The 103,120-nt window shown below is 47.3% G+C and overlaps 3 protein-coding genes across 16 annotated transcripts; 2 read left to right on the top strand and 1 right to left on the bottom strand.

Moving 5' to 3' along the window:
• Window positions 1–19,742: 19,742 nt before the first annotated feature.
• Window positions 19,743–66,589, top strand: RHBDL3 (rhomboid like 3). 6 transcript variants are annotated; one of them, XM_082443730.1, is made up of 9 exons: window positions 19,743–20,176; window positions 21,678–21,701; window positions 36,547–36,705; window positions 40,559–40,783; window positions 44,042–44,190; window positions 46,298–46,410; window positions 51,693–51,793; window positions 59,695–59,755; window positions 62,711–66,589. In XM_082443730.1, the coding sequence occupies exons 1-9, from the start codon at window positions 20,066–20,068 to the stop codon at window positions 62,980–62,982; spliced, it is 1,215 nt and encodes a 404-aa protein (XP_082299856.1). In that variant the 5' UTR covers window positions 19,743–20,065; the 3' UTR covers window positions 62,983–66,589. The 6 variants fall into 6 exon arrangements, with proteins under 6 accessions (XP_082299856.1, XP_082299858.1, XP_082299860.1 ...); XM_082443732.1 differs by lacking the exon at window positions 21,678–21,701; XM_082443734.1 differs by lacking the exons at window positions 21,678–21,701; window positions 36,547–36,705.
• Window positions 66,590–68,934: 2,345 nt separating this feature from the next.
• Window positions 68,935–85,452, bottom strand: LOC309651244 (protein Njmu-R1). 2 transcript variants are annotated; one of them, XM_082443741.1, is made up of 10 exons: window positions 82,945–85,452; window positions 81,965–82,045; window positions 78,680–78,805; window positions 77,626–77,769; window positions 77,323–77,380; window positions 75,390–75,509; window positions 74,548–74,612; window positions 74,258–74,394; window positions 73,337–73,440; window positions 68,935–70,177 (listed from the first exon to the last, which is right to left on the bottom strand). In XM_082443741.1, exons 1-10 carry the CDS (start codon window positions 83,082–83,084, stop codon window positions 70,079–70,081), a joined length of 1,074 nt encoding a protein of 357 aa, XP_082299867.1. In that variant the 5' UTR covers window positions 83,085–85,452; the 3' UTR covers window positions 68,935–70,078. The 2 variants fall into 2 exon arrangements, with proteins under 2 accessions (XP_082299867.1, XP_082299866.1); XM_082443740.1 differs by having other exon boundaries at window positions 68,935–71,087; window positions 82,945–85,448.
• Window positions 85,453–86,529: 1,077 nt separating this feature from the next.
• Window positions 86,530–102,846, top strand: ZNF207 (zinc finger protein 207). 8 transcript variants are annotated; one of them, XM_082443717.1, is made up of 12 exons: window positions 86,530–86,719; window positions 88,193–88,319; window positions 93,168–93,306; window positions 94,028–94,198; window positions 94,318–94,393; window positions 94,907–94,954; window positions 96,036–96,106; window positions 98,403–98,560; window positions 99,748–99,840; window positions 100,858–101,100; window positions 101,695–101,854; window positions 101,997–102,846. In XM_082443717.1, the coding sequence occupies exons 1-12, from the start codon at window positions 86,679–86,681 to the stop codon at window positions 102,155–102,157; spliced, it is 1,488 nt and encodes a 495-aa protein (XP_082299843.1). In that variant the 5' UTR covers window positions 86,530–86,678; the 3' UTR covers window positions 102,158–102,846. The 8 variants fall into 8 exon arrangements, with proteins under 8 accessions (XP_082299843.1, XP_082299838.1, XP_082299837.1 ...); XM_082443712.1 differs by having other exon boundaries at window positions 86,533–86,719; window positions 94,031–94,198; XM_082443711.1 differs by having other exon boundaries at window positions 86,533–86,719; window positions 94,031–94,198; window positions 96,036–96,115.
• Window positions 102,847–103,120: the final 274 nt, after the last annotated feature.

The raw sequence follows: 103,120 nt of genomic DNA, 5'->3' as shown, positions 1-103,120 counted from the left end.
ATCTTAGTTCCCTGAACAGGGATTGAATCTGTGTCCTCTGCATTGGAAGGCGGATTCTTTACCACTGGACCACCAGGGAAGTACCTGCACTTAGTTTTATCACGAGGGATTCCATACTGCTTGGTCATTCATTCATTCAGAAGCATGAATGAATAAAGTGCTGGGCTGGGTGTTGTGAGAACTAAAGATAAGATAGCTATAGTGAGATAGATTTTTATCTTCCAAGAGGTAATATGTAAATAAGTGTCTACTACAAGTAGAAAAATAATAAGAACTGTAAGAGATAAAATCAAGTGCAATGGGGATTCAAGCAAAGTGGGAATTTTCTGAAGTTGAGGAGCTTCCAAAAATCTTTATGGAGGAGGTCGTGTTCCATTTGGACCTTGAACAATTCATATATAAAAAGTGTTTCGTTAGTTTCACTCGGGCTGAAGGAGTTCAAGTTCCTGTGTGCCTCCTACTTCTGGAGCTGGAGATCAGCAATCACCTCTTTGAAGGAATTTCCTTCAGTGTGGTATGTAAAAAACATTTTTGACACACATTTCTGTTAAAAAATGTCAAGGTAGCTGCTGAGTCTGAAAAATATTCTGTATAATAATGCATTTGAGGGACTTCCCTGGGGGGTCCAGTGGGTAAGACTCTGCATTCCCAATGCAGGCGGCCCGGGTTCGATCCCTGGTCGGGGAACTAGATCCTGCATGCATGCCGCAACTGAGAGTCTGTGTGCTGCAACTAAGAAGTCTGCGTGCTGCAACTAAGAGCCTGCATGCCACAGCTAAAGCTCCCACATGCCACAACGAAAATCCCACATGCCGAAGCTAAGTCCCAGAGCAGCCAAAATAAAAACTATATAAATAAATAAATATTTTTTAAAAATAATGCACTTGAAACAAAATAGGTGTTCATCTCAAGCAACAGGAAAGCTCTGGTCACCTGTTAAGTGTCAGTGGCAGCTGAAACATGTACCAGGTTATAAGCCAGGTGCAGATGTAGCATCTTACATTGCAATCAGGATTCTGCCACATTTTAGGATTCATGTTTTGGAAGTGAGAGTTACTGTTTATCAGAAATGACCTTCAAAGCCCAAATGAAGAAGCTCTGCCCGCCCAGCAGTCAGTGAGAAAGAACTGAGAGGCGTGTCACCTGCCAGGGAGAGCCCTCCTCATGTGGCCAGGACTATGGAGCTCCCAAAGCCAGTGATTCTGGGAGTCGGGCAAGGAAGCCTGCTTTAGAGTGTCTCCTGGCTGGCTTCTTTGTGCCAGTGGAGCCACCTGTCTTTAGAGCTCCCTGCTGCACGCTCTCTGCTCAGCTTATGTTTATGCTAAACCAAAATCCTCAGCTGATTTTCACTTTGCGAAACAAATTCTGGAACAGAAAACGTGTGGTTCTGGAGGGCGTGAGAACCAGGGACAGCGGTATGTGTTGCTTCACTGGGTGTTCGCGTAGGGAAGGGAGACGCTGCCCTCGGGTTGTTCACCCAGCCCAGCAGGGTTTCTGGTCGTTATGCTGCCTTCCGGTAAGGATTAACTTCTACCTGCTGCCTCCAAGCAACAGTTCAAGTGCTGCTTATGTTATATTTTAACTAAAGATCTCAAGAACAAAATGGACGGAATTCCCTGGCGGCCCTGTGGTTAGGACTCCGCACTTTCACTGCTGAGGGCCCGGGTTCAATCCCTGGGTGGGGAAACTAAGATCCCTCAAGCCGTGCAGCGTGGCCAAAGACAAACAAACAAACAAACAACAACAACAAAAATGGAAAATCTAGATTCCGGTACTCTAAGCAAACCTAGGCCTGGGGGAATTGACAGAGAAGCATTTAGGTGAGCAGACAGTCCATTGTCATCCCACCTCACCTTAGGTCAGTTCACGTGTGCAGGGCTGCGTGGTGGGGTGGTATGCATTTCTTTCCTCTTTGTATGATATTTAAAAGGTGCTTACATTAAGGGGGCACCGAATCTGCAGGTGTCTTTACCCACTCATCGATATGGGTTCTTAAATTCCCCGCTAGCAGGTTGGATTCCCATTCATCTGGTCGGTAGGATGGCTCTATTAGGGTGCCTCTTCTCAAAAAATAGAAACAACAAAAAAGGCAACAAATCCTCCTGAGAAGGGAGGTATGGGGTTATAGCAGACAAGGGTAAAATGCCTGTCACAAAAGATAACCTGTCTTGCTCATCAGTAAGTCATCTGTCCTTTGACTTCCCAAGGTCCTGGAGAAACAGGAGCTCAGCTGGCTGTGAGCTGCTTGGGACCCCTACATGTGCTTCAAGCAGTGGGTAGTTTGGGATGGAGGGCAAGGTAGTGGTCCCTCCTTGATTAAGAAATAACTCCTGAGCCCTTGTAGAGGGCAGTACAGCATAGGAAATTCTGGATTGCAAGATGAGAATGTCTGTGCACCAGCAGGCTTCTGCCTTTAGGGTCCAATCTGAGGCCCTGGGGATGGAGGGATCCTCAAAGCGCTTTGACCTCTTGCCAGGACAGAAACGGAAAAGTGGCTAGAAGCGTCAGGAATTGGTAGGTCTTGTTTTCCTCCCCCACTCCCTGCCTCCCACATAAAGCCCCAGAAGGAAAGAGCAGCTTAGCCCCCCTACCAGCAATACTGAACAGTCACCCCCACCCACCTCCAGATCACCCACCTCTAGCCTGTATGGGGACCCTGACCCTTGGGGAAAAAATGCTGACCTACAAACGCCCCCCATTCTCCTCGAATGCACCCAGAGCAGAGTTTTGACTGAACTCATCAATCCTTTCTTTGGAACCTGTTCTTCCAGCTTCATCTTCCTTCCCTTGTTTCCTTTATTTCTAGAATTCTGAGCGCTGTACTGTTCATTGTTTCTACCCATCATTGTTAAGGGAGAGATACGGAAACATTCCCATGGTAACAGTTTCATCTCAAAATATCTGAATGCTATTAGCTGCTTTCCCACTCCAGGGAAAAGACTAGATTCTTTTTTTTCCTTCTTCATCTTCAGAGAACAGTTGACAGTTCCTCTCTACACTGCAGGGAGGCCTGCCCAGGTCAGAGGTAGAGACTGGAAAGCCCAAAAAGTCAGACTTGTTTCTTAGTTAACTTCACTTTCTGAACAAAGTAGAACCATTTCAAAAACTTAAAATTATATGGCTCTCACACTGACCCAGAGAATTGCTTGTGGAAGCACTGATGAAAATACCAACTTCCCTGGGGGAAATCATCACCTGAGAACACATGAGAGGGGCCAGCACAGACATGGTTCAAAGCCCCACGCGCCGCACTGTTTTACCGCAGAGCTGTGTGGTTTGAGCAAATTCAGATGTTATGTGCTGATTGTCGTTGGAGACGCAGCAAGAGGCAGTGGGATGAGAGAGGGTTACGCTTTATATTCACGGCAGGCTTTGTGGTTGACAAGGGATTTTCAGATTGAAATAGGATGATGCAAGAGACAGGACACATTTGTTTTAAACATGTATATTTGTTATCTCACTGTTCTGATGCGTCAGAAATTTAGGAGCAGTTTAGTTGGGTGGTTCTGGTTCAGAGCCTGTAATTAGGTCGCCGTCGTCTGAAGGCTTGACTAGGGCTTGAGGACGCCTTTCCAAGATGGCTCGCTCATACGGCTGTTGGCAGGAGGCCTCAGTTCCTCACCACATGGGCCTCTTCCTGTAAGGCTACTTGAGTGACATGGCAGCTCGCTTCACCACAGCGCAAGTGAGTGAAGAGCTCGAGAACAAGGAGAAGCTGCATTTTCTTTCATGACCTAGTCTCGGAGGACACGCATTGCTTCTGCCATATTCTGTCTATCAGAAGTGAGTCACTAAGTCCAGCCCACACTTAAGGGGAAGGGAATCAAGCTCTACTGCTTGAAGGTAGGACTATCAAAGACTTGTGAACATATTTTAAAACCATCACATCATAGTAGTTATGCAAAAGAAGGAGGCAGTGCTATATGTACTGATATGAGGCAATCTCCAAGATATATTCAGTGAAAACAGCAAGATGCAGAACAGTAAGTTTGGATACCATTTGTAGTTTAAAAAAGCAATGAGGGATACATATGCAAATATACACACATATGGTCTCATATACATAGATTATCTCTTAGAGGATATGCAATAAACTAGCCTCGAGGTAGGAGAGGGATTTGCTTCTGTACCTTTTGAATTTTATTTGTGCAACTGTTACTCTTCAATAATAAAATAAAATTTAATTTAAAAATAGATTAAAATAACAGAAATAAATAACATCGTTGCAAGAATTCAGAGTAAAAGAATGACCAGTTTGGGTGGAATGAATTTTAAACAGCTGCTGGGGTAGATGATTTCTGGGGATTGGTTTGCTTGCTTGCTTGCTAATTTTCTTTGAAGCTAGTTTGCTTTCTTTGAAGGCATGTGTTGAGACAGGAGGCTGTAAGCAAGAAGTTCAAGGAAAATAGACTGAGCTCTCTGAAGGAAGGCACTTGGAAGAGAACTTCCCCAAGCTCCCACACCATATATACCTGCATTTGTATGTATCTGTTGTCCTTTCTCTCCTGTTACTACAGATAAATTGTCCACAAGGCAGCCCCATTACTTCAGCGTTGGATTCCATCCCCTCTCATCTACATCTTCCAGCAATTCTGTCTCTCCACCCACTGCATCATCAACTTTTTTTTTTCCTTTCTGCTGGATGTTTTTTTTTTTTTTTTTTTTTGGCCGCACTTCGCGGCTCTCGGGATCTTAGTTTCCCGACCAGGGACTGAACCTGGGTCCTTGGCAGTAAGAGCGTGGAGTCCTAACCACTGGACTGCCAGGGAATTCCTTCTCCTGGATGTTCTTATACAAACATATCGTTATTTCTGCCTCCTGAAAAAGTTATCTTGTCCCCATTCTTCTGTTCACCTTTACAGTAGCATTGCTTGGAAGCTTCTCCAATGTCTTCTCCTATTCTGTCACTTAAAAACTTGAGATATAATTCACCCACCATAATATTCACCTGTTTAAAGTGTAGGATTCAGTGGTGTTTAATATATTCACAAAGTTGTATAACTATCACCACTATCTAATTCAAGAACATTTCATCACCGCCCCCCAAAGGAAACTCCATATACATTAGCAGTCACTTCCCCTCCAGGCCCTGGCAAACATTAATCTACTTTCTGTTCATGAATCTGCCTATTCTGGATCTGTCACTTAGATGGAATCATGCAGTATGTGGCCTTTTGTGTCTGGCTTCTTTCACTTAGCATGTTTTCAAGATTCATCCATGTTATTGCATGTATATCACTTCTTTTTATGGCCAAAAAATATTCCATTGCATGGATATACTACATTTCGTTTATCCGTTCATCAATTGATGGATTTTGGAGCTGTTTCCACCTTTTGGTTATTATGAATAATGTTGCTATGCACATTTGTATGCAAGTTTTTGGATGGACATATGTTTTCAGTTTTCTTGAGTATATACCTAAGCGTGGAATTGCTGGGTCATATGGTAACTTTTTTTTTTTATCATGGTGTTCTGAATTCACAGAACAATTTTTTAAAATTTATTTTTAATTTTATTTATTTTTGGCTGCGTTGGGTCTTCTTTGCTGTGCGCGGGCTTTCTCTAGTTGCAGCGAACAGTGGCTACTCTTCGTTGCAGCACACAGGCTTCTCATCGCGGTGGCTTCTCTTGTTGCGGAGCACAGGCTCTAGGCGCATGGGCTTCAGTAGTTGTGGCACGCAGGCTCAGTAGTTGTGGCACAAGGGCTTAGTTGCTCTGCAGCATGTGGGATCTTCCCGGACCAGGGATCGAACCCATGTCCCCTGCACTGGCAGGCGGACTTTTGACCACCACGCCACGAGGGAAGTCCATGATAACTCATTTTTAACATGGTGAGTAACTGCCAGACCGTTTTCCAAAGTGGCTGCAACATTTTTACATTCCCATCATCCTTTCCTGACGTTACACTTGTTATGGTCCATCTTTTTATCATAGCCATCCTAGTAAGGGTGAAGTGATACGTCATTGTGGTTTTGATTTGCATTCTCTAACGACTAGTGATATTGAGCGTCTTTTCATGTGCTTATTGGTCATTAGTATGTCCTCTTTAGAGGACCTCTGAGTCCTTTGCCTATTTAAAAATTGAGTTATTTATCTTTTTATTGTCAGGTTGTAAAAGTTTGTTATCTTCTCTCATTCTGTGAGTTGTCTTTTCATTTTCTTGATAGTGACCTTTGAAACACATAAGTTTTCATTTTAAAGAAGTCCAATTTATTTATTCATTGTGTTGTTTGTGCTTTTGGTAACATATCGAAGAAACGGTTGCCTAACCCAAGGTGACCGAAATTTATACCCATGTTTTCTTCTAAGAGTTTTAGCTGTTACATTTAGACCTTTGGTCCATTTTGAGTTAATTTTGTATATTATGTGAGCTAGTGAGCCAACTACTGTCTCTTGCATGTGGATATTCAGTTGTCCCAGCACCATTTGTTGAAAAAACTTATTCTTTTCCTATTGAATAGTCTTCTCTAGGTCCATCCATATTGCTGCAAATGGCAATATGTCATTCTTTTTTATGGCTGAGTAATATTCCATTGTATGTATATGTGTGTGTGTGTGTATATATACACACACACACACACACACACACAGACACACACACACACCACATCTTCTTAAGCCAATCATCTGTTGATGGGCACTTAGGTTGCTTCCATGTCTTGGTTCTTGTAAATAGTGCTGCTGTGAACATTGGGGTGCATGTATCTTTTTGAATTAGAGTTTTCATCTTTTCTGGATATGTGCCCAGGGGTGGGATTGCTAGATCATATAGTAGCTCTCCTAGCCTGAATTCTTGCTTTGTTTTTCTCTATAGCTCTTACCACCATTTTATATACTGTACTTTTTATATAATTAATTTTGTTAGTTGTTAGTCTCCCCAACACTGTAAGCTCTGTGAGGGCAGAATTTTTGTGTGTTTTATTCACTGCTTTACTCTCAGCTCCAGCACAGTGCCTGGCACATAGCAAACACTCAGATACTTGCTTAGTGAATGCATAAAGAGAGCCTGCTGGGGGTGGATGGGTGAGTGTAATAAAAAGGAGGGAAGGGCTTCTCTGGTGGCGCAGTGGTTGAGAATCTGCCTGCCAATGCAGGGGACACGGGTTCGAGCCCTGGTCTGGGAAGATCCCACATGCCGCGGAGCATCTAGGCCCGTAAGCCACAACTACTGAGCCTGTGCGTCTGGAGCCTGTGCTCTGCAACAAGAGAGGCCGCTATAGTGAGAGGCCCGCGCACTGCGATGAAGAGTGGCCCCCGCTCGCCGCAACTGGAGAAAGCCCTCGCACAGAAACAAAGACCCAACACAGCCAAAAATAAATAAATAAAATTAAAAAAAAAAAAAAAAAAGGAGGGAAAATTAGCACATTTTATAGAGCTGTTTCCAAAGTCCTTTTCACATATCATTTGATTCTCAAAACCAAGAGGTATGGTATCATCATCCCCATTAAAAATATAACAGAACTGTGGCTAAAGGAATTTGGGTAGCCAGTCACAGACCCAGTTAAGTAGCAGGACTGGGACTTGAACAAACGCCCTCTGTCAGATGCCTTGATTGAGGTTAGTACCCAGTTAGCAAAGGCCTTATGGGACAGACCTTCAGCTCCTTTCAGCTTTGATTTTGCATATGACCATTTCCCAAAAGAAGGAGCAGAGCTTTTGGCATGCACTTCGTACGGGCAACACCACATTTCTGAGTTACAGCATCCTAAGAAAACTCCAGGGCTTCCCTGGTGGCGCAGTTGTTAAGAATCCGCCTGCCAATGCAGGGGACACGGGTTCGAGCCATGGTCTGGGAAGATCCCACATGCCGCGGAGCAACTGGGCCCTTGAGCCACAACTACTGAGCCTGCGCGTCTGGAGCCTGTGCTCTGCAATAAGAGAGGCTGCGATAGTGAAGAGGCCCGCGCACCGCGATGAAGAGTGGCCCCCGCTCGCCGCAACTAGAGAAAGCCCTCGCACAGAAATGAAGACCCAACACAGCCAAAAATATAAATAAATAAATAAATAAATTTTAAAAAAAGAAAACTCCAGCATGACAGAGTGAGCACACCACCTGCAGATGCCCAGGAGAGCCTGGGACTTATTTTTAGCCAGAATAGGAAAAAAGCCGAATATCTTCTAGGAGAGTTGGCAACTGGCGGGCTGCTGATACAGCTGTGTTTATGTAAGCCAGCGGCAGAGGAGAGTATGAGGGTTAGAAAGGAGGCGGGAGGTGCTGAATCCACCTCTACACTTGCTGATGCTCTGATGCCCAGTGCCTTTTTTGGGGGAAGTTGTGGGTCAGAAGTTATCACTGAAGAGAGAGGGTTGTGCAGATAATTTGGAGATTGTAGAGAGCATGGGAGCAACGGTCCCCCCGGCCCACATGTCAGAGCATTGTCGAAGCGGTCCCTTAGAAGATGCGTCCACTGGTTCTTGGCCTCTTCCCACCCCATTATCCAGGAGTAAATAAAAGAACAGCTCATTCAAATGGTACAGCTGTAAAGCACGGCAGCTCATCTGATTCTGAGCGTGTTTCTGATGTTCCAGGTGAAAGCAATCCCTAACACCCTATCCTACAGAAGTTGTCGAACAGTGGGCTCCTGTTTCCTCATAGAGGGAGAGAATAAAGGTTTAAAGGAGTCTTCTACGGACTCTCCTGAGGTTAATCATGGTGGAAACTTTTTCTAGTAGGGATTTTTTAAATATTTAATTATGAAAATGTTCAAATAAAAACAGAAATAAAGCAAACAGCATAATGAACCCTCATGTACCCATCAGCCACCTTCAACAATTATCAACGTGGCCAGTCTTATTTCATCTGTTCCCCCACCCACTCTGAAATGATCTTGAACAAATCCCAGACAGCACATCATTTCATCAGAAAATATTTCAGTGTGTACCTCTGAAATATAGGGAACCTTTAAACAAAATAACCACAACACCATGTTCACACTTAAAAGAAATAAACAATTTCTTAAGATCAAAATACAGACTTCAGATTTCCCCATTTGTCTAAAGTTTTTGTGGGTTTTTTCCCATTTTGTTTAAATCAGGATCCAAAAAAAGATTCATCTCTTTTCCTCTCTCTGCAATTTATTGCTGAAGAAAGGAGGTCATTTGTCCTGTAGAGTTTTCCACAGTCTGAATTTTTCTGACCGCATCCCCGTGGTGGTTTTCAACATATTCCTCTGTAAATTTATTTGTTAACTACCAATTTGTTTCCTGTAAACTGGCGGTTAAATCTAGAGGCTGGGTCAGACTCAGGTTCAGTTCTATGGCAAGAATATTTCACAGGTGGTGCTGTGTACTTCCCTCAGAGGCAGCGAATGACTGGTTTCTTTTTGTGATGTTGGCAGCCTAGAATCATTGCCTAGACCCCATTCACTGACTAATGCCTAGTCATTTTAAGGAACAAGTGTGGCTGCAATGTCTGTCTCTGAGTAATACAATCAGAAAGGCATTTCCTGGAAAATGTGTTGTCCTTTTCTTTGGTATTTCCCAGTCATGAAGACAGCCCTGGAAGTCCTGGTGGCCGCACCCTGGGGCTGATCTGGAGCCCTTTAGGGAACTACCAGCCCTGGGCTTTGTATGTCTCGGTTGGGTCTCGGGGTGCTCTGGCTATTTTTCCCCACTAGAGGACAGTCTGGCTCCAGGACTTCATGTGGTTCCCCGCCAGTCTTGCAACTCCCATGCCTCTCCGAAGGCCAAGGCTTTGGTGTGCATTTATTAGGCACCAACTGTGTGCCTCCTGTGTCAAGGTGAGAAGAGGTCAAACACAGTCTTGTGGCGTTGTTTCCCGAGCTAGTTTCTTTGTATTCTCTTTTAAAAATGAATGACCCTAGGTACTTCTCCATCTGTTGGAAACCACTTTAGACCTCCAGAAGGTGGCTGCCTCCTGCTGTAAACTGCAAATTTGGTTCCTTGGTGTTGGTTTGGGGAAAAAAACAAAAACAAAAACTGCAATGTATGGGCTTTTTAGAATGTGAATGTATCCAAGAAAGATGCCAAAGTATATTCATCTCTGAAATAATGTATTCATTTATTCAGCACCATGTATTGAGTATCCAGGGGGAAAAGGGAGGGGCACTGGTGCTGACTGAGAGGTACTGTGTGTCAGCACTGTCTCATCCTTTTTACCCACACGACGGCAAGCTGTGTCTTATTAGCCTCGTTCATATCCACGGAAAGTGAGGCTCATTGAGCCTAAGTGAACTAACCTGCTGGAGGCAAACAGAGATCTGTATGAATAAAGATATGTGGTTTCCACTAAGCCCCCTAGATACCACGCCGACAGGCATTGTTCTAAGAGGTAGAGAAAGGGAGGTGATTCCAAAGGCATCCTGTCATTGTGGAGGTCGTGATCTAGCACGGAAGTTACAGCGAATGGACAGTTACAGGTTCCCCAATAAGTGGTCATCCTCACGACATACAGACTCCGCTGCTCTGCTGCTGTCCTTATGCAGGGGGGAGGCCACTGACCACAAGTAAAAGGGCAACACCGGGCTCTGCGGTAGGGATGCCTTTGTGTTGACTGCCCACTCACCCTGCCCCCATCTGCCCGGCGACCAAGGCTTTCAGGAGCATCTGTGGGATTCAGGCTATGACCAATCCACCTGGAATATTTAGCAAAGCCAAGACAGACATAGCACATACCGCTCACAATCTAGTTTCACGGAGGAAGACAAAGGCAGACACATGTGTTAGCAGGGGAAGACAATGAGCTCTTGAAAATTCTGTGCTAATGTAGCAAATAATTTCAAACCCACTCCCAGCCTAGTCCCCATTACCTCACAGTTCAGCCCTGGCAGCACAACCAAACTCACATCATAGGTGCCCAAGCTGTATAATTGACTAAATGCCGACAGTTACGTTAAGGAGAGAGAATGACAGCTGGCAGTTAGGAGAATGGACTGACTGTCTTAAGCTGGGAAAGAAGATACAGGTGGCAGGAATCTAAAGAAACAGAGCTAGGAGCACTTGGAGAGGCCCAATCCCCATCACCACCTCAACCTCAGGCAATCAGAACTCCTCCAGACGAGCCCTAGGATAATGAATGAGCCATCAGCCAGCGCCTTTGCTCTCCAATGGAAGGACCCCCTCCCCCCGCTTCAGACCATTCCTCTGCAGATACAATTGTGCTCCAGGAACCATCTGGCAAATGTGCCCGTTCCTTCAGCGGTTCTGGTATTTCCCTGACTTGCAGCCCTTTTCTCTTGGATATAAATTGTTGCAGCAAGCCAAGCCAGCAGAATGCTTACTGGTGCTTCACAGGCTTTCCCCGAGCCTGGTTAACCCCATGGCTCACAGCCTATGAGGCTGTTCACAGCTAATGGATGTCTTGGATGCGTGCGTTTCTCCTCTCTGCTGTTCTTGTGTACATGGGAGTATGCAGAGTGGGCATACAAGCTGCAGACTGGAGCCGCAGCAGCCAAATTGAGAGGCCGGTGTGGGGGGAAAGCACATTTCTGTTGCAGGACGTCCTTCACGGAGAAGGGACAGGTTAACTCCATCTCTCTGCAGAGGACTTGGACAGCTCCCCGAGGAGCCACAACAGGCCGCCACAGCTGTAGGACAGATCACATGCTCCGGCCGCATGTGGGAGGCTGCCCAGCAAACCCAGACCGCCCATGCCAGCCAGCCGCTGGCCCCCATTTTGCACAAAGCCACGTTCCTCCTCTGACCCAGCCTGATGGTGTACAAGGCTGGAGAACTGTGGGTCACCTTGGAGCCCCTGGAGCCAGCCCCCTATTTCCAGCCTGCTTTACTGATTCTAATTCAGAGAACTGATAAAGGCAGGAGATGGAAGGGGAGACTTATTAGTCTCTCATCTCCTTGGTGATACGCTTTATGGACAGGGAGGCCAAGCTGAGCCGTCAACCATAAGCCCCCTCGCCCCCATCCAGGGAGTACTGGATTGTTCCAGAGGGCTGGGAGAGGAAGCAGTCACTGCAAAGACTCCCAGGATGTCTCCATCACCCTAACAACAAGCGGGCAGTTTCTATGCAGATTCACACCTTCCTGCCTTAGTACATGCAGTTCCCTCTGTCTTGAACGCATCAAGCCTCATCCACCTGGCCAACTCCTACTTGGTTTTTTAAGATTTAGCTCTGGCATCGTTTACTTGGACCCCCTTTCTGCCGGCACATGCTTTGTATATATCTCTACTCAGTACCCATCACATTGTACCTGCAGTTTTTTGTTTTTTTTCCTAGCATTTTAGCATGTCTTCTCCACCTGTCTTAGACCTCAGTGAGGGTCTAATTCATCTCTATGTCTGGAGCCTCAGGCTGTCAGGATGTTTATCAGCAGTGTTTTGGGAGGGGAAATCAGAGATCACGGAATTTCAAGGTGGATTCTCCTACTGAAGTCTCCTAGTCCCACCCACATGTTTCACAAAAGACAAAACTGAGGTTAGGAAACTGTGCCTTCCCCAGGGTCACATGGCTAAATAGTGGCAGAGCTTGGACAAGAACCCAGGTCTGCTGACTCCTGGGCCTGCTCGCAAGTGCTGAGGAATCACATCCTCATCTGTATTTGCCCTGGCCAGCCTGGGTGGAAGGGATGATCAAAAATGAACAGGCTTCTGAGCAAACAGCAGGAGGGCGAAGGATGAGAGTGAGAACAATTGAACTGCAGAGCTAGAAGAGGTGTCACAAGTTATCTAATCTGACCTCTGCATTTATAGATGAGAAAATGGAGGCCCACGGGGTTGAGCTGCTTTGCCCAAGGTCGCACAGCAAGCTGGTGGCAGAACTAGGACGAGAATGCAACCTTCCTAATTCCCAGGAGATTTGAGAGCTCACCTCCCACCCCCACCCCAGAAAGAGGATGACCAAGCCCCCATGACCAGCTGCTCTCCGAGGGGCGGGTCCCTGGAGTCTTCGACTCTTCTGGGCTTTTCTCTCCCTCTCCTGGTGGCACAGCACTTAAGTAGGGTGCGTTCTGCATAAATAATAAAGAATGCTTCCCTTCCAGGGAGGAAGGCCGCGTCTGGGCAGGCAGTGTGACAGATGGTATTTACAATGTGTACTGAGAAGTTCTCACACAGCCTCACTTGGGCTGAGTGGCTGAGAGGTGCAGGAAACAGATCTGAGTGCCCGCTGTCTCACTCCTCTGCCTGGTGTTCCTGCTGCTGCTGCTGCTGCCGCCACCACTGCCACAGTTCTCTTCTGTCTCCCTTGGGCCGGTTGCCCCATGTCAGCCTGGATCTGGAGCTCCAGGGTGTTTGCTGCTGCTGCTGCGAACTCATCATCAGAAAGCCTGCCTGTGGGGCTTCCCTGGTGGTGCAGTGGTTAAGAATCCGCCTGCCAATGCAGGGGACACGGGTTCAAGCCCCGGTCCGGGAAGATCCCACATGACACGGAGCAACTAAGCCCATGCGCCACAATTACTGAGCCTGTGCTCTAGAGCCCGTGAGCCACAACTACTGAGCCCACGTGCCACAACTACTGAGCCTGCACTCTAGAGCCCATGAGCCACAACTACTGAGCCCATGTGCCACAACTACTGAGCCTGCACTCTAGAGCCCATGTGCCACAACTACTGAGCCTGCACTCTAGAGCCCATGCTCCGCACCAAGAGAAGCCACCGCAATGAGAAGTCCAAGCACCGCAACAAAGAGTAGCCCCGTTCGCTGCAACTAGAGAAAGCCCGTGCACAGCAATGAAGACCCAATGCAGCCAAAAATAAATAAATTTTAAAAAGAAAGAAAGCAAGCAAGCCCGCCTATGGACCCCAAGGCATTCTTCCCCATAGCGCCTCACTAGAGGTGCTGGATTAATGAACACTCTTCCCCGAAGGAGGCCAAGGAAGTCCTCTGAGGCCAAACACTGGGCAGAGTTCCCAGGAATTCTGACATCTGGGAGGCCTTCCCCAGGCCTGGAGAAGTATGAATAGGACAGGTCCGTTCACTGAGCACGTACTTGCTGTGAATCTTCTAGGTGCCAGGAGTCACCCTAGGAGTCAGAGATTCTGCTGTAAGCGGACAGAACCAAGTCCTTGTCCTCGTGAAGTGGCGCCTCAAGCAGGAGGTTCACCACGGGCTTTGTGACAAATTGCCTCCAGACTCTCTCTGTCCCTTTCACTCTGCACAGACTCATGTCTGGCTCTGTGCAGTGGGGAGTGACAGCAAAGCAGTCCCCCTCCTGGGGGCGCTGCACATGTAGCTTAACAGAAACAAAGCAGAAAAACAATCCAATGGCTTTGCTCCACAGCCAGAGACACCCCCCACTGTTCTGACTCCTACTAGCCTACAGCTGGACAACCCCCCCCCCACCCCGGGTGCCCTGACTTAGCCCCACCCGCTTGCCTTGGGAGAAGGTCACTGCGGGCAGTGGTTGGGGCTTTGGTCTTTCACTCTTAAAATAAGAAATTTGGTGAGAGGAATGGAGAATCAAACCTCCTCTGGGCCTGGGGATCTTACTGTCCCCATCTGTACCTGTTCTGCTACCTCAAAAAGGCCAGCTTTTTGAGGATGGAATGAAATGTCAAATGTGTAAGTGCTTTGAAATAAAGGCAGCAGGGATACAATTGTATTTTTATTATGCAGAAAAATCTTTTCTCTATAACATAAAACTTGTTTCTTGTTGAGGGCTGAGAGTAATAACTATGTAATTAGACTCCATGTCAGATCAAGAGACATGCTCTGTTTTTCATTAAACAGACATTTGTTCAGCTCTTACGGTGTGCAGTGTTGTGTATTGGGATGGGTGCAAAATTGAATAAGCCATAATCTCTCCTTCAAGGAATATGTATTTTCATACAAGGAAGACAAAACTTGGATAATTTAATGCAAGGTCAAAAGAAAAAAGTGATCCAGAGGAAGCAGTGGTCCATTTGGGCTTGGAGGGTTGAGGAAAGGCTTCTGGAGGAGAGAGCATTCGTCAGAGAGGCACACGATTGAACATGCACGTGCTGTTTGCTGAGGACACAGGGCCTGCCTATGGCATAACCAAAGGTCACACAGAGTGTTGGAGGCCCAAAGAGAATCCAGAAATGGGACCCTGGGGACAGCCTAGCCCCAAGGAGATGGCAGAGAAGGAAGAGGAGACCCAGCAAAGCAGCTGAGAGTTTCCCTGAATGTGGGGCTGGCTAAATCTTGGAACCAGGAAAGTTTCCTCTGTGCTTTTCTGAGCTTCACTTTTGGGTGCCCACGCCTCTCTCTGAAAGGGCTTGGTGTCTGTTGACCTAGACATCTTTCAGTAATGATTTAAGTTCCTTGGAAAATTGGCCCTGGCCTGAGAGAGGAAGAGACGAAAGGAGAGGGAAAAAAAAAAAAAAGTCCGTTTAGCAGTCATGTTCCGTTTGATCTCCTCGACAGCGGGCAGTAATGGAAGAATGCTGGAGCTGGGGATGGAGGGTGGTTGGATTCCAAGTGGCGGTCTCCTCCCTGAGCTGCGCCCGCTGTTCGGACTTGCAGACTTCAAACATGACTGGGGGATTCCTGGAAGACAAAAGAATTCAGGGCCCGGGCTTGGATCTCAGTCAAAAATAACTCATGTCTTCATCTCAGGCAGCTCGGGGCTGTTTGCAGGTTTCTCAGAAGATGGAGCTCCACGCGGGCAGGGGGCACTGTGAGGGTCAGTTTAGGTTTGCTTTGGGGAGAGAAAGGACCTTGAAGGGTGTGGGCTGTTGGGTGGGAAACTGTTGTTGAAGCCGAGAGGTTCTGGAGAGAAAGCCACCCCCCCCCCCCATTTACCCCGCTTCTCGGCGCTGCCATTTGCTTTGAGCGGTAATTACAGCCCTTAATGTTTCTTCCCTGGCTTCTCATTAGCTCATGGTGTCCACAAACAAACTCCCGACTCCCCTCACCACCCGCCTTCCCTCTCCCAGTGGTTCCTCCTGACTTTCCCGGTTCCCCATGGCAGCCCCATTGTTCCAGCCCCTCCCCCACCCCAGGTCAGAACATCAGGTCCTTAAAGAAATCCCCCTCCCTGTCTTGGTGGGTGCATCTTAGACACTCAGTCCCCAGACAGCTCTTCCTCACTTATCCCACTGGGCTGTAATTAGAGGATTATCTAATTTTCTCCCAGGAGGCCAGGGCCTGGGTCTCATTCCCTTTGTATTCTCAGCACCTCGGCCAGGGTCTGGCAAAGAATGGACACTCGCAATGTGTTAGTTGAATTGCTGTCTTGGGCTACTGCCAACTTAATCTTCCTAAAATGCTGCTCCAGTTAGAAGCCGCCACTGCTTCTCCATCGCCCATTAAGCAAGGTCCAGCCTCCTCAGACTGGTACTCAAAGACTTTTGTACAGTTTCTCACCTACCTGGCCATCCCCGCTTTGTGCTCACCCACTGAGTTGTCCCCAGGACAGTCAGTGGCTTCCTGTCTCTGTGCCTTTACTGCAGTGGCTCCTTCCACAGAGAAACCCTTCCACACAAAGCTGCCCCCCCCCCTTTCAAGGTTCATCTCAATAGCACGCTCCTGCCCCTCTGAGCTTAGTTTGATCCTTCAGGGTTTGAACTGCTCTCTCCCAAGCTCTTATCCTGTTCTGCATTGACTTAGTGTCTGGATAGGAACTTCAAGAGAGGTCATAGGGCTTCCCTGGTGGCGCAGTGGTTGAGAATCTGCCTGCCAATGCAGGGGACACGGGTTCGAGCCCTGGTCTGGGAAGATCCCACATGCCGTGGAGCAACTGGGCCCGTGAGCCACGATTACTGAGCCTGCGTGTCTGGAGCCTGTGCTCCGCAACAAGAGAGGCCGCGATAGTGAGAGGCCCGCGCACTGCGATGAAGAGTGGCCCCCGCTTGCCGCAACTGGAGAAAGCCCTTGCACAGAAACGAAGACCCAACACAGCCATAAATAAATAAATAAATAAATAAAGGAAAAAAAAAAAGAGAGGTCATGAGTGTAGAGCTCTTACAAAATGAAGAGCAGGGTGTAAATGCCAATCAGCCCTTGCCTGCTGTCATCTCCAGGTAGACCCAGGGTTCCCTAGGGCAGAGCCCGTGAACATCTCTGAGCGCCTGGCCATGCACCGTTCAGTGGAAGTGAGTGGTCACCGTGCCCTTTCTCTCCTCTGTCCCCAGCAGGGCTCAGAATGTGCTGGTCCTCAGGTTGTCTCAGAGTGGGACAAAAGCTATCAGCCTGGCCACTCCCACCCCTCAGAGGTTCCGGGCCTCGGGACCCAGGCTCCATGCCCCACTGCCTGCTGGAGAGTGGGTTATTCCCAGTTGCACATTCCCCTGGGGCTGAGAGGTGCAATGAGCTGGCTGGTGAGGCTGAGGCAACACTGAGGGCAAAAGGTGAGTGTGGCCTCAGGTTCACAGGGGATGCTGGATGTCACAGCTCGTCTCCAAGTCCAGATGGCCGTGCTCCTTCCAGCAGGGGCCAGGGAGAGGGAAGCCATCTCCCGAAGGGAGGATTCTGGCTAGAGGTCAGGAATTCTTCCCTAGGAGACTTTTGGGAACAGTCTGCCAAGGTGGGGTGAAACGTTCCTAGGACAGAAGGAAGAACAAGATACCCTTCTGGATACTTCCCAGAGCCTCGCTGCTGCCCTCATGACTCTTGGATGGCACCTCCCATTCTCATCTCCCTATGCTCAGGCCAGCCTCCTGGAGGGGATCTTTTTTTTATTTTTATTTTTTAGTTCCCTGACCAGGGTTCTAACCCGGTCTCTCGGCAGTGAAAGCTTGGAGTCCTAACCACTGGACCGCCAGGGAAGTCCCTGGAGGGATCTTTTTAAATATTACTTTCCTGCTCACAATCCTTCGATGGCTCCCCATTGCCCTCAGGGTAAAGTCCAAGCCCCTTTCTCAGGAAACTCACAGACCTTCAGACCCTCCACTCCAGGCTGGGTTCTTTACATTGAGCACCTTGCTCTCATTTCCAGCCATGCCAAATTGCTTGTAGTTCCCCTCCCAAACCATACTGCTTCCCAAGCCCAGCCTCTGCCCATGCTGTTCCCTCTGCCTGGAATGTCCCACTTTGCCTGGTTCTGGGGCATATCCTTTGGGAAGCCCTCTTGGACCCACAGGAACCCCGCTCCTTTGGGTTTCTATACCCCCTGGACTTCCCTGGCTGTCACCCCCAATTAAACAGTTTCTGAAGGTCACTGTCTGGATGCTATCCACCTCTCCCTTCCCAAAGTTCTGTCACTGGCACTTAGTAGGAGCTCAAGAAGTGTGCAGGGAACTGAACTGAGCCTGCTGAGGTCCCTTCCACTGGAGGAGATGAAAGAGTTGGATAGGTTGATAAGAGCTGTTCCTGGGCTGGAGAAAAGGCAGAATCCAAAGGGCAGCTGGGGTCAGAACACTGCCCAGGGCTATTGGGCATCTCACAGAGACCAAGCCCTCTCTGAGCTCTTCTCCTCCCCCCTCCCCTGGAACCGCCCACTTCCTGGCCCACTTCTCCAGCCCCAAAGATCTAAGTGTAACACATCCAGCACCCGGGTGGTGTCACTCGGCAGTGACACTGACCTCAGGGCCCCCAGCCACCCCTTGTCCTTCTGGGCTTCTTTCCACGAAGATGTGTGTCGGCCTCTCTTCTGTCCCCTGAAGGCTGTTTTCAAAATCACACCCTATGCAGTTTTATTTACAAGGAAATCTTGGCAGGATCTTGACTTAGTAGAGTAGGGATGGGGGAGGGTGGTGAGAAACAAAAATAGTTGGAATGATCACACTTTCTGAAACCGAGATGAAAATTGGTGTCTGTAGCAAACTCACCTAATTAGAACGGAGTTAATTTCCTTCTCTGTGTTTAGGGGGAGTAGTCATTGTCAGGTGAGATGGTCACAGGTTGGATCCTGGGGCTGGGGTTATGTGTTTGCTTTAGAAGATGAGAGCATTAATTGCAACTTTCACTACTGGAGAAGAGCATCAGTTTCTGAGAGGGAGGGAGAGGGGCAAAGGCCAGTGGGTGAGTGGGTGGTGGTAAGAGGAGTGGAAGGAGGTGTGGGCGGGGGACTGACTGTGGGACATCACCAGAAGTGAATCCCTGAGCCCCCTGGGAGAGCCGGGCACCTGTCCCAGCCGGCCACTGTCACCCTTTACAGGCACGGCCTCGGCTTAAGGGAGACAGTCTCTCCTGGGAGGTCTTTCCTGCAAGGAAACGACACCAATTGTTTTCTTTAGAACCCCTATTCCTCTGCTCTAACTTGATTCCTACTTGCTGTAGTTGTTTTACCTCCCCTCTCCCAGTTGGGGCACTTCCCTGGTCTTACCTTTGTCAACCTGGTCCAATGAAGCCAGGGCACTGTCACATAGCTCTGGGGTGTGGGGAGGGAAGGATTTAGGGTCTGGGGTCCGGGACTCCCCTGACTTCTCCCATCCCTAAACTACTGAGCCTGCCTGGACCTCCCAGGATCTGAGACCGAAGTGAAGAGAGATGGAAGGGTGGTCAGGGCATCCTGTCTTCCCAGCCTCCGGCCCCCAATTCACTCCCAGTTAACTCCGACATTGCCAACTTAGTGAAAACCTCGCCCCTGCCACCGTCACGCGTCTGCTGCCTCCAAGTCATCTTTAACCCGGTGGGTCTCGGCAAGTAGACGCTGCATCCCCACCCCCGACCCAGTCCTGAGAGACAGACCTGAACCCGGGGTGGAGGCAGGTGGGGATGGGGCCATCCACGCCCGGGACCGTGCAGCCACTTCCCCGCCAAGCCCGCCGCAGCCCTCCTCCTCCCTGGGCCGCGGCGCTCTGACCGATTCGGCCCGGGTGGTGACGCCCGGTGGGGGGGGGAAGGGGGCGGCGGTCCCGGGAGCAGCCCCGCCCCCGCCTGCGCGCCGCCCCCGAGGAGTCCGCGGGGAGGAGGAGACTCTGGTGCGGAGTGGGGAGCGGGAAGGCAGTGCGGGGAGCCGGGAGGCCGGGGCTGGCCCAAGGGCGCCCTCGCCTCGGAGCCGGGCGTAGGGGCCGGGGCTGAGGCGGAGGCCGGCGGGGCCGCGGGAGCCGAGAAGTTTGCGGCGGAGGGCCGGGCGTCCCGGGGTCGCAAGACGGCGGCGCGGGGGCTGGGACCATGGGGGCGGGCGCGGAGGCGGCGCGGCGCGCACTGAGAGCTCCGAGCGGCGCGGCCGCCGCGGCGCAAAGTTAGCCTGGCGCCCCGGGACGAGCCCCGCAGCCGCGTCCGGCCCCGGAAGCCGCCTCGGCATGGGCGAGCACCCCAGCCCGGGCCCCGCAGTGGCCGCCTGCGCCGAGGCGGAGCGCATCGAGGAGCTGGAACCCGAGGTCGAGGAGCGGCCGCCGGCGGCGCCGGAGGACGTGAGTGCCCTCTTCCCCGCCCGGGCAAACTTTCTCGGGGGCTCCAGGGGGAGAGCTGCCCCCGGCTCGCCCCCCGCCGGGCCACTGGGAGGTTTCAGGGTGACGCGGGAGAGCCCCGGATTGGCCGGGTCCCCACGGGCGAGAGAGGGCGGAGGGACCGGGCTCCCCGAAACGCGCGCGCCACCCCCCGCTTGGGCTCCCCGGGCTTCCCTTCGGAAAGCAGCGCCTGCCGCCGTGCTGGGGACCCGTCGGCCGCCGGAGCCCCCTCCTCGCGGCTGGTGCAGTGCCTGGGACACGGCGTTTTCCTGCAGAGGCGGCCGCGTCACAGCAGTGGCTCCCCTCCCCTCCCACTCGCGACCTGCGGGCTCTCCGAGTCCGGGGAAGGAGTGGGCGCCGCAGAGTCCCCAGAACCCGGCGGCGCAGACCGGTCTGGCGACCCCCTTCTCCGCTCCCGGATTAGCTCCCGCCCAGCACCTGCCCTGTCGCGACAGTGATTGAAATTCAAGCTGGCCCCTGTCCCTGAGCCCGGCCGGAGGAGAGAGAGGAGTGCTGGGAGCGCTTTTGCTCCCAGAGGGGGGCTTATGAGACCCACATCGCGTCGGTGCCAGCGGCGGTCCCCTGGGCGAGGATAGGGAGGGACTGCCCTAGAGGGCTTCCCTGCCATCTGCTGCCTGTGTCTCCCTCCCTCCGGTCCTGGGAGCCGTGGGCAGAGCCGGCACTGGGGAGTCCTGGGAACTGGAGTTTCTTAAGCTTCTCCCTCCCGAGGTTAACCTGCTAACAGAGGTGAAAAGTTGGGCACACGTCCTGCCCGTTCCCTCTCAGGGTGGGGACAGGGAAGTGAAGCCAGGCCCTCAACCTACCAGACCTCAGCCGGAAAGTCTGAATTGGGTTGTATCTCCTGTAACTTGTGCTTAAACCCCTCACTTGCTTCTGGCCCCAACACTCTGGCAGACTCTCATGTGCTCATCACTTAGACTCAGTCTGGAAAGAGGCCGGGGGTGGGTTTCAGTGCAGGCGGAAACCCCCTCCTCCCAAACTACAGGCAAAATGTTAATACTTATGCAGGGGTGGATTTTCCTGACAGGGGTCATTGGCTCCCAGCAGGTGGAGACCGCTGCAGCAGGTCTGATGGAATTGCAGGGATTGCACCTGGGCGTGCATTCCCGCGGAGATGAGCTTTAGGCAGCAGAAGTTATTAGAGGCCCTCGGACAGAATTGGACGACTTTATTTTAGGAATTGTTGAGGATCACCTTTGTTCTGCTCATCTCTCCTCCTGCCTGTCCCAGAATGAGGGACGCTGTCTCTCCCCAACCTGAGTTCTCCCACCTTTGTTATGTGTAGACTCGTTTGGGAGGCTTCTCCCAGGTTTTCCTGATCTCTTGTCCATGCGGGTCCCTGAGCCTGGGCAGCAGCTGGGAGGCTACAGAGGCCTTGGTGATAAGTGTGTTTCTTTCTTTCTCTCTTCTTCCTCCTCTCCTGCATGGCCTCCCTCTCTACCAGCACTGGAAAGTCCTGTTTGATCAGGTATGTGAGCAGTTAAATCCGCCCCCCCTCTTCCTTCCAGCCCTCCCCGCAGTCTCCCTGCTTGCGTGGGCTTCCCCAGCTCTGCACTCCTGAGACGGTGACGTGGGGGCGTGGCTTAACGCAGCTCTGTATATGAACGGTCCTGCTCTCCAGGTTTGGGGGGGGCGGCTGGGGGGGAGCTCCCCTGAGAGATCCCTCCCTCTCTCCCTCCCTCCTCCTCCCAACGCCACTTCACCAGGACCGGCTTTATACCAGGGAGACACTGGACAATATGTATTGAAAGCCTGGGACGTTCTCTGTATGCCAGGGGATCGCCTTTGGGGCTGGGGAGGAGGGGGCAGGGCTTAGGTTAACATCCCCTTTCCTCTTCCCCCTCCACCATCAGAGAGCCACTGAAGTCAAATCTCTGCCATCCTTGAAGCGCGACTCGATATGAGCACTTCTGAAAGCTGACTCTACTCTAATTTTGCTGCAGGGATGGGGGAGTCATAGCCGGAAACTTGTATGTGATTGTTCGCAATGCCTAGAGCCTAGGCATGGTGGATGGAGTTGGAAGTGCCACGCGTTGGCTTTGGAACCGGGAGACGGACATTTGACCTTCAACAGGGAAATGGTTCTCTTCTTTGCTTGGTACTCCTGTTGCGTGCTGTTGTTATGTGTTTCCTTCTCCTTCCCCGTTTCGCGATGCAGAAGGAGAGGAGGCAAGAGCTGTCCCAGTGTGGGGGAATAGTGAGCATTGTGGTCCTGGGGTGAAAATGACTATACCATGAAGTGTGTGTGACTTTAAGAGACCAGTCTGGTTGGGCCAGAGAGAACGTGCTGGGTTGGAGAGGTAGATAAAGCTGAAAAAGTAGCATGGACCAGACCTCATCCTGTTGGAGGCAGGGGAAGCCTTTGAAAGCTTTTTTGACAAGTTTGTTACCAGATCCAGGCAGTGGTTTGGGAAGATCCTGCGTGAGAGTGAGATAGAGGTGAGATGGGTTTCAGGGATGAGAGAAACTGGCCAGGAGCCTGCTGCCATGAATGGAGACAAGCACCTTGACTTGGAAGATGACAGTGGGAGTGGAAAGGAAGTGGGGCATGGTGATGGGAGAATTGGAAGATCTTATTAGACCCGAATAGATGAGGTGAACCACATGTATACCTTTGAGGTTCTGCACCTAGGAGGAGAAGGAAAAGTCAGGCTGGGGCCAGGGGTGTTTGTAAAATAGACAACTTTGGTTTCAGACCAGTTCAGTTTGAGGAGTCAGCTAAATGCAGATGGCCAAGTGGGACTGACAACACGGAATTCAGCTTGAAAGGCATGGTGGGCCTGGGGTGGGGATTGGGGGCTGTCATCCACCTTAACACAAGGCCTGGCTGTGGCTTGGGGAGCATCCGGCCGCTCCTGTCCCTCTGGGGTCTATAGACCATCTCTCCCTCCGGCTCTTAAGAGTACAGCAGCTTCTGGCCTGACGCCCTGAGGCAGGAGGGAGCCGCCTGCTGCCACGGATGCCACGACCAGCAAGCTGCCAGCCCTTCACACCTCCTGCCAGATTTAGAGTCGAAACCTAGAACAAAGTGTATCATTCTTTTTTTCCCTCTGTCTGTGTCTTTCTCATTTCATTAATTTCCTTTGCCAATCCCTGCATGTGTGTTTACATTGTAAAACGAACTATTTGGGGGAATGGAAGAAAACTTTTAGGGGGAAGAATCTGGAGCTTGAGGGAGCAGAGAGAATGTACAGCACCTAATATCAGCGCGTGGTCTATGAAATCCCATTTTTCCCACTGTAGGGCGATCCTGGGTGTCACCAAGAGCCTCCACCTGCTTCTGGGAAGGCCCACCCAGAAACCATTCTGGACAGACGAAATTAACCCTCGGAAAGAAACTCCCCAAACTTACTCTGGACAGTTTTTTTCTCTCATGATAAGTTCTGCCTTAGGTCCACTCCCCAGCCCTCACGTGGCTTTAGAAGCCTGTTTCTGTTGTTTTCCTTCCTATGGGTGCTTTGTGTTTGAGAAGAACTGCTCCTGAGCGGGGGCCCGACCTCTGGCAGATATCCAGTCCCTCTGCGTCTGTTCCCCCTCCTTTGTGCAGCCCCCCTGGACCATTCCCCTGATAGGGCTGAATGCAAAGCCGGTGTGAAGCTTCATAAATGGATGTACAACTTCAGAAGGACGCCAGGTTATTTGGAAAGCTGAAGGGTCTTATCCTTTCTGACTCTTCCTCTGGGCCTACTTAAAGGAAGGATTTGGTGATGGTGAACTTGGTGCACTCAGGAAGGAATGTTTGGCTGGTGGTTGCAGGCAGCCTTCCCACAATTTCTTACAGAAATAGCCCTGATGGGTCAAACTCTGCTGAATGGGGTAGGATTCACATGACATCCGTCAGAATCTCTGTAAACTAATGTGACCCTGGAATTCACCTTCCTGAGGTCACTGGATTGGGAGACTGGCCCCAGTCAGTCCTCCTTCCCATCCTGGGTCAAGGGGATGTCAGTGGTCACCTGGTTTCAAACCAGGATCAGCTGGGACCTTTTTCCAGGTGTTAGGAATGGAATTAGACCAGTGCCTCTGTGCTATCTGGTTCTTCAGCATGTAGAGTAGCTTTGACCCAACATGACCCTAATTGGATCCAAGGGCTCGAAGCCATGACCTTGGCCTTTTGGTCCTATGTGGTCACCCCTCAACCCAATGGCCAGAATGCCTTTTGGGGAGTTGGAGGTGCAGAAAACAGGTGACCCCAGTCCCTTGGAAGTTTACCTGGCCACCGCCCACCCCCGGCATCCTGGACATTTGTCTGGTCTGCTCAAGCAGGGGTGTAACACGCCACCCAACCTCACCCCCTCCCCAGTGTTTCCTCACAGGTCCCAGAAATTACAACAGACAGGAAACCTGAAGATCATCACGTTGACCCCCAGATGTTCCAGGTGTTTGTTTCCTCTTTGAACTTCTCCTTAAGGAAATTGTCTTTTCATATCCTTGGGTGGTTTTCCTAAATACTAGATTTTAAAGTTACCATAAATATTAACCCATCGTTATAGTGTAATATCATGGTAAAAATGTCTTATTTTTCTACAGTTGAATCTGTTGGGCCTTTCCTTCATGATTCCTTATGTTGCTTTGGAGCTGAGACACTTTTCTTCCCTCTTCAGATCGCATAAATATGTGCTTCTGGTTCCTACTGCTTTTTCCTCTGATTTAAAAAAAAAAATTGTCTAACCCTTTACTCCATCCAGATCCTATTCCTATCCACTTACACCAGCATCACTTATTAAGAAAGGCTTCATTTATTTATTTACTTACTTAGTTAAGTTTTTTTTTTTTCTTTTTGGCTGCTCCACGAGGCATGCAGGATCTTAGCTCCCCGACCAGGGATTGAACACATGCCCCCTGCAGTGAGGGCACAGCGTCTTAACCACTGGACCGCCAGGGAAGTCCCAAGAAAGCCTTCCTTTATATACTGAGAAATTGTATCATTTGGTAAATTTTTATATGTGGTTAGGTTAATTTATTTATTTATGGCTGTGTTGGGTCTTTGTTTCTGTGCGAGGGCTTTCTCTAGTTGTGGCAAGCGGGGGCCACTCTTCATCACGGTGCGCGGGCCTCTCACTATCGCGGCCTCTCTTGTTGCGGAGCACAGGCTCCAGACGCGCAGGCTCAGTAATTGTGGCTCACGGGCCCAGTTGCTCCGCGGCATGTGGGATCCTCCCAGACCAGGGCTCGAACCCGTGTCCCCTGCATTAGCAGGCAGATTCTCAACCACTGCACCACCAGGGAAGCCCCGTTCGGTTTATTTTTGATTTCTGATCTACTCCCCTGATGTTTACAGTTGTGCCTAGGTAATGTACCCTTTAGTTAATGCTCCCATAGGTTTCCTACAAGCTCCTCTTTTTCAGGTTATGCTCTGATAGTTTCACTCCCAGTTCCTTCCTGAACTCCAGGGAGGTGCCCTCAAGGACCCAAGGTCAAATAGCAGGTCCATGGCAGATACGGGACTGGAGCCCGTTAACCCATAAGAGGCTTCCAGGGTTGGAAAACCATTTCCAGGTTCACCCTTACAAATGCCTTCAAGATCTCCAAATGTTTAATGAGCAAAAGGGTTTGGAGCAGAGTTCTGTTAAGTCAACAGAGCACAATTGCTTTCCAAGCTCAAACAAGCAAGAGGGAAAAGGGAGAACTGAAAGGAACTTGATCCTGTCTCCCTTTTTCCCTTCCCACTAGGAGCATGCATTTTCCAGACTCCGAGAAGGGACCCTAACTTTGCTAATCTCCCAGAAGGGAAGCAGACAAGTCTTGACTATCCCTCCAAAATTATAAACATGCTACGAACACAACACGGAGTTGCTTGCGTGGGCTGCTGGGGAGAACCCTGAATGTGGGGTCAGAGAGTCCTGGGTTCAAGCCTTACTGACTTTGTGATTGGGGTCAAGCGACATTAGTTCTCCAAGCCCCAATTTCTTCATCTCTAAAATGGGGAGGATCATCTTTAACTCCAGGGGTGACTGTGGGAGTTTAATGGAAGTGGAAACTCTGTTAGTGATGTCTGATACCCAGTGGACTTTTTTTTTTTTTTGGCCACGCCGAGTGCCATGTGGGACCTTAGTTCCCCGACCAGGGATCGAACCTGTGCCTCCTGCAGTGCAAGCGCAGAGTCTTAACCCCCAGTGGACGTTTGACAACTCTCTTTTGACCAGGAACCAGAATTTGCTGGAAGAAGCACAGGGCCGCTTCTGAGATCCAGGCCCCTATAGGGAAAGCCGCTGCCTCTAAACCAGCTCCTTCCCAATCCCAGCTCCTGGAGAGAGAGCCACTTCTGCGCCCGGAGGATTTTTCTGCTTGCTTTCCCCAAGTGTCTCCCCTGTCCAGCCCCCTTGCCTCCAGCCTGAGGGTCTTCCCTTAGCCTGACCCTGAAGCCTGCCTCATTTACAGCCCTCAGGCTGGCCTAAGAGGGTTCTGGGAGCTGAAAAGAGGTTCAGATGAGACTGCTGCATGGATTAGTGTGGAGCCGCAAAGAAAGGACCTGCCCCAGAGTCAGGGGCATTGGCGGCGCCCCCAGGACACAGGATTCACCAGCAGAGAGGGATTCCCTTACTCAGGCTCTGCATCTCCAACCCCTTATCAGGTGGCGTCCAGGCCCCTAGAGTCTGTGGACTTCCCTCCACCGCAAAGCCAGCTTCCCTACCCTGCTCCTGCCCCAGTGACCCCAGCGGTCATGCTGAATTAACCCTTTTATCCCTGACCACTCCCAGAAATGCATTGGATAGCGGTTGAGCAGCGGGGCCAAGGGAGCCGAGGTTGTTTGCTGCCTGGCTGCCTGCCTGCCACGGAACAGGCACGCACATGCCGGAGCGAACGAGTCCAGCTACATCCCTGCACACGTTGTCTTGGGTTCTAATGTCTTCTCCAGGGGCAGGCCCTGACTGTGCGGCCACCTGGCCCGTGCCAGCCCTTCTGGGGCTGCCGCCACCTCAAGGACCGTGGATTATTAGAAGGTCGGTGGAAGCATCTTGTCCAATCTGCTCATTTTGCAGATGAGGGAACAGAGGTCCGAGACCTTCTGAGGTCACTTGGTGCAGTAATGTCAGAGCTGGAACTAGAGCCCGGCTCTACTTTCTTTCTCTCTCTGACCGGTGTTCCTGCCACCGGGCCTTGCAGGCTTCCGTCTGCTTCCTTGGCACCCTGAGTAACTCAGGCGGGGCGAGGACACGGAGTCTGCCTCGGGTCCCAGTTCTTCTCCTCCTTGCTGTGTGACCAGGGGCAAGCCGGGTAACCTCTCCAAGCCTTGGTCTTCTCATCAGTAAGCTGCCTGCCCTCAGGGCTGTACTGAGGCCTGATGAGATGGTGTGTGAATAGCACGTGGTACAGTGTGTGGTGAGCCCCTGATAAATGTGGTGGTTACCGTGTTACTGGAATTTAAAGAAATTGACACTGTTTTCAAAATAACCTCTGGCACGTAATAGTTCTAGGTCTTGAATCAAAGTGTCCAGATCCCCAGTATGGGGTTCCTTCCACCATATCAAGCTGACTTCTTCAGGGCAGGAGCTGGAAAACCACGTTCCCCCTGAACTTTCCAAAGAAAGGAGAGAAGTGTTTGGATAGAGGCTGCCTGGGGGAACGTGGACGCCCAAGCATTTTCCCTCCGCTCACTGGCTGCCTGCATGGCAGAGGGTGAGGGCGAGAACGAGGCATCGGGCACCACGTGGCCAGACCCCAGGGCAGGCCTGCTCTGCCCAGTGTTCAGATTTGGCAATTCCTGGTGGTCGACTGTGAGATTGGGCCCAAGGCGCTGTTCTCTGTTACGGAAGTGAGCTGATGTGTATCTCGAGTTGTGGACAACTAGGGGTAGCTGCCAGCCTCGTCCCACCAGCTTTTTTAAACCAAGGTACAGGTTTGAGTCGGAAAGTATTCCTCTGAGGGAGCAAACATTGAGCTTCAGCTGTGTGCACATGCGTCCTTGTCTTGTTTTGATCTCTCAATAGCCCTGCGAGGTGAGCGGTGCTATCTGCTCTTTACAAGGAGGAAACTGAGGCCCAAGGGAGCGGGGATTGCCCAAAGACACAAAGCAAACAAGGACCCTCTGCAGAGGGGTTTGTGTGTGTTTGTACATGAGGCTCCTGGGTATGTTTCCACACAAGGCTTCTAGGTGGCTTCTGAAACAGGCAGCGGGCCGCAGGAGGTGAACCAGTTTGGTGACCCTTTATCCTGCCCACCCTGCTCCTGGTCAGAGGTCTGTGTCCCACTCCCCTCCTTCTCCCTGGATCTCTCTTTTCTGGGGAACCAGAAGGATCCCTTGGTGGCTTCCAGGAGAAGCAGCAGGAGGAAATGGGTTTAGGCTGAAGGGGGTGGGATGGGGCAGATTAAGACCCCTCCCTGCTCAAACCCACTCCCACCTCTCCCTGCCCGCAGCTCCCCTGGGACTCCTGCCTTTATGGCCGTGACTCGGCTTCAGTCCCCAAGTGGCCTTGACGGTTGGACCTGGGCGAGTCAGCACAGGTGTTACGTCTGCTCCTGGCACCCAAGGGGCCTGCCTCTGAGTCACAGCCCCCAGCTGCCCCCTCAGAGTCTGTGTGCCTCCAAGGCCTTCTGTGATTTGAAGGGGGAGAAGCAGGGTCTTCCAGGAGGCTCTCTCTCAGGGTGGAGATGGGCAGGGCCTGGAGGAAAGAGGCGGCCCCCACTTGACCCCAGCTTTCTGCGTTCCGGGGAAAGACTGAGAGCTCTTCTTCTCCTCACGGCCCAGGTGTTGAGAGAGAGAGGGCTGGGTAGTTTTCTGGAAATTTGCCAATTGTGCAGCGGCTCAGCCTGGATTCAGGCCAGGATGTCCTCCACTTCTCTACTGAGGGAAGGGTGTTCTAGCTTCCTAATCAGCCTGCCAACCTCAGATCCTGGGGTTCAGCTCTTTGACTTATGGGGGGGATGTTCAGGAGCCTGACTTGGAGCTTCTGGGAGAAGCCCCTTGAGAGGGATGAGCTCCCTCCCCTGGACCCCTGGGGTGGCAGCTGGAAGAACAGAAATAATGTAACTGGGAATCCTCGAATTGCTGAAGCTTCGCCAGCTGTCAGATGCCTGGCCAAATCCCAGGGGAGCACCAGAGCCCCTCGTGCCTCCATGTGGGGAGACTGGAGAGCAGGAGGGGTCAGAACCTGGCTTTTAGGAACTGGTCTCTCTCCTTCCCAGGGAGGCTTGAGGTGTTTATAAATCCACTTCTGGCTTCAGCTGAAAGCAGGCCCGATGGTACCCTGTTCTACTCGCTGAAGTGCCTCTGGACAAGTCGTTCGTCTCTGTGTGCCTCAGTTTCCATATCTGTTAAATGGGACTAATCACACTTATACTCTAGGGTTGATGTGAGAATAAGAGCAATCAAATATTTGTGCCAATGAGTATTTCAGGTCTGGGGGAAAAGTCAGGGGATGGTGTGAGGTGGTTTTCTGTATGGGGCGAATTAGCATCTTCATTTGCAAGGCAGAAGTGCTAGAGAAAGCTGCTACTCCCCTAACCTCGCCTCCTGACCTCAGCAGCTTCAGGCCTGGGCCTGATTTATGGGGCTGTAAATATCCCTGAATGGGCCTGAGTTCCCTGGTGGGCTCCGGCTGTTGGATGGGGACAGCTCTGCTGAGCTGGAAACCCCTGGGCAGCCTCGTTAATTCTGCTCTGCTCGGAAGCCGGGTGATGATGCGGGGAGCCAGCAGATGAGCTAACCCCCTAAGTGGGGAGGGGCAGTTGCCTGCACCCTCCTCTGCCCCAGCACGCACACCATGTGGTCCTTCCCCAGGGCTTATTCTGTCTCAGTGGACAGAGAGGGGACAGTGGGGCCTGAGATGGGAGGCTTCCTTAGACTCCAGGTCCCGACCTTCCAGGCGTGAGAGGTCTGCACCAGGATGGCTCCCCAGGTGCCACCTTTGGGCTCCCACACCCCTCACTGAGGACATGGACCTCTCGAGATGAAGGAGAGGGAGAGGTCCCCCTGGGAGAGAGAAGGGATCAGACATGTAATTGTCCTGGAAATGAGTTGGTGCAGATCACACATAACATAAGAGCTATAAAATAGACGTGTTCCTTTCTTCTTTCTCTTCTGCTTTGCTGCTGCTGGGTGGATTCTGAAGCCTTGGCCGGGCTCTTGGGCCTGCGGCAGCGGGGTGGAGAAGTGGCGCTGCTGTCCTGGGTGCTGAGCAGGCAGATCCCAGGCCCTGCGGGCTTGGTTCCCTGGAAGCTCAGCTCAGCCCATTAGGCCAGTCACTTCCTCCTCAGCCACTCCCGGGGCCTGGCACCCTCCTCAACCCTCTGGCTGGGGCCTGGATCCGGCAGACTTCTAACTTGGCTGGGAGGACTCCAAATAAAGTGTCAGCTGCCTCGAGGGCCTGTGCCACTCATGAGATGGAGGCGAAAGGCTGGTTCGGAAACACTGACAAAGGGGCCTGGTTTCACAAAAGGGAAAAGTAACTCTACTATGGATTCATGCATTTTCCCCAGATTGTGTCCCATGGAGTGTTACTGTGAAAAAATATTATGATCAAAGACCCAGTAAGTTTGGGAAATGCTGGGCTGAAAAAAATCAGACAGGATTCTCCACTGTAAGATCTTGAAGGACCTTTAATATGGTTTTTATACATCACGCCCTTCCAAAAGGGTTTCCCAAACTTCTGGAACCACAGCACCCTTATTTCATGCACCGTCTTGGGCCTGGTGTTCCACAAAACACACACTGGGAAACCCTGAGCCAGTTATATTTCATATGACAGAACAGGACAAAGAAAAACAAGGAAGAGCAATGCTGGACCGGCCAACCACTATGGAGGAACCCTGAACTATTTCCATCTTGACCACCAACTTGCTCTGTGACCTTGAACTAGTTTCTTTTGCTCTCTGCACCTGTTTCCCCGTCCATAAAGCGAGTGTGATGCCAGACACGTAGTCGATCCTTAGCAAGTATGTTAAATGAACGAATGGGAGGACTGAACTGGGGTCTCTGGAACCCTTTTCAGCCACAGCATCCTAATGATGGGAGAGTGCAAGCTCTGGGCCCGGCCACTTGGATGTGAGTCTACCTGCATCAATTACCAGCTCTTTGAACTTGGGCAACTCTGCTCTTGGTGCCTCGTTTTTCTCCCATGTAAAATAGCACCTACCTCGTAGGGTTGTTGTGAGGTTTAAATGGGGGGACCACATAATTTATTATCCAAATTGGGACGATTTTGAGGGTGAAAGGAGCACTGTTAATAATCATGCTCAGGGACTTCCCTGGCGGTCCAGTGGTTAGGACTCTGCGCTTCCACTGCAGGGGGCATGGGTTTGATCCTTGGTCAGGGAACTAAGATCCCTCAAGCTGCGCAGGCGCAGCCAAAAAAAAAAAAAAAAAAAAAAAGTCATGCTCAGACAATAGGTGTAAGAAGCCAGGACTGTCCCAGACAAACCAGGACAGAGGGAGGTGACCTGAGGTTTCAATGAGGTAGCGCCTGATACCTGGCGCGTATTCTGCATACACAGCCACTATCGTGTTGCTGTTCCACCAGGTGGTATGCAGAAGGCCAATGCAGAAAACAACTCAGAATGGGGCCGCTCGGCAACCCCCTCCCCGCCTCGCTGGGCTTCGCAAGTCCCCCAGCCCCTAGAGCTCTGCAGAGCAGTTTGAAAACCACTGAGGTTCCTTCCAGCTCTCCTGGATCATGACTTATAATTTCCTGACCTGCTATCCTTCTTTCCAATGTCACCAGGTCCTTCCTACAGCACAGACCTCCCCCCCCGCCCCCCCGCCAATATGAGCTGCCTCATCCTGATTCCAAATTTCCCGTCAGCCCTTTGACCGAGCAAGGATGCAGAATTGAAGATCAGCTGCCCCCATGGGCTGTGTGGGTTGTGGATGTCTCTTTCCCCAGCCCCCATTTGCATATGGTATGCTTAGGTATGCAGGGCTGGGGACGACCACCTTACATCGCCCCAAGAAGGGAGAGTTCCTACCACACGGTGGATGGGGAAAGTGAGGCAGTGTGGTTAATGGTCTGCCCAAGATGGCACAGCAGCTGGGGCCGGGGTTCCTTCCAGAACTCTCCCCCAACTCCTTGCCCCAGAGGAGGGGAAGGAGCCCTAGGTGGCAACAGTACAGAGAGAATCCGGTGGGTCCTTTTTGCATCCAAGGTCATAAGTGAGCCAGGAGGGGGCCCAGGGTGGGAGATGGGATATATATATGGCAGAGCATGCGTGGGGCGCCGGGGGTGGGGAGAACCGGCGACCTAGAGGATTAAGGGGCCAGAGGGCTGGGTGCTGGTGGGATTAAGCGCCCCTGGAGTCTCGAAGCTCTTTTCAAGGCCAAGGCAGGTGGGCGGGAGCTGTGGGAGGGTCACTCGTCACTTTGTGTTTTCCTCCTCTTCTTCGCCAGCAGCCTCCACACAGGCTGAATGTGGACGTGGCTCCCCCTTCACACACACACACACGCACGCACGCACGCACGCACGCACGCACCCGGCCCTGCACAGCGCTGGGGAGGCAGCTGCAAGGATGCTCCTGGATCCCCAAGGGGTGCCTGCCTGCGGCTGTTCAGTCCCATTCCTCCCGCTGCCCCGCCACCCCCAGACCACCCCCGGTCAGGTTGTCTCCAACCCACCCAGCCTAGACCTCATCCCACGAGCCCCCCCTCCATCCAAAGTGGGTGAATCCGGGTCATGGAGCACCCAGGACGGGGAGCTTCGGGGCCTTCAGTACATTACTGACAAGGAAATTGCATTTGTAGGGGTTGTTTCCCCCAAAGCTCCAAACCACGGTGCTTGTGTGATCCTGTCCCCAAAGCTGCCCTTGAGGAGGCCCAAAGGCGGGAACGGTGTCCAGGAGGGTCGGCCAAGCCTCCATGGCAGGGCTGCTCCCTCCTTGCTTCGAATGAGGCCAGTGCAGCCGGACACTGAGTGCAGGCGGCCCTGGGCCCCGGAGAGCACAGCCCTGCGTTTGCTTCAGCCCACCGCACCCCGAGGGCACGCTCGCCCCTGCTGGTTGAATGAGGCCGAGGCAGTTATGGCTCGAGGTGTTTCCCCTAAGTTACACGAACTGGTAAGTGGCTGAGAGCAGAGTGGGATTTTGCCCTGCTCCTCGCAGCCTCCTTTAGAAGCTCCGTCAGGGCAGTGGTACCCACCTCTCTCCGCCTCTGCACGAATCCTCTCTGTGTGTTTCTTTTTGTTTCCCCCTCGCTCCCTCTCTCTGCACTACCCCCCCCCCCGCCCCATGCCCCATGCCCCCTGCCCCCTGTCAGCCAGGGCTCTTGCCCTCATCTTCCCAGGTGTTCGGGGTGGTGGTTGGAAGGTGTCCCGTGTACATCTGTGGAGCCCAGGCAGCTGGCCCCTCCCTTCCTCTCCCACCCCCTCCCCCAGTCCCCCTCCTTCATCCCTGAGGCCTCATTATTAGGGTAGCGATGACCCCCCCCCCATTGTCTGGGCTGTCTGGCCCTGGCATGAAAGGTAGAGTTTTGGCAGAGAAGGGAGGCTCGGCCTGCTTCCAGCTCCTTCTCTGCGGTCTGGAGCCTGTAATGTGCTAGGGGCAGGCCTGGCAGGCCCTGGTGGGGGTAGGGGGAGGAGCCACAGGGCAGCCCCTGTCACTAGGACGACAGCAGGGAGCCCTGGAGGGGGAGGGAGAGCAGGGGAGCAGGTGGTTCTTTGTCTGGAGATGGAATGAGGGAGAGGGGCCCTTGCCTGATCCCAGCCCCTCCACCCCACTGCCCCCCCACCCAGCCTCGGATGGGCCCCCGGGGCGGGGATTGGCTTCCTCCCCCAGGCTGGGCAGCAGAGGCTCCCTGCCGTGCGCAGCCCACTGCCCCCTGCCGTGCTCACCAGGGGAGGGTTAGGGAGGGGATGCATCTTCCCAGGGCTCGGGGCTGCTTCTCATCCCCCACGTCAGCCCACCCAGTACGGGGGCCAGGCTGGTGAGTCACTGTAGCCAGTGCCAGCCTGTGGGGACGGGAGGGGTCCCAGGCAGAGGAGGAGACCCTCCCTAGCTGCCATCGCCACTTTGCCACTCCAGGCGTCATTTCCTGTCTGAGCTATAAGGAGATCAGAACTGTTGCTGTTTGAGCTCTTTCCTGCTTTAAAAATCTGTGTAGGGTGAGCCTGTGAGGCTGCTGGAGCCCCCTCCACTCCCGGGGCCTGCACTCACCTCTTTGACCCTTGACATTTGGCTTCTGAGCAGCAGAGCAGGCCCTGGAGGCTGACGGTCAGCGGCAGCCAGTGGTTAGAGGCAGTGCCCGGCTGCCCGGGTCTGGAATCCTGGCTCTGTCACTTGCAGACATGTCACTTAACCTCTCTCTGCTCTTTTTCCCGTGTCTCTACTTCCTCATCTGTGACATGGAGATAATCATAGGACCCACTCATAAGGTCGCGGTAGGAGGTCAAAGAAATCGTATATTTACATGAAGTGCTTGGTATGTATGATGTTTGGCCCAATGAAAACACTCAGCAAATATTAGGCGTTTTTACTCGTAAAGATCTTTCTGGAACAGAGGGTAGGTGAGTTTCCTGAAATACTCGATGGTGGGAACCGAAGAGGTGTCATCCCTGAAATCTGGTATTTTGGGTAGAGGATTGGGGACACAGGCAGATTTTATTTATTTATTTATTTATTTATTTATTTATGTATTTATTTTTGGCTGTGTTGGGTCTTCGTTTCTGTGAGAGGGCTTTCTCCAGCTGCGGCGAGCGGGGGCCACTCTTCATCGCGGTGCGCGGGCCTCTCACCGTCGCGGCCTCTCTTGTTGCGGGGCACAGGCTCCAGACGCGCAGGCTCAGTAGCTGTGGCTCACGGGCCCAGTTGCTCCGCGGCATGTGGGATCCTCCCGGACCAGGGCTCGAACCCGTGTCCCCTGCACCGGCAGGCGGACTCTCAACCGCTGCGCCACCAGGGAAGCCCCCCCCACAGGCAGATTTTGAAATAGGCCTCATTAGAGATGTCCTCTCTCGTTGAGCTCTGGGGAGAATTGAAGGAGTCATGACTTGTGACTCTTGGCTGTTTCTGCTGGATTGTCTTAGACAGGCTGCACACAGCATCAGCCTTCCGAAAATAGTCTTCACTGGCCTTATCCAGAAGAGAGGGAAAGGTGGGTTCGGTCTTCCGGGCTCCCTTGTCATGCACACGCGGACGTCCGCAACGCAACCCACAGCAGCACCTCCGTGTGCAGTGAACTCATGTGGGGAGGCGGTTTGTGAACAGGACTTCTCTGGGCAAACTGGGAGCTGGTTAGTGTGTGCTGAGCGGGGGCACTGAGGGGGTTCTGCCAGGAAAGAGAGGCGATGGAAGGGTGGCAGAAAGGTTATGTGCTTCTCCGGGGGAGATGAATAAGCCCCTTTTCTAACTGAACCTGTGAGCCTTTCCTTGGAAAATGGGTACCTGTCTTTTCACCCAAGCATCCACTTGTTCACCCAACAAATCTTCACTGAGTGCCGACTCTGCCGGGCTCTGTGCTATAAGCCCCGGGGATAAGTTGTGCACCAACCTGCAAGGAGTTGAAAATGGAGGCCAGTGCAGGGTGGAGGCCAGAGGGCTGTCTGACATGCAGGGGGAGCAGATCACGTGTTGGGGGAAGGCTTCCTGGACGCGGGACATCTGAGCAGTCGGAAGGGTGAGTCGGAGTCTCCCAGGGAGACGAGGGGAGAGAGGGAGTCTTAGGCAGAGGCGCCCAAGTGTGCAAAGCTGCAGAGGGAAAAGGGCAGCGTCAAAAATCCAACCAGGGACTTCCCTGGTGGTCCAGTGGTTAAGACTCCATGCTTCCAATGCAGGGGGAGTGGGTTCGATCCCTGGTCGGGGAACCAAGATCCCACATACTGCGTGGCATGGCCCCAAAATAAAGAAAACAAAAAAAAACAACCAGAGCACAGTGTCTTTGGGGAGCCCTGTGTGCAGGTTGTGGGGTGTACGTGGGTGCAGGCGTGGGAGAGGGGCTGGCAGGCAGATGCGGAAGTGCTGTCCAGGCTGTGCTCCCCGCTGCCCGGGGCCTCGTGCCTTCCCCGCTCAGTCCCTCTGCCCCAGGCCCCAGATTTCCTCATCTTCCTCTACTCATCGCCTTTTCATTCCCTCTTTCCCCTTGTCCAGGGTCAGGGGTAAGGGCAGAGAGTAATAACCTCTCTCAACCTCCATTTCCCTTCTCCACGCACCACACGGTTGCGCTGGGCGATCTCAAAGGTCTCCAGGGCCTTCTAGGGTTGTAAGTGGTTGTCCGCCCTATTTGGATGTTTCCCCTGGGAGCCTTGGAAACATCCCAGATGCCGCCTAGGCCTCTGTCAGCAGAGGGCTGGAGACAGGAGCCGTGAGTGGTGACGGTGATGGGGCACCTGGGGCAGTGTGGAGAGGGGGATGGGGCCCTGCTGACCCCGCTGCTGTGTGTGCTTCTCCCTCAGTTTGACCCTGGGAACACGGGCTACATCAGCACATGTAAGTTCCGGAGCCTCCTGGAGAGCCAAAGCTCCAAGCTGGACCCGCACAAGAGGGAGGTGCTCCTGGCTCTCGCCGACAGCCATGCCGATGGGCAGATCTGCTACCAGGATTTTGTCAACCTGGTGAGCGCTCTGGGCCCCTCGCCACTGGGAGAGGCCTGTTTGGGGGTGTGGCTTAGAGGATCCTTTTGGATAATTAATGGGATCTGTTGGTCTGCAGCATTGAAAAAGTCCAGGCTTCAGCAGGTGAAAGGAAATCACCAAGGACCCAATTTCTCTTTATCTCTCAGTTCTGCTTTCTGCAGTGTCAGCACTACTCAAAAAAGCCCCAGGCAATTCCAGACCCTACCATCGTGGCAGCAAAGTGGCTGCAGCTGTTCCAGCCCTCATGCCCTCAGGCCTCACCACGCAGGGGAGGAGAGGGACTTTTTGAATGGTAGCTCCCACATGAGGCCTGGGATTTCCTTCCTCCAGTTGGCCTAGATTGGGTCAGTGGGTTGTGCTGATTGAGTCAAACCAATCAGTGCCCACCCGTGGAGCTGGGAGTGGGGTCATTTCCACAGAAACGAAGGACTGGGAGTGGGAGGTGGGAGGTTGTTGTTGGCAGGAGAGGAGCTGGGGAGTGGATGTTGGGAGGATCAGGGCAGACCTTTCGGGAGCAACGGGGCACATGGGTGAAGGCCAGAGCTCATCAGACCTGCTGGAAGCTGTCCTGGGTTGCCGGAGAGGCTGGAGACGGGAGGCCCGTGAATCCTGCCCAGTGGTCTGGTGTCTTGGAGTCGGGACTTCCTCACTGGAGTTACTGCTGTGCTGTTCTGGGGGCTACTATGGCGGGATTGGAGTGGGGTTCAGTGGGGTTAAGCAGGAAGCATCCCACTGTGGGGTGGATGGCACATGAGTAGAAGCTGCATGAACTAGCAGGGTGAACACGAGGCCGGAAGGCTCCACTTGGTTTCCCTATTGGTGAAATGGAAACAGTCGCCTCTCTTCTTGTCACCCATGAAATGACTGGTGTGAAGTCCCCAGGCTCTCGGAATTCAAAAGCATCAGTGATGGAGGAGCCAGGACCTGCCATCGTGCCAGGTTTGCTCTCTGATGTGGATGCATGGGCTTTGGCATTGTTTTAATTGCCTCTTGATTAAGGACCTGCCTTTGCCCAGAGGTTAGCGTGATTGCAGGGAGCAGCTGTAGGGCTTTTAGTGGTGAAGAAACCTGCTGTTCAGAGTGGACCCAGGGAGCAGATCTCCTAGAGGGCGGGGGTGCAGAGCTCAGATAAGCGGGGGAGTTGGGGGCAGTTGGGATTCATGGGATGGGCCGTGGAGGTGAGCCCTGTGACTGGGAACCCAGCAGTGCCAGCAAAGACCAGGCCACGGAGTTGAGCCTGCATCGGCTCGTCCACAGCCCCAGCGCCAGCGTGTTTGCTGCATGCCCTGCTCAGCCCAGGGCAGAGTGAGGGCATGGCTGGGCCAGGGAGCTGCTTCTCTCCAGCTGGGGGTTCGTGGAGTCGTCTGTGTGAATTCGCAACAGCAGATTACTTGTTACCATCGAGATTTCTCTATTTGAATTCTGAGCTGGAGCAGCCAGCCATAGCCTGGATTCTTGTGAGCAGGGCTGCCCTGGAGGCCAAGACTAAGAAGGGGTTCACGAGGGGGGAAGCTCTGGGCAGGGCAGAGAGCTCAGGGGCCGGAGTCAGGTGGGCCTGGGTCCTGCTCCAGGCTCTGCCTTTGCCACTCAGTGGCAAAACTGAGCCCCGGTTTTCCCATTTGTAAAATGAAGCCAAAGGAGACCCTCTTCAGGGTTGTGGCAAGGATTAAATGAGAAGTGTTTGAAAGTTTTTGTTGCCTCTGATGTTCTTCCACCAGGTTAACTCCTCTGCATCCTTTATGAGCCCTTTCCCACCCCAATCCAGGCAGAATGAACCAACCTTACCCAGAGCCCCCACAGTGCTTTGCACAGGCCTGTCTTATAGCACAGACCACATTGCATTACAGCTGAGTGGCCAGGGTTGTCATGTATGGGTGTGCAGGTTGTGGACTGCACAAGGATGCCGGGCAGAGAGAGGAATGGGGACTGAAATCCGGCCTGGGCTTTGTTCAGCAAGGCCTGGAATGGGTTCATCCACCTGAAAGGAGAGGCTCCCTTATCTAATGGGCACAAAAGCTCCGCATGGGCCAGCATGGGCTCCAGAGTCAGGCAGATCTGGATTTGAATCCTGACTCTGTGATTTACTAACTGTGGGTCCCTGAGAAAATTACTTATGCTCTCCAAGCTCTCATCCCCGTCTTTATAACGTGGGGATAATACTACGCACCAAATAACGAAGATGACATCCTCTTTTGCTGCCGTTTATGCGTCTGTCTCTCCTGTATGCTCCGTGAGGCCAGAGACCATGGCTGCTGCTGTGCCCGGCACAGTTCTAGGCACATCGGGGCACAGGTGAATGGTGAGTGTGTATGTGTTTACACACTGCTTCTCCTGTATTTATGCTGAGCTCCTTCCCACCACGGGTCTTGCAGATGTATTGTTTGTGAGTATATGTGTGGTACACGCACATGTGCATGTACACACCCAGGGATTGGGGGAGAGGATGGCTACAAACTAATTTGATGACATGGTCTTATCTTGGGCTTGTAGTGATCATGGAGCCCCAAGTCCCGTCCGCATTTACAGAACCGCCAAGCCACTAAGAACCAGACCCAAGCTTTGCAGGCATGGAGGGGATGGGAGTAGGGCATCGTTGGAAGGCGTTCATCCAGGAAGGCCTGCTGGATGGGGGAGGCTTAAGCCAGATTTTTCAGGTGTGTGCAGAACCCAGGAGAGGGGACGGGGCACTGCAGATGGAGGCTTGTTCCATCTGGCCTGGTCTGAACCCAGATCCTCCCCAGCTCCCTGCCGCCTGACAGGGCTTCAAACCCATGTGCCTTGGTTGGGCTGGCTCACCTCCCCAGCCCTGTCTGGACTCCGGCCTTCAGTTTTAACCTGATGTCCCTGCTGGACCCATAGTCCCAGGAATATGTTGATAATCCCCACCCAGCAACCACAGAGCGGCCCCTGGGTGGCACTGTGAGCGCTGGGGTTGGGAGAGCTGTGTCTTTAGGACATCTCCCCGTAGGAAGGGTCTAGAGTGTGGTTGTGGAGGGTGGGTGGGAGGTAACAGAGGCCTTGGGAGGCTGGAAGTCAGTAGGACCGCCTCTGATCTCTGGGGGTCAGGCTGACCGCTGGGTGAGGCAGCCAGGACTCTGCCTGGGGAGGGGCCAGTCCTGGGGCTCCCTGAGCATCACAGTTCCCTTGGAGGCACTCAGGACTGATGACCTTCCACAAGCACAGCTTTGGGTTCTGGTTCCGGGGACCGAGCATGCTGACCCCTGCTTATCCTTCAGTTCTCATTCATGCCACCTCCTTCAGGAAGCCCGCCCTGACTACCTTGGGACTGGGTTGGACTCTTTCCTGTGTGCTCCTGCAGCAGCCTTCACTTTGAACTGTTACTTACTGCTGGTTACTTATCTGTCTTGAGCACCACTGTATCCCCATGTCTGGCAACACCTGATGCTTAGTAGTTGCTCAGGAAATTGTGATGGATGATGGACAGGTGGGTGGAAGGGAGGTATAGTGGATACGAATACAGGCTGTGGAGCCCTACTGGGTTTGAACTTGATGGATTCCTAAAACTCTCTATGCTTTGGTCTCCTGTCTGGTGGAATGGGGATATTTATGGTCTTTATCTAGCAGGTAGACTAGTTGCATCAATGAGCCAAGCTGTGATGTGCTTAGAACAGCCCCTGACACATAAGAGCTCAGTAAATATTGCTTCTTGTTAACTATTACATTTAACTTCTTGTTAACTATTATTACAGAAGAAAGAGGAAGGTAGAATCAGGCCTGGTTGGTCTAAGGAATGTGCTGGCTGGGAAAACGGGATGGGGCTCCCCTGAGACTCCGGTTCTGACCCCCCTCCCCTGCCCTGTTTCCTGTGTAGATGAGCAACAAGCGGTCCAACAGCTTCCGCCAGGCCATCCTGCAGGGCAACCGCAGGCTCTGCAGCAAGGCCCTGCTGGAGGAGAAGGGGCTGAACTTCTCCCAGCGACTGATCCGCCACGTGGCATACGAGACCCTGCCCCGGGAGATTGACCGGAAGTGGTACTACGACAGCTACACCTGCTGCCCACCGCCCTGGTTCATGATCACAGTAACACTGCTGGAGGCAAGGACGAGGGTGGGGAAGGGGCTGCTGGAGGGTCAAGAGGATATCTGAGATCACGAGGGGAAGGGCAAGTCACTGCAAGTCAGGCCCTGTTACAGGGCACTCAAGTGTTGTTATAACCCCCGCCCGGACCATAGAGAGATTACAAAGATCATTACTTTAAGCAATACGCCCTGCAGCAAAATCCCCATGTGACCACCTCCACCAAAACCAACAGCAGCAAAAACAATGTCAGTAGTTCATTGATTCGGGGGATTTAGCGAGGCTAACTCATTAAGACACCTTCTTTTAGTTCCTCCTGGGGTGAGTAACGTGGACGAGTCATGTGCTCCCCTGGGACACCTGTAAAGTAGGAACAACCAGACCTGCCCTCCTTCTCCCACAGGACTCCCCTATTTAGAGCCAGAGAACGGCAGGTGGTGCTTTGTGAACACAAAAGCATTGCACAAATACATATGGGAGGGAGTGTTTATGAACAGGTAGATGTGGGCTTCACGTATTTTGCCAGAACATTCTCCCCTTAGGAAATCATCCATACCTATTGTTATTCTAAAAGTCTCATGCTTATGCAGCAGAATCCAAAGTACCACCTTCTGAATCAGCGCTCCTGTATGAGGAACTCTGAATGCTTTCAGCTCTTCAGCCCAAGAACCAGCGGGCCCCCCAACCCCAGCTCTTGAACGAACCGATGCTTGGCTTCCCTTGGGCGTTTTATAATCTCCATCGTTTCCCTTCCAGAACCAGGGGCCTACTTACCGCCCCTGCATATGTTCTTGTAAAATTCCTGCCGAATCAAACTGCAGGATCATTATGCTTCATGGCGTCCCTCTTCTTTTTTTCTAAATCATAATATCTGGACCGCAGGCTAGAGCTCCTCTGTTGTCCTGGCTTCATCCAAGTACATGTGGAAGTTGTGATTTTTCTGAGATATTCTTGGACTTGTTCTCCAAGCACTTACTGTGTTGGTCTATTTATTAACTTCTATTTGAGGACCAATAATAACAAGCTGTCTTGGAAGCTGTATTTGCTCCCAGGCCACCTGTACCCACGGTGTTAGGTGGACAGAACGGCTCCCAGAGAGCCCCGGGAATCCAGCTGCTGGGAGGCCTGAGCCATTCCCAGACTCAGCCCAGGAGGGCTTAGCCACACGCTAATTACAGCTGCCTTCCCTCAGTGCATGCCTGCTCCTCACGTACTTTATCATTTTTAAACCTCATGATCACCGTGGAAGTGTAAGAATTAGTATCCCCGTTTCCAAATGGGGAAACTGAGGACCAGTAAATTAAAATAATTTGCCCAAGGTCATCCAGAGGAGCCAGATCTTGTGTCCAGATTGGTTTCAGATTTTTAGAAACCTCAGCTGTGTAATCTCGAGCCACCAATCTAGAAGAAACTGGAAAATGATGAAATAACTGTTTCAGAGTCCTTATACTAAAGCCCAAGGTTTTTGTTTTACATACAGTTCTAGTAACCTGGTTTTCTGAGTCCGTAACAGAGTGAACATGGTGGGAAGCTACTAGAAGGGGCCCCCTACCAACCAACAATAGGAAGAAAGAACCTTGTTGTAGTACCTGGTCAACAGCGTGCTGACACCCAGGTATTGCGGACACCCAGGCATTGCGGGAGAGGACAAAAGAAAATGTAAAAGCAAACCTGAGTCGTAAAGAAACACAACAGACACAAGAATTTGGGACCATTTAGTATAGGAGCAAAACCCCTGTCAATTACTGGAGAAGGCATCACTCCTATAGCCCAGATCAATACCTGAGACATCCTTAAAATTAAGAACCTAGGGCCTTGAATTATGCATTCTAGAAAGAGTTCCAGGGGACTTCCCTGGTGGCACGCTCCCAGTGAAGGGGGTCTGGGTTTTATCCCTGGTCAGGGAACTAGATCCCACATACATGCCACAACTAAGAGTTCACATGCCACAGCTAAGGAGCTGGCGAGCTGCAACTAAGGAGCCCACCTGCTGCAACTAAGACCCAACGCAACCAAATAAATAAATAATATTTAAAGAAAGAAAAAGAGTTCCAGGAAAAAATAGTTCAAATAAATACTCTTTTAGGGCTTAAACAAGTACACATCAGTCATCTTTAAAATTAACTTATGTGGGACTTACCCGGTGGTCCAGTGGTTAAGACTCCACGCTTCCACTGCAGGGGGCACAGGTTCAATCCCTGGTCGGGGAAGTTCCGCATGACACACGGTGCAGCCAAAAAAAAAAAAAAAGAACAATTATGTTAGGTGTTGGTGAGAATTCAAAGAAATTGAAACCCTTGTGTACTGTTGGTAGGAAGGTAAAATGGTACAGCGACTGTGGGAAACAGTATGGCAGTTCCTCAAAAAAATTAAACAGAATTACATGGTCCAGCAGTTCCACTTCTGGGTGTATACCCAAAAGAATTGAAAACAGGGATTCAAAGAGATATTTGTACACCCATGTTCATAGCAGCATTGTTCACAATAGCTAAAAGGTGGAAGCAACCCAAGTGTCCATTGACAGATGAATGGATAAACAAAATGTGGTAGATACATACAGAGGATTATTAGGAAGGAAATTCTGACATGTGTTACAGCACGGCTATACCTTGATGACATTATGCTGAGTGAAATAATCCAATCACAAAAGACAAATACTGTATGATTCCACTTATATGCAGTCCCTGGAGTAGTCAAATTCATAGAAACAGAAAGCAGAATGGTGATTGCCAGGGGCTGGGAGGCAGGGAATGGGAATTAATGTTTAATGGGTATAGAGTTTCTTTCAGTTTTACGAGATGAAAAGAATCCTGTAAATGGATGTTGGTGATGGTTGCACATTATGAATGTATTTAATACCACTGAACCGTACACTTAAAATGGATAAGATGGTAAATTTTACCTTATGTGTATTTTACCACAGTTGTTTTTTTTTTTTTAATCAACTTATGTGGAATTGCCACAGCCCCCAAGTGGGTATGTGAGTTATTATCGGAATTAAAGTTTAAAATCCTCCAAACCCTTCCTGCTTAACACCGAGGAAATGTGGGCAGAGACCATGAGACCATTTTGTGAACATTTAACACAAAATAATCGAACAGAAGTGGGGTAAGAGATGGTGCAGAGCTAGCTTGGCTCTGGTCGTAGGGATGTCCCTCCTTCTCTGAGAAGGAAAGATGACAACTTCCATAGGGATTCCAAATGTCAGCACAAGAGGGGTTCCTGGGAGGTTTCACACCTAGCAACAGGCTCTCTTCATTCTATGCTCTCATCCAGGTTGCCTTTTTCCTCTATAATGGGGTGTCGCTGGACCAATTTGTGCTGCAGGTAACCCATCCACGATACTTGAAGAACTCATTGGTTTACCATCCACAGCTCCGAGCACAGGCTTGGCGTTACCTGACGTACATCTTCATGCACGCGGGGTGAGTACACTCTATCAAGAGTCCCTGTGGGAAAATAACTGGTCCAGAGAGCCTGGATTGAAATATATTTTTTATTTTTATCTACCTGGACACAGGATTTGAGGTGGCTTCTTGAAACTTATCTAATGCCAAACTGTATGAGTAAATTATTAAGAGTGTATGGGAGGGGCTTCCCTGGTGGCACAGCGGTTGGGAGTCCGCCTGCCGATGCAGGGGACACAGGTTTGAGCCCTAGTCCGGGAAGATCCCACATGCCGCGGAGCAACTAAGCCCTTGCGCCACAACTACTGAGGCTGCGGTCTAGAGCCTGCGAGCCACAACTCCTGAGCCCGTGTGCCACAACTACTGAATCCCACCTGCCTAGAGCCCGTGCTCCGCAACAAGAGAAGCCACTGCAATGAGAAGCCCGCACACCGCAACGAAGAGTAGCCCCCGCTCGCTGCAACTAGAGGAAGCCTGTGTGCAGCAACGGAGACCCAAGGCAGCCAAAACTAAATAAATAAAATAAATAAATTTATTTTAAAAAAAGTGTATGGGAAAGGGAAAATAGAAAGAGAAAAATGCTAAAAAGCCAGCAGAGAGCTTTTTAGCCTCTACACAGCATGTGATGCTATGTGCTTGCTGTAAGTGGGTTATAAATTTATTCTGAACTTCCTAGCGGCCAAAGCAAAGAGGGAAATGTGGTGAGCCACCAGGTTCATTGTCCATAAACCATGTGTGTGAGTGCCACATAAGTGAAATAAAGGACACATTTGTTGAAAGGAGGTCTCGCAATATGGTGGCATGAGTCTTCTTGAGGAACTCTGGCAATACGTAAAGTTTCTGTTTGTAGAGCCGTGTGGCCTCTTTTGGGGCCTGAAATGCAATCAGTTCTCACTGGTACCTCCTACCCCATGATAAGGACCAGGCGACCACCCAGGTCCAAGTCCCTTGAAGAGCGTGGTCTTGGCTGGAGACTGTTTTTACATAGTAGAAGCATGGAGTTGGGAAATCAGAGTCCCCAGACACCAGACCTCTGCGGTGTCTTCTACAGACTCTTCTAGAGAAGTAAGGGAAAAGCCTGGAAAAGCCCTGTGGGTGCCTGTCCCCGGGGTTGCCAATGGGAAGAAGATTATCCCGGCCCCCATGGCTCTTTCCTTGGCAGAAAGACCCACAGTGGCCAAGAGGAAGCTCCACTGTGAGCCTCCCTTCCTGCTGAGCCTGTAAAGGGGGCACAAGAGCCACCCCCTAACTGGCTGCACATGCTGGGAAGGGTGCTTTGGCGTGAGGAGACTTCTGGATGGTTGTTGATGGATGTCTCCACTCTGAGCCTGCGGGGATGGATGCCTTGCCTGCTGTGTCCCAGCTTCAACTTCACTGGCTGAGGAGCAGGGTCGAGGAGGCACTTCATGCTTCAGTCTCCTCATGAGCCAAGATGTGGACACAACAGGAACTGGAGGATAGCTTTGATATACTAAGCTCTAACAGATATCTTTCATGCTTGCACTTGTTTGGAAAACATCTTTCTCTTTAAATATCAGTAGGTCTTACAAATACAGTAGCAAGCCAGAGCGACTGAGTAGCCTGGATAATGGACCAAGTCCCGCACATCAGAGACCAGGGCCGTGGTCCCAGCCTGACCACTAACCAGCTGTGTGACTTTAAGTCGGTCAGCGCCCCTCTCTGAGCCTCAGCTTCTCTTGTGTCAACTGATGGAGTTGCTGGATCTTGACCGTTGTTAGCCCCTCATTGGCAAGTGCAGACACTGCCAGTCACCACCCAGCCCTGTACCTGTGTTCCTGTCCCAGCTGGCAGCGAGGGTGGAAGGAACACTCCAAAATGGTCTATCTGCATTGTAATTCCTTCCCCTCCACCCCCCAGACTGTGAGCTCCTCAAAGGCAGCTGTAGGGTCTTTTTTTTTTAAATTTAATTTTGGCCACGCAGCGCGGCTTGTGGGATCACAGTTCCCCAACCAGGGATTGAACCCGGGCTACAGCAATGAAAGCGCTGAATCCTAACCACTAGGCCACCAGGGAACTCCCAGCTCTAGGGTCTTGTTCGCTACTGGATCCCCAGCATCTTGGCATGCTGAATGAATGGATGAATGAATGTGATCTCTCTGTACAGGATAGAACACCTGGGACTCAACGTGGTGCTGCAGCTTCTGGTGGGGGTACCCCTGGAGATGGTGCACGGAGCAACCCGCATTGCGCTTGTCTATGTGGCTGGTGTCGTGGCAGGTAGGCAGGTGGGCCCCGTGTCCCCAGGGGTGAACCTCCCCAGGGCGGCTAGGAGACCCCATGAGGTCAAGCAAGCCCCAACTTCCAGAGGACCCTCACCATCCAGGCTCCTGACTACTAGGGTTGTCCTCCAGGCAAATCTCTCCACTTCCCCGGGGAGGCTGGAAAGGGAACTGCCACCCAGAGAGGGAGGCACGTGATGACAAAGGAGGGGAGAGCACAGGATTTGGAACGGGCAGACTGACCGGAGTTTCAGTCTTTACACTGCCGTGTTGCAGCTGTGCGAACTTGGGGAAATGCCTTACCTTCTCTTGGCCCTGTTAAGCTTTAAGAGGGAACTGATGAGATCTGCCTGCCAGGCGTGAGGAGGGCGGAGTGAGGTGAAGGATGAAATAAACCGTGCAAGGGAGGTGAGATCCCTGTGGGGACATCCAAGGAGTGGGTGGAGCCAGGTACCTCCCCTGGCCAGGCCAGCACCTGTACCCTAAGGGGGATCTTGCCTCTGCCCGGGCTGGCCCTTGATTGACTCACTGCCGGCCGGAGAGAGTCTGGCCTAGGAGGTAGTGAGCACTCGTGCCAGCTGGACGAGTCTGGGGCCCTGGCTGACTCAGCCCACGTGGCAGGTGACGATAGTGATCATTGTGGCCTTGAGGATAGTGGCCAGCCCCCTATCCCCCTCCCCAGTGGCAGGGGAGGTAGACTGGGATGAGGTGGGGAGAGCAGAGCAGATTTCTGCAGGAAAAGTCTGCACCAGCTGGGCTTCTGAACAGAGGAATCTCCCTCGTGATGTTTCCAACTTTATCGCCGGCTTTTTTCTTTACAAGGTTTGCCGCCTCAGCTCTTCCCCCCTGACAGCTGTGCCCAGGGGAGCTTTGTGTGTACGTTTCAGTAAGATCTTAATCCTTTCTGAGTGGCATTGAAGTTGTCATCAGGAGAGCAGGGCAGCGTCAGCCTTGTAAACAGTGGGCAGGCAGGGACCCTGGAAGTAAGTGGAATGACTTCAGGAATCAAAGAGGGAAGGGTCCCACCACACACCCCCATCCCATGAGAGGCTGGTCTGCTAGTTCGTGAACCCTCAGCCTGGGAGATTGGCCCAGCGCTGTCTCCTTCACTCCTGTGCTGAGGTTAAAAACTTGGCCACCTTGGACAGCACTCACACCAGCTTCTCCCAGAATCCAGCACCTTCTGCATCCTTGAAAAAAGGTCTGATGAGCATCTCTGTGTGCCAGACTTACTTAGCCACCGACACACCCCTGAGTGTCGACATCTGGGGATTTAGAGCCACATTTTCCATACCTACATACTCAGAGACCCAGATGGTTAATGACGAGGAACAGGAAAGATGCTCGTTAACACTTGCAGTTGGTAGTTAATTAGATGGGAGTGCCAGTAACCTAGAAGGCAGACATAGATTCAAGATGACTCAGGCCTCGCCCAAACCAGATGACACCCAGCGGGAAGACAGTGCAGGTATCACTTCCCAGTGATGCCATTGCAGAAGGAGATGGTGTAAAGGCAGACGGGGGCTTTCCAACTAAACCTGAGGGTGTGGGGCTGTATTGCAAAGCAAATGACATGCACTGTTCTATCTGAGTCATTGATTCAGAGCAGAGGGCATTCTGGTCACCGCATATCAAATCACTGATCTCCAGGATTGAGTTGACTGACCTGCCTGTACCCCTTCCTCCCTCTCTGCTCTGTGTGCATCCCTCCTCACAGAGGGGGGGCCCGTTCAGACAGCCAGACCCTGACCAGATAGCCAATAGTTATCAGGTGCTTGTCCTGTGCAGGCTGTATTTAATCCCCACGACGACTCCATGAGGCAGGAACTGTTACTCTCCATCTGTTACAGATACAGAAACCGAGACTTAGGGAAGCTAAGTGACTTGCCTAAGAAGATACAGTCATAAGTGGTGGAGCTGGGCTCTAATCCAGGCTGTCTGACCCCAAAGGCTGTGCTCTAACACTATCATAGTGTTATGAGAATTAAAAGGCAGGCCTTATCCTTTATGCACATAATTTGTCAGAAACCAGGGGAGGTCTTAATAGACATTGACCCCTGCTCTCTAATACCTGCCCAATGAAAATATTCCAAATCCAAGGCCATCGCATTTTGTAACAATAATAACTAACCTCTGCTGAGCGTGTCTAGTAGTCCAGGTATGTGATAAATGGTTCACACGTATGTTATCCGCTCTTCTCATCACAACATTCCTATGAGGTAGGTGCCGACACCCCCTTTTTATGGGCAGTTCAAAGAGGTAAAATCACTCTATTTGCTCAGCCAGGAAGCCCTAGAACTGGAGTGGAAACCCTTCCTCCACCCGGTGCTTCTAGCCAATGCTTGAAGCCAACGTGCATCTCACTTCCGGCTAATGATTACAGGGCTGAGTTTAAATACTTTAAGATCCAGTCTTTTCGCTGCTCTGCCCAGCTTTATGATAGATTATATAGATCAGAAGCGATGGACGCATCCCCAGAGCCTAGCACAGGGTTTGGTACATGATAAGCAACAAATATTTGTAAACTAAGTGAAAGAGTACATACATAAATAAAGTTGTACTGCTTAAAGGTAGACGTTCTGCCAATTTTTATTTGGAGTTGTTTGGGGTTTTTTTAACAGCTAAGGGAGGTACTGGAGAACACCTGCTTTAAATTTTCCAGGCTAAAATTATCACAGCTGTGCATTATGGCAAAGTCACCAATTCATTCCCATGCTGGCATGGACCCAGGGTTTTGGGGGAAAATTCATAGCCTTGACTAGCACTGATCCTTTGGTTTGCTGCTGTGTACAGGTGTGGCATGTCACTCCGGCTCGCCTTTCTCTCCCCGTCCTCTGCCCCCATGACCTCCAGGAGTCCACACTGGCCTTTATTGAACTGTGATCCATTCGGTTCATCGGGAATCCTGCCTGGCCCTGGCTTTATTGATATGCATACATGCCCACATTTGTACTTGACCTCTCCTAGTCCCTATAGCCCAGGGCTAATCTGCAGTCACTTAAGGAAAGTCTTTCTACCACAGATAGAGGGCAGGTGGATCCAGATTGTCACCTTCCAGATTCTAGAACCAGGATCTGAACCTCAGACCCTGGATCTTAGGCCAAGACTTGGATTATTGTATTTCTGATCTGGAAGGAACCCTTGAGATGCCCTCCAGTGGGTGGCAAACTTTACTCCCCAGGTCCCACCCCCATTCAGCCAGAGCAGCTCTCTGCACCATGGGGCAGGGGTGTGAGTCAGGTTTCTTTGAAAAGAATGTCTCACTGCTCAAAAGTTGGAAAGCCTTAGAGTAACCTCCTCATTTCACAGATGTGAAAACTGAAGCCCAAAGAATTCAGGAGCTGTGCCCAGGGTCACACAAGTAGGCAGTCACGCCCCCATCCCATAATCCTGCCACAGTCCAGACCTCTGGTCCTGGGGTCAGGACTCTCATCCGTCATTAGGGTGAGGGAAAGGTCAGTGCACAGAAGCTGGACCCTGGGGGCTTCCCTGCCGCCTCCCTGTCCTGGTGGATCCCACCGGGGAGGCCGAGGGAGCAGAATCTGGCCCGGTTTGTGCGGACTCACGTGGAGGAAAGAGGCCAGCCCCAAGGAGGCTGGGGCTTCCTCTGTCCGGACGGTAATTAATGGGCAGCCAGCCCTGTGCAGCCCTGCAATGCAGCCTTTGCAGCCAGCCCTGCCGCCAGGGAGAGTGAGAGCGTGGGAATCCTTTGTCATGCAGATCCCGCTGCCTGCCCGTTGGCCACCCTGGGATTTTTTTTTTTTTTTTCTTTTTCCTGTTATATAGGGCTGACCCCATGGCTAGGCAGTTTAAAAAAAAAAGAAAGTTATCTGACAATAGATCAATACCTAATTAAAGCCAGAGGGAAAGCATGAAAGGGGAGAAGAAAGATTTATAGTTGCCCTGGGAGGGGAGAAGGACTTGGGTGTCCTTAGTTCATGACGGTTTGTATTTTCCTGAGAGATGACATTCTCCTTGAGACTAAGAATCTGTTGTGGGGATCTCTTCCTCCAAGGATCTCAGTGAGCCAAGAAGCCTTGAGAGTGGTCTGGGGGTGGCGGCAAGCCAGGGAGAAGGCACATGACGTTGCAGGGGCCTCTCCACGCCCAGGGTGTCAGGCACGCTGATTCCCGGGCTGGGCCTTGCCTCTTCCTAGTAGTGAACCCTCCACCCCTGTAGGGCCTGCAGAATTTGGCCTTCTGCCTGTCCCTCTTCTCTCCACCCAGGCAGCAGCTAATTGGCTCCTGAGCCTGCGGGCATTTTCCAGTGGTGATTTCTGCACACTCACCCAGGCCAGCCCCCTCTCATCCTCTGAGCCCTGGGTTCTAACTCCCAGTTATTTTTAGTTTCCTGTGTCCTTCCCTGAAAGCCAAAGCATTGATCACACTTAAATGAGACCAGAACAATACATTTCCCATCTTCTTCTCTGCCCAGCTTCCCTCCCAGGATGAAAGTTTGTCATCCCCCAGACCAAGAGTCTCTACCATTCCTTTCCCCCAGAGGGTATGACATCATCTTTCTCTCTTCCCCGGGACTTCTCAAGGACGTTTTTCCTCCAAAGAAGCCCCGCTCTGGAGATCCTGTTGGCCTGTTGTAATTTCACTCGGTTGGAGGTGATGCTAGGCAGGTTTTTGGATGCCCTTGAGGAGAAACAGGGAGGGTAGAGGGTGGAGGTTGACCTCTGACCCAGTTTGGGGAGTGGCTGCTAGAGAGGCCGAGAGTGCACGGGGCTTTGTGTCGGGCAGACCTGGACTCGTATCCTGGCTCCAGCCCTTCCTACCGGGTGACTCTGGGCTCAGCCTCCTCATCTCTGCAGTGAGGCTGCTAGTGCCTGCCTCAAAGGGTGGGCTTGAGGGTCAAAGGGAAGGATGTCTGTAAAATGCTTGGCCGGTGTCTGACACACAGTGCCCCGTAAGGGGTGGCTATTTCTGCAAGAACTACTGCTACTATTTTTGTCGTTGCTCAGAACCCTGAGATACCACAAGGGGAGGCTGGATTGCCAGGCAGACGATCTGGGTGGCAGAGTTCTACTTTGGGCAAGTCACTTCTCTCCTTGAGACTTTGCTTCCCAGCTGTAAAAGGAGAAGTTTGAACCAAATGGTTCTTTCAGCCATAAATGAATCTTCTAGGAAGCTCCGGGATGACATGGGATCAAGGGAGGAAGAGAGCGAGCCTCTCGCTCTGGGGTCTCAGCCCCGAGGCTGCAGCATCCGAGGGCCTGGGACTGGGCTGGGGAGCCGACTCCAGCATCCTTGAGTTCTCCGTCTCTCTCTGTACCAGGGTCCTTGGCGGTGTCTGTGGCTGACATGACCGCACCAGTGGTGGGCTCCTCTGGAGGGGTGTATGCGCTTGTCTCTGCCCATCTGGCCAACATCGTGATGGTGAGTACCCCCTGTCCCAGCAGCCCCCTCTTGGCCTCCTCTCTGCTGTCACTGGGCCTGGCGTTCATCTGCTGGAGCTGGGTTTTAGATCCTCCTCCACGCTCCAGCCCGGGCTTGGCAAGCACCAGGTGGCCTTGGCCAGTAGCTGAGTTCAAGGACACGCCTCACCTTCTGCCGGGACACTTCCAGTGGGGCCCTTACATATATGATTCATATTTTCTCCAGCCATGGCTTTGCCCATCTTCCTATTCCAACTCTTTGCTACTCAGTGACTTTAAAAAGTTTAAATCCTTGACTACTAGCATGCGTCGTAATTGTAACTTGTTGTTTGTCATCGGTTGTTAAAAGTAAGGGGATCTTAGGGACTTCCCTGGTGGCGCAGTGGTTAAGAATCCGCCTGCCAATGCAGGGGACATGGGTTTGAGCCCGGGTCCGGGAAGATCCCACATGCCTCAGAGCAGCTAAGCCCGTGCGCCACAACTACTGAGGCTGCGCTCTAGAGCCCGTGAGCCACAACTACTGAGCCTGCATGCCACAACTACTGAAGCCCGCGCGCCAAGAGCCCATGCTCCACAACAAGAGAAGCCACAGCAATGAGAAGCCCGCGCACCGCAACGAAGAGTAGCCCCCACTCACTTTATTATTAAAGTCCGCGTGCAGCAACAAAGACCCAACGCAGCCAAAAATTAAAAAAAAAAAAAAAGTAAAGGGATCTTAGAGATGATCTCATCAAAAGTCCCAAACAGGAAAGAAGGCTCTGAGAGGTTAAGTGATTTGTCCAAAGCCACAATCAAATTTGTGGCAAAATGGGGACTTGAACCCACATCTCCTGGCAATCATTCTAGTGTCACTCTCCTCCACCAGCCCCTCAAAGCGACTGGACGCTGTCATTCCGTTTCTCATGCTCTTCCTTGCCTTTTCCTGAAAGGCAATCTAGTGTAACTAGCTAAGAGCAGGAGCTGTTATTCCACCTACATCTGAATCCCAGCTACCTACTTCCTAAAGAGTGACCTTGGGCAAATGACTTTACTGCTTTGTGCCTCAGTGTCTACATCTGTGAAATGGGATGAGATGGGATCAATGACATAAAGTGAAAATAACCACTCAGTATAAGTGTGAACTTAATTCCTTACTCCCCACAGAAGAGGCGGGGGTAGACTCAGAATAGAGACAGGATCTTCAAGGCAAGCAATTGGAAGCCATCTGATAGTCTCAGAGGAGGCCAAGACGGCTTCCTTGTTTTAGAAGCAGTCTGAAGTTTGGAGGCTGAAAGAGGAGTCACTGGCAGTGCTTGGCTCACCCTGTCTGATGCCCCCACTAGCCCAGGAGCCTCCAGGCAGAGCCCAGATCTTACTCATCTTTTCCCCAGTGCCTGGAATAGGGCTGGACACATGGCAGAGGGTGCCCACTAAACTGGGGGGAAGGAGGGAGGGAAGGGCCGGAGGGAGGGAAGGAGGGCAGGAGGGACTGTCAGGAAAGACGTAGCTTCTCTTTGGGGTCTTCTTGCTCTCACCTCTCTCCTCCATCACTGTCTTCACCCACGTGGCAGATGTGTGAATGCTCAGTGACAGCAGTTTATGGAGTTCTTGGAAACACGAGTCTTAACCACTGGACCTCCAGGGAAGTCCCACCCCCATTTCTTCATTGTTGTTGCCACTCTCACCTGGCCTGCTCCTCAGCACCATCCCCTTTCTTTGCACCAAAGTCCCCTTTGTACACTGAGAGAGAAAGAGAGCTACAGCAGGGGCGGGTGGCTGTGTGACAGTGTGTTTACACACGGGGTGCTTGGCTTGGTCTGCTAAACACCTGGGAGCCCAGGGCCGCCTCACGTGGCCCTTTAAATGGGTCATTCCGTATCAGTGCCACAGCTTTCCCCAGACACAGCTTTTCCTCTGAATTCTGCTTCTGCCACTCCCCCCTCCCCCTGCCCCAATTCCTTTCTGCAGGGGGAGGAAAGGCCACCCTCCCCTTCCCCTTCCCCCCAAGGTGCATCTGTGTATGAAGGGGATGAGCCAGCCCAAGTAAGAAAGAAGAGGCAAACAGGACTCATACCGATGACCTTTTCCACCCCTTCCCACCGCCTGGGAAGCAGCCCCGATGGCCCAGGAGTTCCTGTGGTGAGGGCAGACCACCTGGAGGACCCAGGACCGAGGGCTGGGGCATGGGTTTGAGGAGGGGGGTGTGAGAGCAGTTTTCTTCCTGCTTATGTTTCTTTCTGCAAGTAGCCTGTGGCTCTGCAGATAAGCTGTCCCACCCGAGAGCCCAGCGGTCTTCCAGAAGGACGTGGCTTTCCCTGACCAACGGGGAGCTTTGGGGGCCCCTGGAGTGTGACATAAGGTAGCCTTTCCCTTAGAAAGTTGTGTGGTGCTTATTGGACAGTGAAAAACACTCATTTCCTCCTTAGGAGGTCAGTTTCCTTTCATCAAGAGGCTGCCTTTACCCAAGCTAGCTCAGTGCCCAGCAATTCAGAGGACACACCATATGAAATTGCCATTTCTATGGGTCAGAAGCATTTAAGCGTTGGCAATTTCATGTGGTTCAACTTAATAGACTATCGATTTTTTTTTTTTCCAGAATGTTAGCAAATGTATGGGGAGAGTTCTTTTTTATTTTAATTTTTATTTTATATTGGAGTATAGTTGATTTACAGTGTTTTGTTAGTTTCAGGAGTACAGCAGGGACTTCCCTGGCTGTCCAGTGGTTAAGACTCTGCACTTCCACTGCAGGGGCCAGGGGTTCGATCCCTGGTCGGGAAACTAAGATCCCACATTCCACTCGGCCAAAAAAAAAAAAAAAAGAGTACAGCAAAGTGACTTAGTTATATATATACATATATCTATTCTTTTTCAGATTCTTTTCCCATATAGGTTATTACAAAATATTGAGTAGAGTTCCCTGTGCTATACAGTAGGTCCTTGTTATCTATTTTATATATAGTAGTGTGTATATGTTTAGACTATTGATTTTCAATTCCAAAATGAAGACTTGTCTGTGTGTCCCAGTAAAGCACCTTATCAGAACAAAAAGGAGAAAGAACATGCACTTGACATCCAGGAAGTCTGGGTTTGAGGACTGCTATCACCATTTCAATAGCTGTGAGTTCCTTAACTTCTCAGGGACTCATCTCTCATCTGTAATCCCTTCTTCACAAGGTAGTTGTGAGAAAGACATGAAAAAAATGGATGTGAAAATGTTTTTCGTGTGACACATCACCAGACAGCTGGGAGACCCTTTATGTATATGTGTGTATTTCTATATATTTTTATACATATAATTCTTTATCTTTATAAATTCCACCTGATGTCTGGACAGAGAATAATCTAAAAATGTGTCCTTTATGCTTCAGATACATAACAGAAAAATGTTGAACACTTCTGTTCTCAGGACTCTATTTAAGTGAGAGATTCTGCCTTAAATGAAAGTATGTCTTATTTTTCATAAAAAACACTCTGAGTTTCAAAACGCTTGTTTACATCAAGGGAATAAATCTAGAAAATATTTCAGCAAATGATCTGGATGGCATTAAAGACCTGTAATCAAGACTTCTTATTTTAAATTCTAGCAGTATAAAGACACACATAATTGAATAATTTATTAATTCCTTTTGCTGGGGCCCATAGGGCAGAGTTTCATTTTTATTTATTTATTTTTAATTTTAAAAAATTTATTTATTTTATTTTATTATTTATTTTTGGCTGCATTGGGTCTTTGTTGCTGTGCGTGGGCTTTCTCTAGTTGCGGCGAGCGGGGGCTACTCTTCGTTGCGGTGCACAGGCTTCTCATTGAGGTGGCTTCTCTTGTTGCAGAGCACGGGCTCTAGGCTCGCGGGCTTCAGTAGCTGCGGCACACGGGCTCAGCAGTTGTGGCTCGCGGACTCTAAAGTGCAGGCTCCGTAGTTGTGGCGCACGGGCTTAGTTGCTCCACGGCGTGTGGGATCTTCCGGGACCAGGGATCGAACCCGTGTCCCCTGCATTGGCAGGCGGATTCTTAACCACTGTGCCACCAGGGTAGCCCTCATTTTTAAATATACAAGATATTTTCTTTAACTTTGCCCCATATGATAGATGTTTTTCTAAAACATTTGAGATCTAAATTTTCGCAAATGGAACCATACTGTCAAAGCACAAGGAAAGATTGTTGTCGAAAAGTCACAGAAGATTTCTGTTATAAGGTTCATTTTATTAAGTAAAAATCCTTCTGTAGAATTTTTACTTAATTAAATGTAATTTTATCTGTGTCATGCTTTCTTTTTTATCTGTGTCACGCTTTCCTTGTTTCCTGTGTTGGGTTTTCTTGAAGTGATTTGACAAGAAATTGTTTCCACTGGGGTTATGTAAAGCTGTCTTGGAACAGAACCTCTCGCCTGGGTTTCAGCCTCTGAGCTCTTGACTGGTTGGGTGAGCAAGGTGCCGAGGGGACGTGTTACTGCCTTGTTTGACGTTGGTGAGTTACCATCTCACCCTGTGAGGCTCTGGTAGAGAATGAAATTAAAGGACCTGAAAAAAGTTTATATTCCCCAGGGGCCTGCAGGCTTTTCAACATTTATAGCAGCAGCAGCACTGGCTCTGTGTGAGATTTTTTTCCTTCTCTCCTGTTGTTTCACTGTGCTTATTTTATTGGAGGGAATAATGGGGAGGAGTGGGGGGAGCTGAGGCAGCTGGTGGAAAGGAGTGACTTTCTAGTTTAACCCCTCAGCTGCTGGGAGGCTGTTCATTTACTGATGATGGCTCAGCTCTGGGGGCAGCCAGCATGGACAGACAGAATGTGACCCTGCCTTGGAAGTGTGGGCGGACAGAGCCCTGGACTGGGAACCCTGTCAAGCTCAACATTAACTCACTGTGACCTTGCACTTGCCCTCCTGGACCCTCAAGTGCAGATCAGAGGGGGGTGACTGGATCAGCTTGGGAAACGCCAGTGCCTTCCAGGGCTGGGCAGGTATGGTAGATGAAGTTGGCCCTGGGAGCCACGTTGCAAAACAGGAGCTCCCCGGCCTCCTCCAAGGTCATTGAGAGTCTGAAACTTCTTTTTAAAAAATTTTGTTTATTTTTATACAATTTTTAAAGGTTACTTTCCATTTACAGTTATAACAAAATATCGGCTATATTATACAATACATCCTTGAGCCTGTCTTACCCCCTAATTAGTTTGTACCTTCCACTCCCCCATCCCTATATTTCCCCTCCCCCCTCACCGGTAACCACTCATTTGTTCTCTGTGTTATATTCACTAGTTTGTTGAATTTTTTAGATTCCACATGTAAGTGATATCATACAGTATTTGTCTTTCTCTGTCTAACTTAGCAGAGATTCTGAAGTTTTAAAGCAGCTCTGCAGGGGGAACTCACCATCTTTGCCCCAGGTCCAGATACTATCAGGCACTTAGATGACTCTTACCACATGCCAGACAGTGTTCTTCTTTACGCATATTAATTCATTTCACCTTCGCAACAAACCATGAGGTGGGTAATGAGTTAGGTACTGTTGTTATCTCAGATTTACAAATGAGAACACAAGAAAAAAGGAATTCTGAGCCACCCCACCAGTGGTCTTGCCAGACCAAAAATGCAGACAGTGCTTTTTTTTTTTTTTTTTTTTTTTTTTCAGACAGTGCTTTTTTAGACAGATCCCAGATAGGACCCAGAGGGGCCTGGACCTCAGCTGAAGGAGAGAGCGGCCAATACATTCTAGACTTACTCTGCCCGATACTATCACTCAGAACACAGTGAAAGAGACTTCAGGTAAAATATTCAGAGGGTTGTTATGAGGAAAAGGGAACTTAGAAGTGTTCCCTATCCATATGAATCGCCATCTGTCCACAGAACTCTTTCTATTTTGCAAAACAAAAACTCTATACCCATTTAACAACTTCCATTCCTCCCTCCCCCAGCTCCTGGAAACCCCTATTCTACTTTCTGTCTCCATGAATTTGATGACCTCTGTAGTCTGTACCTCGTATAAGTGGAATCAAACACTATTTGTCTTTTTGTGAGTGGCTTATTTCACTTAGCGTAGTGTCTTCAAGGTTCATTCAAGTTGTAGCATGTGTCTTAATTTCCTTCCTTTTGAAGGCTGAGTACTATTCCATTGTGTGGATATACCACCTTCTGTTTCTCTATTCATCCATCCATGGACGCTTGGCTGGCTTCCACTTTTTTGGCTGTTGTGAATAACACTGCTGTGAACATGGGTGTCACATTTAAGGGAGAATGACGACCCATGGGTGGACCTCACAGGGAGACAAAGCCTGGCCGGACAATAGCAGGAAGAACTTTTCAGTGATTGGAGCCCCTTCACGGGGCTGCTTCAGGAGGTGGTGAGTTCCCGGTCACAGGGGCTGGAGGGCCATTTTGTCAGCTTCTTGGCAGGGGTGTCCCTTTGGGTGGAGATGGCCCATCAGGTGACTCCCAAGGACCCTCCCATCCTTGGGCTTAATCTTGGAGAGGAGCTGAGGGGCCACCGACCTTTGGCCAAATTAAGTAGCTTGGATTAGGTGGCCAGATCCGGTGGAGGGCACCAACTCCCGTTTTGTTGCCTGTCTCCCAGCGAGGGTCCTCTGTGGGCAGATGCCAGCAGGTGACAGCGTTGTCCTGCCCTCTGCTCCTTAGCACAGAACACGTCAGCAAGCAGAGATTAGACTCCCCCACCTAAAGTGGGGCCGTGTGTCAATCACCTCGCCTTTTGTGAGGTTCAGGTCATTGAGGAATAATAGGGAATAATAGGGAGGCAAAGGGCAAGAAGCCGAATGTGGCAGGATTTCTCTGTCTTTTTGGCAGCTTCCCGGCATCCTGCTTGGTCCACTGAAGCTTCCGTAGACATTATTGTACATGCCAGCGTTCAGGGCCTCTGTCAAGTTTCACGCATGGGTCCCCCAATGTCAAAGGAGTTCAAGACGTGCCCCTGAGCTGGGCCTGGGCCAGGCAGCAGAAGCAGGGGAGGTGGGTGGGAGGGAACAGAAGCCCCGGCTGTCCCCACTGGCCTCCTTCCCTAGGACTGAGGTGTTCCAGGGAGATTCCAGGCTCGTTTCTGCTTCTGGGTAAATGGAATCGAGCTTTGAAAGCGCTGCAGGAGTGCCCCTCAAAGGAGCCCTGTGGCGCAGTCTTTTGTAAATTGAACAGTCCTTTTGTAGGGTGAGTAATTGTGCTCTGATTATCTGCTTTGGAGGTTCAGAGTGTTCAGAGATTCTCAGGGGAAAGAGGGATTTGTCTGAAGGCCATCTGGCCCACCCCGTTTCCAATGCCCGATTCTCTTGAGCATCCCCTCTGAGTGATGCGAAGCCCCCATTTGAACCCCTCAATGATGGGAAACTCACCATCCCATGGATCACTCCATCTTTGAACAGCTCAGCTTATTAGAAATGAAAGCTTATCCTGAGCTTAAAAAAAATCTCTGAAGTTTTCATCCGTTGAGTCTTCTGCTTACAGGTTACACTGAATATGCCCTTTCCTTGCGTTGACTCACTTGATACTTGATGGCAATGAACTTGACCCCTGAGTTGTCTCCTCATTCATTCCTCAGATGGAGGATTTTGAGTTCTTTTATCATCCTGATGGCTCTGCTTTAACTTGGCTTGCTTTGCTGTCCTGCATCCCTTTGGAACCATGGGACCCAGCAGTTGAGGCAACCGTCAGACATCTGTGTGAGGGAAACAAGGACTGTCATCTCCCAGGATCTAGATTCTCTTCCTCTGTTCGTGCAGCTTGAGAGCTTTTATGACACTAATAAACTTACCGTTGCCTGAAATCTCAAAGCCATGCTGGTGTGATCTGGGACAAAGCCACGACCGGCTCATTCAGGATTTAATGGAGATGATTTTTTTAAATGTCAGGTTTTCCTAAGCGGGTTACCTCTGCAGAGGAGTGGTCTGATCTGGAACTAATGGAACTCTCTCTCCTTTTTCCCTAGAACTGGTCAGGCATGAAGTGTCAATTCAAGCTGCTTCGGATGGCTGTGGCCTTGATCTGTAGTAAGTTCTGATGGGGCAGGCTGGGGGAGGGGAGCCCTGTCCTGGGCCTGGGCGGGGGGATGTAGAGATGGCACAGTCCCTGCCCTTCTGGGACTTGTGGTCAAAAAGAAAAGGGAGACGTGTCCACAATGTGCAACAAAGTGGGGATGTCACGAGAGGGTCTGGCCTACGATGCTGCTCCCTAACCTTTCTTCAGCTTTTCACTGATGTATAATCTGCAAACAGAAAAGGGCATGCAGGATAAGTGTCCAGCTCAATGGTCAGATCAAGAAGAATAACCTTTTTTGGCTTTTATTTCAAAAAAATTTCTGGTTTTAGTATTTTTATTTAAAAAAATGTTTTTCCTTCCAGCTTTATTGAGATATAATTGACATACAGCCCTGTGTAAGTTTCAGGTGTACAGCATGATGATTTGACTTACATCCATCATGAAATGATTAGCACAGTCAGTTTAGCGAACATCTGTCATCTCATACAGATAAAGAATTAAAGAAATTGAAAGAAATATTTTTTCCTTGTGAGAAAAATAACTTCTTAACCTTTTGGGTCATGGAGTTGATCCTTTGAGATCTCCTGTTGGAAGCTCAGGATTCCTTTCCAGAAAAGTGCCTGTATGCACACGCATGCGTGCACACACACACGTACACACACTCTAAAACTTGCAGTTCAGCAGGTTCACAAACTGTAGCTAATCCATGAACCCCCGTGAACAGGTGCCGTGGGGACCTTAGTTGGGAGAAGTCAGTCTACCTGCAGAGTCTACCTGCTTTTTGAGTGTGAAAGACAGGCAGGTGTTTGCCAGATAGACAGGATGCAAGAGGACACTTCAGGTGCAGCAGGAACAAAGACATGGGTGGGTGAAGGGTCATGGCTGACAAGTCAGTTAACAAAACTGCCCCAGGAGGTTCAGGACCGTGTGTGATTGTGTAAGAGGTCATTGGAGTCGGATCATGGAGGGATTTAAATGCAAAGAGAAAAATTGGGCTTCATTCTGAATGTACTGGGAGGCCACTGGAGGCCTTTAAACAAGAGAGATACTGACAGTTTTGAATTTGCAGTCACTCATCAGGCTGCAGGATGAAGAGGATGTTGAGTGAGGGGGATGAGACCAGAGGCCAAGAGGCTCATTCTGAGATGGGAAAAGATGAGTCTGAACAGAGGAGAGAAGAGGGACGCACAGACTCTCATTCAGTCCCCAGAACATGGCTATGAAGAGTGGATTATTGTCAGGCTTAATTTACAGGCTCAGAGCGTGAAGTTCCTTGCCTGGGGTCACCCGCCCTAGAGGTGGTAGAGCCAGTATTCAGAGCCAGCCTGTGTCATCTCTAATGCCCCACACTTTAGCCAGGCTGGGCTGGAGCTCCTGGACTGTCTGTGCCTGGGTCAGCTACCTGCTGTGTGGGGAAGAGGAAGACTGAGCCAGAACAAAGGAGCAGGGGCCTGGGTGGGCTCCACTTCAATCCACTTTTACATCCCTTGTACCCCTGGCGTTCAGGGCCCTCTGGTCTCCGTTTCCTGGATGGGGTTGGAGGATCTCTAATCCCAGAGAGGAACTTCCAGCCCTAAAACTCACAGAATCTTTGAGCCGGGGCCATGGTGGGCCATGGGGGGCAGTGGGCTGGGAGCAGTTGGGGAGCATAGCCTCCAGTTTGCTCAGACTGAGTTTGTCTGTTTGCAAGGAAAGGAACAGAATGATAAGTCTTGCTGTTGAGAAGAATCCAACTCCAAGCACCATAAAAACTAAAATATGGTTTTGGAGCTGGAACCAATGCCATTCGAACCTCGTTTGCGGACCGAAGGGCCTGTGAAGCAAAGGCAGGAAGATGCCCCAGGGCCTGGGGAGGCGTGTGGGAGGGCACGGTGGGCGTCCCTCGCCGCTCCTTTTCCGCCATCTATTGGCCACCCCTGGAGTTGCAGGGTCCAGGCCAGGAGGCCGGGCAATTCCCCTGGGGAATGATCATCCCTGTAGGTGCTGGCATCTCTGGGACGTTAGAGAGGAGAGAGGTGCCCTGGTTAACTAACTGGTAACAAATAAGTAGAAAATTCCCCTCAAAGGCTTTAGTCTGTCAAATGGGGATAAGAATCCCCACACTTGGTGTTTTTTGGGTGGTAGGTAATGAAATGGCACAATTTCCCAGCACTTATCCTTTCAAGAGAGTATATACATCCCCATTGGACTGGCCAACCCAAGAAGTTCGTGCAAGAACGATGGATTGGAGAGCGGGATGGGGGCGTTTTAGAATCCGTTAAGATTAAATTCCAGCACTTTGTTGGAATTGTTTATTTCCATCCCTTCCTTCCAACCACAAAAGCACTGGTTCTGAGGGTTCTTTAAGGGTTTTGAACTAGTACATGAAGACACTTTATAAAATGTAAAGGGCTAGCACGTACTGAGGTTGTTATTAATGTCCCGGCAGTGCAGCCTGGTACCGAGAGGCTGAGACTTTATACAGATGGGGAAACTGCACCTCCAGGACTCACGCCTGCAGGGGTGCAAGGGCCTTCGGGCTTCCACACAGAGCTGTCGCCTCTGCCTGGAACGCTCTTCTTAGGGTCTTCTCTTGCTATTCAGATGTCAGTCCTTTAGGAAGCTCTGGCCTGATTCCCCAAACTAAAGAATCCCCCCTCCTTAAATGTGGCCTTGATTTTAAGTCACCTATTGTTTTCCCCATAGAATTTCTTTTACTGAAACTATCTTATGTATGTAACTATATGCTGGTCCATCTCCAGACCCTGTAAGCTCTAGGAGGACAGAGGTTTGTGTGTTGTCTTCACGATTATATTTCCAGGGCACAGAGCAAACAGTGCTTGGCCTGATGGGTAGTGAATGAATTCGTGGGTGGCTGCCTGAGTGGCTGGCTGGCTGGCTGGATGAATGGACGGACTGCGAGGCCTCCCGCTCAGCCCCCACCCCGTGGCCCTCCTGTGACTTCTCTGTGCTTCCTCCCCTTGCAGTGAGTATGGAGTTTGGGCGGGCCGTGTGGCTGCGATTCCACCCATCAGCCTATCCCCCGTGCCCTCACCCGAGCTTCGTGGCGCACTTGGGTGGCGTGGCTGTAGGCATCACCCTGGGCGTGGTGATCCTGAGGAACTACGAGCAGAGGCTGCAGGACCAGTCGCTGTGGTGGATTTTTGGGGCCATGTACACCGTCTTTGTGCTGTTCGCTGTCTTCTGGAACATCTTTGCCTACAGCCTGCTGGACTTAAAGCTGCCGCCGCCCCCCTAAGGGCCTGGAGGACCTCGGTCGGGGAAGGGAGGGAGAAGCAGCGTCGGCAAGGAGCAGCCGTATTCTTTTTCTCATCACCAGCTCAGTGAGGCCAGGGAGGAGAGGACAAGAGACGCTGGGCCGCTGTAATATTTGTGTTCCGATTTGAACAGAGTGGAGGCATTTTTCCGAAAGGCACCTGTTGGAGGATTTGGATGTGGCTTCTGTAGTTTTTCTAGATTGTTCTGAAAACCTCGGGCCAGGGTGAAGGCCTGGGGTGAGGTGAGAGTGGCCGTCCCCTCGGGCTGGGCGTGTCCCACGTGTACAGGGGTCCCCTCCCTTGTCATAGACTGGGCACCAGCCTTCTCACTCACCGCCACCCTGAGAGACCTAAGCGCGTAAGGACGGCCTGAGTCTGTAGTAGCCAGGCAGGCCCTTGTCCAGCCCCGAGGTCACTGTGGGCCAGGAAGTGTTCCCTCCATAGCTGTTGGGCCTGGAGCTCTGGAGTGGAAGGGGGCCTGGTGGTGGAGGACGTGTCGACTTTGGTCTGGGGGGGCCCAGGGTGCCCTCCCATGCATGTCAGTGGGTGCTGGGATGTGGCCTCTAGTGCCTGGGGTGGGCAGAGGAGGGCAATTCTGTAACGCCAGGCCCCACCTTTGCCCTGCAGGTACCCAGTGAGAGGAACCCAAGCGGGAGGGAGTAAACTTCGTTCCAAGTTCCCCCAGCAGAAGGGTATCAACTTTGGGCGTCTCCTGGGTGCTGACATCTCACACCAGTGCCCCAGCATCCATGCCCTTATGTTCAGGGCCTTTTCCTCCCCTTCCACTGCCCTGACCCCGCAATGTGTCTGTCCTTTGTTTATAGAGCCAGTGTTCTGATACGTGTGTGCATGCGTGAGTGTGTGTGTGTGTGTGTGTGTGTGTGTGTGTGTGTGTGTGTGTGTGTGTGTGTGGTTTGGTGGGCGGATGCACATGGGATGGGAAAGACAACGTAAGGCCAGTTGGAGGCTGCAGAGGAGGCTGCGAGGGGCAGAGGGGGATGGGGCGGGAGTTTGCATGAGAGGAAGGAGGGTGCTGAGAGATGGGAAAAAGCTTGCCCCCTTCTTTCTTGCCTTTCTCAGAGAGGCTACTGGGCTTTCTTGCCTTTCTCAGAGAGGCTCCCAGTAGCCTCTCTGAGAATCACTGACCGTGGGAGACTTGCCGTGGTGGAGGGAGACCTCGGGCCTTTCCAGGGACCCTCAGGACGCTGAGGTTTTCCTCGCCTTTGCCAAGTTCTGCTCTGATTCCCATCTAGAATAGACTCCCTATCTGAAAAGATTCTGTTGTATCTCCCTTAGGAGCTTTGGGGGCACAGGAGAGGCTGGAGCAGGAATGTTGAGGCCAAGTGCCCTTTTGAGTTGAGGGCACAGGAGGCTACAGTAAAAGGAACTCAATTCAGATGGAAAACTGCTCCTGGAGAAGAGCTGTAGGGTGCTTGGGTGAGTGTCAGAGGTGAGGGCAGCCTGTAGACTCAGATGCTCAGAGCTGGGAGGGATGATCAAATCCATCCCCCCACCCATTACCCAAGTGGCAAAACAAGGCTGAGGCAACGACCCCTGACAGAAGCTTGTGCCCACCCTGAGGGGTGGGTGTGGGGAGGATGGCCTTTGACAAACTACGCCATCCCCTTTATACCGCTCTGGGAACTCACAGCCACTGACAGCCCAGGAGGCTGCGTTCGTGCAGGAATGAGGCAGCCACGTGCCTGTCAGAGCCCTTAAATATACCAAGGTCCAGAGTCAGCCAGGCCAGGCATTTGGGGGTCTTGGGCCACTGTGATCGCACGTAAATGGTCAGGGTCCTCCTAGCCAGGGACACCCCCAAGCCATGCCAAGCCCTTCCCTGGCTTTGCCCAGCAATAGATTGTTCTGGTCCCCGCATCTGGCTCCTGAGGTCCTGCTGCACTTGTGCCAACGCTGTGCGGAGGACTGCCAGCCCCAGGGTGGGGGATGAGCCTGGGTGTGGCTGAGCTGTGCCAGCCTGTGCCAGCCACTCTCTGCCCCCTGAGAGGCAGGTGTAGCTGGAAGAGTCTGCTTCTTAGGAGACTCTGAGCTGGAATGGGGGCCAAGAAGACTCGGGGGAGGATGGGGGGGGGGCCTCAGCCCTGGGCTGCCACCACTGCTAACCCTAAGTGGCGCTGTCCTTTCCTGGAGGGACGGAAGCTGCTGGTGCCCTGCTGCAAGGCAGGGCGTCCCCTCCAGGCCCTGGCACCTGAGAGCTCTGGGATGTGGGTGGAGGGAGCAGAGAGGGGCCTTCTTGTTTGGTGCGGCCTGGAGAGGGGCAAGAAGACTGTGAACCAGAAGAGTCTAGAAAGCCCTCAGAGAAGTACCCAGTACCTTCAGAGTTTCAGATGGAAGCCTGTTACCGAGACGGACTGCCTGAGGCGGAGGTCCTGTCTCCCATCCTGTTAAGTCTGCCCTGCAAGGTCTGGGACGCGCTAAGGGAGCCTCCTGCACGCCTCAGGCCTCCAGCCCCAGCGGCTCCCTGTCCAAAAACAACCCTGAAGTTCTTTGCTGTGCTTAACGCCCACCTCCACCACCTCTCCCAACCATCGCTCCAAGCAAGACTGCCCAGTGATGACGGTAGTCACTTCACACCACTCAGGTCTCCAACCCAGGGCCGGGAGACAGCTGTCTGGTAAGAAGGCTTTACTTTTGGAGTCTGGGTTTCTCCCCGGCAAGTCCCTCTGTTCGCGAGCTCCCAGCACCTGCCAGCAGCACGTCCCCGTCCTCCGTCCTCCCTCCTCTAGTGTGGCCACCTGGCCAGGGTGCCGGGAAGCAGAGGGTGGAGTGAATCTTCAGGCTGTGGAGGCCGGTCGCCTTTCATCCACAGGCTCCAGAGACTGAAAGCTGAGGTTCCCCAAACAGCAGCCCTAGACTCACTCCCTCCCTAAACGGAAGAGGAATCATGGAAACTGGAGAAAGGAAAACAAACCTTCAGAGGAGAAATTTCGTTTTAATGACACCATTCATCATTCATTTTTTAATTAGGAAAAGCTCCCTAAGGAGATGCTTTTGACAGCTAATGGGATTCTCAATTTCCATGAGAATCATTCTTGCCCAGAGGATTAGGAGAGTTGCTGCTCGCCAAGCCTGGATCTTCTTTCCCCAGTGTCCAATTTCGTTTGCAAATAATGACGATTCCCAGGTGCAGTGGAAACCCTTTCCTGACATCATTCATGTTGCTCCCAGTGCTGGCTGGAAAGCTCTGAAACTCCTCTGCCTTAAAAAACTGCCCGACACTGATCTTCCCCCGCCCAGGACTTGAGTAAGTGGAAACAAAAAACACAAGCTGCAATGTTTGTTTCTAAATATTTTTATATCGTGTATATTCTGTATATTTTTGTTGTAACATATTATTTGAGCACAGATTCCATTAAAGATTTTTTTTTTCTTTAAGCCACTGGTTATTCAAGAAGTGACCTGAAGGGCTGGCATTGGAGTCTATTTCATCTCAGTTTGGGTTAGGGTGGGGGAGGGGGAGGGGGAGAGTGTGGACAGCAGTGGGGGTGGGTCTATGATGTATGCGCTACAGATGGGGCATCCGTGCTCGGTGCTGGTGTTTCCAGCTCGGTGGTTCTTTTTTTTTTTAATATAAATTTATTTATTTATTTATTTATTTATGGCTGCGTTGGGTCTCCGTTGCTGTGCGCGGACTTTCTCCAGTTGTGGCGAGCGGGGGCTACTCTTTGTTGTGATGTGCGTGCTTCTCATTGTCATGGCTTCTCTTGTTGCAGAGCTCTGGGCGCCAGGGCTTCAGTAGTTGTGGCACGTGGGCTCAGTAGTTGTGGCACGCAGGCTCTAGAGCGCAGGCTCAGTAGTTGTGGCGCACGGGCTTTGTTGCTCCGCGGCATATGGGATCCTCCCGGGCCAGGGCTCGAACCCGCATCTCCTGCATTGACAGGTGGACTCTTAACCACTGCGCCACCAGGGAAGCCCAGCTTGGTGGTTCTTAACGTTTCTTGAATTACTGAGTTCTTTTGAGTGGTTGATGAAAGCACGATTTCTCTGCCCATAAAAATGCACAGACAGACAATTCTGTGTATGATTTAGGGGGAGAGGGCTGTGAATAAGGAAACTCATCCATAGTTTCAGGTCAAGAACCTCTGTGCCAGCTGTCCTGGTGGGTGCCCTGCCTTCCCCTTCCACTCTTACACGGTACCCCAATGAGAGCTTAATATTTTGACTATTATTATTGGAGGAATTGTCTTCAAAATATCCTAGGTACTTCCTTTTTTACCCCAATGGCCTAGTCTTTAGGTCTTTCTAGAGACTGTCAGCACCCTGATCTGGAGAAGCGATTAGGAATGTTCTCAGGGTAAAAGGGCATGGACAGTTCACATACAGAAGGGGAAAATAAGAGGAGCATTAAGTGTTAAGGTAGAGTCTGGTGCTTGGTAAGTTTAACAATCGAGTGGGCTTTGAACGGGTGAAACCTGAGAAGGTGATCCGTTCTCACCAGTTTTTCTAAGCTGATGGCGGTGTATGTAGTTTTGCCATTCATAACTTTCGCTGGAGGATTAAACTACCCTGTTAAATTCACTGTGGGAGTTGTTTCCCTTAAATGTTTTCACATCAGTTTCCTGTGTATCATTTACAAATATTTTAAAATGCTTTCTGGGATGGCAGAAGGCACCCCAGAACAAACTTGAGAGCAGGGTTCAGCCTAAAGGTCCAGGAACCCACTTCTGTTTGGAGTGTGGAGAACTGACTCCCCTAGAAGGAAAGTCTGGACCCTGTCAGCAGCCGTGCTCCCAGGACTCAGTTCCAGGTTCCGACACCCGAGGCAGTTAAAGGTAAGCTCCCTGGCAGCCAAAAGTCGTTAAGCCAGCTTTGGACTTGGCCTCTTATCCCTTCCTTCTTCACTCTTCGGCTTCCTCCCTTCCTCCCTTCTACCATTAAGTAATGGAAAGATTCTCATTCTTCCCATTACTTAATGTTTACCGATAATGAGGTAATTATGAAGACCATTTACTGGGTACCTACTATGTGCCAGGGCACTGGGCGAGAGGCACTTTCAATCTTACTCTCATTTAATTGCACAGCTACTTGGTGTGAAGTGGGTGTAAGTACACCTGTATTGACACATGAGGGCAAGGCTTAAAGAAGTTCAGTAACTTGCTAGTAGGATCACACCCGACTGCCTGGTTCCGAAGGTCATGTTCTCAGCCTTCGGGTGTTTGTATAGAACTTTAAGGACACTAAGTCTGTAGAAGCATCAGGGTGTTTGTTTAAAGAGCCAGTCTCATTGCCCTGGGCCTGGGGCCATTGGTCACAGCCATGAACCTTGGAACATTCACTCGGTGTTCACTTAACAGGATCTCCATTTTGTCAGCCCTCCCAGAGGTAGGTCACAAGAAAATCAGCAGCTATCACCCACTATCACCCCCAATGTCCAGAATCTAGCATTTATGCCAATGCAGAGTGGTATGAAGTCCATGAGGCACATTTAAGAAGTTTAGCAGATATAGGACTGGAGCTGCCTTCTTAGACCTCCAAATGGAAAGACTTCATTGAAGCCAGTGGGGTTTCCATGACTAAGAAGACACATGGTTAGGAAAATGTAGTCCTAGTAACTGAATCTTATTTCTGAGACGCCTGCAGGCTTTTCTGGCATCTGGTATAAGTGATCCTCTGGTAAAGGAGAGGCATTCTGTCATGGTTAATAATGAATGGGAGTGAAAGGAATTGACTTGGGTTATTGAGTTCGAGAGGTAAACTTTACTGGACAATGAATAAAACATTGTGATGGAAATTGCTCCTACACTCTGCCTGATGCCTCCTGCAGGATGCAGAAAGGTGTCCCCCAGCAGGTGATTTGATTTCCTTCAACAAATTCCTTAGCCTAACAAGTATAATTTCCCCCATAAACTTGTTGCGAATTAATAAAAATGTCAGGCTGGAGAATTGAGCTCACTGAATAAAAATGACTGTGCTGGTGAGAAGCTAAGCTGTTTTATTATTATTATTGTAAATATAATTACAGATAAATTGAGACCATTTTTGATACGTGACAAACATACATTTCCTGTGTATAGCACACAAATAATACATAATGTATTCCACACTTGAACAAATGCTTTTTAAAACTTTAAAAGTTAATATATTAGCTTATTAAAATTTGAATACAGTACATGTTTTTGGTCATGAGCTCTTTGAGTTTCTTCTCATGGCCCACAAGATATTCAACGCCATGTCACTATTTTCCTTGTCTACAGTAGTGATATACAGTTTATCATACACTTTTAAAATAAGACTGTTTTATATATAACTGTGTAATGTAGTGAGCTTACATTACAAAAAGTATATATAGAAGTACATATAAAGAATATGTAATTATGCCTTGACCCTATCCATAAATGACTTGAAGCAGGTAATACATTTGCTTTTAAATGCTATTTACAACATGGACTCTTGAATGATATGTGAATTTGAAAATGAAAAATATGTTTTCCAGACTCAAAATGTTGATGTCTTAACATTGTTTATTTAAAAATTTGATTTCCAAGTGGGCAACCCTACATTAGAAAAAGATTCAAGGGCTGTGCCATAAAATCGCTTGTTTTCCATAGTCATTCTGAATTTAATGCTATAAAAAAGATGCTACTTGGATTTTTTTTTCCTACACTGACTATGATCCAAGTTATTAAAGTTTAAAACCATATGAAAGCCTTTATGAGGATCCTGAATTGTATTTCTCATTAAAGAAAAGAAATGGCTCAGTGAGTCATGTCTCTAGACTTCTATATAAGAGAAAGCAGAAGGCCATTGTCAGTCATTTGCAAAGTTAAAACTCAGCACTTAATGTGAATTTAGATGCGTGTAGGAGAAGATTTTTACGGGCTTGTGTTCCTCTGAGCATCCTGAGGGCAGTGAGAACACAAGACTTCTGATCTTCTAAACAAAAATCATTATCAAATGGATTTATTAAAGAGCTAAGCAGAACAAACTGCAGTCATACGTGTGTAGCTACAGTTGGCTTCCATGGGAATTATAAATGGCTCTGAGAACACTTTCAATTGATTCAGAATAAAACAATTTAAGGCTTGCAACAAATGTACAAAAAACTAAAAGCAATGATTAACCCTGACATGAAGAATCTCTGTTACATTTGCTTGTACAATTTATGTACTTTTGTTTCTTTTTTAACACTCGGTTTAAAAACTCCAGCATTTTCATCTGAAAGAAAAAAGAAAATATAGGCTCTTGGCAAATACCTGTGAACAAATGAAGAAAGTGATGGGGCCACTTCTGCAGTAGCTTTCCATCAGAGATAATGTTTTATCTTGAAGCTAGTACATCTATTTTTAAAGCTCATTTACTTCCTTACACACTCATGATTTATTTGCATATTGACATAAAAGCTGGCTTCATCATCCATCCATTATCAATCAGACAAAAAAAATCTATCAAGCACCCACAGGATGCACAGATCTGTTTTCGAAATGGTGTCGTGGTGTTAATCTGTCCTAAGACTAGAAGTACTTTTTTTAAAAGAAGCTATAGTACGTTGAGAAAGAAGTATTATCATCTTTCTGGGAGGAAAACTTGCTAAATACTGCAGCAAACTCCTCACAGAAGCCACAAGATCTCCTCTGAAGTTTTTTAAGGAACAACTCCCTGAAGTCTAGAATTTATGAGACCAGCAAATGTAAAATTTTCACAACTCTAACACATATCTATCTAGGGCTCAGTGAAGACTTGCCTCAGATTTATATGTCTAATTAGGTTTAATCTTAAAAGTACAACATGAAAAAACCTAGAATATGTTTCAAATAATCTGAAATAGCAATCCTATGACAGTTATAACAACTGCAATTTCAAACACCAAGGCTTGCATAACTTCACAATATAATCATCTCAAAACATGTGATCAAAAACTTTGGGTAGGAGCTTCTTTCATAAATTCTTCGAGGACAGCTACCACACTTTTGGCTTCGGGCATTTCTTCGTGTTCCACTTTAACAATCTTCAAAAGGATATCTCCACTACCACAGTTCTTTAGGAACATGTAACATTTAAACAAAGCATAATGACTCATTTCTGCCTGCCGGATAAATCTCTTCAAATTATTTGTGTCTTGTATGGCCTAGAAAAAGATTACCCAGTTAAATATATGTTTAGTGAGATAATAATGAAGCCTGAAAAAGATCTCCTATCCAGCTGAGAGCTCAACATATGTTACTGAAATGTTTGCTTTTTATTTTTGAATATTTTCATCATTTTTATTGCTAATATACTTTGCCCTTGGTAGAACAAAATCTTTTATATATATAAAGTAAAAATACTTTACAAATCTCCTAAATAAGGTGACAACATGCCTCCCCACCAAAATTTTGAACGCTTAGGCATGGAACTCCTTTTTTTGTGCTTTCCAACTAAGATATGTCACAAATTACAAGACTGATGTCCTTGAAATATAAGCAAGCATTCAATCCAATTAATTGGATATGCAGTGGTACATATGCAGAAGCCACTGAAAAATATAAATGGAATGCCTTTTGAGGATTCTAGTTTGTGTTTGTTTTTAAAAAATCATTTTAATTATTGTGAATAAGGCTTATGGTACAAAATAGATACAGAATAATGCAAATTTATGGTTAAGACCCGGACTCTACTTGACAATTTATCAAAAAATATAAAGAGGGCTTCCCTGGTGGCGCAGTGGTTGAGAATCTGCTTGCCAATGCAGGGGACACAGGTTCGAGCCCTGGTCTGGGAAGATCCCACATGCCGCGGAGCAACTAGGCCTGTGAGCCACAATTACTGAGCCTGCGCGTCTGGAGCCTGTGCTCCGCAACAGGAGAGGCCGCGATAGTGAGAGGCCCGCGCACCGCGATGAAGAGTGGCCCCCGCTTGCCGCAACTGGAGAAAGCCCTTGCACAGAAATGAAGACCCAACACAGCCATAAATAAATAAATAAATAAATAAATAAATAAATAAATAAATAAATAAAATTTAAAAAAAAAAATGTAAATTCCCACTCTTTAAAAAAAAAAAAAAAAAAAAAAAATATAAAGATATTGTTTACATATAGAGAATGACAGGTAACATCTTTCATTAGTATTGCCTTTACAATTTATAATGTCGCTATATCATAGTGGATAGATTTGCTCCATTGAAATGTGTCTTTTTGTTTGTTTACTTGCAAACAGTAAACTAACATGAAAAAATGTTCAGCCTGAATAATAATTAAAGACAGATGTGAATAGCTATGGAGTGCCAATATTGAATTAATAAAAATAAATAAGATTGATAAAAACTGTTATATTAGGTTCTGCATAGAAAACCCACACACATTGCTGGCCATTCTGTAATTTGTTCCTATTTTTCTGAAGTGCAAGCTGGCAATTTGTAATAGGAACCAAAGCATTCAAACACTTTAACTTGGTAATCCCACTTTTGGGAATATACCCTAAGGTAATAATCCAAAGGAAAAAAATACGATCCAGCAATGCTCCTTCTGCATCTACCTGAAGAAAACAAAAACACCTATTCAAAAAGGTATCTGCACCCTCATGTTCCCTGCAGCATCACCGACGACATGAAGAACCCAACTGTCCACTGACGGATGACTGGACAAAGAAGCTGTGGTATATATACACAGTGGAATACCACTCAGCCATGAAAAAGAATGAGATCCTGCCATCGGTGACAACACAGATGGACCTCAAGGGCACCATGCTAAGTGAAACAAGTCCGATAGAGAAAGACAAATACCACACGATCTCTTCTACATGTGGAATCCAAATATGTATAGATTTAAAAAAAAAAACAAAAAAAAAACAAGCTCATAGACTTAGAGAACAGACTGGTGGCCACCAGAGGCAGGAGGTAGGGAGTGGGAGAAATGGGCAACCCGTATTGGTTTTGGTTGAAATAAACTGAATTTTTAAAATGCAAATAAAGGGACTTCCCTGGTGGTCCAGTGGTTAAGAATCCGTCTTGCAATGCAGGGGATGCTGGTTCGATCCCTGGTCAGGGAACTAAGATCCCACATGCTGTGGGGCAACTAAGCCTGCGTGCCACAACCAGAGAGCCCGCACACCACAATGAAGAGCCCGCACTCTGCAACTAAGACCCGACACACCCAAAAAATAAATTAAAAAAAAAAAAAAGCAAATAAAAACAGTGATATACCATCGTCACCTGTCAGATTAGCAAAGATGAAAAGTTTAGGTACCCAGTGGTCACTGGGTATGGAAAAACTGGCACTGAGGATTATAGTTTTGAGAATGACATCATAGCTACAAAGCAGATTTGTTACTCAGTCACTGGTACTAATTACAATTCAGACAAAGACTACGTGTGGCACTCGGCACACAGCCAATTAGTTACCTTTAGTTTAAAGTTCTCCAGGACTTGTCGAAAAAGAAAAGGGTTACCTCCTTCAGCACCATTCAAAAAAGCCTGCATCCAATCCTCACAAAACCGATTGCTTCCTATAAAATATTTTAGAAAAAATAAAAGTGAAATCACAAGACATTTATTCTTCCTTTCTTTTTATTTATTTTCTTTTTTTTAAATTGAGGTGTAATTGACATATTAGTTTCAGGTGCACAACATAATGATTCAATATTTGTATACATCATGATATTCTTTTCTCCTTTATAAAAACTCTTATAATGAATTATTTAAGACTTCTATAATGGTCTAAAAAAACTTAACTCACCACCTGGTTAAGAAATACCAAAATGGTTGAAGCTCCAATGTGCCTCTTCCCAATCGCATCCCCTTCCTTTCCCATCAGAAAGGATTATCATGCCCGTGTCTTTCTTTAAACTTTTGCCACATACTTTATCTCTAAGCCCTATATAGTATTATTTTGCATAGGTTAAAACTGTATTTTTCTTTAATGGCTCTTGCACTATATAATATGTTTGTGTGCTATACTGAGACATATAGCTCTAGTTCACTCATTGTCATGGCTATATAGTATTCCATTGTACGAATAGAGCAGTTTATCAATTCTCCCGTTGACAGACACTTAAGCTGCTTTCAGTTCTTTGCTATTTCAAACAGTGCCCTTATGAACATCTTGTATTTGTCTCCTTGTGTACATATACAAGAGTTCTCTATATACCTAGGAGAAGAATTGCTAGGCATGACATGATTTCCATGTTTCTAGAACTGCTATTGTTTTTGGTGATTTGGGGATAAACATGTAAAACTGCACAAGACAGGAAGGATAAGTTTGCATCATTTGTTCTCAGCGCAAAAAAGGAGATTCACAAGCCTGCTCCCGGGGTTGTGGCTCACCTGCGTTGTGGAACTGAGGCTGGGAGCTACTACAATCGATGATCACAGACTTATGCTGCTCCTCCGTCATGGCCATGCACAAAGACGTCATGGTGCCTTCGTGAATAAGGCCTTGGAGACTGGCCACACTCAGAAACCTGCCACACACACAATCCTTTTGCACAAATTATATTACAGGATGGGAGGGAGGAAGCAAATTCATTCTGCATTGGGAGCGGGGGTGGGTGTTAAAAACATAAATATCAGGCTTGCTGTGGAAAAGGTTCTCTCTTTGCAAAACTGTTCTTTACCTGTGAATGTCTCTCTTTGTTTTTTCATCTGATTCTTTAACCTCAACAGGAGTATAACTCAGAGCCTATGAGAGAAAAATAAAGCCTAACTGATACATGTATTCCAGTTTTCCTTGTTGAGCAGCCACTTGTGACTAAACATCACCTCCCCCAATAACCACCACGCTAGACGATGCTTGCTGGGCACTGCCCGGGAGCTCTCCAGAGCCTTGTTCAGCTGTTGCTTACTAATGGTCTGAAACCTGGCTTCACCACCTGGGCTTGTGGGGCCATCCAGCCTCAGCTGCATCTACCTACCACATATTTACATGAAAAACCTGGCCATTTACTTGAGCCTACCCCATTGTCTGGATATTTTAGTGAATTTTTCATTTTTTATTTGGACATTTTTATACGGTAAAATCACTTTTGATTTCCATTTTCCTTCTCAAATTATTTTGAAAATTACACCTCTTCCAGATCACTTCAAAGAGTAATTATTTTAGGGAGTTCCCTGCTGGTCTAGTGGTTAGGATTCGGGGCTTTCACTGCCGTGGCCCAGGTTCAATCCCTGGTCGGGAACCAAGATCGCATAAGCTGTGCGGCGCGGCCAAAAAAAAAAAAGTAATTATTTTACAACTTTTATCCTATTAGAAGACTCAGTATTTGCAATTCTACCTTAGTAGTGTAACTTTCTAGATCTGAATAAATAGAGTGTGGTCTATCCTAATTGCAGGCATTGTCTGAATGAATGTTCCGGGGGGAAGGTAATGTTCAGAGAAAATAAGTATGTCTTTAAATAATCCAAACTCGGCCAAAGTGATTCTCAATTAAGGAAATGATTTTGTTTGGGCAATACTTACAGCATGTAGCAGAAAGGTAAGCTGCTCCTGAAAGAGATGAACCACCCTTTGGATTGGGCATACAACATCCTCAAACCAGCTGCTCAGGTAGGACTGTACGTGGTTCTCCCCACCCCTTTCCTAGATCAAGAGAGAATGTCATTTGCTTTGATATCAGCCTTCACCTTAGTGGACTTAACATTTTCTTCATGATACTCTTGACAGTGAAAAGAACTGGGGACAGACACCTTCTTTTAAGCTAACACCACAAATTTTAAAAAAGGAATTGTGATATAACTTTGCTGGGCTTGTTGGGCAGAGTGGGGATTAATTCAGTACTGCATTTCTTAAAAACACACTAAGAAATGCGTTATATAAAATGAAGAGACTGAATTAATAGGGTTCCATGCTATTTCTTCACTGAAAGGAGTTGGGGCATTTACATGTCAATCTCCTCCCACTGTACTGTGAACTCTTGGAGATACTCTCTTAATAATCCTCTCCCCAGCACCTGGCACAGCATCTGAAACGTCCATGGATGAGCTTATAAAGTGCCTGTTGAATGACTGAAAGAATGCAGATAGTTCGTTCACATTCGAAATGCAAACAGGGAAGGATACAAGTCATCGCATCAAAGCACTCAAGCCCACTCTGGGTGTCAGACACGCTGCCAGGAGCTCATTTGGCTTCCTTGGCTGTGCTGCTCCCTGGGGCTGGAGGGAGAGCTCCAGCCTGGGAGAGCAGCTCCCCCTAGACTCGTATCCCCAGCTCACTCCTATGCTATCCATTCCCCTCCTGCAGTGTCTTGTAAGCACATGCACGACAAGTGAAAGGAATTACTACCACGTGTAATGGGTAGTAAATTTATAAGAGTTATGACTTAACTGCCACCAACCAAACGCGTAGTTTTTAAAAGGTATGGATAAAGGAATCGATACGGATGTATCTAATTCATAAAAGATCGATTAATGAAAAATGGGATGTTTCTAAAAATCTTTGAGGTTGAGTTCAAGGACAGTCATCCCATTGCATAGCATGTCTCTGGTGCCAGAGGCTTTGTGGGCCATTAGTTCTGACCAGAATATAAATCTTATGTGTCTAGAAATTGGGAAAAGAACGTCATCTTCCTCGCTTGGCATGTTACTATATACCTTTGAATTTAATTGATTGAATTTTTCATAAATGCAAAACTTCAGAAGCAGTCTTGTGAAACTTACAGCACTTATAGGACTATGTTCCCTGCTTCCCTTAACAAGCACCTTTCTTTTTTTTCTTCTTTTTTTTAAAACAAATCCATTTTAAATTAATTTATTTATTTTTGGCTGCGTTGGGTCTTCATTGCTGTACACGGGCTTTCTCTAGTTGTGTGGAGTGGGGGCTACTCTTCATTGTGGTGTGCGGACTTCTCATTGCCATGGCTTCTCTTGTTGCGGAGCACGGGTTCTAGACACGCGGGCTCAGTAGTTGCGGTGCACGGGCTCTAGAGCGCAGGCTCAGTAGTTGTGGCGCATGGGCTTAGTCGCTCCGCAGCATGTGGGATCTTCCCGGACCAGGGCTCGAACCCGTGTCCCCTACATTGGCAGGCGGATTCTTAACCACTGCGCCACCAGGGAAGCCCCCAAGCACCTATTAGCCCGCAAAGTAGCACATTTTCAGAATTCCTAAGTGTCTGTGTCCACCTGGATGATTTGACAAGTATAGCAGTTGCATAATGTTAATCATCCCAGTCTTTAAAAATTTTAATGCAGGGACATCCCTGGTGGTGCAGCGGTTAAGACTCCATGCTCTCAATGCAGGGGGCCCAGGTTCAATCCCTGGTCAGGGAACTAGATCCCGCATGCCACAACTAAAGATCCCACGTGCCGCAACTAAGACCCAGCACAACCAAATAAATAATAAATATTAAAAAAAAAAATGAAACTCTTTTTAAAAAAAATTAACACAATCATCTTACCTCACAGTTCATGTTATTTTTCAGCCCTTGAATATACTTGTCCAATTCAAGCCTGAAAGTATGTTCTTAAGGAAGCAATAAAGGATGAATCAAGAAAGGGTTTTATCTCTCAATAGGTAATATAAAAATCTCTCAAATAACTGTCAATTAAAACAAGCCAAGACAAACTGGTCGTATGGAGGTCTGAAATTGAAGTTAATGCATAAGAGGTAGAAAACCTTTTCGGAGGTTGCTAGTAATAATCCTCTACTTGCCTGCCAACATTTTCCTTCCTGATACCCTCAAAGACCAAAGAAAGGATATAGCTCAAGTCCTTTTTCAGACCCTCCTAAAAAGCAGACCACATACTCTGAACAGTTATGTTCAGAGTCTGTTGTTGCTGTTTGGGAAAGCAGTTTTTCTTGTTGGAAAAGGCAGTAATAACAACCAACTCGGTAACCTGGAGTTCTAGAAAAGAAAGAAAAAGGTTAAATGTATTATTTTGATAACTCGTGCATGTAGTTCTGTAGACTCCTCTGAGCCCTGGTCATCCTGATCTGGCAATACCATTAGACTGCTCAGTAGGTCAGAGCTTCCCAGACTTCTTGGTTTACTTGTAACAACAGAGGAAAATGAACATATACCATAACGGGCTTTAGCTAAAGCAGCACCTAACAAACATGGAATTTCTTTGAATTCTCCTGTCTTATGTGAAAAATTCATGCAAATTTCACTCTTGTTCATAGTTTATCCATGTTCACATAAATATAATCATCTTTTCTCCCTCCCCTAAACCTTCATGAATCACTGAAGCCCCAGGCAGATGTGAAGTGTTTATCCGATGGCCTTATCTTTGGGATGTGGCCTCATACTCCTGAGAGGACTTGATGCCAATATCATGGTCTGAAGTGAACTACAATCAAGGGGTGTAGTGGAAAGATGGCTGGAATTCAACTGAGGACACCTATATTTAAGCATGAATTCCATCAATGTGACCAGCCTTGGGACCTCAAGTTCTCTAAGCTTATGACTTCATCTGAAAATGGAAGTAAGAGTATCTGCTTTATCACCCCTTTGTAAGGAGAATGGCATTGAAGTTTGTGAAAGCCCTTTACAACTGTAAAGTATACAGTTTTAGTTTTGGTAATCAGCTCTTTTCTTCCAAGTACAAGGCTAAATGTGTACACTGAGGAGGCAGAGTCTCTGCCACTCACTTAATTCCATTCCACAAAAATGTGTGTGAGGCCCAGTGCTCAGCTGCCAGGGAACAAAGATGAACTTTGCAGGTCTAGTAAGTACTGATCTTTTGGAGTTTCTCACCACTTCTCATATTTAGCTCAGAAATAAAATCTCAGGATACAGCACATTTTATACTTACCTCAGCTCCACAGATGCAACATTACCCAGCCCTTCAAAGACTGCTCCCTTAGAAAGACGCTTAGCAATGAAACTGCACAGCTCTGGCTCCAATTCAGATGGTAGATTAGTATCCGCCAAGGAGAGGCTTGACAAATGAAAGACACACGTTCCTTACCAGTGGACTCTGCATTTACACCCCGGAAGTCAGACAGGACATCGCTAAAAGCCCTCACTAAGGACTCGGCAAAGCTTTCTATCTGACTCCTGTTGGTGAGGCTTCTAGGAATGTATATCACCAAGTATGATCTACCTCATCCATTTAAAATAGTTCTATCTTTCCAGCTCATTCTCTCTAGTATTATGACTCCACTGGGACCCCCAAGCCACTGACCTTAGATCTTTTTCACAGAAACCTCAAGTTTCTCATCCTCACCTCCTTCCTCCTTACCCAGCTTAAATTCCAGTCATTGTAATCACACCCCTGCACACATTCTCATTCAACCCCTTTGTTTTCACCTCCCTGTACCTGCTTAGCAAAACTTCAGCCCTGGTTAGTCCAGCTCTCTACCTACTCGGCATCTGCACCTATGCAGCTGAATGTGGCTGGACAAAAACCCACATCCACAGTGTCTAGTAGCATTTTAAATTAATGACCACTAGGAATTCCCTGGCGGTCCAGCGGTTAGGTTGGTGGTTTCACTGCCGTGGGCCCGGGTTTGATCCCTGGTCGGGGAACTAAGCTCCTGCAAGCCGTGCAGCACAGCCAAAATACATAAATAAATAAATAAATTGAATTAATGACCACTAGCCTCCAGTGGGCCCTACCGCTGCCCAGCTATCACAACATTTCCTGGTTCACTCATTCTTCTACTCTTTGAGATCTCTATTTTTCTTTAAATTAATTAATTAATTTATTTATTTATTTTGGCTGCGTTGGGTCTTCGTTGCTGAGCGCGGGCTTTCTCTAGTTGTGGTGAGTGGGGGCTACTCTTCTTTGCAGTGCACGGGCTTCTCATTGTGGTGGCTTCTCTTGTTACGGAGCACGGGCTCTAGGCACGCGGGCTTCAGTAGTTGTGGCTCGTGGGCTCTAGAGCGCAGGCTCAGTAGTTGTGGGACACATGGCTTAGTTGCTTCACGGCATGTGGGATCTTCCCAGACCAGGGCTCGAACCCGTGTCCCCTGCATTGGCAGGCGGATTCTTAACCACTGTGCCACCAGGGAAGTCCCTCGAGATCACTATTTCATGCCTCCTCTTCTTTCCTCAATCCTCCAACTACCTACTACCCATGAGTAAACACAGCAGCTTAGTGATCATTTATGAGCTAAACATAAACACTTCAGTTTGGTTGAGATTAGAATATAAACAGAAACTATGAATTAAATATGCAGGAAGAAAAGCTCTTCTATCACCAAACTTCCCAATAGAAAATATAAACCCAATACGCCTCACATCTTTGGTTTCATGTTATGGAAATTTTCAAACATATAAAAGTAGAGAGAATAGTATAATGAACCCACATGTACCTAGCACCCAGTTTTGATAATTATCAGCTTATGGGCAATCTTGTTTCACTTGGGGGGGGCAGGGATAAACTGGGAGATTGGGATTGACTTTTTTTTTTTAACTTATTTATTTTTTAAATTTATTTTCGGCTGCGTTGGGTCTTTGTTGCTGCTTGCAGGCTTTCTCTGGTTGTGGCGAGCGGGGGTTACTCTTCATTGCGGTGCGTGGGCTTCTCATTGTGGTGGCTTCTCTTGTTGCGGAGCACGGGCTCTAGGCGCGTGGGCTTCAGTAGTTGTGGCATGTGGGCTCAGTAGTTGTGGCTCGCGGGCTCTAGAGCACAGGCTCAGTAGTTGTGGGACACATGGCTTAGTTGCTTCACGGCATGTGGGATCTTCCTGGACCAGGGATCGAACCCATGTCCCCTGCACTGGCAGGCAGATTCTTAACCACCGTGCCACCAGGGAAGTCCCTCGAGATCACTATTTCATGCCTCCTCTTCTTTCCTCAATCCTCCAACTACCTACTACCCATGAATAAACACACCAGCTTAGTGATCATTTATGAGCTAAACATAAACACTTCAGTTTGGTTGAGATTAGAATATAAACAGAAACTATAAATTGAATATGCAGGAAGAAAAGCTCTTCTGGCATCAAACTTCCCAGTATAAAATATAAACCCAATACGCCTCACATCTTTGGTTTCATGTTATAGAAAATTTCAAACATATAAAATATAGAATAGTATAATGAACCCACATGTACCTACCACCCAGTTTTGACAACTATCAGCTTATGGGCAATCTTGTTTCACTTGGTGGGGGGGATAAATTGGGAGACTGGGATTGACTTTTACACACTACTATATATAAAATAGATAACTAAAAAAGACCTAGTATATAGCACAGAGAACTCTACTCAATACTCTGTAATAGCCTATATGGGGAAAGAATCTAAAGAAGAGTGGCTATATGTATACATATAACTGATTCACTTTGCTGTACACCTGAAACTAACACAACATTGTAAATCAACTATACTGCAATAAAAATTATTTTTTAAAAAATCTTGTTTCACCTGTACTCCCATGTTGTCCATACCTCCCACTTCCCAGACTTATTTTGAAGCAAGTTTCTGGAATCATATTATTTCATTCCTAAATTTCTCATTAGGTATCTCTAAAAATGAGGACTTAAAAAAAAAAATATATATATATATATCTATCCGCAATTCTATTACAGTACCTGAAAAATTCCTTAAATCATCCATCATCCAGTCACTCAGTGAACATATTTTTGTATTATACTCCACTTTGCATCCATCAAGTATTGAGGTTCATTCATTCATATATATATAAGTATATATTAAATATCTGCCCTGTGCCAGGTACCACTCAAGGTACGAGGTAGGGAGACATTGATGAACAATAGAGACAGCAATCCCTGCTATCTTGGAGTTTACACTGTAGCGTGCAGCAGAGGAGCTATGAAAGGGTATTCAGTGGGGGGGGGGAGGATTTTAAATTTCTTGATACTTATATGATATTGAATATTTACTGGAGTTCCAATCAAGAAGCTCAGAATAACTGTGTGGCTAATCACAAGGGTATTTGGATCTGCCCCAGCCTTGAATAAATGAACTAATAAGAAAATCAAGATGAGGTTCCTAGGGGAGAGGTGGGCTTGATGGTTTGACTCAGGGAAAGCTGCGTGGAGACAGGGTACCCACTGACATCTGCAGGCCAGAGATGATGCCCTTAAGAGAAAAGCACATACGCGGGTTATGGCCAAGCTGTTTTTACCTGAAATCATCACCAGAGGGAGTTTCTGCATTTGTGCCACTTGGGCTTCCATCATCACTGTCCGCTCGCTGCTGTGCCAATCTGCACGCCGCAAAAGCAAGTCAGCTATCAACTTATGGGTTCTAACTCAAGTGGAGTATGGGGCCCCCCACCCCCCGCAAGCAGGATAGGGGCAGTCAACTAAAAATGCTGCAAGGTAGAAGTGCTTGAATCCTCCACTGCCTCCATTGACAGGGAAAACCCATAAAACAGCCCTGACAAGAGCTCCTTCTCTCTCCAGGCCACTTAAGGGGTGGAGGAAAGGCTAAATTAAACATCCAGAAGAGTCAAGGAAATTTACTCTTAAAAACAGACTTTACAGGGAATTCCCTGGCGGTCCACTGGTTAGGACTCGGAACTTTCACTGCTGAGGGCCTGGGTTCAATCCCTGGTCAGGGAAATAAGATCCCCCAAGCCACGCACTACGGCCAAAACAAAAACAAAAACAGACTTTACAGGGCCAGAAGAACCCCAGGAAGTCTGCTGGGGCAGAGGGAAAAGAGGCAGCAAGGACAGAGGGTAACTAGAAGGTGGGCGTGGGGGTAGGGATGGCGGGTTGGGGATGGAGGAAAGTGGGGAGACAATGACAGGAAGGACAGGGGATGGGAATTGACATTATTGAGCGTGCGTGGCACTGCGCTAAACAAAAGGCAGGGGCGACAGGACGGGGCTGGAAGATGTCAAGGACAGGGCGCAGAGGCATGGGAGGGCCAGGGACAAAAGTCCAGGATGGGGGTCCGGAAGTACCGCGTGAGGCGAGGAGGGCCCTGAGGGCCAGAGACCTTGGCTGGGAGGGGAGAAGACGGCGTTTGAGAGCCGCCAGGCTGCGGGACCCGGGGTGGGCTGCGGGACCCGGGGTGGGCTGCGGGACCCGGGGTGGGCTGCGGGGTCGGGCGGCGGGGCCGGGGGGGCGGGGCCACAAGGGCGGCCGGGCGCTGCACCTGCTTCCGCGGTAGCTGTAGAGACAGTAGTGGCTGCTGGGCGGCGGCTCGAGTCTCCGCTCCTCGGCGGAGCCACCCTCCTCGCTGCTCTCTACCTCCTTTTCATCCCCATCCAGCGATTCCTGCAAGGAGGGGAGCATCGCGGCGGCCACTGAACGGCCCTGTGTCCCCGCCAAACCGCTCCCCCGCTGCCGTACAGTCCTCGGTGGCCCGGCTCCTCCGGCTCCCGGCCCTCGCGTATCTGCGTTCCGCCGGTTTCCCGGGCTCTCAGGCGAGGAAGCTGGACCGCCCCCTGATTTTTATCTCTTCTTCTCTCACATCATTCAGGTCTCTGCAGAAACGTCACTTCCTCAGAGAGAACTTCTTGACTGCCCTATGCAAAACACATCCCACACGCACCTCTCCTGCTGTCCCATCAGTCTCTGTCCTGTCCCCTTATGTTTACTTCTTCTTCATCGCACTTACCCCCACGTTATGTATTTGTTTACTATGTCTCTCCCACTAGAATGTCAGCTTGTTCACTGCTATATCCTCTGTCCTAGCCCATGGCCTACGGTGCTCAAGAACTGTTTGCTGAATTAGTTCTAAGATTTTGTAACGCCTAAGCATGTTTTTCTTGCACGTTTCACCCTATCACCGTATCAAAGATATTAAAGTACACCTACATCTCATGTTAACTTTATATAGAAAAATAATATCTAACATGTACTGAGCAGTTTCTGTGTGTGAGGACCCTTCTAAGTGCTTTACAAATACTTACTCATTTAATTCTCGCAACTCCGTGAGGTAAATATTATTATCCCATTTGACAGATGAGTAAACCAAGGCCAGTATCACTTAACTTGTCCATGGTAAAATAGCTAATAAGTGGCAGAGTGGCATTCAAACCCACTCTGGCTCTAGAACTTTTTTTTTTTTTTTTTAATTTATCTTTGGCTGCCTCGGGTCTTCATTGCTGCCCACAGGCTTTCTCTAGTTGCGGCGAGTGGTGCGCGGGCTTCTCATTGCACTGTCTTCTCTTGTTGCGGAGCGCAGGTTCTCGGCACATGGGCTTCAGTAGTTGTGGCGCACAGGCTTGGTTGCTCCGCGGCATGTGGGATCTTCCCAGACCAGAGCTCGAACCCGTGTCCCCTGCATTGGCAGGCGGATTCTTAACTACTGCTCCACCAGGGAAGTCCCTCTAGAACTCTTAATACTGCAAAATTGAATTGAGGATGACTTGTTGACCTAAAATTATTGGACAATTAATCTCAGGGTTGTTTTGTTTTGTTTTTTGTTTGTTTTCACTTCTTTAGATCTTTAATTTCTTACAATATTTTGGTTTTCCAGAATATAGTTCAGAACTTTTGTTAAATTTATTCCTAATTTTTATGCTTTTTAATGCTATTGTAAACAGAATTGTTTTCTTAATTTTATTTTCAGATTGCTTGTTGCTAGTGTATAGAAGTACAATTGATTTTTGTATATTGATCTTGTACTGTGAACTTTGTTGAACGCTTATTAGCTCTAGATTTTTAAAAAATGTATTCCTTAGAATTTTCTATAACCAAGTGTATTAGTTTTCCAGGGTTCCCATTAACAAAGTACCACAGACTGAGTGGTTTAAACACACACGCAAAAAAAATTTTTTTTTGGCTGTGTGGCTTGCAGGACTGAACCTTAGGGTCCCAGCAGTGAAAGTGCTGAGTCCTAACCACTGCACCCTGAACAACAAAATTTATTGTCCCACAGTTCTAGAGGTTAGAAGTCCAAAGTCAAGGTGAAAACAGGGTTGGTTCCTTCTGAGGGCTATGGGGAAAAGTCTGTTCCAGGTTTTTCTCCTTGATTTATAGTGGTCTCCTTCCTATGTCTCTTTATATTGTTTTCTTCTATACCTATCTCTGCAACCAAATTTCCTCTTTTTGTAAGGACACCAGTCATCAGTGTCCACCCCAATGACCTCACCTTAGCATTATTACCTCTGTAAAGACTCTATTTCCAAATAAGGTCACATTATGAGGTACTGGGGGGTAGGATTTCAACACATTACTTTTTCTTTGCGGGGTTTTTCTTTTATTCACACACTCATGCCATCTCTGAATAGAAATGGTTTTACTTGTTCCATTCCAATCTGGATTCCTTTTACTTCTTTTTCTTGCCTAATCACCCTGGCTGGACCTGCAGTACAATGTTGAATAAGAGTGGCAAGAGTGGACATCCTTATATTGTTCCATCACCTTCTTTCTTCATTTTTGTTTTTGGTAGAGCACTGGGCACCATCTAAATTTATCTTATTTTTTATTTTAGGAAGAATGAATAAATGCTTTTCTATAATCACTCCCTACTTCAGGCCAATTTCATCTCTTATCCAGATTACTGTCACATTCTCTATGACTTGCCTTTCAGCCTCCACCAATCCACTGTTCTCACTGTAGGCAAAACGATTTTTTCTAAAACGCAAATCTAATTCAGCTTCATACTTACTAACTCTGTGACTCTGTGTCAATTACTTCAACTCCCCGCTCCCCCCCCCTTTTTTTGGCTGCTCCGCCCTGCAGCTTGTGGGGTCCTTGTCTGGCCCACGATAAGTGCTCCATGGATATCTACTATTACTTTTTCCTTTTAATAGTAACATCTAAGTTACATTACTGGTTATTTCTCTATGCCAAACTCTAAGTGCAGACAGAGGAAGTTTAAGTGGCTTGCCCAAAGCCATGCAAATAGGCAGTGGCACTGGTGGAAAATGAACCCAAGCACTGGACTCTTAACCAGCTATACTCTTATTTGCGTTTTTCTCTACCTGCCCTCTTAAAACTCTTCTGTTGCTTCCCAGAGACTTCAGCATAAAATCCAGCTCCTCAGACTGCTGGAGAATCTCCGGAAGTCGCCTTTGCCAGCCTCCCTAGGATTATCTCTTGCCATCAGCCCCTTCACTACGAGCTCCAACCCTACTATCTCTAGTGTTTTTTCAGGTGCTCAGGCTCAAAGACGTGCACTTTTTGCGCCCTTAGTGAGATACCCTCTCCTCCACCTCGTTTGCTCCCATTGACCCTGCAGGAAGCCTTCCTCGATACCCCAATGACCGCCAAGGCCCTGTAAACGGTTCCCCTCCTCTGAGGTTCCCCTCCTCTGAGGTTCCGCAGCACCTCGAATTTCCGTCACCGCGGTGGCCACGCTGCGTCGTTTACGCATCCGTCACCGATCTGTGAATTACAAGGCAAAGACTGCGACTTCTTCGACTTAGTAGGCAAACGTCCAACACTTACTACAGAAAGGAGTAATCCGGGAAATGAAACAAAATGAAAAATTGGGCGCTGTCTCAATTATCCTTTATTTGTAGTTTACCTTGAATTACTCTGGTAACCTATTGAGGTTTTTTTTTTTTCTCCAATTCGCGCTGTCTCGGCGCACCTACGTGTCACCGGCTCTTTTACAAACAAAATAAACCCGGAGCAATTCGCACGCACGGGAGAGCCCGGACTGCACGCACGGACAAGATGGCAGCCGACCCTCCGCTGGCGCGAGTGTCCGCCCACTCAGGGCGAGGCCTCGTCATGTGACCCTCCCCTGCCTGGCACCGCCCCCGGCCGCAGTGCCTGACGGGAGGCAGAGCAGCGAGCGAGGGCGTCGGCCATTTTGTGGCTGTTTCCTGTGGGACGCGGTGGTGGCGGTAGGGTCGGGAGCGTGAGCGACTCTTCGGCTAGTTTTTCCTGCTTGTTTTCTCCTCCCTTTTTTTTTGTCGGTAGAGCGCAGTTATGGGTCGCAAGAAGAAGAAGCAGCTGAAGCCGTGGTGCTGGTATCCTTTGTCGGTTTGAAGTCGAGGCCGAGCGGGGGCGCCGGTTGGTGGTGACTGGGACGGGGAGGCCTGGCTTTGGCCTATGGCGGAGAGTGGGATCTAGGCCTCGGGGTCGGTGGTTTGGTGGCTGGACTCGGACTTGGGAATGCTTCTCGGAAAATGGGGTCCCTGGGGCGAGAAGCTCTGGCATTGTGGGTCGTGGGACTCCGTGACTCAGGAGGGTCTTGGTTTGGTGCGAGCGTTGACCCACGGGGAGGCGGCTTGGACCCCCTTCACCAAGGACAGAGTCCCCTGAGGACTCTTCTGCCACACTCCGTCGTTTTGGTGACGGTTCAACAAAGGGACTTGCTTCCAGTATAGTACGCTGATTGACTCTGTGGCGGATCAGGGGGGAGCTTCCGGAGTCGGTCACCCACTTTTTTCTTTTTCTTTTTTTTTTTTTTTTTGTAGAATCGGTGGTTTAGTAAAGGCTTATGTTAGTCAACCCTGATTTCGATGCCCCCCCACCCCCCCCTTTTTTTTTTTTTTTTTTTTTTTTTGCGGGGGTTGGGGGGAACATTTAGCTTCCGCCTCCCACCCACTGACGCCTTAATCTTGGAGAAGCGTTCTCTTACAGGGTGGGGTTTCTTGTTATCTTTTTACCTGGTTTTATTGGAGTGAGAAAGTGCCTCTTACTAATGAAACGTGGCGTCGGTTTTTTTTTTTCCCCCCGGAAACGTTAGTAAACTTTACGTTTCAATTGATTTTATTTACTGTCTGGTACCTAGAAACGCTTCATTTATTTATATAATAGTTGAAAAACGGTTACGGATTTTGTAAAGTGCTTTTAGGAAAATCTGACAAGGGAGAGAAGAATTCTCAGTATTATTGACAGAACTTATCTGTGAATTTAAATACATTCTTGGGCGACAAATTCGTACGGAATTGCAAGCAACTTTGTGGATTGTTCATAGGAAATTGTCGCAATGAACTTATTTTCAGATTCTAAATAATATAAACATTAAATTTTAAATGTTAGGTAAATTCTTGGTATTTCGATTATTTTCATCTTCTAATTTTTGAACTTCTGTCCACATTAACTTTGGGTTTTTTTTTTTTTTAAACATTTTGAACCCTTCCAGTTCACAGTGTGTATTTGTAAATGTTGAGACATTGAGCAAAAGAAAAGTTAATTTCATATAAATCTGTGTGAAACGCGGGAATTTGACAAAACCATATCGCCTACTGAGATGTGTTTATTTAGGGGTGGTGAAGAGATATGGTGATCTTCCAGGACATTGAAAATTCCAAAATTATGTGGCAGGTTAATCCTTAGTTATATAATAAATATCAAAAGTAGAGTTTATATAAAGTACTCTTGGTTTTAGCTGTTGCCTGTTTTTAATGTTACTGCTGTTCTCTTTCATTACAGATTTATTTTTTATAGGCAGTGTCATTATTGTGCTATTTTTGTACCTTAACAATAGTGATCAGGTATTGTAATAGAGATTTTGATGATGAGAAGATCCTTATACAGCACCAAAAAGCAAAGCATTTTAAATGTCATATATGTCATAAGAAATTGTATACAGGACCTGGCTTAGCTATTCATTGCATGCAGGTAAGGAGTTTCTTCTGTATTTAATTTTTGCTCTCTTGTAGTTTGGAAACAACATGGGGAAAAAATCTTGAATTTCTCTTAGATAGCTGTAGAGTTTTTTTTTTGTTTATTACAAAAGATTAGATAAGATGACCAGTCAGCTTTAAAATAGAAAAAAACCCTGTTTTTTAGCCATTGAGAAGATAAACAATTGATTTTTCATGTTTAAAGAGTTTATGCTAGTATTTACCTTTAAATTATTGACAATACCTTTTATCCTAGATTTAGATGGGTGACAATTAGGTTGAGATCACGAAGTATTTCCTCAGTACTTGGCTAAGAGAACAAGGATCAGTGATTTAAATTTTGTGGGCAGTCTGACCAAATCCAATCCCATAAGAATTAGTACAGAATTAACCGCCATTACTTACTGTCCTTGAAGGATTTGTTATAATCTGTTGCCTGGGGCTAGGCTACCATTTATTCCATGGACCTCTTTTGGAATGGTGGCATGGTGTTTCATTTAATAATTTCTAGGTTTCTTGAGTTCTTTCACTACTAGGTGGGGAGGGCTTTGTAATTTATATTTTTGAAGATCTAATAAGTACGTTTTTTTTTTTTTTTTAAATATTTATTTATGGCTGTGTTGGGTCTTCGTTTCTGTGCAAGGGCTTTCTCCAGTTGTGGCAAGCGGGGGCCACTCTTCATTGCGGTGCGCGGGCCTCTCACTATCGCAGCCTCTCTTGTTGCGGAGCACAGGCTTGAGACGCGCAGGCTCAGTAATTGTGGCTCACGGGCCCATTTGCTCCGCGGCATGTGAGATCTTCCCAAACCAGGGCTCGAACCCGTGTCCCCTGCATTGTCAGGCAGATTCTCAACCACTGCGCCACCAGGGAAGCCCTAATAAGTACCTTTTTTATTCAATATTATTTCTTCTACTTTTGCCAGTCCTAGAGCTGCCTGAAGTTTTGCCTAATTGGACCCTAGAGAGATGTGAGATGAGCAAATCCCCATTCATTGGAAACTGCTGTTGGTAGGAGGCAGGGAGGTAAATTAAAACAAGATATTGCTTCCCCAAGTTTAAAAATAAGTTTATAAAGATCTGTTTCACTCCAATTATGTCGCTATAATAACAATTCTGTATCCATTTAAAAATATGAGACCCACAGTTTTCCACTGTGTTAGTCACTAGTTACTTGTGGCTATTTAAACAGAAATTTAAAAATTAAAACTTCAATTCCTCAGTCACATTATAGTCACATTTCCAGTGCTCAGCCACAAGTGACTGGTGGATGACTGTTGTACTGGATAGTACAGATGCAGATCATTACCATTTATCACAAAGTTTCTGTGAGACAGTACTGTACAATGTTTTAGGCACTGAATATACAGCAGTGAATAAATCAAAGTTATCATTGTGGAGTTTAGATTTACATTGTGGAGGAGAACAACCTATAAATATTTAATTTTATGCTGATATGTGACAGAAAGCTAAAACTGGGTAAGGGTTAAAACTAGGTAGCGGAGGGCCACAAGGTAGTACAGGCCTGAATGAGAAACTGACATCTGAACAGAGATCTGAAAGGAGGTGAGGGAGAGATTCCAGGGAACAGCAAATGAAAGACCTTCACGTCAGGAGCATTCTCCTATATTGAGGGCAAGGGCAGCAATGTGCTACTTTACATAGGAGGGCTTGCAGGCTATTGTAGGCCATTTTCTTTAATACTGAATGAAATGGGAGGTTTTAATTGAGACGTAACATGCTTTAGCACACTTCTTAAAGAGTCATTTTGGCTGCAGGGTTGAGAGTAGACTGTAGAGTGCAGTAAGACCACTTAGGAGACCAGGCAAGAGGTGATGGTGACAGAGAATTTGCTGATGAATTAGATGTGGAGTATGAGAAAGTGAGGAGTGGAGGATGATCTGAAAGTTTTTGGCCTGAGCAATGTGAAAAGTGAGTTACTGTATTCTTTTGGCCCTTGGCATCCACATCTGCGTATTACACCGCGATTGAAATTAGGTAAGTTGAATCCACGTGTGCAGAATCCGTGGCTACAGAGGGCTAACTGTACTACGCCATTTTATATAAGGGACTTGAGCATCCTTGGTATTGGGGGGAGTGGTCCTGGAACCAATCATGCCTTGGTACCAAGGGACGACTGTACTGAAATGTGGAAAGCTGCAGGAAGGATAGACTTAGGGATGAGGCTATCAGGATCATCTTATGTTGATTTTGAGTGTGGGTATGTTAGTTTTGAGATTTTGAGAAGGTCTGTTGAATATCCAGATGAAGATGTCATATAAGCAGTTGAATCTACAGGTCTGCAGTTCAGAGAGGTTGGAGCTGGTGATAGAAATTTGGGGGGATACAGTATAAGGATGGCTATTTTAAGCCATGATATTATGTGTCCTTAGGGAGTAGAATATAGATAGAAAAGTGGTGCCAAGGACACCACCTTGGGCCACTCCCAGCATTTAGAGGTCAGAAGGTTAAAAGAAACCAATCAAGAAGATTGAAAAGGTAGGAAAACCAAGAGAGTAGTGCCGTGGAAGCCAAATGAAGTGTTTCAAGGAGTGAGTTATTAAGTCAAATGCTGGTGGTAGGTTAGTTAAGCACAGGACTAAGATTGGATTAATCAAAGTAGAGGTCATTGGTTACTTGCCAAGAGTGATTTCCTAGAATGAAGAGGATGAAAGGCTGATAGGAATGCTTGCAAGAGAAACTGAGAGGGGAAAGTAGAGGCGCTATTTCAAGGAGTTGTACTATAGAGAAGAGCAGAGAAATGGAGTGGAAGCTGGAAGGAGATTAGTTAAGAAACTATTAGTAATAATCTTTAATTGACTAAGTGCTTTTGTTTATATGTTCTTACCATAATTTCACAGCAGCCTGTGAGATAGGCATGGCAGTTAAATCAGACACATGCTGGAGTTTTATAGATTAGTTTAGGACATTAGTAGTTTAGATGTTTTACATCAATGTTTGCTCCTATCTTTTCAGCCGAGACCATACTAATTTCTACTACGTAAGACTCTAAGAAATCTAATTCTGGCTGTAACATAAGGTTGGGAAGATTTTGAGTGAATGGTGTTATTTTTTCTTCTCTTTGCAATACCTTTTAATTAAGGTATTTCTTTCCTTCATCACTTAGAAATGTAGTGAAAACTAGTTAATGTGTATGTGAATGTAATTGTATTTTTTCAGAGAACATATATATGAGTTACTTCATCTGCCTTCATCAAGAGAAGTAACATATTCCAAAAAATTTAGAAAATGGTGATTGTCACTCATTGAGTAGCTTTATTCATGGATCTTTTAATCACAATAAGATAATTTGTGAATTAGATTTGCATATCACTTTTTAAAATCTTTGAGATATTCCTCCAGGAAAATACTTAGTTTTCTTTAATTACCTTTCTATTCTTCCATGAAAGTGTCTTGGAAGGAAAGAAAAATTGAGTATTACTTAGACCAATATATCCAAGTCATTAACCTAAATAAGTGGTTCTCAAACTTGAGTGTGCAAAGGAATCACCTTGAAGTCTTGTTAGATATATTTGTGGTTCCACCCAAGAGTTTCTGATTCAGTAGGGCTCAGGTGTGGCCTGAGAATTTGCATTTCTTATTTATTTTTTTAAAAATTTTTATTGGTGTAGAATTTGCATTTCTAATAAGCTTCCAGGTGAAGCTGATATTTTAGGCAAACTATTTTGACATCCTTTAGCCTAAGTTAATACCTTTTGCGTAAGAAACCAAGACCGACAGGGATTTTAGCATATTGGCAAAAGTTATTCGCGTTTGAGGGTTAGAAATGTTTGATCTAGCAAAAACCATACAGTGAAAAAAGGTGCTAGATCCCCAGTGTTTTACAATAAAACCTCTGAAGGACTTCTTTTTGTGATCTGCCAAATAAATTCAGAGATGGAAGGTGACAGGATCACTGCTATGGCAGTGTTAGGCTCTTCAGGTGACTCATTAGTTACGGGTAGTGCTAATTGGAAACGTCACTTTTGTGGTTTGTAGCTACTAGCTGTCTCAGGATACATTCTTGGAAAGTTTACTTTATTCTAATACTTAATTTTAAGACTTCATAAGCTTTACTTAGTTCAGACTTCACACTTCTCTGATTTGAGTAGCACTTTAGTTCATTGTTAATAATTCAAGCAATCAAGGTTATAAGGTAAACTTGAAATTGTTTATTGAGCCCTTGCTGTGTGCTTCACATTGCCAAGTGCTCTTTACATACACAGTATTTTTTTTTTTTTTAAATGAAAGCTTCTTTATTTATTTATTTATTTTTATTTTTGGCTGTGTTGGGTCTTCGTTTCTGTGCAAGGGCTTTCTCCAGTTGTGGCAAGCGGGGGCCACTCTTCATCGCGGTGCGCGGGCCTCTCACTGTCGCGGCCTCTCTCGTTGCGGAGCACAGGCTCCAGACGCGCAGGCTCAGTAACTGTGGCTCACGGGCCTAGTTTGCTCCGCGGCATGTGGGATCTTCCCAGACCAGGGCTCGAACCCGTTTCCCCTGCATTGGCAGGCAGATTCTCAACCACTGCGCCACCAGGGAAGCCCCACAGTATTTTTTTTAATCCTAAAAATGACCCCAGAAGTTAGGTGCTGAATAGGTGAAGTAAACTGAGACTTAGGTCAAAGAATTTGCCTAATCTCGCATAGCTAGTAGGCCATAAAGCTGGGGCTTGAATCCACATAGTCTCACTATGGAACCAGTCATTCTTAACCATTATACTAAGTGGTCTCTGAGTAATTTAAAATTACTCTTTAAAAGACTTTCATGAGGCACTTTTGTCTATCTAATGGAAGGTTTCTGTTTTGTTTGTGTGGGTTTTTTTTTTTTTTTTTTTTTTTAATGTTAGGTGCATAAAGAGACAATAGATGCAGTACCAAATGCAATACCTGGGAGAACAGACATAGAGTTGGAAATATATGGTATGGAAGGTATTCCAGAAAAAGACATGGATGAAAGAAGACGACTTCTTGAACAGAAAACACAAGGTAAATACTAAGATGTATGCTTTTTCTTGATACAGCTTAACTAGTGAGAGTATTATTACAATATTTTCAAGTATAAATTTAATGGTAGATGTTAGGTCCATTCAGAATTCCAATTTTGAGGGTTTTTTTTTTTTGGTCTTATGTTCGAAGTTAATGTATTTTATTTGTATATGTGGTAGCATTTGGATCATTCCATACATTTTATAATATTTTTACTCATAACTGAATTGCAGGTGGATTTAGCAAGTGTTGAGGCCTTTGAAAAGGAAGGTAGCTTGTTTTGATTTATGAAACCACTAATTGTAAATCTTTTTAGCGGTGTATTTGACTTGGGATTTGCGGCCCTCTCCTATCCCAATGATAGAAACTTACTAATAACCTATGAAATCTTTTGTTTTGAAAAGCATTACGGAGAGGTCAGACTAGTTTTCATAGTTTACCTTTTGGAGTGGAATAGAAAGCTCTTTTTTAAAGTATAACTGCTTTAGGAAAATGTTCTTTACCTGCCATAGAATAGGGAAAGGATGTTAACCTTCTTGCTTAATACAGATTGAAAAAACATTTGAAGAGTAAAGAGCAGTGTTAACTGAGTTTTTTTTGGAAGAAAAATCTCTCGGGAGCTAGTTGCACTGAAATAAAATTTTTAAATGTTGAACGTCTTAAACTTGCTTAGGTTTTCTTTTTTTACTCTATTGGAAAAATTAATTTAAACTTTTTTTAGCAGAGAGTCAAAAAAAGAAACAACAAGAGGATTCTGATGAATATGATGATGATGACTCTGCAGCTTCAACTTCATTTCAGCCACAGCCTGTTCAACCTCAACAAGGTTATATCCCCCCAATGGCACAACCAGGACTACCACCAGTTCCAGGAGCACCAGGAATGCCTCCAGGTAGCACATAAGGCTTCTTACAATTTAACGTTCTCAGGTCTTTGTTGACACAGTTTAGAAGTATTAATTTTTTCCTCTTAACCCTTTTTTATTTTTTTGGTTGAAATTCTTGTTTATAGGCATACCTCCATTAATGCCAGGTGTTCCTCCTCTGATGCCAGGAATGCCACCAGTTATGCCAGGAATGCCACCTGGGTAAGAAAACTCTTTTAATTGACTTGTGGGCTTGTGCCTAGTAATGATCTTTTTCAACTTGGGTGTGTTACATCACTTAAATGTTACTTTGCTGTTTTTTTTTTTCTTTTTGCTTCTAAAAGGTATGGGCTCTGTAACTACTAAACTTACCTAATAAAGGGATCTACTAATAAATTTAAGGAATATAAATTTGACTCTGAAGAGAATAGATTTTTGGGTTTTATGATGTATGTAGGCAGCCATCTGCTTCAGTTGCATCTGATGTAATTAAAGTAGTTGGTTGTAGATTTGAGTTTCTGAGATTCAAAACTGTCCATGACACTTTGTAGTTGTGACAAGAAGCAAACTCTGTAAATGATTTATTTGTCAAGGCATCAAGAACTAAAATGAATATGAGGTGCTCGTGCCCATCACTTTTATTTAAGTATTGTTGGATGTGAGAGGTATACAATACACTTTCCCACTGTATTTTGAAAATCAGTTAGATTTTGATTTTGTCATACATTTTCACAGATTGCATCATCAGAGAAAATACACCCAGTCATTTTGCGGTGAAAACATGTAAGCATCTCATTCGTAATGTAATTCAGGAGGTATAATCATAATGTCATTTTTTTGTGTGTTTAATGGTATCTATTAAGTTGACTTCAGAAGTTTTCTAATCTTCCTCACTAAAACTTCTAAACTTTGCAAACTGATTGACACAGATCTCTTAAAGGAGGGAACTAAAACATCTGTGAGGAAATCGTAATAGACTCATATAAACCAAGCATTTTCTAATTGTGCAGCTGTTTTCCCCAAACTGCTAAAAGTAAGGGGACTTAGTAAAAAGGGTTGATATTTAAGAAAGAGTATATATTCCTTTGCCAAATTACGTGCTCTCTTACTATAGAAGGTAATTGATTTTTCTTCTAATAAAATCTATATATAGAAGTTATTCTGATAAGAATCCTAAATCATTAATTCACAAACTTGTAATTCTTTAAGTGAATTGGACACTGATATTTGAAGGTGAGCTCTTTTAAGGAAAGGAAAACAAATATGGGTTGTGTTTTTAAGTCCTGGTTTAGTGTTAGGAACTTTGTACATGAAAAGTAGGGATTCTGAGTTTACTTTTGATTATCTTTAATTTTGATGGTAGTTTTTCCGTGCCTGTCCAAAACAAATCTTTACTCCACAGAGTACATTCAGTATTTTCATTTTGAAAAAATCTGATAACTCTAAAATATAGAGGATTTTTTTGTTTTGTTTTTTTGATTAATATTCTGTGGATATTTTCCAAGTGAGACAAAAGGTGATTTTGTTTTCCAGTTACACACGTTTTGGATAAGGCCTCTTGTTTATATTAAGGAGAGTATAATAATTGTTCTCAGTGACTTTAAATGTATTAAAATTGTTCTGTTAACAAAGACTGAATTTTTTCCCCTATTTTACTGGTAAACCAAAGAGTTTGCTGGTTTTTAGGGAATTTATTTTGATAGAATTGTTTTAGTGTGTTGTGTGTTCTTTCAGCTTGATTGATTTCAGTATTAGGGGTCAAATTCAAGTCTTATCTATTGTTTCCGGCTTTAGCCAAAATATTTTCTAATGTTTTATACTGTTAATTAACTTTAGTTGTCTCTTGAAATTTGCTTTCTAATAGAATGATGCCAATGGGTGGGATGATGCCACCTGGACCGGGAATACCACCTCTGATGCCTGGTATGCCACCAGGTATGAAATGTTAGTTTCCTTTTTAATATGACAGAAGTGCTTTATTCTTAAGTATTTTAGACAGTAGATTTGTGGGCATTGGTGCAGTTTTAAAATTGGTGTAATTTTAAAGTTTCTATAAGTTAGTGACTTTTTATTTTATTTTATATTTTATTTTTTGTGGAAGAGCACAGATATATATTTCCTGGCTTATTATTTTTTTAAATAAATTTATTTATTTATTTATTTATTTTTGGCTGTGTTGGGTCTTCGTTTCTGTGCGAGGGCTTTCTCCAGTTGCGGCGAGCGGGGCCCACTCTTCATCGTGGTGCGCGGGCCTCTCACTGTCGCGGCCTCTCGTTGCGGAGCACAGGCTCCAGACGCGCAGGCTCAGCAGTTGTGGATCACGGGCCCAATTGCTCTGCAGTATGTGGGATCCTCCCAGACCAGGGCTCGAACCCGTGTCCCCTGCATTGGCAGGCAGACTCTCAACCACTGCGCCACCAGGGAAGCCCCAGTGACTTCTTTTTAAAATTACTGTGAGAAATGTGATGATCTCGTTTTGTTTTGAGTTCCGAGTTTTGAAATAGTAAAAGTAGTCCTCAAAGCAACCAGAATGAGTCACTGAGCCTGTGACTTAAGAGTGGTTATGGGCTTCCCTGGTGGCGCAGTGGTTGAGAATCTGCCTGCCAATGCAGGGGAAACGGGTTCGAGCCCTGGTCTGGGAAGATCCCACATGCCGCGGAGCAACTAGGCCCGTGAGCCACAAGTACTGAGCCTGCGCGTTTGGAGCCTGTGCTCTGCAACAAGAGAGGCCGCGACAGTGAGAGGCCCGCGCACGGCAATGGAGAGCGGCCCCCACTCGCCACAACCAGAGAAAGCCCACGCACAGAAACGAAGACCCAACACAGCCAAAAATAAATAAATAAAGCGTAAAAATTAAAAAAAAAAAAAAAAAAAGAGTGGTTATATCTGTTAGGAATATTTTAGGCAAGTACTAGAGACTCTTAACAAGTAATAGAGAAATCCAACAAACTATTAAACAACGTAGGTATTTATTATCTCACTCAACCTAAAAGTGGTAGACTCAGTGGCTCCAGTGATAACAAGAACCCATACTTTAAAAATTTTCCACTTTACCAACCTTAGCTTTCTCTCTCAGACATGTAACTCAGTAGTTATAAGATCTCAGGCAAGAAAGGGTGCTTTCCTTTTTCTTGTATTGGGGAACAAAGTAACTTTCCCAGAATCTCCTTAGCCTTTTACATATCATTGGCCAGAAATAGGTCTAATGGAGCTTCTAGGTGCAGGGAAGCCTGGGAAATAAAGTATCTTTACTTTTTAGCCTACAGTGTGGGGAAAGGGATTTGGTTAGCCCAGTAAATGTGCCACAGAGGTCTTCATGAGGCTCTCTGAGTCCATTGCCTAGCATTTTAATCCTAGCAAGTTTGGTTTGCAGTCTATAGCCAGATTCAAATGTACTCAAGTGATAGTGTAAAAGGAACAGAAAAATAAAGCAGCAGCAAAATATGAATCATGCCAGTGCAACCATTAATTTATAGGCAACAGCTTCACGTACATCATGCTCTGAGAGAATTTTAGGCATTTAAATGAATACAGAAAAATAACCTGTGTTCACTTGGTAATGTGAAGTCAGTAAAAGTTTTAAGTTACATTGAGGAACTTCAAAGAATGCCTAGTGGTATATTTTAGGAAAATTTGTGTATTTAAAGCACACTTAAAGGAATAACTTAGTTTCTGGAAAAATTTTTATGGGTATATGACCTATTAACAGTTTTTACTGTAGTTTGCATTAGAGTTCTGGAAACATGTTAGATGATTGAAATAATTCTATATGTTTCAAAAATTCGCTGTATCAGTAATATCAGTAAGCCTAATTGTTGGCTTTACCCATATACAGGGTTTCTAGTGGTATCTTTCATGTCCCAAAATTCTGAAGAGACGCAAAGGTGTGGAAAGTTGGAGGCAAAACTGTTCCAAGGGGGCAAGTGCCTAAGTACTTTGAGCTTCATTGAGTTCAGCAGTCCGTCGTCAGTATTGATAACTTTGTAGCATAGAATCTTTTTTGTGTGTGTGTCTGTGCCGCACGGCTTATGAGATCTTGGTTCCCTTACCAGGGATTGATCTCGGGCCACAGCAGTGAAAGCCGAGTCCTAACCACTGGACTGCCAGGGAATTCCCTAGAATCATTTTAAATTTAATTTAGTATGTTTTAATGGCAAAGTTTTGAGGAAGTATTTTTTCTAAACTAAATGTTTCAGCAACCGGGTCCCACTCCAGTATTTCTTCTCTGCAGGTATGCCCCCTCCTGTTCCACGTCCTGGAATTCCTCCAATGACTCAAGCACAGGCTGTTTCAGCGCCAGGTATTCTTAACAGACCACCTGCACCAACAGCAACAGTTCCAGCTCCACAGCCTCCAGTTACTAAGCCTCTTTTCCCCAGTGCAGGACAGGTAAGGTGAAATTTCTGAAAAAGAGTGCACTTATATTTCAAGGTAAAGTGGAGTTATTCACTGAACTCTTTGAAAATGTCAAGTCATTTTAAAAATTGTAATCTTCTTAATACAATTTATTAACTATACTGAAGAAGTGGCGTTCTCTTCCATTTTTGCACACATTGATTTCCTTTACTCATAAAAGGTTGACTGGAACCAGAAAAGAGTATAGTATGTTATTTTTTCGTTGTTGTGAACTCTGGTTATTCTTAGCTTTAGTTAGAAATGAAAATTTAATTTCTGGGAACTTAAATACATAAAAATGTTATGAGGTCCTCCTTTACCTAATGAGCTATGAGTAGAATGAAAACCAAAGTCAAAGATGAAAAATCCTAAGACCTTAGCAAATAATTTTTGGGCTCTTCCTTTAGTCTAGAATTGTGACAGACAGTAGTGCCTCACTGTTGCTGGAAGGGCATCATTTAACGTCTTTTGACCTAGTCACACTCATATTTCCTACTCGTCCTTTTTTTTTTCTCCCCAGAACTCAGAAGCAAAAAGTCCTTCTTTTATATATAGCATGTATATAATGGTTGTTACCTTTGCTTTTTCCCCCCAGTTTGATTCAGAGTTAAGCAGATGTATTTAATTCATTCAGAATTGAGACGCTCAGGATGTATGTTCTTTATTGTTCACCTTAAAATTATCCCTTAGATGTTTCCTTTTTTCAAATTTTTTTCTGTTTGTAGTTCCTAAATTAAAAGCATTACTTTTTAAGTACATTAACTTATGTTTTCGATGTGGGGGGATTTTGTTTATTGTTTTTTGTTTATCCTATTAAACTTTTGGCAAAAATTGTAGTTATCGATGGAGAATTGGATTGAAGTGTCAATAATGCATCATAATTCTCAGTTTAAGGTACCAGTTTTGAAATATCATAGTGTAAAACATTAGTTTTAGGGGAAAAAACCTGTGGTTAATTAGGTTTATTGGTGTAGAATTTAAAAAGTTTTTTTGAGGCTCATAGTGTCACTGTTTATTGTAAGTGCATTAACTGCCTGCCTCTATATATAAAACAGATTTGATTGCATTGTATTTTGCATTTAGAAAAATGCAATCTATACTGAAAAAAAAGTCTACCACGTGGCTTATTTTCACCCATTTGTTTGGAGACTTTTCATTGTTTCCTTTCTTTTATGCTACAGATGGGGACACCTGTAACAAGCTCAAGTACAGCTTCATCCAATTCAGAAAGTCTGTCTGCGTCTTCTAAAGCTCTGTTTCCTAGCGCAGCACAAGTACGCAGGAAGTTGCAGTTTAAAATTGTTAAAAATGGCTTTATAACTTCATTAACCCTTTGGACCCTACTTTAAAACTAAATCTTTTCCCAAAAATATATTATGTTTAATTTTTTTAAAGTAAAATTAATGGCTTATAAATCAATGGTATTTGAAAATTTGAACCGCACACTAATAGAAAAAAATATACCCCAAACTCCTATGGTTCTAAAGGGTTAAAAGCATGTAAGCAGTAAATGCATTTTAGTGGCCAATGGTTAGCCTGATGCATGATTAAGCTATTCTGTTTTATGCTGTTTAATCTAAATGCATCACATATAACGTAAGGAAATTTAGTACTCTGCATTTGGTTCTAAAAGTTGACCTAGTTTACGTGTTTCAGATGTTCAGTGTTATGAAAAGTAACAAATTTATTACTTGGTAACTTTATACTTAAAAGCTTACTAAACCCTTTAGTCCATCATAATAATCTAGCCATTGTTAATTGGGAGGGCCGTTGTATTACTATATAAAGAATACTTCTGAAGGACATATCTTTAATGTGTCACCATTGGTAGTTATTATTTATGCTATACTTAGTAACTGAAATTTATCCAAACATTTGTATTCTATAATTTCTAACTCTTTTTTTTTTTTTGAGCTCCTTGGTAGATTAATTTTAAGAAGGAATTTAGAATGATGATAATAGAAAATATGCTATTCCATTATATGATAATATATTTCTTCAGTTAGGAATAAATACGAAGCTTTGTAAATTAAGTAATTTCTGGTGAGGAGATAGATGATATCTGAGAAGTTACATAAGTAGTCTAACTTGTTTCTTGTTTCCACTGCTGTGTTTTGGATGTGCATCTTTTGGTATTATGTGTTATCTTGAATTTTGTGGATTGATCATGATTTTAACTTTAAGTTTTGTCCCTTATTGAATGTTAGTGTCTTGTTTTTAAGTTAAATAGGTAGTAGATATATTCAGTTTTGGGTTTTGAAGTTTTGTTGATGAAAGATAATGTTTTACAGGCTCAGGCAGCTGTCCAAGGACCTGTTGGTACAGATTTCAAGCCCTTAAATAGCACCCCTGCAACAACTACAGAACCCCCAAAGCCTACATTCCCTGCATATACACAGTCTACAGCTTCAACCACTAGTACAACAAATAGCACTGCAGCTAAACCAGCAGCTTCAATAACAAGTAAGCCTGCTACACTTACGACGACCAGTGCAACCAGTAAGTTGATCCATCCAGATGAGGATATATCGCTGGTAAGTTGTTTACATTTCTTACTAGCAGAGTTTGATTGAGTACTGTGGTAGCAACTTGTCCATTTGAAAAGTTTTAATTTGTATACCAGTGGTCTTATGATCTGATTGAATGCTAAGTGATTTTTACCATTCTGATTTTTAAGAACCACAAAACAAAGTGAATATTGCATGTTTTGATCTTAGATACATCCCCCCTAAGACTGTTTCTAAAAGAAGACAGTGAGTTGGGTTCTTATTCTCTCAAAAATTATTTTTGTTGTTCATAAATTTAATTAATTGAAGAAACAAGTGTGAGATAGAATCTGCAGGTTCCTTGCAGTCCATATACCTTCTTCATTACACAGTTTCTTGCTGAAGCAATTTATAATTTCTGGAAAGTTGTTCAATATAACATGTTTCAAATATAAAAATAGCTAAAGTTTTCTTAAGGCATCAAGATTTTAAGTAGTTGGACTGGTTTGTGGGGTGAAAGTAATTGGCATGTACGGGAACATTTAAAAATCACTCTCACTCTATAAAGACTTTAGATGCTTGCCTTCATGCTTAACACTCTCTGTGTTCAGATGTTTCACATTCACATATTTTTATTCCTAGGAAGAGAGAAGAGCACAGTTACCTAAATATCAACGTAATCTTCCTCGACCAGGACAGGCTCCCATTGGTAATCCACCTGTTGGACCAATTGGAGGTATGATGCCACCACAGCCAGGCATCCCACAGCAACAAGGAATGAGACCCCCAATGCCGCCTCATGGTATTCCTCTTTTTACGTTTATTTTATTTAGTGGATTTTCTGAGTGTACACATAAAACAGATTTATCTGAAAAATGCATTGCATTTAAAAGTACAATGCTCAGACTCAGTCTATTTTTTTGTGTTTTAAATGTGTTTTTTAGGTCAGTATGGTGGTCATCATCAAGGCATGCCAGGTTATCTTCCTGGTGCTATGCCGCCGTATGGGCAGGGACCGCCAATGGTGCCCCCTTACCAAGGTGGGCCTCCTCGACCTCCGATGGGAATGAGACCTCCTGTAATGTCGCAAGGTGGCCGTTACTGATCTTACTTCAATCCAGTCTAATAGGTTTGGAGATTAAACCTTTTCTCAACTTGTGCTGTTTATATAGCCAAGCTTCCGTCAATAAGGCTTCATTGTGACTTTAACAAACATTATCTTCCCACATACCAGGAACTATTGGACATTTATTTTACATGGGAAAATTTATTTGGAATAATAAAGCAGGAACTTTTCCTGAAGTTGCAATTTATACTGTATGGCTTCTTTTTCATGTTTCATCTAGGTTTTTAGAAGTGAAGTATAGTAAATTTGGTTCGTTATATTGTGAAGGCGCTGGAATTACATGAACATACCACCCTAATAAAGGCAAGTTCTGTAAGCTTATGTTGCTATTTGTAAAGTTATGCCTTCACAGCATTTCAGATGCTGTTGGACTTCATGTCCCCAACCTAGCTTGGTGAGGGCTGTAACTGTCTTCAAGTACCTGTACATTGGAAGTCTGAATGTGTAACAATATTTAATGTATTTAGAGTTCCTCATGTTTCAGGGTTTAAGAAATCTGACCCACCAAGGTCATGTGACTTTTCTGTACTGTTAACCTTCATTGTAATAAAAGAGAGAAAAATTTATGCCTTTTTATTCATAACCCAGCTGTGGACCACTGCCTGAAAGGTTTGTACAGATGCATGCCACAGTAGATGTCCACATAATAAAATTCGTAGTTATACCAATGCAGTTTTGATATATCATTGGATTCTGTCTTTGAATTGTAGGTTGTTCCTTAGCTGCATGTATTAAACTGGACAGTATATGTAGAATTGTATGTTAGTCCTTCAGTTGACAGAAAAACTTAGATATACGTATGAGTCATTACATGGGTATGAAATCTTTGTATTATGTCACCTTTCCACCCCCTTGGTGTGTCAATATATGTTAGCTATCATAGATATTTGAAATGTAAACCTTAATATTCCCTCCTTCCTGCTGATGTTTAGAGCCTAGTGC

This window comes from Balaenoptera physalus (genome assembly GCF_965194825.1).
Source record: "Balaenoptera physalus genome assembly, chromosome: 20".
In the NCBI taxonomy this organism is placed as follows: Eukaryota; Metazoa; Chordata; class Mammalia; order Artiodactyla; family Balaenopteridae; genus Balaenoptera; species Balaenoptera physalus.
This window is presented reverse-complemented; position numbering and strand designations above follow the sequence as displayed.

What these genes read in the sequence shown, in the direction of transcription:
- RHBDL3 (XM_082443729.1), top strand. Translation starts at nt 20,066, where the DNA reads ATGGGCGAGCACCCCAGCCCGGGCCCCGCAGTGGCCGCCTGCGCCGAG. An exon ending in ACCAGGATTTTGTCAACCTG is followed by an intron (nt 36,706 to 40,558) that starts GTGAGCGCTCTG and finishes TTTCCTGTGTAG; the next exon opens with ATGAGCAACAAGCGGTCCAA. An exon ending in TGTGGCTGGTGTCGTGGCAG is followed by an intron (nt 46,411 to 51,692) that starts GTAGGCAGGTGG and finishes TCTCTGTACCAG; the next exon opens with GGTCCTTGGCGGTGTCTGTG.
- LOC309651244 (XM_082443740.1), bottom strand. Translation starts at nt 83,084, where the DNA reads ATGCTCCCCTCCTTGCAGGAATCGCTGGATGGGGATGAAAAGGAGGTA. An exon ending in TACAGCTACCGCGGAAGCAG is followed by an intron (nt 82,046 to 82,944) that starts GTGCAGCGCCCG and finishes TGCGGCGTGCAG; the next exon opens with ATTGGCACAGCAGCGAGCGG. An exon ending in ACAAAGAGAGACATTCACAG is followed by an intron (nt 74,395 to 74,547) that starts GTAAAGAACAGT and finishes TGTGTGTGGCAG; the next exon opens with GTTTCTGAGTGTGGCCAGTC.
- ZNF207 (XM_082443710.1), top strand. Translation starts at nt 86,679, where the DNA reads ATGGGTCGCAAGAAGAAGAAGCAGCTGAAGCCGTGGTGCTG. An exon ending in TAGCTATTCATTGCATGCAG is followed by an intron (nt 88,320 to 93,167) that starts GTAAGGAGTTTC and finishes TTTTAATGTTAG; the next exon opens with GTGCATAAAGAGACAATAGA. An exon ending in AGCACCAGGAATGCCTCCAG is followed by an intron (nt 94,199 to 94,317) that starts GTAGCACATAAG and finishes TCTTGTTTATAG; the next exon opens with GCATACCTCCATTAATGCCA.